This window comes from Prunus avium, chromosome 6 (assembly GCF_965620075.1).
Source record: "Prunus avium chromosome 6, drPruAviu1.hap1.1, whole genome shotgun sequence".
Taxonomy (NCBI): domain Eukaryota; kingdom Viridiplantae; phylum Streptophyta; class Magnoliopsida; order Rosales; family Rosaceae; genus Prunus; species Prunus avium.
In genome coordinates, this window is record NC_142289.1 from 4,143,123 (window position 1) to 4,277,764 (window position 134,642).

General features: G+C 38.0%; 19 protein-coding genes and 1 pseudogene across 30 annotated transcripts; 12 read left to right on the forward strand and 8 right to left on the reverse strand.

Moving 5' to 3' along the window:
* Positions 1-5,810: 5,810 nt before the first annotated feature.
* On the reverse strand, positions 5,811-12,541 carry LOC110771990 (putative LRR receptor-like serine/threonine-protein kinase At1g06840). Its single transcript, XM_021976357.2, has 21 exons — positions 12,217-12,541; positions 11,943-12,045; positions 11,658-11,808; positions 11,486-11,557; positions 11,296-11,367; positions 11,033-11,176; positions 10,867-10,938; positions 10,691-10,762; positions 10,473-10,547; positions 10,114-10,182; positions 9,934-10,002; positions 9,663-9,734; positions 9,485-9,568; positions 9,306-9,374; positions 8,234-8,757; positions 7,834-7,992; positions 7,462-7,745; positions 7,262-7,313; positions 6,820-7,070; positions 6,543-6,677; positions 5,811-6,455 (listed from the first exon to the last, which is right to left on the reverse strand). The coding sequence occupies exons 2-21, from the start codon at positions 12,034-12,036 to the stop codon at positions 6,114-6,116; spliced, it is 2,862 nt and encodes a 953-aa protein (XP_021832049.2). The 5' UTR covers positions 12,037-12,045; positions 12,217-12,541; the 3' UTR covers positions 5,811-6,113.
* A 1,174-nt stretch (positions 12,542-13,715) lies between these two features.
* On the reverse strand, positions 13,716-16,419 carry NSI (nuclear shuttle interacting). The gene is made up of 8 exons (XM_021976308.2): positions 16,259-16,419; positions 15,903-15,988; positions 15,731-15,791; positions 15,109-15,295; positions 14,762-14,861; positions 14,525-14,625; positions 14,338-14,431; positions 13,716-14,090 (listed from the first exon to the last, which is right to left on the reverse strand). Exons 1-8 carry the CDS (start codon positions 16,291-16,293, stop codon positions 14,011-14,013), a joined length of 744 nt encoding a protein of 247 aa, XP_021832000.1. The 5' UTR covers positions 16,294-16,419; the 3' UTR covers positions 13,716-14,010.
* A 2,006-nt stretch (positions 16,420-18,425) lies between these two features.
* LOC110771991 (Phototropic-responsive NPH3 family protein) lies at positions 18,426-21,774 on the forward strand. 2 transcript variants are annotated; one of them, XM_021976358.2, is made up of 4 exons: positions 18,426-18,658; positions 19,483-19,549; positions 19,677-20,828; positions 20,975-21,774. In XM_021976358.2, exons 1-4 carry the CDS (start codon positions 18,579-18,581, stop codon positions 21,497-21,499), a joined length of 1,824 nt encoding a protein of 607 aa, XP_021832050.2. In that variant the 5' UTR covers positions 18,426-18,578; the 3' UTR covers positions 21,500-21,774. The 2 variants fall into 2 exon arrangements, with proteins under 2 accessions (XP_021832050.2, XP_088111878.1); XM_088255752.1 differs by having other exon boundaries at positions 18,431-18,658; positions 19,494-19,549.
* A 61-nt stretch (positions 21,775-21,835) lies between these two features.
* On the reverse strand, positions 21,836-23,526 carry LOC110771992 (V-type proton ATPase subunit E2). The gene is made up of 6 exons (XM_021976359.2): positions 23,281-23,526; positions 23,043-23,143; positions 22,792-22,948; positions 22,497-22,693; positions 22,221-22,320; positions 21,836-22,084 (listed from the first exon to the last, which is right to left on the reverse strand). The coding sequence occupies exons 1-6, from the start codon at positions 23,380-23,382 to the stop codon at positions 22,046-22,048; spliced, it is 696 nt and encodes a 231-aa protein (XP_021832051.1). The 5' UTR covers positions 23,383-23,526; the 3' UTR covers positions 21,836-22,045.
* Positions 23,527-24,345: 819 nt separating this feature from the next.
* On the reverse strand, positions 24,346-27,300 carry LOC110771981 (HAD superfamily, subfamily IIIB acid phosphatase). 2 transcript variants are annotated; one of them, XM_021976348.2, is made up of 4 exons: positions 27,138-27,300; positions 25,471-25,874; positions 25,112-25,324; positions 24,346-24,652 (listed from the first exon to the last, which is right to left on the reverse strand). In XM_021976348.2, exons 2-4 carry the CDS (start codon positions 25,854-25,856, stop codon positions 24,475-24,477), a joined length of 777 nt encoding a protein of 258 aa, XP_021832040.1. In that variant the 5' UTR covers positions 25,857-25,874; positions 27,138-27,300; the 3' UTR covers positions 24,346-24,474. The 2 variants fall into 2 exon arrangements, with proteins under 2 accessions (XP_021832040.1, XP_021832039.1); XM_021976347.2 differs by lacking the exon at positions 27,138-27,300 and adding an exon at positions 25,999-26,303.
* A 10,313-nt stretch (positions 27,301-37,613) lies between these two features.
* On the forward strand, positions 37,614-41,224 carry LOC148293509 (uncharacterized; annotated as a pseudogene).
* Positions 41,225-44,829: 3,605 nt separating this feature from the next.
* On the forward strand, positions 44,830-48,687 carry LOC110771974 (serine/arginine repetitive matrix-like protein). 2 transcript variants are annotated; one of them, XM_021976339.2, is made up of 6 exons: positions 44,830-45,182; positions 45,302-45,572; positions 45,896-46,001; positions 46,698-46,818; positions 46,955-47,881; positions 48,164-48,687. In XM_021976339.2, the coding sequence occupies exons 2-6, from the start codon at positions 45,395-45,397 to the stop codon at positions 48,569-48,571; spliced, it is 1,740 nt and encodes a 579-aa protein (XP_021832031.2). In that variant the 5' UTR covers positions 44,830-45,182; positions 45,302-45,394; the 3' UTR covers positions 48,572-48,687. The 2 variants fall into 2 exon arrangements, with proteins under 2 accessions (XP_021832031.2, XP_021832032.2); XM_021976340.2 differs by having other exon boundaries at positions 45,307-45,572.
* A 2,250-nt stretch (positions 48,688-50,937) lies between these two features.
* On the forward strand, positions 50,938-55,237 carry LOC110771966 (putative inactive receptor kinase At5g58300). Of its 2 annotated transcripts, none has more exons than XM_021976322.2 (3): positions 50,938-51,459; positions 52,762-54,108; positions 54,347-55,237. In XM_021976322.2, exons 2-3 carry the CDS (start codon positions 52,836-52,838, stop codon positions 54,973-54,975), a joined length of 1,902 nt encoding a protein of 633 aa, XP_021832014.2. In that variant the 5' UTR covers positions 50,938-51,459; positions 52,762-52,835; the 3' UTR covers positions 54,976-55,237. The 2 variants fall into 2 exon arrangements, with proteins under 2 accessions (XP_021832014.2, XP_021832015.2); XM_021976323.2 differs by having other exon boundaries at positions 50,938-51,425.
* A 349-nt stretch (positions 55,238-55,586) lies between these two features.
* On the reverse strand, positions 55,587-59,470 carry LOC110771967 (Mitochondrial ATP synthase D chain-related protein). 2 transcript variants are annotated; one of them, XM_021976325.2, is made up of 12 exons: positions 59,023-59,470; positions 58,787-58,828; positions 58,596-58,658; positions 58,425-58,487; positions 58,246-58,308; positions 58,032-58,094; positions 57,787-57,849; positions 57,607-57,669; positions 57,220-57,279; positions 56,810-56,947; positions 56,427-56,522; positions 55,587-56,223 (listed from the first exon to the last, which is right to left on the reverse strand). In XM_021976325.2, the coding sequence occupies exons 1-12, from the start codon at positions 59,269-59,271 to the stop codon at positions 55,762-55,764; spliced, it is 1,425 nt and encodes a 474-aa protein (XP_021832017.1). In that variant the 5' UTR covers positions 59,272-59,470; the 3' UTR covers positions 55,587-55,761. The 2 variants fall into 2 exon arrangements, with proteins under 2 accessions (XP_021832017.1, XP_021832019.1); XM_021976327.2 differs by lacking the exon at positions 58,425-58,487.
* Positions 59,471-60,919: 1,449 nt separating this feature from the next.
* Positions 60,920-62,953, forward strand: LOC110771969 (ubiquitin-conjugating enzyme E2 28). 3 transcript variants are annotated; one of them, XM_021976329.2, is made up of 5 exons: positions 60,920-61,080; positions 61,209-61,337; positions 61,560-61,687; positions 61,794-61,898; positions 62,488-62,953. In XM_021976329.2, the coding sequence occupies exons 2-5, from the start codon at positions 61,268-61,270 to the stop codon at positions 62,629-62,631; spliced, it is 447 nt and encodes a 148-aa protein (XP_021832021.1). In that variant the 5' UTR covers positions 60,920-61,080; positions 61,209-61,267; the 3' UTR covers positions 62,632-62,953. The 3 variants fall into 3 exon arrangements, with proteins under 3 accessions (XP_021832021.1, XP_021832024.1, XP_021832022.1); XM_021976332.2 differs by having other exon boundaries at positions 60,931-61,080; positions 61,217-61,337; XM_021976330.2 differs by having other exon boundaries at positions 60,932-61,088.
* A 1,549-nt stretch (positions 62,954-64,502) lies between these two features.
* Positions 64,503-67,713, forward strand: TH9 (thioredoxin H-type 9). 2 transcript variants are annotated; one of them, XM_088255569.1, is made up of 5 exons: positions 64,503-64,804; positions 65,400-65,465; positions 65,840-65,965; positions 67,027-67,149; positions 67,391-67,713. In XM_088255569.1, the coding sequence occupies exons 2-5, from the start codon at positions 65,445-65,447 to the stop codon at positions 67,538-67,540; spliced, it is 420 nt and encodes a 139-aa protein (XP_088111695.1). In that variant the 5' UTR covers positions 64,503-64,804; positions 65,400-65,444; the 3' UTR covers positions 67,541-67,713. The 2 variants fall into 2 exon arrangements, with proteins under 2 accessions (XP_088111695.1, XP_021832011.1); XM_021976319.2 differs by having other exon boundaries at positions 64,505-64,804; positions 65,407-65,465.
* A 985-nt stretch (positions 67,714-68,698) lies between these two features.
* FER (Malectin/receptor-like protein kinase family protein) lies at positions 68,699-71,985 on the reverse strand. The gene has a single exon (XM_021976316.2). It carries the CDS (start codon positions 71,569-71,571, stop codon positions 68,893-68,895), a length of 2,679 nt encoding a protein of 892 aa, XP_021832008.2. The 5' UTR covers positions 71,572-71,985; the 3' UTR covers positions 68,699-68,892.
* Positions 71,986-73,884: 1,899 nt separating this feature from the next.
* Positions 73,885-75,911, forward strand: MAN6 (Glycosyl hydrolase superfamily protein). Its single transcript, XM_021976317.2, has 6 exons — positions 73,885-74,061; positions 74,152-74,434; positions 74,525-74,719; positions 74,837-74,959; positions 75,050-75,261; positions 75,363-75,911. Exons 1-6 carry the CDS (start codon positions 73,889-73,891, stop codon positions 75,796-75,798), a joined length of 1,422 nt encoding a protein of 473 aa, XP_021832009.1. The 5' UTR covers positions 73,885-73,888; the 3' UTR covers positions 75,799-75,911.
* A 1,548-nt stretch (positions 75,912-77,459) lies between these two features.
* On the forward strand, positions 77,460-78,133 carry LOC148293510 (protein AGENET DOMAIN (AGD)-CONTAINING P1-like). The gene has a single exon (XM_088255568.1). The coding sequence runs from the start codon at positions 77,528-77,530 to the stop codon at positions 78,044-78,046; it is 519 nt and encodes a 172-aa protein (XP_088111694.1). The 5' UTR covers positions 77,460-77,527; the 3' UTR covers positions 78,047-78,133.
* Positions 78,134-100,944: 22,811 nt separating this feature from the next.
* On the reverse strand, positions 100,945-103,557 carry STN8 (Protein kinase superfamily protein). 2 transcript variants are annotated; one of them, XM_021976361.2, is made up of 5 exons: positions 102,899-103,555; positions 102,618-102,791; positions 102,062-102,466; positions 101,378-101,741; positions 100,945-101,258 (listed from the first exon to the last, which is right to left on the reverse strand). In XM_021976361.2, exons 1-4 carry the CDS (start codon positions 103,478-103,480, stop codon positions 101,394-101,396), a joined length of 1,509 nt encoding a protein of 502 aa, XP_021832053.1. In that variant the 5' UTR covers positions 103,481-103,555; the 3' UTR covers positions 100,945-101,258; positions 101,378-101,393. The 2 variants fall into 2 exon arrangements, with proteins under 2 accessions (XP_021832053.1, XP_088111176.1); XM_088255050.1 differs by lacking the exon at positions 100,945-101,258 and having other exon boundaries at positions 101,297-101,741; positions 102,899-103,557.
* A 374-nt stretch (positions 103,558-103,931) lies between these two features.
* Positions 103,932-108,026, reverse strand: LOC110771982 (serine/threonine-protein kinase AtPK2/AtPK19). 2 transcript variants are annotated; one of them, XM_021976349.2, is made up of 7 exons: positions 107,869-108,026; positions 105,970-106,932; positions 105,666-105,748; positions 105,456-105,576; positions 105,190-105,363; positions 104,605-104,709; positions 103,932-104,464 (listed from the first exon to the last, which is right to left on the reverse strand). In XM_021976349.2, the coding sequence occupies exons 2-7, from the start codon at positions 106,648-106,650 to the stop codon at positions 104,162-104,164; spliced, it is 1,467 nt and encodes a 488-aa protein (XP_021832041.1). In that variant the 5' UTR covers positions 106,651-106,932; positions 107,869-108,026; the 3' UTR covers positions 103,932-104,161. The 2 variants fall into 2 exon arrangements, with proteins under 2 accessions (XP_021832041.1, XP_088111177.1); XM_088255051.1 differs by lacking the exon at positions 107,869-108,026 and adding an exon at positions 107,785-107,850.
* A 1,984-nt stretch (positions 108,027-110,010) lies between these two features.
* On the forward strand, positions 110,011-112,472 carry LOC110771998 (uncharacterized). Its single transcript, XM_021976366.2, has 7 exons — positions 110,011-110,672; positions 110,803-110,883; positions 110,982-111,056; positions 111,365-111,409; positions 111,492-111,581; positions 111,757-111,858; positions 112,142-112,472. Exons 1-7 carry the CDS (start codon positions 110,043-110,045, stop codon positions 112,316-112,318), a joined length of 1,200 nt encoding a protein of 399 aa, XP_021832058.1. The 5' UTR covers positions 110,011-110,042; the 3' UTR covers positions 112,319-112,472.
* A 517-nt stretch (positions 112,473-112,989) lies between these two features.
* On the forward strand, positions 112,990-114,112 carry LOC110771997 (myelin transcription factor). Its single transcript, XM_021976364.2, has 3 exons — positions 112,990-113,565; positions 113,657-113,731; positions 113,861-114,112. Exons 1-3 carry the CDS (start codon positions 113,140-113,142, stop codon positions 113,966-113,968), a joined length of 609 nt encoding a protein of 202 aa, XP_021832056.1. The 5' UTR covers positions 112,990-113,139; the 3' UTR covers positions 113,969-114,112.
* A 1,633-nt stretch (positions 114,113-115,745) lies between these two features.
* On the forward strand, positions 115,746-123,682 carry LOC110771996 (phospholipid-transporting ATPase 1-like). Of its 2 annotated transcripts, none has more exons than XM_021976363.2 (10): positions 115,746-116,356; positions 116,607-116,729; positions 116,863-118,833; positions 119,391-119,724; positions 119,938-120,730; positions 120,925-121,048; positions 121,257-121,476; positions 121,818-122,276; positions 122,379-122,685; positions 123,226-123,682. In XM_021976363.2, the coding sequence occupies exons 3-9, from the start codon at positions 117,096-117,098 to the stop codon at positions 122,578-122,580; spliced, it is 3,870 nt and encodes a 1,289-aa protein (XP_021832055.2). In that variant the 5' UTR covers positions 115,746-116,356; positions 116,607-116,729; positions 116,863-117,095; the 3' UTR covers positions 122,581-122,685; positions 123,226-123,682. The 2 variants fall into 2 exon arrangements, with proteins under 2 accessions (XP_021832055.2, XP_021832054.2); XM_021976362.2 differs by having other exon boundaries at positions 115,747-116,356; positions 119,385-119,724.
* Positions 123,683-127,692: 4,010 nt separating this feature from the next.
* On the forward strand, positions 127,693-129,736 carry LOC110771979 (putative WRKY transcription factor 70). Its single transcript, XM_088254083.1, has 3 exons — positions 127,693-128,259; positions 128,829-128,933; positions 129,045-129,736. Exons 1-3 carry the CDS (start codon positions 127,850-127,852, stop codon positions 129,535-129,537), a joined length of 1,008 nt encoding a protein of 335 aa, XP_088110209.1. The 5' UTR covers positions 127,693-127,849; the 3' UTR covers positions 129,538-129,736.
* Positions 129,737-134,642: the final 4,906 nt, after the last annotated feature.

Sequence of the window (134,642 nt, forward strand, 5' to 3'; positions counted from 1 at the left end):
AGTGAGCAGGCAACTTGAAGCAATTGTCGATTCTTTCTTTCAGACACAACATTTTGTTGAGGGGTAAAATGGGTTGTCGTTTGGTGAATAATACCTTGAGCACAGAAGAAAGACGCCAAAATATTATTCACATATTCGCCTCCGTTATCAGTCCGGAATACTTTGACCTGAGTATGAAACTGAGTAAACACCATAGTACAAAACTCTGGAAGGATGGAAGCAACATCATGTTTATTTTTCAGCAAGAAAACCCAAGTGAGTTGGGTATAATCATTAATAAATGTGATGAACCAACGAAATCTGTTCGAAGTAACGCGAGCCAAATCCCACACATCAGAATGCACTAAATTAAAAGGCTTTGTAGTTTTATTGTCACTCAAAGGAAGCACAGTGCGATGACTCTTGACCAAAATACATGTCTCACACTTAAAACCAGACTCATCACAAAAGCAGAATAAAGATAGAAACAGATGCTTAAGGTAGCCAAATGATGGGTGTCCCAAGCAACGATACCATAACCAAATTTACTGTTTGTCTTTGACACTGCAACTTTGAATAGTATTAATGACACGATCATGAACTGGTGCAGAAGGCAATGTCAAATAATATAACCCCTTATCCGTTTACCATGCTTAATCATCTCGTGAGTTTTGAGATCGTGAAAAGAGCAATGTGTATGATAGAAAGTAGCAGAAGCATTAAGTGTATCAAGTAATCGACCAACAGATAACAAGTTACAATGGATATTGGGAAATAATAATGCACGAGACAAGGACATAGTAGGAGTGAGAGAGTTGTGCCCTTGCCAGTAATTGGAGAGGGTAAGCTGTTTGTACAATATCTGGCCAAGCATTTCCAAGCATTTCCAAGCTATTCCAAGCATTTCCAAGCTAATCCAAGCAAAGGGAAGGGAGTCCCACATCGACAAAACACAAGAGAAGGGGACTCTCCCTTCCCTATAAAAGAAGACCCCTCTCCTTCAAAGGAGGGAAGGAAGAAAGAGGTTGGGCAGGCTACTAGGGCCTCATGGGCTTACCCATGAGCCCATTTACAAGCCCACGAAGCCCTTGCCAGTAATTGGAGAGGGTAAGCTATTAGCACTAGTTCTGTATGGGTCACGGGTGTTACTGGACAACTCATAAAAAAATTTAGCATCATAAGTCATATGATCAGAAGCACCAGTATCAATTATCCAAGTATTGGAGCCAGTACCTGGAATAAAGTCAGAAACACACAAATTTGCAGAAGCAGCAGCAACAACAACAATAATGAAGTTATCACCTATGATTGCAGTAGAAACTCAACAGATCACTACAAAGTATACAACGTAACACAGCAAAGGCACAAATACAGCAGATGCATGAAGACAGGCATGAACACGGTAGAGTACACATCGGAACACAACAAAGGCACAAATACGACAGATGCATGAAGACAGGAATGACACGAATACTATAGAGACACGAACACTACAACACAACACACAAACCTAAGAGGGCACACACAACACAAGTAGAAAAAAAATATGGGGCTAGAACACGGGTGGGCACATGTAAGATCCCACATCGACCAACGGAGAGGGGGTGATGTGCCTTATATGTACATGCCTGCATCCATCTAGCACGAGGCCTTTTGGGAGCTCACTGGCTTCGGAGTCGTAGGAACTCCGAAGTTAAGCGAGTTGGGGGCCAGAGCAATCCCAGGATGGGTGACCCACTAGGAAGTTGGTCGTGAGCTCCCAGAAACAAAACCGTGAGGGCCATAGAAGGGGGGCCCAAAGCGGACAATATCGTGCTATGGCGGAGCCGGTCCCGGGATGTGACAGCACAACACACAGGTCACCAGAAAAGTTGGCTCTGATGCCAAGTCAAGCAATATGGGTAGAATATTTTCAAGTTGTATTTTATTATCCAAAAGGAGGTATTTATAATACAAGAATGTAACCATAGTAGGGTCAAACTAGGAAACAAGATAAAATCATAATTACACAATATATGTACAAAAGGAAAGAAATATAATCCTAATTAAGCTAGAATCTTGCTAACACAAACATCTAGGCCGAGTCAATGGGAAGGCTAAGAAGGGTGAAGTCTGTGTGCAGAGAAGGCCTGAGATACATCATTTTCGTCATCATGAGCATCAACATAAGTTTTTTTAAGGGTTAATCGTTTTATTACTCTATGAATTTAGACCCGATTTGCATTTAAGTACCTCAATTTCCAAAATGGTTCCCATGGTCCTTCAACTTCAATTTCGTTAAGACAAATGGTCCTGCCGTTAATTTTGTTCACTTTTCTGTTAAATGCAGGGGCAAAATGATATATATATTTTTTAATCAAAATTGATTAAAATATGAATAAAATATTAAAAAACTAAAAAATTAAAATTAAACTCTCTCCCCCTCTATCTCGACATCTACTCCCCCCAAACTTTTTTTTTTTTTTTTTTTTTTGGGTTAGTTTTTTATTTTATTTTAAAGATATGATTTTTTATTCATTTTTTTGGTTTTAATATAAAAATATCATTTTGCCCCTGCATTTAATAGAAAAAGTTAACAAAATTGACGGTAGGACCATTTGTCCTAACGAAAGTAATGTTAAAGGACCACGGTAACCATTTTGAAAATTGAGTTACTCAAATGCAAATTAGGTCTAAATTCAGGGACTAATAAAACAATTAACCCTTTTTTAAATTTAAGTAGAAAGAGATAAGAGGAGAATAATGACATATGGCGTCTTCTTTGCATCTGCTTCCAAATTTTTTATCGCCTTGAGAAAGTGAGTGAGTGTGAAGGCAATGTCATTTTTCGCTTCAAGAGACGTTAACTTTTCTGTACCTATTACCTAAAGTCCACTACAAAATTCTTTGCGCGGATTTACACGAACCACAAATCCAACATATCTTTATTTCAGTGACTTAGTTTTGGAGAGAGAATTTCATGCAAGGTTGTTATCCCCACCAATAGCATTATGATATGCGGGATAATTTTTTCATTTGTCATCATATTATTGGTCGGGAATAGTGTGCTATATTCCCGTTACAAAAAAGTTTTTATGCTGGTTTTGGGATTGTATAAAGTATTTTTGTCAAGTAAGCTTTTAGCATTTTCATAAGCAATCAATAATAAATCACATTTATGTTAAGTACGTGAACATACTTGGTTAGCGGTCATAAACATAGAAAACCATATTGGTTTTGGGTTGAGTTAAGTTGATAACGTACGCGTGTCTGAGATTACCTTGTTTAGAACTTCTATTTAACTGGATTTCTAATATCAACTGTAGCTACTAAATCTTTATTTCACAAAGGTTTTTAATCCATAAAAAAATTATATCAGCAAAAAGATTCGAGTTCATTGGCAAGACGTGCCAAAGTACGAATGCAAGTACAAATTTGCATTTGCTGCTTTTATTAGAGGGCATAAATTGTCAACATCAAATTCCATTATAATATTCATCCTATTAGTATTTCCAGTTTAATATTAGACCCAATTGCTATCAAGACTTGCAATTATTGCTTACAAGTTTCCACAAGTTCCAGTCATGTTGATATATGAATGAAACTCAACTTGAAAACTGGCATTGTCTTTTCCTCAAGGATGACAAAATTGGTGGTCATTTTGATGTGAAGACTCCAAATTTTGCATTAATACATGACAACCATATGAACCGTGCATTATACTCATAGATAGCTCTTGGACCAGCGAGCGGCGGGGCTTGCCTCAACGTTAGTCAACAAGAATTCAGATGGAGACAGAGGAGATAAGGTTCCGGGAAAAACCCCTTGCGCCGATTTTGGGTTGCAAATAAATTCAGATTAAAATCAAACAACGTCATATTCGGGGACAAAGAAATCAAATTCTAATTGGACGTACGTGGGAGTAAAGTTATGGGCAATTGGTATTTGGCCCTCGGTGGGATTTCTTTTATTTTAATAGCAAAAAGAAATTTGTTGGGACTTTAATTTAATACAAATTTAGTTATATACCCAATCTTAGACATAGTCTTATAAAGAAACCTTATACCATTCAAAAAATATAAATACACCAAAAAAACCCAAAAATCGAAAGCTATCAATTTTTTCAATTAAATAGCTATCCTTGTACTACGGATTTGAGAGAGAAAAATCAGATCTGCCCAGATCTGTCCAAAAACCAAATCAGATTTATTTTCTCATTTCTCGTTGTTGCTTTCTCAGTGTTGGAGCAAAAGGAGCTTCCATTCTCAAGTCCAACTATATTCTTCATATCTGATCTACAATTTTCAATATTTCACCGTCGATTCCTTGTTCTAAAATCGTGCTTCTATTGATATTGACTTTTTTTTTTTCCGGATTGTTCGGAACCTCAATCAGATGCTCTTATCTCTACTCCTCATCTTTGAGCTCTACTCCTCTTTCGCCACGTCGTCGTCGTCGTTGTCGTCATCATCATTATCGTTGTTCTCGTCGTCATCGTCATTATCGTTGTTGTCGTCATCATCGTCGTTTGGTTTGGACTTGAGATTTTTGATCTTTTGCTTCAATTATGTGTTTCTCTTCGGATTTTAGTTGATTTTCGAAATGTATTTTAAGCTTTGATTATCGATTTATCTTTTGTTACTATTTCAGTTATGGATCTCATTTTTATTTAACAATGTACTTCTATGACAGAGTATTAACAATGTACTTCTATGACATAATAGTATTAACAATCTGGGCTTGGCTTGTTTTGAGTTGGTTTGGTTTGTTCTTTCTTCATCTTTTCTTTGGTGGCCATGTATTAGAAATAGCAACAAACATTAATCAACATGACAGTAAATTAGCAGTGTTATTACCCTAAACTAGAACATTACATGGGTAGACATGCATTAGAAATAGGATGTCATAGGAAACTAGCAGTGTTATTACGCTAGACTGGAACATTACAGGGGTAGACATGCATTAGAAATAGAATGTCATAGGAAACTAGTAGTGTTATTACCCTAAACTAGAACATTACAGAGGTAGACATGCATTAGAAATAGGATGTCATAGGAAACTAGCAGTGTTATTATCCTAGATTAGAACATTACAGTCATTAATCAATATGATAGTAAACTAGCAGTGTTATTACTCTAGATTGAAACATTACAGCCATTAATCAACATGAAAGTAATGATGTGGAACATTACAATCATTAATCAACATGATGCGTTAATGAAGTTATGGTTTTCAAGACATTTTGTTTGTAATGAATTGTTTGGGTTTTTTATTTATTTATTTATTTATATAACATTGGGCTGGGCTTGTTTTGGGTGCTTTTAAAGTTTTTTGTGTTGGACTTCTTTTAAGTTGATCAATGGCAGTCACGTAATTTATATGAACTTCAACAACAATTTTTTATGTAGTAAATGAGTTTTGGGTGTGTTTCTAAAGTGCATTCAATGTGAAGTTTTTTTTTTAATTTCAGCCCCTATTTTGGGTATATTAGTGAAGCTCCCTTAATTTAATATTGTGGATCAGCGCTAAGCAGCACGTTGTTTTTGTCTAAAACCAGTGACTCTAAAAAAAATATATATAGAGAGAGAGAAGGGTTAATTGAAGAAATTAAAAAAAGAAAAATGACTTATGATGTCACTATTGCATTGTTATGAAGGAAAATTGTTGTGTGAACTTTATAAAGAGTAGAGATTTTGGGAACTTTTTTTTCAATCAGAAATATTAAGGATTTTTTGCACTCAGTTTGGTTTGGTTCGGTCCAGTTCACTAACCGAAACTGAGAAAAAATGAAGAAGAGAGTGCAGTTTTGCCTCAGTTACTGTTAGCAACAACTAACAACTCAAAATTCAGTACGCAGTAAAATGACCATCATTCTTTTGTTACACTACAACAACATCTCAAATGCTAACTTAGGTACATACACTACACTACTCATTATTACTCACATTTTCGTTCTCTAGATAGCCAAAAAAACCGAGACAAAACTACATTTTAGATCCGAAACTCAGCTACAAGATGTTATTTTTCTGTCTGTAATCTGGAAAACGGAGAAAAGGGTTCAAAGAAACCCCCTAGATTCTCCTCAAGGATAACTTCTTTTCATACTACGCAAATATATACAGCATCACGTGACTAGCATGTGAGGAGATTTTTCATCATCGAGGCGCGATGGTTGGGACGACACCACTGGAAAGATCACTTCCTACAACACTGGAGGACATATAGGATGTGTCTCTAGTCAAGTAGGATGATGAGGTTGGTGATTGGTCACTGTATGAGGCAGCAGATGGTGAAAATATGGTGTCAGCTGCCGGCATGATTTTGATTATGTTTTCAAGCTCCCTCACCACTTCCAGCATTGCTGGCCGCTTATCTTGCTTCTCATAACAACATCTAAGGGCCAAAGCTAGGAACCTCTCTACACATTCCGACGGATAGGAGCCCATTCTGCTGTCTATAATGGAGAACATCAACCCGGCCTGATGAGCTAGATTCACCTGACAAATAAATATAATTTTTTATGATTTTTTTTTGGGTATATGCAGATGGATCACAGAAAGAGCAGTGGTGTTTTAATGTGTTACCTCACGAACAATGTTTTTGCCATGTGATATTGGCAGCACACCAGTCAAGAGCTCCAGAAACACAATCCCAAGGCTATAGACATCGCTTTTGTCTGTCAACTTACTTGTCAAAAAGTACTCTGGATCCAGGTAACCCTGCACGTATGATTGGTTCCAAAACAAAAGAGTTATGGAACAAAGCATACTTCTTGGTTCTCAATTTCTCACAACGGATTTGAAAGTTGCAGATATTATATTATTCTTGATTGATTTCAAGTTTTGCAGAATCTAAATGTACCGGTGTTCCTCTCACAGCTGTAGATACATATGAAGGTCCGGTCCCTTCATCATCCTGTAGAGGAGCAAGCCGTGAGAGTCCGAAATCGGCTACTTTAGCCATAAGGTTGGAGTCCAGAAGTATGTTGGTGGCTTTAATGTCTCGGTGGAATATGGGAGGATTTGCCTCATTATGGAGATAAAGAATGCCTTTAGCTGAACCCAATGCAATCTGTAACCTCATACCAAAGCTCAGGCTTCCCTTGGCCTTAACTGTCATATCACAGCAAGTACAGAACTTAAGAAGAAATTTCAATGCAGAATTAGCTAGATGAAACTCAAGCTGCAGAAAGAAATCTTGTCCCAAAATGGGGAATGATGGGAAGAACAATGGAAATAACCAAAGAGGCATGGATGAATAGAAGGAGCCATTTAAGAATCTGGGAATGTTGGAAATTTCATACCACAAAGCCAGTCCCTTAAGGTACCATTGGGCATGAACTCATAAACCAGCATCTGCACAAGCACCAAGAACATAATTTGATTAATGATATTTACATTCATGTGATTCTAATACATTGAAGCACTCACCCAGCATCTGCACAAAAAAACCAGTTGCAACTTGGAAGCAATGACTAATTTCCCAAGACTGCAAACCTCATACCTGCTCCCCTTCTTCATCACAATATCCCACCAAAGAGACCAAGTTTCGGTGATGTAATCTCGATAACAGTTCTATCTCGGTCAAGAATTCTTTTTCACCCTGCAAGGATCCTTCTTCCGCACGCTTTATGGCTACAATTGTGTCATCAGATAAAATACCTCTGTAAACTTTCCCATAACCTCCTCGTCCAAGTTGAGTTGAACTATCAAAATTCCTGGTAGCTAGTGTCATTTCTTTGAAAGTGAACGCCTTTACGCCATCAATTTTCATTGTAATCTTCGAGGCTGCAAAGAGTGATAAGAACTTATACCACTTTCTAGGATGATAAATTGATAATCAACCTGATAGTATCTCCAAGTATTCAGGACTTACATGAATGTCTCCTAGAAGGTGGTCTGTCCCGGTGTCTCAAGCATCTTGTGATCAAAAGCATGACAGTTGCAGAAAGAATGACAAACGATGCAACTGCCCCTATTATAATAGCTGCCAAAATTCCCTTCCTAATGCCCATCCTTCGTGGCCCAACGATCACTATAACAACAATATAAGTGAAGTTACCATGATGCAGAATGAAATTAAGAACAAGAAACCTGCACTAAACCTGATTCTAAAATAAAATTAAGAAACAGAAGAGTTATCACATGCAGGAGGAACATTGACCAATATACTCATAGGCTGGTGCTGGTTGATGAGCAAATAGAAAAATGCAGCCTAATTTCATAAATTAGACCAAAATGACTTGAAACGAAGATGTCCAGGCTAAAGTACATACTATTTGAATAAGGTCCCAGCAGAGTGAAGTTGAGAAGCTCATAAGGTCCAAAGAAATCAGTTAGAGGAAGTTCCCACGATGTTAAAACTCCTCTAATTCGATGAACCTCACTAAAGTTGAAAGTATTTGAGTGGGGATTAGTGAACATAGGGAAAAGCTTCAAATGCATCCGTAGACGAGGTCCTTCTTGCCAGACAAATGAATCAATAAATAGTTGATAAAGGCTCAAGTTGAGAGATCTAGTGAAGTATATTTCAAACTTCTGAATATATGGAGTAAAATAAGAAAAACTAGGGCTTTTCAGACGATATTCAACTATTATAGGTGATGCACAAAAGCATGGCACTGGGGAAGATGGGACATATTCGTAGAAATTATCTATTGGGCATGCTTGACTAGGGCAGGTCATTTTTGGAGATGAATTTGTTGAACTATCAGGGATTCCATCTCCTCCAGCTTCGGATCGACAGAACTGGCCTACATTTTGTATGCTTGCATTCTTGCAAATAGGATTTCCTTCAAGCCTGAGAAAAGCTGGTATAAGTGAGAATTTGAATTTCTAGAAGTAAAACATGGTATATTTTTGCTAATAATTTTAAATACAGGACATAATTTATGGGCAAGTTAACCACTCCATAACATGAAAGCAAGCATAAAATTCCCAATATATGCCATTGGAGAAGGGAAATGAAAGACAAGAAATGAAAAAAGCTCCAAGGAATCCTAGCTGTATCCACCTGTGTTGAGAATACAACTATAGAACAATGCGTGTTGCTTTTTAAAATTTGGTAACATGTCTCTCCTAATTGAAATTGTACCATTCGTGCCACTCTTAATTTGCATTCAATTATTTTGTGCATTTCCTCATTTCCATGAAACTGTTTAATCAATTTGTGTATCTGTAAAAGTCCCCATTTTTAACTGCACTGAGAAAAATAAGATGTCCAGCTATAATAACATCCTCAACCATTAGTCCTTTTTTATTCTATCTTCTCTAATAAATCCAGAACAATATATAAGAAACAACTCTGAAAATAGGGATATGATTGAAGCCATTGCATTGGAAACATACCTCAAGGTGACATTTGCTGGAGGATTTAGCTCTCCCGATATGTTCGACAGTGAATTGTTCCGGAGATCACTGCAAAATTCATCAAACTTCTAAATAAGCTCAATCTAAAAATTTACACTAAATCATTAAGGTCCTCAAACTTTAAATGTTAATGCTACTTTTTTGGTAAAGGAATTTACAGTTTAAGTCTTGCTCTTGTACTAAAAGATATGTTCCACCATATAGCAGGGACAGAACCAGTCAAGAAATTATTCTCGAGTGACCTGTAATACAAGTCATTACAGAAATCAGATCCAGTCTGCATAGAAGTGCAATATTATACGAAATACAGATTTAGGGAAGTTAGGAGATTCTCACAATTTCTGAAGTGAAGGAAGATCAGAGAAATTCTCAGGAATAGATCCATTAAGCTGGTTATCTGACAGATCGCTGCAATAAATAATGAAAATTAAACAGGAAAAGTTTATAAATTACACAGATTAAACACAGACAGTGATATGTAATAATTTTTTTGTGTCACTTTTATTTAAAGTTAACATGCTGATGCAGCAAGAAGTATAAATAGAACAAGTTACAAGTTTTTTTTTTGGACAGACAAGTTAAAAGTTTACTTGGGCCATTTGCATACATTGTAGTCATATTGTGAGAGAGTCTATGTGAAGGTATGGATCCACTCAGTTGATTCCAGCTTAGATCTCTGTGCAATGAACCCAGTAAAAGGTTAGATAATAGAGGTATAAATAGAAGAGTAAATAAATGCATTATAGTGTCCATTAATTCAAGGTTGTTGAGCCATCTCCATACTTACAGATAAAGAAGGTTAGGTATCCTGCTAAAATCAGGAATTTCTCCCTGCAAGCTACAATTCCTAAGACTTCTGCCAAATCAGAAAGAAGGAAAAAGTAAAACTATTAGCAACCCTTTCAAGCAAATTTATGCAACATGTAATAAACACAAAATTAAAGCACTTAAAACATCTCGATAAGTGGAAATACTGGATTACAGAGGTCATTTGGATATCAGTGAAATTCTAAAATTCCTATTGGAATTACCTTGCATACGACCTGGATCACCAAATTAATGCAACTTGCTTATAGTCCTAATGTAAAGCAGTATAAACATGAACCATCGATTCAACAAGAGAAAGATACGAATACTAAAACTTACATTTTTGCTAATTGGGAAAAGTTTCCATAAGAAGCTGGAATCTCAGTCCCCCTGAAGTTGTTGTTATCAAATTGACTGCAAATGGAAGAGAAAACAATAATTTCCATCAACCAAGAAGAAAATCTCGTCAAGAAAAAACAGATTACCTACTGAGATCACACAAAAGGAAACAAGTTACTCCAAACTAAAAATCCAGACAGTGTTGAATTAGGACGTACAGTATTCGCAAGTTTGGTAAGTTGGATAATTCTGGTGGAAGATATCCAGATAAGTTATTATTATCAAAAAGCCTGTAAAAGTTTGCGTCAAGTATACACCATCAGGAATCAGTCAACAAGTATCAATACAGAACAATTTCCCAAAAACACAAGGAAATAACGCTTTAAGAACTCACAAATGAAGAAGAGTGGGTACTTTAGAAAGCTCAGACGGAATTTGACCACTGAAGGAGTTGTTGTTCATGTGGCTGCAAAGCAATTAATGTACATGCAGCTGTCAAACATGAGAAATATAAAATGCTAGCCAATTTCAAGTAGCATTTAGCTTGAACATGTACTTACAGATGTTTCACATTGACCAAGTTAACAAATGATTTTGGTATTGGACCTGACATATAGTTTTGGTCAACTTGTAGCCTATTTAATTTTGAAAGGTAACCGAGCTCATCAGGTAAAGAACCGGATAATTTGTTTCCACTTAAGAGCCTGCATACAAATGCATCACAAAAAAAAATAAGAAAATTGTGTACTGTAAAACAGAAAATTATGTTGATATTCCAAAAACAAGTGTACCCAGAACTATAGATTGGTTGAACTCAACTTACAAGAGTTTCAAGGATGTCATGTTTCCTATCTCCTTTGGTATAGTGCCACTTAATTCATTCCACATGAAATCTCTTCCGGAAGAGACGAAAGCGAAATACAAAACATTAGAAAACAACTAAAAGGATAATCAGGAAAAAAAACCTCCAGAAAAGTGGAATCACAGATCAATTTTTGAGACGCCAGACTCACAATATTAGAAGGTGAGATAGTTGGCCAAGCTCAGGTGCTAAACTTCCTGAGAGATTCATGTTCAGCAGTTGGCTGCACAATCATAATTAAGAAAAAAACATTATCATTTACTGTGCGGGTAATGTAATCTGGAATGGAAAAGGTAAGAGCAGTATGAAAAAAGAATGCATACAGTTCCTCAAGGTGCAAGTACCCATCAGCCCCAACAGTATTCAAACAAAAAACTCCAGTCCAATGAGATTTACAAGGATCCCCATTGTTCCAGTTCTTGAGATGCTTCCGAGGATCGCTTAAACTGCTCTTAACTGCTCTCAATGCATTGACTGCAAAAAGGCACATAACATAATTCATACTTTTCAATTGAATCATATAAGAATCATATAGAAATGATTGAATTGCATTCAATTAAAGCTGGATATAACAAGTAAGAAATATAGCATATGTGCAGCAAACTCACCTTCAGAAGGATGTGTAACCTGTGCAACCGCAAGGATGACGAAGCAAGAACACAACAGAGCAATGACACATCCACAGACTCTCATTCTCAGCATTCTAACACCCTATGGAAACGACCCAATGAGTAATTTCTATAAAACTTGCAAACACTAAATTCAAAATTTTGATTTTCTTTGTCATAAGAAGTAAAACTAGAACATGCAACAAAACACAAAAGAAAGATATAAGGAAACAGTTGGAAAGTTCTCTCTCAATTTTCAAAAGAAAAATCATACTTGACACCATAAGTGGTGGACTTTGAGACTTTGTTGTGAGAGAAAGATACTGCTCAGGAAGCACACAGAGTTCCAAACACAAACATCAAGGCCGAGTCAATGGGAAGGCTAAGAATGGTGAAGTCTGTCCGCAGAGAAAGAAGGCCAGAGATACATCATTTTCGTCATCATGAGCATCAGCATAAGTTGTAACATCAATTAGATCGTCATAGTTTCTTGAGTAAGGTTGGTCTTCGTTTTCTTTTGTTTAATGTTTTTTTAATTTAAGTGGAAAGAGATAAGAGGAGAATAATGACATATGGCGTCTTCTTTGCATCTGCCTCCAAATTTTTTCTCGCCTTGAGAAAGTGAGTGAGTGCGAAGGCAATGACATTTTTCACTTCGAGAGACGTTGACTTTTCTGCACCTGTTACCTAAAGTCCACTAAAAAAATCCTTTGCGCGGATTTCCACGAACCTCTCTTTTAGTGCTGTACTGGTGGACCACAAATCCAACAAATCTTGCTTCAGTGCTTTTGTTTTGGAGAGAGAATTTCATGCATGCTAGTTATCCCCACGAATAGCATAATGATATGTGGGACAATTTTTTCATCTATCATTATATCATTGATCGGAAATAGTATACTATATTCCTGTTACGAGAAAGTTTTTATGCTAGTGACTGTATAAAGTATTTTTGTCAAGTAAGCTTTTAGCATTTTCATAAGCAAGCAATCATAAATTAAGTAAGTGAACATACTTGGTTAGTGGTCATAAACATTGAAAACCATATTGGTTTTGGGTTGAGTTAAGTTGATAACGTACTCGTGTCTGAGATTACCTTGTTTAGAACTTCTATTTAACTGGATTTCTAATATCAACTGTAGCTACTAAATCTTTATTTCACAAAGGTTTTTAATCCATAAAAAATTTATATCAGCGAAAAGATTCGAGTTCATTGGCCAGACGTGCCAAAGTACGAATGCAAGTACAAATTTGCTGCTTTTATTGGAGGGTTTAAATTGTCGACTTCAAATTCCATTATAATATTCATCCTATTAGTATTTCCAGTTTAATATTAGACCCAATTGCCCTAGAGACTTGCAAATTATTGCTTACAAGTAACCACAAAGTTCCAGTCAGTGGCGTCTCCAAATCTAATTTTGACATTTTGTAGAATTTATTAATGAAATACATCTCTCCTTGACAAGGACTCACTAAATCACAGAGAGGCAGCCGGCCTCCAAAAATATCTTGAAAACTGGCATTGTCTTTTCCTCAAGGATCACAAAATTGGTATTGTAATGTCAGTCATGTGGATATGAAGACTCCAAATTGTGCATTAATACATGACAACCATCTGAACCGTGCATTATATTTATAGATAGCTCTTGGACCACATTTGGAATATGACCTATTACTAGAAATTTGAAGTTTAAATCTGACATCTCTCTTAGAGCACATCTGCATCACCTACTTTCCTTGCACCTGTTTCTATAATTTTGTGAAAATGCAATCATAAATATTGAATTTCTTCAGAAACTGACTTGACATTCTGAAACTGGCCATCCAGGCATCCAATTACCTTAGTTTAAAAGAGCAAACCAATCACACCTTATTTACTTTCAACTTTAGAATTCTGAAGCAACTATACTTCCAGACAGACTGTGCTTGAAAGTAAACCCTACACTTCCAGACATACTTTCCCTGTAACAGGTCTCTCAAGAATGTAAGTGTTCGCATGTCATGTACACAAATTGCAGCGCTAAACCAATGATAAAAGCACATACATACTTGAACTTTTTCTAAGTGATGACTAATACTTTGGGTACCAAAACATCCCTTTAATGCCCTCTGGGTCAGGTTCAAAACCCAAATTTTGATAGAACTCCACAACTGCAATGATAAAGTAAACAGAGTATGACAATGAGTATACATTTTTTTAATACAAGTTGAACATGCTAAAGCAGGCAACACCCAAAGCCGGACTTGTCTTAGGAAGGAACACCGATCTAGAGTAGGGTTGGTGGCAAAATATTTATGTTGCCACGCTGATAATTACTTAAGAAATAGACTACCAAACCCATATGCATGCATGTGCAGATGCACATAGACTAAATGCTATAAATAACTGCTGTTTTACCTTGACTATCTGCAAACAGTGAAATATTTCCAATGTCCCTCTGCAGAAGAGCCCTTATAAGCTTTTCAACAAGGGCCTTTCCGAGGCCTTGGCCCTGAATGATAAAGATATCATTAGAAACAATCAAGAAAACATCTCATGTAATTAGTGCGTAGGTCCAACAAACAACCCTCAAGCACCATCATACCTGATAACCAGGATCAACAAGGACATCCCAAATTGTAGCATTGAAGGCATGATCTGATGTAGCTCGAGCCATGCCAATTAACTTCTTTTGGTCATTCCCCTCTGTGAAATAACTTCTCCAAGTACACTAAGTGTTCATCAAGTAGTTTTAGATGTAGTAACAAGCATGGTTATTAGATTGTAATACCGGTTGTGTGAAAAAGAAGGATACTGCAACAATGCCGTATCCACTATGTACCTGATCCAGGTGATTTCCGAACTGAATGCAACGTGGCTACCATGTAGCTATTTTTCAAAGCTGCAGCTAGTTTCGACAGTGGCCTCCGAGGCCAGCCTACCTATTAAATTTACATTAAAGTTATTTAACTTTAGCCAGTGGGTATAAGATAACATTATCAAAATTCACTACTTCATATACAGAAAAAGAATAACATATCAAACTTTACTGAAAGGTCAATCAGGTAAGATACATCCGCAATAAGTGGACTCCTGACCTATGAAGAGTTACTTAGACACAATTGCGAATTCAAAAGGCATTAACTTTTCGATGCATGTGCAAAAGAGTAGCAATGGCAGTATATTTACCTTATCACAAAGGGCCTGAAGATCATACACATCAATATCTCCACCAGAAGAAAATAAAATTTCTTCAACTGTTCCATCTGGTTCAGTCTTTTCAATGAGAACAAATTCTTGAGGCAAAGGTTCTTCTTCCTCCTCTGGAAGCATGGAGGGGGGTTCTACTACTTGTGTTGTGTTGTTGTTTAAAATACTGCAATAAGAAGTGAGTTAAGGACCATACTTTTTTGTCTGTATGTGTGATAAAATCTAATTTCTTGCTCTTCTAGACTTCAATTAGTATTAATTTAAAAACGACATAGTGGTACAAGCACATTGCCATTTAAAAGTGTCATTAATCCATAAAGTAACATTCTTTCTAAGCAAGTTCACTGATGAAGTGCTCAAACCAATCAATGGCTTCATATTTGATCAATTTAACATTAAAGCACTATGTAACTATAAGTTCTTTAAAACTCAAATTGTGTTTCTCGCTTCAGCAAGGCATCCTTCTTTGCAGCAACATAACAAATGCAACGTTCCAATTTAACATACCCAACAGAAATTCTTCCACATTCAGTGTGTGATTTGTGTGCATGTCTGTCATTTTGTAAGTGTATGATCAGTGAAAATGAGTATCTCCAATTACCCAGATTTAATGGATTCCCAAAATCCAGCCTTGATTTGATATGTCTTATGCACCCTGCTTGCTGCAAAAAATACAGCAAAAGGGTAAAACTTTTCAATCCATAGTTCACCTAATAATGAGGGATTACTAAACTTCAACACTCACTATGCAGACAATGGGCAAGTGTGCATACCTTTAGCAAGCTTCTCGCTTATATTGCAAGGAAAGAATAACTTGTTTGATGCTTGACGACACAATTCAAATGAAACAATTGGGCATCTGCCACGAATTTAAACGAAAAAGGACATTATTTTCTTCAATCCACCATCATCAAGTAACTAGAACCAAATGGTTACTCTAAACATATTCCAAAACGCATTCTTTTTGTAATTAAACGCTTTTCAAACTAAGAATTCTCATTAGAATGTGGTAGCTTGATACTGAAATCAACCTATAAGTTGAAAACTACCAAATGTCCCAACAGATAGTTTGATGAACTGAAATGGGTTGAAATGAAAACATAAAGACTGATGGATAAGAAGAACTTACAGAGGATAGGAAGCGACGGGAGTGAGCGTACGCATCTTCCTTGTTGTTTTTGCTGTGGAGCTGAAGCTATGGCTTGTGTGATGTGAGTGACTGTGACTCTGTTGGCTTGGATATTGCCCTTTAGAAAACTATACAGGGCAAAGCTACTTGCTTTGCTATCAAAATTTCTGACCTGATATATCGATCGGCTATGGCGCACACAACTTTTTATCTTCCCTTAATGCCCTGCCTCCCCCGCTATATCACATAAATGCCATTTTATGCGCTAGAAATACAAAATTGTCAAATTATGGCCTTTTCTTTTCTTCCTTTAATTTCTTTCTATCATTATTTTCTTGTTCTTTTCCTTTAAATAAGTACTAGGGATGGGGGCAGTGGTTTAGGCCAGCCAGTTGAAGTAATATGGCCTCCCCTTTGCCTTGCACCCATGTTCGAAATCCCTTCATACATTAGGGTAGTTAAGAATATCACAATTATAATAACTCTTGATTTGCCTCCTGAACTTGTACCTAACTTTTGATTTACCCACTATCCTCTTTTTTTTATGATTTTTAAATATAGAAAATTAATTAAATGAAATTTTTTGTTGTTGCCAATTTGCCCCCTGACGTCTAAATCTGCAACATTTCATCTAATTTGCCATTATATATATATATATATATATATATATCTCTCTCTCTCTCTGTGCAAGGGGTGGGTTGTGGGGTGGGTTTTGTGGGGTGGGGGGGGTGGGAAAATGGATATGATTTAACAGAAAATTGGATGAAATGTTGAGGATTTAGACGGCATGGGGGAAATTAGGGAAAAAAAGAAGTTTATATATTTAATTTTCTAAAAAAAAGGATAAGGGTTAAATCAAAAATTAGGTATAAATTCATAGGGCAAATCAAGAGTTAAGCCAAAATAAAAATAAAAACAGCATTAGGAATAGGGCTTTTATTGGGTTTGTAAATTGTATCCGGCTCGAATTGCCTAACCAGGCATTGGGCCTGTAAGCCATATTGGGTAATGGATCTGCCATATTGGACCTTGATCAAATTAAAAGGAGATCATGCTGCCTTTTTTTGGTCAATAGTCAATAGACCATGTTACCTTTGGTCTTTATAATGCGGTCAACAGAGACCAGAGCAAAGAAAAGAATATGCTTTGAAGTATTATAATTTGAGTTTTTTTTTTTCTAAATCAGGTGATCCTAGATGAGTTCCAATTATGGGTGGCACCTTTAAGCTTAAACCACAATCCACAGACTAATCCCCGCTCATACCGGGTCGGGCCATAAAGGATAAAGTGCTGGCCAAAGTGATGATTCCATATGAGAGCAGGGATCGAACCCCTAACCTCTTTTAAAGAATGAGAGTGCCGAACCACTCACACTAACCACCTTGGTTTATAATTTGAGTCTTTCATTGATAATAAACAAATAATTGATTTGGAAGTAAAAGAGGATGGAGCATGTACTTGCAACATCTCTCCTCTCTCTCTCTCTCTCTCCAATTATATCATCTTTATTGAGTTCCGCGTCACTTGTGTCCCATCGGTCCATGCCCAGTACATTATCACCCTTTTTAAGCATGAATTTTTTCTGTGTCTAATTTTATTACTTTTCTAATTTAACAAAGACATTTCATAAAGTAATTTTATAATAAATATAAGAAAAAGAAAGAAAAGAAAAGAAGAAAAAGACATTTCATAAAATCAACGGGATTCTGACGTGGTGTAAGAAAAAATAAAGAGTGTGAACAAATTTACTTTCATGTAGTTTATCTTAAAAATTCAATGTTATTCGATACACGTTTCAATGAATAATAAAACCATGCAACAATCTATAGATAACGGACGCGAAGTTTTGCAATGCGTTACGTCCGCACTCCCCAACTTCAAAATTCAAAGAGTTCATGTTTTTGTGTTTTTTTTCTCTTCCTAATTCATGTTTCATATTATTCTTTCTTTGCCAGAATGGCGTGAGTGAGTCTGTCTGACACTGCAGATTTAGTCTCAAAATCAGACAAAGCATTTCTTTTTCTGTTTATCTTCAAAGATAAAATAAAAAAAGAACCAAAGAAGAACGCAATACAAGACAAAGGAATGATGGAGAAGCAAAAGCAAAAGGTAACCAGCGAGCCTGTCTCTGTCCCCATAAAAAGAAGGCAAGGTTCCAATTGTGAATTGCTCAAAACCAACAGGTTATTTACGTAAAGGGCAAAAAAGAAGAAGGAAAAAGATCATATTATTCTCTGAGTCATTGTGATGATTATGATGATCCACAAGAACACTGTTTGAGATTCAGCTGCTGGTCATTTTAGAGTGTGAATTCGAATGAATGGGGATGGTTTCTGAGAACCCTTTCTCTTTTTCAAGCCGCTCTCCAACTCCCAAGCTCTGCAGCTCCTTCACCACTCGGTACCCTTAACTCTTCTTCTTCCCTCTGTCTTGTGCATTTGCATGTATTTAGCTCATCATCTTCTCAAGCTTTCAACTTCAGTTTTGTTCAGTCTTTTTGTTTCTTTCTTTTGGTTCTGCCAGCTCCTGCTATGCGCTTGCTTATTTTGATTTCTAGATGTTTTAATCATTTGTCTGGTGTTCTATATAATGTGTACGTATATATATATATATAGATCCAGTGCCCCCTTTTGTACTTGATAGTTCTGTCTTTGGCATGTTTCAACTTCTTTTTTTGATTCTTGAAAGTGGGGGCTCACAGATTTAGTCAATTCATTACCATATTAGACAGAACAGAACAATTTTAAATGAATTAGTTAACAGAAAATACAAAAGATGCAACATTTTAAAATTGATCCCCTTTTTCAATAAATCGTTTCTCCAAACGTTTTTTTCTTTTGTTTAGAAGAAGAGTTGAATCTAGGATCTACCCTTTACTCCATCACATTGTTACTTGAGGCTGAGTGTCTTTAGCCACGGTCGGATTATGACTTTAGCTAGGCCTGGTATCTGCTTCCACTGGATTTTTCAAACCATAGTGTTTATTCTTAGTCAAAGAGTGCGCTGTTAGAACAAGAGGTCTTGAAGCTGTGCTATAGTTTCTGCATGAAAACTTGGATTTTTGCCCAACTTGTGGATTGCTTGTTCCTCCTGCAATTTGGATTGGATGTTTTCAATTGACAAAATTTTCCCTTATTTGCTAGTCATATTCTCGGATAATTTATGTGATGTTTCAACCATGCTGGTTACTCATTACTGATATTAGAGGTTTTATGTGTACGTAGTATCTTTTCAGATGTTGCCGGGGACATTACAATTGTTGTCGATGGAGAGTCCTTTTTGCTACATAAGGTAATTTCCTCTATATCCAAGATGAAAAATGTTTGTTTTCTACACGCAGCTTTGACATCTTATGCTATAAGCATTGTAGCCTTGCATTTTTCTATTTTGCTGATCACATTGTTCTATTTTTCTGAAGTTTCCACTGGTGTCTCGGAGTGGAAAGATTCGGAAAATGGTTGCAGATGCCAAGGATTCAACTGCAAAACTGGAGTTACTCAACATACCAGGAGGCCCCCTGGCATTTGAACTTGCAATGAAATTCTGTTACGGCATCAACTTTGAGATCACAACTGCAAATGTTGCCCATCTGCGCTGTGCTGCAGAATATTTGGAAATGACTGAAGACTACAGGGATGAAAACCTTATTGCGCGAACGGAGACTTATCTGGATGAGGTTGTAGTTCAGAGTCTTGAAAAGTCAGTGGAAGTCCTTTCCACCTGCGTGACACTACCTTCTATTGCAGAGGAGGTTGGGATTCCAAGCAGATGTGTGGAGGCTATTGCCATGAATGCTTGCAAGGAGCAACTAGTATCAGGGTTGTCTATGTTGAATTGTGATGGTGAGTCCACAGAGCTTAAAAGTGGTTGTCTTGAGTGGTGGGTTGAAGATCTATCACTCCTAAGGATCGATTATTATCAAAGGGTTATATGTGCCATGACAAGACTAGGTGTTCGACCCGATAGCATTTTTGCATCGTTGATGCATTTTGCTCAGGCATCCTTAAAGGGTATTGCGAAATGTCAAACTTGGAATCCAGGAAAGTTGAAGTCAAATACTGGCATGGCAGAACACGACCAGAAGACTGTTGTGGAAGCCCTTGTAAGCTTAATGCCAACAGAGAAAAGTTGTTCGGTGCCACTGAGTTTTATGTTTGGAATGCTGAGAATGGCAATCATGGTAGATGCTACAATAGCCTGCAGGCTTGAGCTTGAAAGGAGGATTGCTTTTAGGCTGGAAATGGTTTCACTCGATGATCTCCTTATACCATCAATCCAAGCAGGGGGATCATTGTATGATGTTGATACCGTTCATCGAATACTGGTGAATTTTCTGCAGCGAATTGAAGAAGAAGAAAGTGAAGATTGTGGATATGAGTCTGAAGGCCTCGGTTCTCCAAGTCATGATTCATTGTTGAAAGTTGGTAGGCTTATTGACACATATCTAGCTGAAATTGCTCCTGATCCATACCTGAGCTTACAAAAATTCATTGCTATGATTGAAATACTGCCTGACTATGCTCGTGTCATCGATGACGGGCTTTACAGGGCGGTTGACATATATTTGAAGGTAAGTTATGAACTTTTATTATATTAGCCTCAGCATTGCCAGTTGGTATAAATGAAATGCAAGAGCTGATCCATCATGTTTTACAAAGGATTTAGAGCGAGTCCCTTTTATAGTTGATTGACTCTATTTCTTTGCTTCTTGTTTAGGTTCATTCAATGCTAACTGAACAAGAATGCAAGAAGCTCTGCAAGTTCATAGACTGCCAAAAGCTCTCTCAAGAAGCCTGCAATCACGCTGCACAAAATGATCGACTTCCAGTACAGATGACAGTGCGAGTTCTGTATTTTGAGCAGCTCCGTCTGAAAAATGCATTGTCCGGAAGCTCAGGAGATGGGCTGCTCTCGCAGAGAATAAGCAGCGGTGTACCAAGTGCAGCCATGTCCCCTCGAGATAATTATGCTTCACTAAGGAGAGAAAACCGAGAGCTGAAACTGGAGATTTCAAGAATGAGAGTGAGGCTGAGTGAGTTGGAGAAAGAGCAGCTGTTTATGAAACAAGGAATGATTGATAAAACAGGAAATGGAAAAACTTTCTTGACCTCACTCTCTAAAGGGATTGGAAGGATTGGAATTTTTAGTGGCCAAGCAGGAGGTAAACCAAAGAAATCGGGTAGGAAGTCCCGGGGCTCCGAGGGGAAACCCGGTAGGAGTAGGAGATATTCTGTTTCCTAGGTAGCATAGAAGGTTTAGGAGTTCATGTTCATCATCATTGTGGCACTGGCACCTATAATGGGGGCCATGACACTATCCTTATGAACATAAAGTCTAGGTGACCCAAGGGTGGTTGAGCTACACAATGTCTCAATTCTAAGGGAGCCTGTAGTTTGTACCACATTTACAAAGAGTAGGGCTAGATGTATCCCACCTCATGTGGTCTAAATGTTGTACAAGTAGTTTATTGATCTTTGACATATCAATTAGGAATTACCTTCTTTTCTTTCTCTCAATATATGCTAGTCTTTTCTAACACTTGATTAGGAGTTTATAGTTTTCAATTTATATGCAAAATTAGCACAATAATGCGACATATTATGAATTAGCTTGCCCCTCATAACATAATTTCTGAGGCAGCTAAAACTATGCTGTTATTGTTTTGGAAGCAAAGTTCATAATCACAGAAGTAAACTGCCAAACCAAATAAGAACAAGTATTAGACTGTCCAAGAAACTCAGTCAATGCCCCTACTTTAGTACTTCTCCAGCTACAAGTAGAGAGAATTCATGATGAACTGGTTTGTCCTAAAAGGCGCTTCCGAATCTGCAGAGAAGAAACAAAGAAGAAAACCGCTGAACTAATCATGCATAGTAAAGTTTTGTGCTCATAGTTTCTTTTTTCTTTTCAATTCTGTGTTGCTGAATGAATGTCCAAATGGAGTTGATCCATGAATACCCACCTCGGGCAGCTTCTGTCTGAACACAACATCCAATCGTGCGTCTAGGGTGTTTTCACACACTATCTTTCCATCTTGGGAGGCCACCACCACTCCACCAGAACTTTCAAACAATCAAACCAACAAAAAACAAATGAAACTGGTGACAAGCAGCTTAAGGCACACTGACCAAAATGTCCTATAAAAATGTCCTATAAGTTACACAATGCACATATATGTATGTGCTGTGCACAGATTGATGTAAGAAGAAAACAGAGTTGATGAACAGAAAAGATTTACCAAAAGGGCTCATGAGAGTTGCCACCTTTCGGAGGAGGTGGGAGGAACACACGATCATCGATGGTGACTTTGGGGACGGAAGCACTGGCTTTATCAGCATAAGCTTTCTTTGCTTCCTCCAACACAGACTCAACAACTTTCTTGTCAACCTCTCTGCACCGTAGCAACACTGCTGGCTCCTTCAGCCTCATCAAACTCTACACATACGAATAATTCAACACTACTTTTGTCAAATACATTAAATTAATTGATTAAAACATGCATGTATGATGGTTAAATATAAACTATAAAGTACCTGAACAATCAAGTCTTTGATGAGCTTCTTGTATGCCTTCTTGTCATCCGAAACACGCAGAAGATCGTTGCCAGCAGCTTCTTTCATGGAGTTTACAATGTCATCCTGTGCTTGAAGAACTTTAATACGAGATGCATTCAGCTGCATCGAGTATTCGCTATGCACACCCAAAATTAAATCCTCAATTAGTCATTAATTTTCAGATTAATTTTCTTTGTGAGGAGAAGGATCTAAATTCTAGTAGAACTCACATTTTCTTGCGCACATCTACCTGCTTAGCCTTGCGGTCATACTCTTGCTTGATCTTTTTCTTGTCAGCTTCAAATATTTGCAGCTTCTCAATGTTAAATTCCTGTCAACATATAAAATCAATACCAAAAAAAAACCCATGATTAATTAATATAAAAGGTTAAAGCAATTCCAATGTTCGAATTGCTTGCCATGCATGATGCATGCAAATTAAAATTGGTGGGGAGGGAGGAGGAGGACCTCCTCAGCAGAGACAGATATCTCATTGGCTTTCTCTTCGGCTTCTTGGCGGATGAATCTGACCATCTGCTGAATCTGCTTCGAGACATCTGCATCGTTCATCTTGTCAAGAATATTTGTTCTGTTTCTCTGATAAATTAGAGATTGAATATGTGCCTAAGTGTGTTCTTAGACTCAAAGAAAAAAAGAAGTTGAAAACCAAAAGAACACAATAATACTCTTTGAACAAGGATTTGAATGAGACACATGACCTATGTGCGTCTGTTGTTTTAGTGCGAAATTTCGTCCGAACTTCTTGTACGTTGAATGCTTCCAAAGTTCCTCATTTCCTGAATCTTCTCTAAGTTCTAAGTTATAACCAATGTTTTTTTATAATAAAAAAATAATACTAAATGTTTTTTACGAATAAATTATTATTATTTTCAAAAGTTAACTGGCGATTTACCTCCTGAACTTGTACGCTACTTTCAATTTGCACCCTCAACTTTTTTTTTGAAAAATTAAGAACACGAACTAATTTTTATCGCCAATTCCCTCCTATCTTCTAAATCAACTTTTTGTCATCCAATAGTCCGTCAAATTGTCAATAGGGTAGTTTCGTCTCTCCACCTTAATAAATCCACTCCGCCCCTTTCCCTCTATTCGGTGCCTGATTTCGCACCTTGTGAATTGGTGAAATTCCAGAAAAGAAAAAAGGGGCAAGTTTCCCTCCGCAAAACCTATTCATAGGAGAAATTGAAGGGATAAGGAACAACTCACCCGGGAGAGGTCATGGTTCCCAGCGTTCAAGTTCGCACTTTGACGTCTAAACTCTTCATGAAATCAGACACACTCATGACCTCTGCCAGGTGAGTTGAACAAGGAAAGTCCAAAATTTCTCCTCATGACGGAGTGGGAATTTTCCAAAATTAGGAAACAAGGAAAGTCCAAAAAGGTGAGCTCCTGCACCTTCCCAGAAACTTGACCTATTTTTTACACCAATACTTTGTTGTTTTTTTTTTTTTTTGTAATCATAAATAATTTTGAGAGTGTGATTAAGGAACAAAATGCATGGGCTTTGGAATCTCTCAACTCAACAATGATTTTATTTGTGATTATTGAACATGTAAAAGTAACAAGGCCTCCACCGATTAACTCCAAATAAGGCATGCAAATATTTATGATACAGTTCTGATAATTTGGATGTTTTGTAAATCAAGGAACAAAATACATGGGGTTTGGAAGCTTAAAGGTGCGGTTCCCCACAAAATCTCCCTGTAGATCACTCCACTGGTCTCCTACATTTCCCCAAATCTTGTAACCTTCTTCTGCCAATTGCTTCCGAATGTTTGATTTGTACGCAACTGCACCTTGCCCTTTGTAAGCTGCAGTCCTGAAAACCCCCACACACACCTAACTAAATTAGGTCCATGCACAATAATATATAATCACGATTTTTTTATCTTCTTGATAAGAAAATTAAACCAAGTCAAGATTGGTAGGTGTTGACATTCATAAGAATTTTTCTTTGATAACTAGTTGTCGCCCATAAGATTTGAATTTGAGATATCCTCTAACCAAGTAGAAAATAGAAATACTACTAGATAAATAGTCGTTCACACGTATTGGATAACTTAATATAAGCAATGGGGATTTCAATAGGCCAAGATTAATTGGTGGGTTTTCCACCTCAAAAAGTAGAATACTTTTCTTGCATGATTGACTCGGATAATTCCAATCATTAGACTAAATTTGGCATAATCATTAAACCAAATTCAATATTGGCCAATGAGCAGACGCATACATGCATCTATGCATGCATCAACCATCATACACACATGTTAATTCTTACCTCAAAATCAGCCGTTCATAACCCACAAATCCCTGATTATGCAGGTTTTCAGTAGTGACTTGTCCAAGGGTTTCTTCATCTCTTCCTGTGACCATGAACACCTTAAAACCACTACTCACCAGCTTGCTAAACAGTCCTAGCATACCAGGAATTGCCGGACACCCTCCAGTCATTGCCCATGCCTTGAACCCAGATGGGTCATAGGGATCACACCTACATATATATCACCAAGTGCCCAAAATCAATTAAGTAAATATAAGATGATTCTTATTTAAACGCATAGTTTAAATTCACAGATGATATAAGTATCAATCTTGCAACATAAGTATGACAAGAGAATATTATCCAAGTTATATTACCCGTATCTCTTGCTCTTGTAGTAGAAGACATTGGAGATGCAAGTGTCATCCACGTCCAAAATCCAAGCGTCCATGCCATCACCGGAAAGAGCTATGCCATTTACATAACTCAGAATCTGGCCAATGAGGAAATCGACGTCCCGGTCGTACTGCCCTCCGATCATGTAGGTTTCAATGTAGCGCAGGCACTGAGTTGGCACTGTGCGCCATGCACGCACATTGTCGGTCTCCACAGCCAGTCTCCAACTCAAACAAAACGCAGCACCCTCAACTTGTGGCAGGCTTGGCTTAGGGTAAGGCTTCAAACCAGTTGCCTTGGAGAATAAGGTCAGATACACAAGTATAAACACCTCCTGGGTCCGTTGCACCATTGCTCTAATATTCATATGTGCAGTTGCCTTTATCTACAAGAGGAAAATTGGAAACATATATATAACAACAAATTAAATAACAGTAAAAATAAAAATAAAAACACTTATATGGTTGTGGCTGATGATGTAATTAAGCAAAATAATCACGAGATTAAACCTGTGTTTTAACAAAGACTGAGGCAACGAATAGCGTGTGGTAGCCGGAGGGAACAATTCAAAATCCAAAATAATGGGTTTGGAGAAATTAATTAACTATAAAAAAAAAAAAAGCTTGAAAAGAGGCTAGGTAAGAGTTGACGAAATTTCAGTGGGCAAATGGTACATGTAAGAAGAGGCTTTTATAAGGGGCTCAACTGAACCAATTTTTTGTCTCTACTTGTTGAAGACAACTTAAATACTTGTGAGTTGTGAAGTAATTGCACATGAACTTTCAAGTCATGACCTTGACGATGACCAAAGACTCTATATATAATATCAGTTCTACGGCTGAACTGCTAGGCAATTTCCAAGTGAAAAGCCCAAGTAATTTAAATAAATAAATAAAGTTTGAAGAATATATCCATGTCCACTTTGATAAGGAAGATGGGAATAAATGTTTTGATCGAATCACCAAAAACAGGATAGAGCTAAGGTTTGAAGAGAAGTTATACTTAATGGGGGGAGTAAAAAATTATTATTTAAACAAATCTTGGAATAAAAAGATGGTGGGAACTTATTCAGCACAAAAATAATATATGACTTTAGATATCTGCTGTTGTGATTCCAAAGGAAGGAACTTTCACCCTTCTCATTATGAATGGAATTGAAATTTCTTGCCAACATTATTAGGTTGAAAAGAAAATTGACTTGGGTCGGTGGACAACTTGTTGTGTCATTTGTGTCAAGCACTTGTAGCATCATATTTGTGTACGTATGCAGGACTACGCAATGCAACCCCCCACAATGAATTGTCAACAAATTGTGGGATGGTTCGAATTTACATATAGATTTTATGATTGACTTGTAGATGTACAATTGTTATCTATTCCACATTTAATTACTTTTAAAAATGCAAGATGAATGTGAAGGAGGACCAATGCATTGACGAATACATCACAATGTTAAGCATATATGACGAAACTCACACACATCGACGACTTACAATTAAATGAAAGCATAACTCAATAAAATCTCATATCTTCATAGAAGTTGGAGAAAGACGACCACATGCACTAACACTAAGAATGAGAAAGATGCATGGAAATTATAAAATTAACCACAAAAAATGGGCAAATATGCATATCATGTGATTCTAACCTGAAATTAGTACCATAGTTATGTATAACAAAAACAATCTCAATGTTGTAAAGAATTGCAATTTTGCTGGATGGAATGGAAGCAATGGGTAATGTTTAGAGAAGCCTACAAACTACTACCAAGTAGTGTTTGAAAGTGAGGAATGACATCGAGAAAGATGAAGATGGATTTAGACATAGAATGAATGAAAGCATTGGCATAGACCCTTAAGTAGCAAAAACGTTGAGTGGGTTGGTGTCACAAACCATGGTGGATTGTCATCAGGATTATTGACACGTGTAAGGAGGGCCCCCGTGGACCACCTAAATTAAGGTCCTATATTCTAATAAGATGAAACCTCGAGGTTTGTGGGGAAGGCTAAATCCTAAAGTGGGAATATAGTCATAGCCCACATCTGAACACAATTGGTATTGCATTTGTATTGGATCATTAAGTTGACCAAATTTGTAAGAGAGTCTCAATTGGTAATTGAGTACGTGTATATACCACTTCCACAATGCACCGACCAACCACAGTCTGTGTGTGCAATCCAATAGAGAAGAATAAACACATACGTACAGAACAAAGACTTTTATTTATATATTTATTTTTCTTTTCTTTTTTCTTTTAAGACCAAGGTACATATTTTGTGGAACATAACGTAACGCATGTTGTAAGCAGATTTCAAAGCACTAGTGTACCATTAATTAATGAATTTCTATTGGACATGTAGAGCTAGCACACGTAACCGATATAAATTAAATCTAAAGAGATTTTAGCTCAAATTAATTAAAAATATTTATTCATGCATTCAAAGTCTTGTGTTTGATTTTCTCCTACGATAGTGTTTGGGATGAGTGAGAAATGAGAGATAGATTTATACAATGTAGTCTAGAGTCATTCTATAGGGAGGGCCTTATCTAAGACCCTTACATGAGGTTATATCTCCTAACCGTTGGATGTAACTAACTAATTTGATCAAACGGCTAACTAATTTGGTTCAACGGTTAAGAGGTAGGGCATCATCTAAGGGCCATAAATAAAGCCCTCAATATAAAATTCTCAATTTAGTCTAATTATGTAATTAGGCTGGATAATATTCCTATATTTGTCTTGAGTAACACATTACGATTTGAGCAAATGAGACTATAATTAAGGCAGGTACAATATCTCTGTTAAGCACACTTTGATTAGATTTCGATACTAGAAAAATAGAGCCTCTTCCTCCTAAGACAAATGCAGAGGCTCTCGTGAGGTGCGCATAAGCTGCTTTTTTATTTTGATTAAGTTGTGGCATGTTGAACAATCTCTCCTAACTCTCACCTCAATGCCGATTCACCCAACTCTAGAGAAATTGCTCACCCAACCTTCAATGTCGCTTCATCTCTTTAAGGGGGAGGAGGCCTTGTACCATCCCCCTTCCCTCTCAACTTTGGTTGGATTCTCTTTCGAGGTTTCGTGGGCTTTCAGGCTTGGAGACCAGTGGAGGATCAGGAATTGTTGGAGTTGAAAGAGATCCTCCCAAAGGACTTGCCTATCCTTGCCAATATCTTCGATAGTAGTACCTATGAATGCCTTTGGATGCACAACCAACTGGTTGATTGGGATGGTCAGGAAGCCGAAGGTGGTGGTGTAGGGTTGTGTGGTGTGGTGTATATTTTAAACAAAATGTTGTAGTCTACTTTGTGTCTAATCACCACGTAGGTTTAACTGACTTGAGCAGCAAATTATTCCAATTATGTGAAGTGTATATGTTTCATTAAGACATCTCCTTTTTCTTGTAAAGGAATGTCTTAGATAGAAAAATGTGGTAAGAAGATTAAAGATAGTGGAGAGAAATAGAGAAGAGCACGGTAAGATCAAAGCAAGTAGAGAGAGAGAGAGAGAGAGAGAGAGAGAGAGATGAGTGGGTTCTTGGGAGTATTGGTGGGTTTGTGGGTTTCTGTGTTTTGGGTTTGTTTTCGTTCTTCGATTTTTAGTGGTTAATATCGGTTGTTGTATTTCTGTATTTCTGGGTTTTTGGGTTTTTGGATTTTGAGTTTTTGGGTTGTGGGTATTGGGTTCTTGAGTTTTTTGGGTTGGGTTCTTGGGTTCTTCGTTTTTGGGGTTCCTTTTGAGTTAATGTACATAAAATTATTATCTCAATTTGGTTTCTGAAAATTGTTATAATGATCCTCATTTTCTGCTGTTGGAGGCATTGGACGAGCTATTCCGCGAGGTCATCAGAGAATCAGGTTATTGGGTTGTGGGTATTGGGTTCTTAGGTGGGTTCTTGGTTTTGAGTTTTTGGGTTGTGGGTGTTGGGCTCTTGAGTTTTTTTGGTAGGATTCTGTGTTTTGGGTGGGCTTCTAGGTTGTGGGTGTTGGGTTCATGGGTTTTTGGATCTTGAGTTCTTCATTTTTGGGTTTCTTTTTGGGTTTATGTTTACACAATTTTTACCTCAATTTGGTTTCTGAAAAATTGTTATCCTCATACTCGTTTTCATGCCTTGGTCAAGCTGCGCAACTATGGGTCCTCATGCTCAAAGGTTTCGGCTGATGAGATTGCGGGGTTGGAATTGTCGCAGTCTAAAGGGTTACCGAAGAGTGTTAAGTTGAATCCACTAGCCATGAAAGATATCGACGAAATGCTACAAAATGAGGAGGAGGAAAGAGAGAACTTGAGAAAAATGCTCCTACTCGGACTTGAAGCCTCTCCCTTCTTCAATAAGCGATTCAGGTTCAGGCGTAAGTTTCACAGGCTACACTAGGAGATTCTTGCATCGAAGTAGGTTATTGATGTTTCGTCCTCTCCCATAAGCACATACACTGAGCTTTACAACGATCCTGAGATTTCTGAGATTGTTCTTTGTAGCCGTGTATATTATTATGGGTCCTCCATAAGGTCGACGACGTCGCTGCGCCTTAATCCTTTTTCACTCCAACTTATCTTCGTTCCGCTTCTTAATTAGCTCCACTATATTCTTTACTAGAATGCCATTCGTGATAAGTTGACACGAGTGACACCTATTAAAAGCCAAATGCTTCTCCTTTTTCCCAAACTTTTGGAGTCATTCTATAGGATTCATAAACGAACAAATAACATGAGTGAGATCATAATTGATCTCATTCATTCTGAGAATATCCTTAAAATCAAACTTCCATCTTTTGAAGTTTGACTAGTGAGTGTTCCAATTTTGCGAGAAATTGATTAAGAGAGTGTTCAAAGCTGTAAGGATTTGCAAAAGAAAAGCATAAATACTTTCCAAGAAACCGATTCTCAATTTGTTAAGAGAAAACAGTTTTCCATTTAACTTTATTCACAAAACTAACAAATAACACATGCAAGCTTCCTTAATTAAGTATCACACCTTTGTGGCAAGAGATTACTTATAGCTTACACAAATTACATGTTATCTTGTGCCATCACAAACAAATTACATGATAGATTCTATTTGTTGAAGAAACTTATCAAGCAATTTAAGTATGATGCAATTTTCGATTATTTCTTTAGGGTTTGAGTTTTTAGGTTTGGTTTTGTTATGAAAAGTTTGTTGATTCTCAGAACAAAGGCAAACACAATCTAGCTCAGAAAATAACCAAACAAAAAACACAGTTCAAGAAAAGAAAACCCTAAATTGCAGTGAATAGCAAAATCTGCCATGAACAGTGTTTTAGGGGTTTTTTGTGTCCATTTTTTACGCAAATACCTTTCTGAATAGGGAATAACCTAATTAACACAACTCATAGCTTTGCTGTGAGCTGTAGGCATTTTTAGAGTTTTAAGGTCATCTGCTAGGTCAAAAACGTGTTTAAAGTTTTGAAAATATGAAAAACAAATCAAAAACATGCTTTTCCAGATTCTTTAATATTCTTCATATCTTAGAAAACATGTTTAATCCATCTTCAAATTTTAAACATAACCAAAAACTCATCACGGCATGAACATATATGAAAACATAGTAGGCATGCTTGAACAACAATTACAGATATGTGTGAATAACCTTAAGCTCTGATACCAACTGTTAGATTACTTTATTACATGTTCTAGATCTTTCACACAATCTGAAATACGTATAAACATAAGGACATACATGGAGCCATCTTCCTTAGTACACAACCTCTGAACTTATCCAATCTGTCGCAACAGCAATATCCTAGCAAGAACAGGAACGGCTCAAGACTTCTGCTCTGTCTCAGAATTTGTTTCAGCTCTCTCCTTATGATGAGAATATAAGGTTAGAGAACGTGTCTGATGAGAGCAAGGCCTTAAGCTTATATAGGGCTAGGTCAAGTCGTCTCTACTTAACACCGAGGGCCAACTTAACTACTCTTCCAAGCCCACTAGATCGGTTCACGCATAAAAGGAAATAAATAGGACCCCTTAATAGGCCTCAAAACCATTCCTTATTTCACAAGGTTTTGGGCCTCAAGATATAACTTAATTTAAACTCTTATCAAAACCTGATATAACTTAGTATATAGTGCACCAATCTAAATAGGAAAACATAACAGTCTCGTCTTTATTACTCTCAGTCTCTCAACCATTATCGCCATTTGGTTTCTCTGAACTCTCTTTATCATCTAAAACCTCATAGTCGCTCCATCTCTGCTAGCTCTCCTCCATATCAGGTACATATGTGTTTATACTCTGAATTCAAAATGTGTGCACAACTCTCAAGAAAGTCTCTAGGACTGGTAAAAAAAAAGTCAGAGAGAAATGAGTGGTCATACCAGAGGACCGTGGTAAAAACAAAATAGTCAAAAATGGTGGCACAATTTTATTGGAGTTTTAAGGAAGAACTTTTGTTGCACAAGTTGGCATGCATGTTCAGAGAGAGGAAGAATACCTTCTAGTCCACAATTGATGCATATTTATCAGGCAAAATGATAGCGGCATACAAGGAGAAATTGGTGGAGTTGGACAACATTGATTTTTCCAACTATAAGGTAATTGCTTTCTTTTATGAGCTAATGGGTTGTGTTTATTTTCTTGAAATAGGTTCTTGATTTCTAGGGTTTAATTTTGGCTTTAATTTGATTACTACAATTTTTTGGGTTTCTATGAGTTAATGGAGCCCGATGGAGGATCATGAATTGTTAGAGTTCGCAGAGATCCTTTAAGAGGACTGATGTACCCCTGCTAGGATCTTCGATTATAGTATCAATGAATGCCTTTTGAGGCACAACCAGCTTGTTGGTAGGGATGGTAAGGAAGCCAGAGGTGGTGGTGTGGGCTTATGGGTATTGTGTTCTTGAGTTTTTGGTTGGGTTTTTAGGTTCGTTGGGTCTAAGTGAGGGTTTTCATTTTTTGTTTGTAAGTTCATTGTGGTCTTTGTGGGGTTCTTGGGGTTTATTGGTTGTTGGTGTTAATAAATTTATCATTTTGGGATATGGGATTTTAGGTTGTGTGTATTGGATTCTTAAGTTTTTGGGTGAGGGTGAGCTTCTGGGTTACGCGTTTCTGGGTTGTGGATGTTGGGGTTTTGTATCTTGGTTCTTCATTTTTGGGTTTCTTTTCGGGTTTATGTTTATGAAATTCTTATCTTTTAGTTTTTGAAAATTGTTATCTTGATCCTCATTTTCAGGATCCTCATTTTATGGCCTACCACGAATTATGGAGGTAATGTAAGCCCTCGAAGAATTAGGTTATTGGGATTTTTGGTGGGTTTATGTGTTTTGGGTTTGTTTTCACTCTTCGATTATGAGTGGTTAATATCAGTTGTTGGTGTTTCTGTATTTCTCGATTTTTGGGTTTCTGGGTTTTGGGTTTTTGGGTTATGCATATTGGGCTCTCGAGTTTTTGGGTGGGCTTCTAGGTTATGGGTATTGGGTTCTTGGGTTCTTCGTTTTTGGGTTTCTTTTTGAGTTTATGTACATGAAATTATTACCTCAATTTGGTTTTTGAAATTTGTTGTAATGATCCTCATTTTCAGCTGTTGAAGGTGTTGGATGACCTGTGCAATTATGGGTCCTCAGGTTTCGAGTTCGCGAGGTCATTGGAGAATCAAGTTATTGGGTTGTGGGTATTGAGCTCTTGAGTTTTTGGGTAGGATTTTGTGTTTTGGGTTGGCTTCTAGTTTGTGGGTGTTGGGTTCATGGGTTTTTGGATATTGAGTTCTTCGTTTTTGGGTTTCTTTTTGGGTTTATGTTTATGAAATTCTTGCCTAAATTTGGTTTCTAAAAATTGTTATCCTCATCGTCATTTTTAGGCCTTGGCCAAGTGTCTGCCGTGCAAATCTCACGGCCTGGAGTTCCAGGCCGATGGGATATGCGTTGACACGCGGTTTCCTGCTTTTGGGTGCGGTGCGGTTGTGCGCGGGCGTGCCAGCACGGTCTACCGTGCGTCGAGATGTTGATGAGTGTAGGATGGATAAGTGGTGCGCCTGTTTGAACTCGTCTTCTAATCAAACGATTGTAGCCGAGAGAGGAACTAGTCTCGGCTGTTAGGTTCACGGCCTGAACTACAAGGCCGTTGAGTGATGGTGTTTGTGGTGGGTTTTGGGCGGTGCTCCGGCGCGTTGCTCAGGGAGCGACGGTCGTATGATATATGGGGTGAGTGAACGAACAACAAGGATGGTGCTTCGGCGCCTTAAAAATCAAGGGTCGTATGATATATTGATGAATGAATTTTCCTTACAATTCTAACACTACTCCTAGGAAAGCAAGTGAAGATATTGAAAGTGCATTACAGGAAAAAATAAGTTGCTCTGTGGGAGGCTTTGGTTTGGTGTTTGAACCCTTTGAATGTAGCTCGAGCCTTGTATTTATAGGAAGAGTTCTTGGAGGAGTAATCGAGGCTTAAAATCTGCATGGTGGAACCTGATTAGAGCAAGTGGGTAGTCCAATCAACATTTGGGATCGTGAAGCATGGTGTTGTGACCCCATAAATCCCGGTGAATCTCGGCCGCCACTCTTGATCGTGGGTTCTGAGCTTCTGGCCGTGGAGACGCATTTATGGCCTTGATAGCTGGTGACCTATTCTCTCAAGCTGCAAGGATTCTTGTGAGAATGTCTACGTCTAATCACTGTCTTCTGTCGCCAAAACCTGACTTCAGTCACTTCTCACCTTCCCTCGTGCATTAAATGCTTATTCGTGGCCAGTGGGTTTGCTGCATTAAACAGGCACTACTTCATTAAATGAAGCATGGGTCCCTGCTATCACGTGATGATCTGACTTTAGTATTTCTGGCCGCGATTTTGCTCGGCCTCGGCCTCGGCCCGCAATCGAGGCCGAGATGAACATGCCTTAGCGTTTTTCTTTTGTCTTTAGGAAGGCAAAGCACCTTGGCGAAATGCTGCGTTTTAGCTTCTCGAGAAAGTGCTAGGGTCGAGAAAAAGGGCTCCTTCGGCCAATTCATGGCCGTGATTTATTAGGCACAAACACCAAGTTGCGCAACTATGGGTCCTCATGCTCAGAGGTTTTGGCCGATGAGATTACGAGGTTGGAATTGCCGCAGTCTGAAAGGGAGTGTTAAGTTAAATCCATTGGGCGTGAAAGATACTAGCCAAATGTTTCAAAAGCAGAGGGAGGAAAGAAAGCACTTGAGAAAAATACTCCAACTCGGAACGGAAGCCTCTCCCTTATTCTCTTCCATGTCGTTTCGTCTCTTTTACTCTTTGTCTCTTAGCCATAATCGTCGTCCGGTTTCTTTGAACTCTCTTATCATCCAAAACCTAGCCGCTCCATCTCTGCTAGCTCTCTCCCATATCAAGTACATATGTGTTTATGCCCCGGATTCAAAGTGTGTGCACGACTCTCAAGAAAGTCCCTAGGACTGTGGTAAAAAAAAAAGTCAAAAATTACAACACAATCTTATTAGAGTTTTGAGGAAGAACTTTTGCTTCAAAAGTTGTAATGCATATTCAGAGAGAGGAAGAAGACCCTTTGGTCCACAATTGATGCATAGTTATTGGGCAAATGATAGATGCATGCAAGAAGAAACTTGTGGAGCTGGACAACATTGACATTTCCAACTATGAGGTAATTGCTTTCTTGATTTCTTGGGTTTTTATGAGTTGTGTTTGTTTTCTTGAAATGGGTTCTTGATTTCTAGGGTTTAGATTTGGCTATAATTTGATTGCTACAATTTCTTGGGTTTCTATGAGTTAACGGGTTTGAGTTTGTTTTCTTGATTTCTAGGGTATAGATTTGGGCTCTAATTTGATTCCTATGATTTGGGATTTAGAGTTTGAATTGGATTGCTAGGGTTTGAAATGTGATTGCTACCATTTGTGCTTTTTTATATTTAAGGTTGGGTTTTGTTTACTTATTTCGTGGGCCTTCAAGCATGGAGCCCGATTGTAAGGTTTTTATTTGGACTTTTATTGTTTTTTGGCTATTCTCTTAAACCAACAAAACCATTGTAATATTAATTAGATTCTGGGTTAGAATCAGTGTGGGTTGAAGGGCTTCCAAGTCTCCTCTTTGCAAGTCAAAAGGTAAAATCATTTGCATTGTTCACATGGATTAATCCATACTTCACTTGGATTGATCCAACATAGATTCTTGCATGAAGCCGTTGGCAAATTCCTTTATTCATTCTTTCTTCATTCCTTTTTGAATGTTGGCTCCTTAGCCCAACGAGTGTGTGTGTGGAGATTGGTAAATCTGTGTATGGAAACATAATATATTATTTTATAATATATTGTGGGAAGCATGTCTCTTGTTTTTTAAATGACCCATACCCTTGTCCCTTAAATTATGCTGTCTCCCACCTTTAGAAGAGATGGGTTATGGCTTTCTTTATTAAAGTCTACTATTCAGACTTGGACCATGTGCGACTCATTGCTCTTTGTTTTTCACTTCCTTTGTTACCTTGTCAGCTCATCTTGTCTCTAAAGGAATCAAAAATTCCTTTCCCGTTAGGTTGTGTCTAGAGCTGCTCGTGGTTCAAGGGTTATGGGTTGTGGCCTTAAAACAGAAAGTTTTACTCTCTATATATTCCTTCCTTACAGAGAGGTTGAGTAGTGGTTCGGTTTTCACTCATGCATTTTTTAATGGCTTATTTTTCCTTTCAAGGAATACTTTTTACATGAAAAATCGATTGGGGATGAAACTCTGAAAGGAGTTCTCATTCAGCCAAAGTTCATATTCTTGAGGGTTATGAGAATGATTGCATTCACATAAGTGCTTCCCCAAGATAACTTTAAATCTTTAATGGCTGAATGTTTTTCTTTAATTCATTTTCTTTATTATTTGTTCAACTAGTATATGTTACTTGTGAGTATATGATTGATTGTATACATGTAGCTTTCTCCAAGTAAACACTTACAAGATTTCGGTTGAACATTTGTTTTGTTTCATTGTTGTTATGTTGAATTAAACTAATTGCTTCAAGTTCATTACTTCTAGTTTAATCATCACAACACTTAGGTTTCATTTGTCTAGCTCAATCATACTTTGTGATTGAGATAGATGAATCTATGAAACCATAACTCACTTCATACATCAAACTACATGCAACTAGAGCTTGGTGCTCTTGAGAGGGTTTGCTGCTAAGAGATAAAGAAAATGTGCTTGCTGAAAGATTGGATTGTAGCTGCCTATAGGTGATAGATGAGCTAAGTCTTCTTTCGTTTTTCTTGTATTTCTTAATTGAGCATATTGGATCTCTCCTGGCTTGGCGCCCCCAGTTTTTCCCCTTGTTGGATTTCTGGGTCAACAATTCTCGTGTGTTATTTACATTCCGCTGTGACTAGTTTTAATTTATTAACCACGAAATCGTTTGTGTTTGTGCTTGTGTGTTTTTGAAGAAGTTTAATTTAAAAAGGGTAGTCTTTTTCTTCTCGCCTACTTCACCCCCCCTCTATAGGCTTTTAGAGCTTAGGGCCTGGTTTTACACCGATGGAGGATCAGGAACTGTTGGAGTTTGCATAGATCCTCCCAGAGGACTGGATGCATGTAACAACATGAAAGAAGGTATGAAATAATATGTTTTGAAGATGCCCAAATCTGTTTTATGGAATGATGTATGATGCACATTATAGATTTTTGTGGTTAAGATTTGTGTAATGCACAAAACGCCTAACAATTTATATGGGTATGTGTGTTGTTGTAATAATTGTAAGATACATGAATGGATCTTTGAAGAGGTGTTGGGTGGTGGCACGTGGTTAGCCCTATAAATTTCTAATTAGATTGTTTTCTCTACGTGGCACATTTTTTCATGATGTAATCCCAACAATTTTGCATATAGGATTTTTGAGAGCCACATGTCGGTACATGATTAGCCCTCCATATTTTCAATTGGATTTTTGTCCTCGTGGAACATCTTATCTTCATCTTCAAATGTCAATAAAAGAGATGTTTTGGGTTTCATATCTCACACCTTTATTTGATTCATCTCTAATTATTCTTTTCAATTTGTATAACTTTTCATTCCAATTCAATTCTGCAATGGATTCCAACTAGGGTTCCTCATCCAATTCCGAATTGAAAGACCAATGGGAGGATTAGAGACGCCAACTAATAGAGGAGGATGAAGAACATGATACTGGGAGGCACAAAAACTACCTTATGACGACAACCACCACATCCTGGGTGTGTAAGGAAACATCCCAACAACCCCAATGGGGTGACTTTATTGTTGGTCATGTTATCAAACCCCGACAACAAGAGATTGCACGCAAAACACTAATGAAGAACTACTTCAATCCTCATCTAGTGTACACAGAAGATGATTTTAGATGCCGATTTTGGATGAGGCGTCATGTTTTTGAGCGTTTGCTATCTGATGTCCAAGCGGCCAACCCTTTCTTCTAACATAGAGTGAATAATGCAAGCCAACCCAGTTTCTCGTCCAACCAAAGGGTAACTGTCGCACTTCGAATGATGACATACACATCTTCAGATGATGCGATGAATGACACATATGGTATGTTTGAGTCTTCATTTTTTAAAAATCTTGCTCAATTTTGTCATACAATTGTTCATATCTACAAAGATACGTACCTTCGAGCACCAAATGCGTAGGACATGGATTGACTCTTATGCAAAGCTGAAGATAGGGATTTCCTGACATGATAGGCTTGCTAGATTATATGCATTGGAAGTGGAAGAATTGTCCAATCAGATGGCAGGGTAGCTTCAACAGAAGATCCAGAAAACCAACTATTGTTTTGAAGGCCATGGCCTCGTATGAGACCTGGATCTAGCATGCTTTCTTTAGGATCCCAAGAGCCCAAAATGACCTAACCGTATTAAGGCGCTTACCCATCTTTGATGCCCTAACGGAGGGTGAATCACCCCAACTACACTACTACATCAACGACTGTCACCACAACATGGGGTTATTACCTTGCTAATGGTATTGTTAGATATATGCCCTAGAAGCCAATATAAAATGGATAATTCTAAGAAAATAATATATAATAATCAAAGGGGCAAGAACGTTGCTTTAAATATATAACGTACACAAAGTAACAAGCCCATGGATTAAGATATAAATGGAAAGTGGTCTAAAGAAGTTAGATGCACGAGACCTTTCCATACATATAAATATCATATCCTAAAATGTTCCTAGTCATAGGACCACCAATTGGACAATGGTGATTCGCAAAGACTGGTACACATTATGTCTGCTCAATTGGGAGGATGATTAGTCTTAAGTCATTCGTGTAGAGACACTAAGACAGATGTGTAGGTGCTCTATAGAAGATGGAGTCCATTGAATGCGATCAACTCTAGAATTCTTGTATGGAAGTCTTATTCACAAGTGTCAAACAAAGAATTCTAAGTTGCGATAATGCAAATTAATCCTTAGACCTGAGACATCATAGTTGTCTTGTATATATGTTGTTTCTTTTTTAGAGTACTATACGGTGGTATCAAAATGATGTGACTTAAAGGTGTTCCTCAGGATTCTCAGCATGTACACAGAGACATGTGATGTATAACAAGGAATCTCTGCTCTTAGTAAGAAGAGAGAATACTCTAAAGATATTATTCGTGAATCTTTGGCCAAAATATTGGATGTAAATTGAAACAAGAACGTTTTCAATTTCATCAAATTGAATCATATTGAATCATATAATCTAGAGATGTCATATTAGGGATTTTGACACAAGTTTACCATATCCCGAGAATATGACATAGAGTATTGAATTAGAGAATGATCAAATTGCATTGTAATCACAAACTGACTAGGTTCTCTAAATGAATTCTTTTTAGCTTGGGTAGCAATGAAATACTGCTAGGTGTCACTCATGGCTTGTGGACGCCCTGTAAAGACTAATTATAATTAGCCTTCGCCAATAGGGAGAATTGAATGGAGGGATACAATTCACACTTGATTCAGAGTGAATCATTCATACCCACTACCTCGCTAATTAGAAACTATAAGATCACACACCGAAAAGGAATCAATTGGGAAATAATGAAGAGAATGAATGATTTTGTGACTTGGTCAAAGTCAATGTGAAAGTCAAAGGTCAAAGGTCAAACGGTTGACCCAACACTAGACACGGCCAACTAAGAATGACCGAGATCAACACTCATTAGACAAGTGAGTGATTGAATGAGTCAAGTCACTAGAGTAATTAAATTGATTAGATTAATTTAATTATTCAATTAAAGTTATGAAACTTTAATTAAAGGTCTCATATGACTTGGAAATTCAAAAGGGATTTGACCACATATGTGACACATTATAAGATTAATGTGTTGGACAAGATAGCAAAAGATGACACACAAAAAAGGGGGGGTATGGCTACATTAAAGTTTGGGGGCATTTTTGTCACTCTTGTGACATTTTTTATCCTATAAGTGTGTAGCTATGGAATCCTATCATCCTAGGGTTTTCAAGTTGGTGAAGTTAGAAGAGAGAAAACATCAAGCTCTTTCTCCGTAACTCCTTCAATCTATCACATTAAGTGAGGGTGCTAGCACCACTCTTCACTTGCTGTCTACTCATTCTCTCATCCAATTCAATCCTTGGTGAAGAGGTTTAGGGAGGCTCATATCTTTGTACCTATTTAGAGAGCTACAAGGTGGAGAATCAACATCAAAGGGAGAGCCAACAACAAAGGGACCGCTCCCTCTACTTGAACACCATTCTTGGTTTCAAGATTCGCTCCAAGGGTATGAACATCTTATCTTTCTCTCAAATAGGATTTAGAGAGTCTTTGGTGCACACTTTCATAGACAGGGACGGTACACAGGTTTGGCTAACATGGGCTACAGCCCAGGTGGCTTTTAAAATCCCAACCCAAAAACTAAATATAGCCCAGCCAGCTCCAATTGAATATCCTATTATCCTAGTCCTGCCCTTCTTAGGAATCCAATTGAATATCCTAGTCATGCCTTCACGTGGGGAATAAAATTTATAAAAGGGAGAATAGGAAAGCTGCAGCCTACAGCACATAGGATAAAAAAAAATAAAAAAAAAAGAGAAAAAAGAGAATGCACGCAGGATGTTTATATGTAAGGTAAATTTAGCCCAGTCAAGTTTGAAATCCTGGGTCCGTCCCTGTTCATAGACTTATAAAGATTGGGACGAAATGAGACTTGCATGAATCCCTAGTTTAGTTTATTTAATGCTTTCGCTCTTACTTTGATTTCATATTAGATGTGGCATGCTAGGTGATTTATACTCTCAAAGTTTGGTTGTAGAGTTTTTTGAAATCTCTACACAACACCATTCCCACAATATTCCCTTCAGGTATTTACCCAAATTGGGCAATACTTGTCCAAGCAATTCCATAACCTGTGAATGACAAGAGAAGTATTTTTTTGAGAAGCAAGAGGCGTACTGGAAGGACGTTGAAAGGGCATTTGGTATTCCACAAGCAAGATGGTTAACCATTAGAGCACTGACAAGGAGGTGAAGTCTAGAAGAACTTAACTTCATCATGATATCATGCATTACATTGCACAACATGATTGTGGAGGATGAACAGGATGACTACATTGGTGGAGATTCTGACGATGATGAGGGTGACCCAAATAGGTCAAGGAGAGCTCTTGCTAGAATATATGACGTGCCTAATTTGCCTCGAGATCCAAGAATTGGTAGGATCCCCATAAAGGAATACATGAGTCGTCATAGGTTGATATGCTCTCATACCGCAAACAACAACCTACAAGAGGGTCTTGTTGCACATCTTTGGGCCAAACAAGCACTAGAATGATGAGTTGCCTTGTGACATTAGCTAGGTTTTTTGTGTTTGCAACTAATAATAATTGACAATACATTGTCATGTTCAAGTCTTCGTCTTGTTTTAGAAACAACTTTGGTGTTTGCAACTAATAATAATTGACAATACATTGTCATGTTCAAGTTTTTGTCTTGTTTTAAAAACAACTTTTAAATTAATTTAAATTGAAAAAGATGAAGGATAGTTTGTAAAAGAATGAAGAGAATGTGAGAAATTATGTAAAAGAACGAAATTGAGGAATGATAATATGTAAAATAATTAAATGTTGTGAGAAATTATGTAAGAATAAGGTAGGTATTTATACAAAAAAAAAATAGGAATTTTTTAGAATTTTTTTATTTATAAAATAAATAATAACAAAAACTCAGTGACGTCAGCTGGGCCCATCCAATTATTTAGCCCGGACTGGCCAAAGGGCCACGTGTGGCCTGATTTTTAGGAATTGACCCCTTTTATAGCCCTTCCTTTTTTGTAATCCTTTGTATAACCCACTCAAGGAGATGAATTTTGAAAATTTTGGCTATATCCTCAAATATAGCCCTCACTTGAGATGACCTTAGATTGCTCTTCCACTCTTTCCACGGATAAGATGGTAACTTGGCATCAAACATATTGTCCCATATTTATAGTGTACATGTACAAAAGAAGATACTTAGCCACCATTTCCTAACACTTGTCACTATCCCAACCAACTGCATGCTTTGGTCCTTCCATTGTGTTTCTATTGACTTACCCATATGGTCATAAGTTAACTTATATGAAATGCAGGATTCCTACTTAACAAACATTTTGAGGTTGAAGCTCTTCATCCACATAATCAGTGGTGGATCCACCATAACGACCCCATGGCAGCCCTGGATATGGCTTGGAGGTCCTTGGTTTCTCTTGGCAGCCATGGGAGACGACCCTATGGAGAAGAAGATGCAAGCTGCTAGGGAGAAGAAATAGGGAGGAAGAAGAAGACAGTGGTTGAGAGGGAGAAGAAAATAGAGAGAGGGAGAGGAAGAAGAAGAAGACTAAGAGGGAGAAGAAAGAAGCGCTGAGACAAATTAAAAAAAGGAAAGATATTTGTTAGGGTTTTTAAAATATTTTTTTAATTATGTTGGGTAGACCTATAAATACTAAAAATATATATTAATAGCATAAACATGTAATTTACCATAGTGGTCTTTGAATTGAAAAGGACCTTAAGGTCAACGGTTCAACACTAATTGTGCTCCCTTTTTCTTTTTTCTTTTTTTATATTATAATATTCAAGGTATTTTATTATTTGGGTTATTTTTGGGTGAGTTTATTTATTATTTGAGTTGGTGTTATTATTTTGATGAAATTTTTGGTTTACATAATACATATATGAGCTTGATTTATTGAATGATGTTTTTGTTAATTGAAATATGTTTGGTGTGTTTTTTATTTTTTATTTTTTGCATTATTTCATCTTAAAAAGAAAATCGAAACTTTAACACTATGACCCCATAGAGTAACAATCCTGGATCAACCACTACACATGATTGCTTATCCTTTTTCAGCATTGTGCTACTCTGAGCCATGCAATTAACTAATGGGTCGCACATGGACCACGGAGCAATGCAAGACTAGCAGTTGACTGAAGAAAAGTTCACCTATTATTACAGATATTTACTCACATTTCATGTAAGTTTTTACCGTGTCACATATCCATACTAAAAATTGAGCGCTATATATAGTTTGATCACATTACATGTTCAAACAATGTACAATTATGCAAAGCGATACTAAAACCTAAGATATGTAGTTTGATTACGTAACATGTTCAAACAACTTAACTTAACATTACAATTTATACTCTAGTCCTAACCAAATACAACTCCAAAATGATCATTGCGTTGCAAGCATCCAAAGTCAAGTATATCGGCTCTTTACTTATGTCGTGTGGTTGGTTTTGTCGGATTACTTTTGGAATGTCTCTACACGAGCAACCATAACATGGCTAATCTTGCTGGGCTTAATGTTGGCCCATACAAGTATCAAGCATCGTTTTCCTATATGGTCCAGTAATATTGGGAGCTTGTGATGATTTGATAGGCCAATGGTTCACTCGTGACCGTTTGAGGCTTTATATGATATTTGATAGGAATATCCTAAAAAATATTGTGTCACGTATTTTCTAGTAAGAATTTATAAAAAAAAATAAAAAGGGGGTGTCACGTCTCTGTTCTGGAACCGCTCTAGCATCTATGGAAAGATTAAAAGGCACTCTTCCAAAAAAACTTCATTGATATGAAGCAATTAGCGAAGATGAAATGGCTATTTTAAATTTCACGTCCCTTAGTAATTTGATTTGAGTTGTTTTGGAACCCCCTCCTCAGTAAACACCAAGTTGCATGAAACATGAATATCATATGTATGGATTAAACGTTGGAGTGTACCCTTTTATGAGCCAAAATTGAACAAATTTGAGAAAGTACATCGAATACACATGTGAATAATGTAGGGCTTTGTGACCCAAAGTGGACAATCTTTTGTTAAATGGTCATCAAAACTTCATAAATAAGTGATCAATTAACTACTTGTTTTCCTTTTCTTTGCTACATTGGTAATGTCAATGTGTAACACTAGTTGTAAAAGCATGTGTAAATTTTTTTTTTGTTTGTTTGGGAGAAGATGAGTCAAGACTCAAGTGTATACGTTCCTTGTAAACGAGGTGGTTAAGTCTTTTTATTTTATTTTAAAAAAATTTAGAGAAGGTGGTTACGTTAATATTATCAGATGATTGTCATTTTGTTTTCGAGGAGAAGATAAATTAAGAATACATATTCTTTGTAGACGAGATAATTAAGTTAACTTTCATAGATAATTGTTAATCGTTGTTGTATATGACATTCACAATAAAACAATTGCTTACGCATATATAGGTGACCAACTCTTCTAAGAGTTTTTATTTTATTATATATATATATCATATACTTCCAAATGAAAAACCTAATTTCAAAGTTAACAAATGTGAGATTCCATCTCCTTGTTTAATAATTGTTCACAAACACCAAAATGGAAAAAAAAAAATATGAAAAAAAGAAATTGTTGGTTATGATGATAATAATGGTTATAGAAAGATAGCAACTACCAACTCAAATAAATATAATGGACTTAATTGTCTAATCCAAGTCATTTCCCCTTGAGATCTTTTGGTAGGTTGGGGGGTTAATTCTTGATCTTCCTTGAAGGATATGCAATTACCAACAAAGTCTCTTGAGGTAGGTCCAATAATGTGATATGATTATGATATAACTTGTAGGACCATATCACTACATCTTTAATCTTAACCACAATAGCTTCTAATTAGATAAACCAATTCTCAAAGTCCTTCAAAAAGGTTTCTCAAAACTGAAGGCACAAACAATTATGGGTAAAAGCAAAACACATTAACAATTGAACATAAAGATTAGCAAAAAGGGTGGGTTTTGCCAAAAAAAAAAAACAACCTTGACTTGAAGAGATGATGTCCAATGCAAAGTAAATCATGTCATTGCATTAGTTTCTAGTTGTTTGGTGTGTTGTGAATGCCATATAGTTGTTTTATGGCTTTTGGTCCACTCACATGCCCTGAACATTGATAGGGCCCTACACCAAAGGTGAAAAGTGCCCTTCTGCTTGTAATTTGTTCATCAGTCCCTGACACACCACCATGAATGGAATGAGCACCCATTGGCCACACCACTCTCCTCTTCTTGAGTAAAAAAAACACCAAAAAGAAGTAGAGGGGAAGAAGAAGAAGCAAGCAACCCATTACCCAAGACCCCAAATGACCCAATGTCTCTCTGGCCTCTGCTTCCATTTCCATAAACAAATATTTTAAAAAAATAGAGAAAAGCTCGGATCTTTAACTGCGCCATTGCAGTTGCACCACAACAGATCTAAAAGCTCGAATCTTTCTCTCACATATGACGTAAAGGTGAAAAAAAATATAACGACAAGGAAGAAAGAGAAGCTCTCGATGACTTACTGTCTCCCTTTGCATCTACTACACTCTCTCTCCGCAGCATTAGATCTCACTCTCTCTCACTCTGTCAGTGCAGACAATTCGTTCACTTTGCTGAAGAAACAGAGGGAGATGGTGCCTCTCGCATTCAGGCTCTAGTCTAGACACAGAGGAATTTGGGGACGATGATGAACAGGAATGCGAGGGAATCTCTGGTCGGAGGGAGGAATATTCCGTTCGGGTCGCAGCACCGGCGAGGTCTGAGCTTGAATTTGACTAAAGACTCCGACGAGGGCAACTTGGATCTCTTCTCGAAGAATCGCCGGACTCTCTCTGTAACTTCCTCCGACGAGTCTTCCGATGGTACATTTCTCTTCCTAGTCTCTCTCTATTTTTTTCACAGACAGAAATGTCCTTGAGATGTTTCCGTGGCTTTGTTTGATTCGGAGGGCAATTCGGTCATTTGATTGAATAATAACGGCCTGAGCGGAGAATGAGTCAACGAGATTTGTCGGCATCTTGTCCCAGAGGATTTAGATGCTCGATTTTGTTCACGACTAACCGCCAAATGGCGCCGTTTGATGGGTTAAACGGAAGATTTGTTCATGATAATTCAGTGGATTTGTTAAGATGTGATTTTGGGATTAATCTAATTACAATTTTACAATGATTTGATTGTGATTTAGTTTCGGTGAAATTGGGGAGGCTTTCAGTTGGATCGGCCAAAGTGGGAAGGACTGGTATTGATGATCTGCTGTCATCTGCAGAGGGTGGAAAGCACGATTATGACTGGTAAAATATGTTTCATAATCATCTCTTCCACTGGATCATGACCCAGAAAACATTTTTGTGAGATTTGTTTATGCATGGGATGATTTTAATTAATTTTACTTCACATCCCTTTTCCTTTTGTGGTAATTTTCATGTTGGATTCAGAATAATTCCTTGCTTTGATTTGCTGATATAGAATCAGCAACTGAGATGTTCTTTTGGTGACTCTTAATTAACACTAAAGACAGAGAGATCATATCTGAATGTACTGTTTTGATTAGGACAAGGCAAAGAAAGCATCACTCTACAATCAAACATTAAGTTAATCAAATCTTGTGGAATTTTATGTCCATCTTGTAACTTCAGAATTACAAGGCAAAGAAAGCATCACTCATTTTTTATTTTTTTTTGAGTCTCCTGAAGCATTTGACTTCGAGACAGACTACTACCAACATCCTCTTGTTTTGACAAATAGGTTGCATGAAAAGTTCCTCTGCTTAATGTAAACTTAAAGTTAACAAATGGGTTTGCATTAGCCTGAACTCAAAGTCAACAAGGTCTTGCGTAAATAGTTCATGCTTGAATTGTTAGATTGAATAGTTCATCTTTAGGGTTATTGTTTGTTTTAATGGTTACATTATTACTTCATGAAATTAGATTAGTAAGATTACATGAAATTACTTCTGTCTGATTTTTATCACCTTTCTGTGTCATCAGGCTTCTCACTCCTCCTGAAACTCCACTTTTTCCTTCATCAGATGGAAGTGAATCTCAACCAACCTTAGCTGCTTCACGAACCAGTTTAAGCAGATCAGGTTCTACAGCTAAGCCTTCAAGGGTATGTCTTTCCCAGTTGACCTTATCATGTTTAGTATGAATTTCTGTTTAGAAATTAGATAGCCTACTCCAGATTAGCAAAGAAACTCTTCAGAAAGTATGCTTCATTGTTTTCTTAATTTCTATTTTTGTTTCAGCTTTCAGTTTCACAATCTGAGAGTAACCATCCATCAAGACCTGCTAGAAGCAGTTCAGTGACTCGCTCTTCAACTTCTACATCACTATATAACAACTATTCCTCAAACAGAAACCCCAATATCCTTAACACGAGCTCAGCTTCAGTCTCATCTTACACTAGACCATCCTCCCCCATTACCCGCTCTCCATCTACAGCAAGGCCTTCCACTCCAACCTCTCGTCCATCACTGTCACGATCCACAACTCCTTCTAGACCCCGTACAACTTCAACCAGCTCTTCCATCGAGAAACCTCGATCAGTGCAAAGCTCGAGGCCCTCAACTCCTAGTAGTACCAGGCCACAAATTCCTGCAAACTTGAATTCACTTGCTTCTCGACCAAACTCTCGTCCATCTACTCCCACACGTCGGAGTTCATTGCCTTCCTTGTCTCCAGCATCAAGTCCCTCACCTTCAGCTGGTCGTGTTCTATCAAATGGGCGCAGTTCAGCACCCTCATCCAGACCAAGCTCCCCTAGTCCACGTATCCGCCCCCCACCACAGCCAGTTGTTCCCCCTGATTTTCCTCTTGACACACCGCCAAACCTTAGAACAACTTTACCAGACAGGCCAATTTCTGCTGGAAGGTCCCGGCCTGGTGCTGTTGTCTCAATGAAGGGGAAGCCAGAACCCCCTGTTGCCTTGGTTGTGCCAAGAAGACAGTCATCACCCATTGCCTCAAGGGGAAGACTGACAGAGCCCCCTGGAAGGGGCCGTGTACATCCCACTGGACACCTTCCTGATGTTCCTGAGCCTCGGAAGGCTACACTTATCCCTGATCTGGGCATGAGGAAGCCTGTGAAGACTTCCACAACAACAGCTACAGACAGCACTGGGTTTGGGAGGAACATCTCGAAGAAATCTCTCGATATGGCTATCCGACATATGGTATATAAACCCTTTCCTTGAAATCATATGAATGAACTGTGAGGTTGTGAAAAACATGGATCATTTAACTCGATGAATTTTTAGAAGTCACCAACTTAAAATTATTCTTAGCATTGTCTTTCTCTGACCAGCATCAAATTATATTCATACTAGAAGAGTAATTTGTCTAGTCTGTTACTTCCAATTCAATAGCAAGAGATTCAATAATGTTATTTCTTAGAAACTTTACTTTCTCTTGAGCAAATTAATAGATTCTAATAATTGATCTACTATCTGATGTAGGATATAAGAAATGGAACAGGGAATGGTCGCCAACTTTCAGGCAGCACCCTCTTCCCTCAGAGCATCCGATCATCATCCACTCCCAAGCCCCAGTCCGTTCGCGGGTTAAGTGTGCCAGCATCTGCCCGCACTAACGGAAGCCTGCAAACAGGCAGTAATGGAGTCATTTCAGAGAATGGAAACATTATGAACCGGCCTGTGGAAAATGGAAGTGAAGCAGACAGTGGAAGATACTCTGCAAAGCTGAGTGAAGTGGACGTCTATGAAAGCTCTCGTTATGATGCGATATTGCTCAAAGAAGACTTGAAGAGCACAAACTGGCTGCACAGTTTGGATGATAAACTTGATCAAGGACCCATCTTTGATACTGGATTTGAGCATCTGCCTGAACCTTTCGGGCTCTTATAACACCCGAGTAAGCGTGTGTAATTTTTTTCTTTCTTCTTCTTTTAAGTTATATGGTTTCTTAATATGGATGAATCACTTAAAACAGAAGAATGAAGAGCCAGTACTTGCCTGTGAAATCATTGCATTTATTCTTGTTGATGGATGTCCTATATTTGCAAATAGCAGCACAAATTGGTTGCTCAAAGTTTTGAAGTACAAGAAAACTCACAATTCAGATTATGGGTTTGCCTAGAAGCCCAAAGCTGACAATTCACAATTGTGGATGATATGATTTTTCTGGGCCAAAACTTTTTCAAAGATTCCATTTTTCTTAAAATAAAAGAATACTGGACCGACCCATCTGATCCAATGATGGTTTAAGCAGTCTATTCACGTAGCCCAACAAGGAAAGCCCGACCCATATTCTTTATTTTCTTTGGTTTTTTATTTTTTTTTTATTTTTATTTATTTATTTGTTATTGTAACGGTAATCAGATCATTGCTTTGCTGTTTTCAATCAACCTAAGCAACCGTTAGTTTGGATTTGACAAAACTAAGTTATTAAAGATCATCAAAAGTCAATGTAGCATGTTAGCACAACGTTAAACAAACTTCATATCAAATAAGAGGCTTGAACCAAACACTCAAGGAGGACCACTCAACACCACGCATTAAAGAAAGAAGGGGACCTCTTTGCTTTCTTCAGCATTTTATAAGTAAATATGAAAGCAACTCCTGGTTTTGGATGTTACCCATATATATATTCATATACAAAATACAACCACATCAGGAAATAAAGGCCTAGACCAAGGACTTTTCTTTGTGTGTGTGTTTTGGTTTTCTTGAAAGAAAATTCAAGACCCGACTATAAATGCATCATGCATGTGGTTGAATTCTCAAAAATTCAAGATCCGACTATAAATGCATCGTGAAAGTCCAAGTTTGCAAGAGGTTTGTAACTCAAATGATTAAGAATATTTACCTATGCATCCAAGGTCATGTGTTCGATTCCCAACCCCTTTTTCATGGCTTGTATATGTCGAAAGAAATTTTTAAAAAAAGTTCATAAGGTTTTGCCATGGAGAAGTAGCTAGCTTGAGATCGTCACGTCTCTGCCATTTCCAAGCACATTTTGTCAATTTGTAATTAAATATCATGCATCGCATTGATTCAATTTATATTTATATATGCATGGCTCCCACAGCTGTATGGATCATGACATTTTCTGAAACAAGAAATTAAAAATGGTTTATTCAAAGTATGATTTAGGTTGGTGGGTTTATGAGTTAGCTTATGACCCCAAATTAAATAATTTTTGTGATGTTTGGTGAGCCTAATAAAATCATATACAACCAACCACCACCTTAACCAAACCCTAATTATTATATTTGTAGTACTAATTGCACTTGATTAGTCAATGCTTTCACGGAGTCTAATCTTTCCCATTCTTTTTTTTTTTTCCTTCCAACAATTGCATAAAACAGACGTAATGGACACACATGGCCTTTGGCTAAAGCCGCTGACCAAATTTTCAGTGCTTTTAACCAAAAGATCACTCCCCTCTTTGCCTCTTTGCCTCCTTTTCTTTTTCTTTACCTTAGTGTATAATTCACTCTTTATAAATTTCATTGGTTATAATTTACCCATCAATGCAAATTGCAATGGCCAATGCCAATGGAAATTAATATGGCTTGGCTTATTGTACGGACAATCCGTCTTGATATTGGTGGGGCTCCTTCCGAATTTGGAAGGAACTTCTTCCATCACGTGAGAATTCACTCAAAAATCCAATAGGTCGCTTTTCTTTTTGGTTTTTATGACAAAGGGTAACGTGAATTGTGGATTTTGTCCTAGTAAAAATAGTCATATTTCAAAGTATATTTTACTATCCACTGTCCTCTCTCATTCTCTGGTTCTAGAGTTGTAGTAAAACTGGAACAGCCAAGTGACCCTCAAGTAAATTAGAGTTTTGCTACCACACCAGTGACCTACACTACTGGTTGATGTATAGTGAATTTCATATGCATTAATGATGACCTACACTACTATTTGATGTATAGTGAATTTCATATGCATTAATGGTCGAGTATCACCTACACGCTAGTGAAGAACTAATTGTAATATATTAATAAATAAATAAACATAAAAATAGTAAGTAACTTTAAGTTAAAACTTCACAGTACATCAACGGTCAACTAACGTGTCCGAGCTCGCAAAGAATAACGAGCGGTAGTACTTCAATAAATAAATACACACACACAAGCAGTAACTTTGACTGAAACCCAAGTAATAAAGGGTAAAACCAAATAATGCAAAATGAGAAAATATGAGTTTGGGTGACCGTTTGAGGCCTATATTTCCAGGTTGGTGTCTATTTAGTCTAAATTCCAGCTCAAAGCTCTAAAGAGAGAGAAAGAGAGAGAGAGAGAGAAAGAGGCAGGCAGGCAAATGGGTTGTTGCTGTTTTGTTGGTTCATTCATGCTCCTACAAAATTAAGCAAAGCAAAGGAAAAAACATAGTTTCGGAATATAAAGGAGGCATCGAGATCTGCGTTTACAGAAAACTCCTTTAGCTTCACGAACAAGCATCAAGTAGCAGCAGTGAGCTCCCTCTCTCTCCACTGAGTTGAACGTTAATCTCTGCGTTGCTGGCGAATCTTAGAACCCACCTTCTGCTTTTTACTCTTTTTAATCTTTTTCGCTGCGTGTTCGTGAAGAAATGCCGTTAAAGCTCGTTCAGCTATTAAGGCATTAAACACGCTCATTTACTCACTCTCACTCTCACTCTGCTCAAGTTCTGCTCAAGCTCAAAGCTTCCGCATTTCCAGCTGCCTTTGAGCTTCGGTTTCAGATCGACCGATGCTGCAGCTCCAATGGTCGGTCTTCTCTCCTCTCTCTTCATTGTTTCAGGTGCATTTCTTTTCTCTTAGCATTGTTAATTAACGTACATTTTTCTTTTTCAAATTTTGGGGAATTTAGTGGTTAATTTGCTATTATTCTGCTAAAGTTTGGGGTTTGGAATCGAGGACATTTAGAACCCAGTCTTTAGGTTTTCACATGTTTCTATTTTGTATATATGAAACATAGGACCGTTGGGAGCTTCGGCCAGAAGAGAGTTTCACAGATTTACTTGTTTCAGCTTGCAACTCTTTCTGTTTGGTTGCTGATAAAATTTAGGGAAAATTTAGGACTTCCAGAATGATTTGAACATGGAAGATTCTCAAATAAGCCTTACATTTCTAATTTCGTGTATTTCACTCTGTTTTTCTGCTAATTTCTGGATCCTGATTCATTCATTAATATAGGCTGAAGTAATGACTTTGATGAATTTTTGCGGTATGCGTTGTGAATCTGAATGGGCAAGCTTAACTACAAGTATCTTTTTCCTTTTTTGATTAAATGTTCTGTCAAATTTGTGCCAGACTGGAAAAAAAAAAGAGATTAAGAAGCCGAATTTTCATTAGTCTAAAAATCCAAGTATTTATGTCAATTACCTTATGAACTAGGCTTGACTTGCTCTTTGGACCATCAAAATTGGCGTTTGTCTTTTAATTCTTTAAATGAAAGCTCTAGCAGTGTTTTGTTTGTCTGTGTGTTTCTGCATATGAAACTTTTTGTCTCATTATTATGGCATTAGTTTAATTAGACCTTTGCACGGTTTCTTTTGTATGTCCTGGCTCACTATGTGTTTCATTTATTTACTTCACATAAAGAACTAGTGATCGAACTCCTACATGCCATTAACGAAAAATTATAAAAGCTGAAAAGGGATTCTTTCAGCATTTTGTATGTTATGCTTTAAGGCTTTTTGCTTTCTCTTTAGCGAAAAAGAATTTTGCTTTTGCTTTTCTTTTCTTTTTTACTATTCTTTTGTTATATTTCTTTCTGATAACTTTGTATTTCTTGATGCTTTGCAAGTCTTGAACTTACACATTTTGCACAAATATTCGAAGGCATGGTAGGGCAAAAATGTGGCCTTCCCAATGTCAACTTTGTATAAACAAATTGTGCCTTTTCCATGTCCTATATGCTCCTACTGATAAGAAGGAAGATGTGAAAATTGATTCCTGGATTTTTTAAAATTTTTTTTTTTTTATAAAGAGAATACTCTCCATTTTCCCTACACGTTCAGCCCCAACTTTTCACCAGTTTTAGGCTGTAGAAACTAGAAATGGTTAAGTGCCTATTCTGAAACCTTTGTTGTTTTTGCAGGGGAAGAAGAAAGATTGCTGAGATCACTCTCATAGTCTTGACTCCTTAACGGATTTCTCAACAAACAATACTAGATGAAGCCACATTTATTTTGTACAACAGTAATTCTTCTCCTTTCCCTTTGCCGAACTATAGCTGACCTCAATTCAGACAAACAAGCCCTTCTTGGCTTTATTTCTGTTGTTCCTCATGGTCGAAAAGTTAACTGGGATCCTGCTAACGCAGTCTGCAGTTCTTGGGTTGGCATCACTTGTACTTTGGATGGCACCCGTGTGCTTGCTGTCAGGCTCCCAGGTGTTGGACTGTATGGTCCAATTCCAGCAAAGACTCTTGGCAAGCTGGATGCCCTCATGGTCCTTAGCCTTCGGTCTAACCTCCTCAGTGGGAATCTTCCCTCTGATATTTTCTCCCTTCCTTCCTTACACTACATGTACCTTCAAAACAATAATTTTACAGGTAATATTCCCTCTTCTCTGTCTCCCAATCTCACCTTGCTTGATTTGTCTTTCAACTCCTTCACTGGCAACATTCCAGCCACAATCCAAAATTTAACACGTCTCACTGGACTGAACCTCCAGAACAATTCCCTCACTGGATCTATTCCTGATATCAACATTCCAAGGCTTTTGCATTTGAATTTGAGCTACAACCACCTTAATGGTTCAATTCCTCCTACCCTCCAAAAATTCCCTACTTCTTCCTTTGAAGGAAACTTGATGTTATGTGGACCACCACTGAACCACTGTTCTTTGATCACTCCCTCACCTTCACCATCCCCCAATCTTCCACCAACAGGGCCAATAGTCCCCTTGAAACCAGAAAATGGATCAAAGAGGAAACTTAGTATGTGGGCTATCATTGCCATTGCAATTGGTGGTTTTGCAGTGTTGTTTCTCTCAGTTCTGGTGTTAGTGCTGTGCTGTTTGAAGAAAAAAGACGGTGAAGGCAGTGCTGTAGTGAAAACAAAAGGCGGAAGGATTGATCAGCCAAAGGAGGACTTTGGAAGTGGGGTGCAAGAGGCTGAGAAGAATAAGCTGGTTTTCTTCGAAGGCTGTTCTTACAATTTTGATCTTGAGGATTTACTAAGAGCTTCGGCTGAAGTTCTAGGAAAGGGAAGTTATGGGACTACTTATAAGGCCATCTTGGAGGAGGGAACCACTGTGGTTGTGAAAAGGATGAAAGAAGTGGTGGTGGGAAAAAGGGAGTTCGAACAGCAAATGGAGAATGCGGGGAGGATTAGTCAGCACTCAAATGTTGTTCCTCTTCGTGCTTATTACTACTCCAAAGAAGAGAAACTCCTGGTTTATGACTACATTTCAGCTGGCAGCTTCTCAGCATTATTGCATGGTATTGCTTATTTTCATCTTGTTCTTTCTCATTCTAGTGCACTTCTATAATCTCCTCATTGCCATTAGTAACAAAGTATATTGTAAAGTTTTTGCATTTAGACTAGGGAGTTTACTTCTTTTAATTGACGAAGTATTCCTCAATGGTGCTCAACATTGTAATAAGAATACATCACAGACTAAACATATGAATTTTCCCCTCAGAACTGATTTCTCTCCCTTTGTGTCCTATTCTACAGGAAATAGGGAAACTGGACAGAATCCACCAGACTGGGAAACTAGGTTAAAGATTTCCCTTGGATGTGCTAAGGGGCTTGCCCATATCCACTCTGCCAGTGGAGGGAAATTCATCCATGGCAACATCAAGTCCTCCAATGTCCTCCTCACGCAGGACCTCAATGGCAGTATCTCAGATTTTGGCCTAGCTCCTCTCATGAACTTCGCAACTATACCTTCCAGAAGTGTGGGCTACCGAGCTCCCGAGGTGATTGAAACTAAGAAGTCCTTTCAAAAATCCGATGTCTATAGTTTTGGTGTTCTGCTCCTTGAGATGCTGACAGGCAAAGCACCAGTACAATCACCAGGCCGAGATGATGTTGTTGATCTTCCAAGGTGGGTTCAATCTGTTGTTCGAGAGGAGTGGACAGCTGAGGTGTTTGATGTAGAGCTAATGAGGTATCAAAATATTGAAGAAGAGCTGGTACAAATGCTTCAAATAGCAATGGCGTGCGTGGCAAGGGTGCCGGACATGAGACCTACTATGGAAGAAGTGGTTAGGATGATCGAGGAAATCCGACCACCGGATTCTGATAACCGACCATCATCCGAGGACAACAGGTCTAAGGACTCAAATGGTCAGACCCCATGAGGGCATGGCCTCACCCCTGTCAATATTATTAAACCTCTGCCGTATATTCGCAATTGTGTGATTCTTTGTCGGGTCCTAGTCCTACTGTAAAAGCTTAGCCCCCTCTCCCCCTCCGATTAGTATAACAAAGAAGTTTCCAAACAGTTATGGCTCCAATGGATTGAGTGATCTCGTCAGCATTTTTGGATGCTTTGATCCTTTAGCGCTCGCATGATGTAATTTTTTAAAACACGATTGCATGTACTGAAAATTGTTCGAGTGATGTTTCTGATTGTTTTGCTTGTCCGTATTCAACCCATTAAGCCCTAGTCTGGATTATAAATAAATAAATAAATAATCCATTAAACCTTAGTCCATACTAATCATCTGCCACATGGGTCATCGAATTTCAACTTTCATTATAAGACAAAAAAACCCATTAAACCCTAATAATTCATACTAATTATATGCCACGTAGATCAAAGATCAACCTTGTCCAAAGCTCCCACTTTGGGAGGAATGAGAAGTTGCAACTAAACAAATGAAAATCCCCAAAATGGCATATGAGAATTCGATTGCCAAAAACCTAGAAACCTGCTCAGAAAAACATTCGTAAAGAGGGAGCCAAGAAGTGAAATCACACAGCTCACAGGTTTTTCTTCAACAGAACTTACATTTTTCTGATACTTTAACAATGTAAATGGCCAAGATAACGGCCTGCCTTTGATCTATAAAAGAATAGTAACTCTTACTTCAACAAAAATCTTGGTAAGTTATGCCCGTGCTCATGTCAATGTATGTAGAAAGCTAATGACTAGAGTTAGTAGGAGCTTGGTTAACCAAATCAGCACCGCTCACATATCTAGCGACAAATGACATTAACCGGAAAGGCGCACCAATAAGGGGAGCATCTATAAGCGGCACAGCAGCATTTTTATCGGTCTCAACTGACAACTCTAGATTCCGGACTTCATTCTCATCCAACGGAATTTGCACTATTTCACTAATTTCATCGGATATTGGCAATTCTGGAACAAAAGCAACATGCTGAGAATCCACGCTACCATTACTATGCATCTCCTGTTTGATTGGAGCAACTTCTGGGGAATCAAGCTTCTGGTCTGATGTAGACATATCCTCATTGGATCTGGACATGGGATCGATGACACTGGCAGTTTCAGGAGGGGCAATTGTTATATTAGATGTTTTTGTTGAAGTGAGCTCAACTGTTGCACTCCGCCGGTCAAGTTCAACATGCAACTCATTCACCTAGAAAACATCATAGGGAATAAAAGAAATATCAGAGAACTAGTCAGTCCATCAAAATCTTAGTATTAGTAACAGGTCAAACCTAATTACACAAGTCTAAATATATAATAAGACTGTATGAAAGATATGCTTCAAGACATTGGCATTTATTGATAGTAGTACACATTACTCCTTAGAAACCATGGAGGAAAGCAGCCATTCACCTTTTCAACAAGCTCTACATTTTCTGCCATTAGTTTCTCAACCAGTGCACATGTTGCTTCAACCTGAGAGTTCAAATCCTCACGTTCCAAAGCATGCTACATTAACAGAGAGTCAGATATTTATTTCTTCCATTGACAAGTAATGTGTCATAGAATCAACAACGGAAAAGAGACCTTTGTCAGATTTACAAAATTGAAAACTTTTTAAATTTTCTCCTGCAAAAACTGATAGGTCTCGCTCATAGCATTTAAATAAAATTTCCAAACGCCATCGTAAGAATTTTTTTTTTGGGAACAGAAAACAGCCAGCACAAACCTATTAGTCCTAATCATGCATAAAGCTGCCGATAAAATTTGATCAGGTAAGCAAATAGGAAGCCTACCTTTGCAAGTTCGTCTGATGAAGGAGTAGAGGAGACACTCTCAAGATTCTTAATTTGCAACTGCAGACTAGAGGAGTTTTCCATCAGCTGTTGATTTTCTTGGACAACATTATCCCTGGATTGCTCCAATTCCAACACCTGCCCAGCTTTGGTTTTAATTTCCATATCAGAAGAAAATACAAAGATTTTCTTTGAACTGTTTGTGACCAGAAATTAGGATGTGCATGCAATAAGGAAAACAGTCCGACTCAATTCCTACCAATCTTATAGAATCTAAGGTAAGAAAAAGCAATAGTCAAACTCCTCTTTACTCAACAAATTAGGTTTGCCATGTAGAGACCTTGTAAATCAACTAATCAATTTAAATTGAATCCATCAAGTAGGTTACTTAAGTCAATCGAGCTGCATACCTGTGCTCGTAACTTAGCAACATCATCATTCAGAATTGCTACCATTTCTTTAAACGAATCCTGTAAGAAACACATGTTTAAAGACAAATAAGTCTCTGACATAAAATAATGAAGGGCAAATATACATTTGGATTATAAAGTGTACGAGAGAGCTTTCTGAAATCCCACTTAAGAAAGATTCAGTAACGAAAGAGTGTTACAGTTGATGGACTGCTAGTGTTTTTTTTTTTCAAATTATTTGTTTCCTATTACAGACATAACAACTAAATTCTAACTCTTTTCCAGGTGCAATAACAACGAATTTAGTGTAAAAGTTTTAAGCTCATTAAGCGGCCAAATGATTTTTCATCTGCAATTACGAATCAGAGTAATTAGAATAGCGATTACCTCCTTTAGAATCCAGGTATCTCTATCTCTCTCTAGATGTTTAATCTTTTCCTGTAAGCTTGACTGTGAAACAATGTACAGTAAGTTCAAAAGTTGCACCAAAGAAAAAAAGAAAGAAGAAGAAGTGAGGCCAAAATGATTATTAGTTGTAGGATTCTGATAAAGGGAGGGGACGCTAACCTCTTTTGAATCCAAAGTAGCCTTTTCATCTACTAATCGACCAATTTTCTCCTCTAATCCAACCTACAACAAACACAGCATTAGAAACCAATTCCTCTTGTTTGCAGTTTTGTTTAATATAATGTTGCACAAAAAACTAAAGAGAGCATGATTATATGCATGCTGGTAAAGAAAAAACTTAAAGGACCCCTTGAATTGAAATATGAACAAAATTCAAAATAGCCCTATGATGCAACTTAAATCACCTCTTTTCGAAGCCAAGAATCTTTTTCACTCTGTAATTTTACAATTTCCTTCTGTTGGTCGGCCTGTAAATCATCTGGTTAAGGAGACAATCCTAAAAACATATGCAGAACAAGGATACAATTGTAATATGAAATGTGATAGAACACAATCCTAACTAGAAGTGCACTAACTCTTAGTCAGCTCATTGTCTCAGCTAAATTCAGATAATATTACCTCTTTCTGTATATGTGAATCATTTTCATGCCGCAATTGTTTTATGGAATCTTCTAAGGTAGCCTGAAGAAGAAATATACAAAATCAATAGGAAAGGTAGAAAAAGCATACCAGATAAGAAAAAAGGTCATTGGCTCTTTCTAAGTACAACTTCATAAATTCAGATCAAGATATAGTACCTCTTTCTGTATATGTGAATCATTTTCATTTCGTAACCGTTTAATAGTATCCTCTAAGGTAGCCTGAAAAAAATTAAATGGCATAAAAAAAATTGAAACCCAGCCAAATACGATAAACATGCCCTAATCTTTGTTCCACTATTCTCACAGTTGAAATTCACATTATATTACCTCTTTCTGTATGTGCAAGCCCGTTTCCTTTTGTAATTGTTTGATTGTTTCTTCTAAGGTAGCCTGTAAAATTATGGTTATTTTGTGCACTGCTCAGTATGCATTTGCATATCAAAACTGACAACAAAAACAAAGGTGTGTGATACAATTGGAGAGAAATTATCTTGTGTGTTTGCCATATCCACGCTTACCTCTCTTTGGAGCCAATGTTGTTTCTCAGATTCAGCTAACGACTGCACAACAAAATTTCAAAAAAAAGAAAAGCATAAATTTCAAAATCCTTGAAAATCACCACAAAAATGCACACAACACAATGTACATCTCTTTTTACTATCAGCTGTTGATCGATCCAATTCAAATTCGAATGCTTAGAGATAAACATAAACAAATTAATACTAATTACAAAATTAATCAAAATCAAACTTACACATTCCGTGCCATTGCTCTCATGCCTATTCCCATTCGCATCTGCGTCTTGCATAGCATCTGAACGAACATCGGCGACGGCCTCTGGAACTTGGCCGTTACCGGTAACCGGGACATCGTCTAAACGACCGTCGTCGGCGGCGTCCTTCGAAACTTGGTCATTACCGGAAATCGGAACGTTGTCGGTGGTCTCAGCCTGCTTGTTCTTCTTCTTCTTGTTCTTCTTTTTCTTCTTCTTATCGTCCTCCATTTTCAGGCTCACAAATGGCTCAGCCTCTTGCTCTGCCGCCACAGAATGAAATCCAGACCGCACGGGCAGACCCGAGTCCGGATCTGATTTCTTGCTGTTGGCGTTTTCCTCCACTGAGAATTTATCAATTGAATTTCGTTTGTGGGATTTGCCGGGAAGGGTTTTCTCCTTTCGTTTCTAATTTATAGTGCGTTTTTCGCGTTTTTATTTATTTTCCATCACTGTAATAACTCATGGATACGAGTCTATTTGGATGTTGATACAGCGGGAAGCAGCAGATTATTGACGTGGTGACTTGGCCGTATATGATTGGTTGATTGATCATCCTGGAATGTGGTCGGTCGTACCGTAGCTTCTAACTTTCTCGTTAAAGGCAGTGACGGAAGGAAGTCAGTGAGTTACGGACTTACGGCGTTACCATTTGCAGGAAACGGACGCTACCGCAACTTCAAGTTGACTTGGGACCACCAACGCACAACGCATGTGGGAGCCACGTGACTAGCGACCCGGCCCCGTCGAGAAGGCAAATGCTATCAAATCAAAACGCACATTCCTCTTCCATTTTCGATTGGAATATTGGATTTGATTTGAGGAGAAATTACCATCTCTTTTTTGCTCTTTTTATAAGCAACCCGGCTGTCCACTTTGAATTTGGACCAAACTAATTCAATTAACATATCCTTAATTAATGTGACTTAAACAAAATATAGATGATTATGATGTGTGGCAAAACAAGAGGATTAGAATAATAGGGGGTTATAAAAAGCAATGTTTAGACTTGGTTTGACAAAATATTAACCTAATCAAAATAGTGTTCACTTGTAATTAAAATTAGTTGCAATTCCAATTTTTGTTGTTGTCAAAAGTAGTTTTCATTAGGCTTGAAGGCAATAAGTGAGTACAAGATTAAACGCTAATCTCTAAGACATACATAAATGGAATAAGACTAATACCTTTAAAGGAGTATAGTGAGGAGCTCAATTCCTGTTAAGCATAAAACATTTAGAGATGTCATTCGTCACTTGTGAGCAAGGAAGCTGATCATAAACCAGAACTCCCACAAGAGATGGTGATGACCTCATGACCCAACTTTTCAGTTTTATTGCTAGTATACCTATCGATGATCCTACATGAGTCACCCGATTAGTGTTTTGAGGAGGTATTCATCCCCACTCAACATAGCCAAGTTACAATTTCTAACTTAAAGCTTACAATATATATCAAATAGGAGAGTGATTAATATGTGAGAGTGTCAGCATTTAAACATTGGACATTATTCAACTTAGATAATAAGTATGATTTACAACTATAATTTTTTTTCTTCCTATTAAACATCTTGAATTTAATTCAATTATTTATGTATTTATTGGTTTGGTTAAAGTGGGTAGATGAGGGCACCCCATACAGAGAGGGCTAGGATTTAAATTGGGTAAGCTGAAATTATCCAATTAATCGTTGGATCCAAATTAGGTATGTCGGAGTCCAAACCCGCCGACTTGGACCACAAATTTTCACACCAAATTTAAATATTTAAAATTAGAAAGCTGCCGTAAATAACGGCCCAAATATAAAAACGGAAAGAAAAAAGTAACGGATAAGAAGGGAAAAGAAAACAGAGTGCGAGAGACGGTGAAAACGGGGCGTGTATAAAACCGGTGGAAATGGAAAGCCCCAAAGTCTTTCCGAGTTTTTGTGTAGAAAAATCAGGGGGTCGAAGATCGTATTGTTGGTAGCGGAGCTTTGGGAGGCGGCTCCGGATCTTCTTCAAACCCGTTTCCCTCTGCTACCGCTATTTCAGTCCGATCTCAGGTATTCATGTATGGAAAGTTGTTTTGGTTTGACGATAATTTGTTTTCAAAATTGAGAAATTGTTTTGATTTTGGTTATGTGTTTATAGAAATTGTTCTGATTGAATCTGAAACTGCTGTTTGATGCAGCTTTGCAGGTCCTGGGTAGTGAGAAGTGAGTTTTAAACTGTAATCAATTCAATTTCATCATGGCCTCCAAGCGCATCTTGAAAGAGCTTAAGGATTTGCAGAAAGATCCTCCAACTTCTTGCAGCGCCGGTACTTTTTTCAATTTCAAAATTTGTAATTTAGTATTTTTGTCATGCTCTTACACTCAAAGTTCAAAACTTTTTTTAATTTCATGATAAATTGACACATTTTGTAGAGATGTGGTTGCCGGCGCATGTTGATTTCATTGATTTGTTGAATGATTAATGTAATTACCAGTTATATAAGTACCCAAGTGGATATTTCAATAAATGATGTGTTAATTTGATTTAGGTCCTGTGGCTGAGGACATGTTTCACTGGCAAGCTACGATTATGGGACCCCCTGATAGCCCATATGCAGGAGGTGTATTCCTAGTCACCATTCATTTTCCTCCTGATTATCCTTTCAAGCCCCCTAAGGTAATTCATACATCTTATGTGCAAAGTTTGGTCCTGCTTTGTTGTGTCTGTGTGTGTGGCGATTGTTTGTTGAAGAAGGATACTAACGGTAATTTCATGTTTTCAGGTTGCATTTAGGACTAAGGTCTTCCACCCAAATATCAACAGCAATGGAAGCATTTGTCTTGATATCCTTAAAGAACAATGGAGCCCAGCACTAACTATCTCTAAGGTTTGGCCTTTTTTCGGACCACTCAATTTATCCTGCATAACATTATTTTGTCTTTGTATTCTCATTTGATCTGGAACTCGTATATCTGCTGCCTTGGTGCATATGTAGATGGATATATAGATAGATATAGAAGAAGTCTCAAAAGGACAGATGCTTGTCTTTGCTTTCTGTAAATCATCTGTCTGGATTTGAAATTCTTGCATATACTACCAGACAAGCACAAGCAGGTGGCTGCAGTTATGTCTCTTTCCAACATTTATCATGTCAGAAGTAGAGCAATATATACGTCTCTGTTTCCCTCTGACTTGCTTATTGCTAAAAGCCGTTCAATATTTTGCCCATTCTTTCTATAAAGAGTTGACGACGTTACTTTGAAGATGTTGCATAAGATGATTGACGACTATATGTCATTCTTGGCTTTCCCAGTTCATACTTTTGGTTACAGCCATACCTTTATTTGTGATAACTTAAAGTGACACTGAAACTTAGAGGTTTGAAAAAGAAAAGAAAGGGGATCTGTTTCTTTTCTATGAAGGTTATCTTATGGTTGGAATTGTATTTACTAACCCCATTTTTCATGTAAAATCAGGTATTGCTCTCAATTTGCTCACTGTTGACTGACCCAAATCCTGATGACCCTCTTGTGCCGGAGATTGCCCACATGTATAAAACCGATCGAGCCAAGTATGAATCCACTGCACGTAGCTGGACTCAGAAGTATGCAATGGGATGAAGATGTTTTTCCAGATTTAGAGTTTGTATTTGGGGGGGACAGGTTGGGGGATGGCATATTTTGGGAAGAATAAATCTTTGTTCTTCCCCTGTTTAGTTATATCACAAAAATGAAAGGTTTGAATGGGATGTAATTCTGGTTTTACCAGGACCTTAATTATTGTTTGGTGTTGTTCCTTCCAGCTTTCTAGACAGACACTGTTCAATGTAGTTTTTGAAGTGTAATTCCATCAACTGAGGAATCGGTGTTGTTTTTGTTTCTGCCATTTCTTCTTGTATCTGAAAAGATTAAGAAATATAGAATCCGATGAACTGTTTGGTTTGTTGTTCCCTCTTCATCAATAAATTGATATTGTAATACAACCATGATTTATTAATTAAATTTGCCGTTTGCTTCATCTTGTATATTGTTCTATTGAGAATTGGTTTGCATGGGGAGGAAAGTACACTATTCTGTGAGCTGATGTTGGAGACGGTTGTCACTACCTTACGTGTGTGGTCAAACATTGGACAAATCGAAGGGGTTCCTTAAAGTTTTTGAGATTCAAGTTTTCAAAACACAAAACGATTTTTAAGGTTTATTTGATAGATTGTCTTCGAACCATTGATTAAAATGTAGTTTTAAAAAATATTGAGTTTCAATCAATGAAGAAGTATGCAAGGACAGAACAGTCACTCAAGCCCGTGAGAAGGATCCAATAAAAAAACCAGATTTGAATAGAAGATTCGAATAGAAGTGTAAGGACAATCACTCACAAATGCATGAATAATTGTAAGACAATAATGCGTTATCGAATTCACATACATCAACAGTTGCAACCACTCAATCAAAATGGTGGGTGATTATCAGCACTTAGGAGGGTGGAGAGGCAAGAGGGGCCTCCTCCAACCAAACACAACATATTCATTCTAGCCATGAAACCATGTTTAGATGATGTGTGGGGCAGCATAATTTGACCATATTAGATTTTATTATTTGGTAATAGATTAATTATCAGTTACAATTCTTACAAGCAAGTTTAGATGATGTGTTAGGCCGTCTCCATTATGGGTATGACTAATTAATCTCGTCCTATTTGTCCACACGCGGTTTCTTGGAGACTTGGACCAGCTGTAAAGGTTGTACCTTTCAACAGAAAGACAACAGTCAATGGGCTGGCAAAGAGAGCTCAATGCCCCACCTCTGTTCCAACTTCTAAATCTTCTCCAGATTTTCATCTAATCATTTAAAACATGTATCTTATTAAAATTTACATAGCATTATGTCACAGGCAATGTATGAGTAAATAAGGTTAGGACTTAACTGTTACATTAGAGACCTCTAATTCCGGTGATAGAATACTTACTACTCACGCTACACTTATAATATCATTATTGCATTCCTTATTGCGTGAATTACATGCGATAAAGATATAAAGAGATATATAAAGAGAATTAGGTGATTAGAGAGAAATTTTTGCTTGTTATGGTAACTTTGAGCCCGACATAGGTAATTAAGGTATGATGGGGATTTGATGGAGTTAATCAAAGTTTTATTTGGTCAAACAATGGAGTTGACCAGGTTGATGGGCAATTAACAAATATTATGGGAATGAACTGTGCAATTAATCAAGGCATAATCTCGTTATTTGTTAGGATATTTTAAGGAATAGAAGAATTCATTTATGATTGTAAAATATTATATAATTCTCCCCTATAGTTTATGAAGACATCTCAATGTAACAGAATAAAATGATGAGTTAAAATATGACCACAAAAAAAGAAAAGATAGGATAAGTTGGAATAAAGGTTCGGGTCCTACAAAGAGTTGGAATAGTAATGGAAAGTAGAATAAATTTACATAATTAAAGGTCTAAACAAAAGGCTAAAAGCTTAGGTTTTGAGCTGGAAATGGAATTAACGAATTAAACTTATGACCCAAACTGTCACGTAATTTCAGACACAGAAAAAAACCATCTTCTGTTTTACTGTTAGGTTTGGTTCTTCTAATAATCATCGCCTTCTGTCCCTCCAAATTTTCTTATATCGCGGTTCGAGCTTCGAAAATCTCTCTCTGGGTTAATCTTCGTTGTTCTCAAATTGCACGCACTCGATTCGAATTCACATTTTGTGTTCTTCATCCTCGCCTTGTAATGGCGGATTATTTTGCTCAATAATTTGATCGTACTCTAAAGGTAATTTGACTGTGAATTATTATTGCTGTAAATTAATTCGCATTTCTCAATTTAGAAATGTATTAATTCTTTCCAACCATGCATAATAAGATGTTTATTGCCAATGAAATTGGTTGCCTTTTTCTTTTATGAAGTGCAAATTGAGTGTTTCATCAATGAAAGAACGTAATTTTACACAGCTGTTTTTTGTTAATTGATGTCTTCTATGTGTTCCCTTAAAATTTCAGAAGATGGGATTCTGGGCACGAAGTTACATTGATAAATGTTCCAAATTTTGGTTCTTGTTGTTAGAAGTTTGGTAATTGCTATTGATATTTCTATTGACACTCAGTTTCATGGGTTTGTTTACTTTCTTACTTTGAGCACAATACTTGGATGATGCTTGTTGAAATGATAAAATGTCCATGTCTATACTGAGAGACTAATTGAATTAATGAAAGCATGCCCTTTAAAGAAGGGTGGCTGAAGTCACCTGTAATTTGAGTAGATCCAACAATCAATCTGTCATATGTTATTTCTCAACGTTCTTCTTTATCGATATGCATTATGGCATGTATTTTACATTTGTCCTAATGAAATTGAAGGATTGTTTAAGCTTTCAGGGTGCTGCTCTGTTACTAGTTTGGTGTTGGTGATCAAGATGGGAGCTTGCGTGAGCAAGGTCAGTGTTTATTATTTTCTTTTAAGAACTTGAGATTTTGCAGGTATCAATTGCTAGTAATAGAATATCTTCCTAGCCAGATTAGGACAAGTCCGCATCACCTGTTCAAGCTTATGAAGATAGTAGATAAACATTGTGCAATAAATCAGTTTCTTTAACTATAATGCATGCACTAAAATTCTATATTCTTCCTTCTGTATTTAGCCTTTAATAATTTATATTGCAGCAAGCAAAATTTACTACTATATGATTGATCTTTCCAATGATTGTGGTGCTTTTGTGATGATTGTGAAGCATTTTGTATGCCACTTAGTGTTTATTGTTTTGCCTTTTTAAAGAAATCTGACAAGTTATGACTTTTATGATACTTGTAGAGTAAAACTAAAGAACAGGATTCTGAACAAAGTGGTGTTGAGTTTACTGGTGCGAATGTGCACCTCATCACCACCACAGAAAGTTGGGATCAAAAGATGGAAGAAGCAAAAAGGGATGGCAAAACTGTAAGTTTAATCACATTTTTCCTTTTCAAGAGAAATGAATTGTGTTGAACGGCATATGGTACTTCGTTTTCAAATTTGTGATGTACTTTAAGTCTTTGACTGAACCAATGTCAGTGTTTTCTATTAGTAATGAGTTACTACATTTAGAATCTGGTAATCATTAAGAATTTTGGGGTTAGTGACAAAAAAATAGATTGTGACTCACGAATGACGATGCAAGTCCCATGACCTCAGATGGGATCCCACCCAAAGCTGCACGTTTAAGAGCCAAATACAATAGGAGAGAACAATATGGTTATCAAATCTTTGTAGATCCTCTAATCCACTGAAAAGTTGAGAATTTTGTCCAGGCTGTCAATGTTAAGCTTTGATTAGCAAGTAAAAATGGATATCGAGAACCAAGTGTGGCAATATCCAGGAACTCAACTTAGCAAAGAATTTAAACCAATTACGAGCAACATAGCAACCAAGGGGACCTATTAGTTCCATTCTTCAATGGAACATCCATGTACTTGGGTATTCTATATTAAAATAGATGACCTGTAAGTTGCAACAAATCCAATTCTTGATAATAAGAGATTTTATTTATTTATTTAAATATTTAGACCCTCCCACTAATTAGCGACTTGATCTGATGAAAAATGCTAATATGCAGTCTTCTTAATCTGATTAGGAGTACAATTGGGTGCAATCAAAGACAGCTTAGGGTGTTATAGAATCCTGGCTCCTCCTTAAAGAACTTTAGTTTGCTTGGTATGGTCGTGTTACAGAAATTCAGCTGATTTTCTGTCAAATAATGTTGTAGTCTTGTCTCAAGTAGATATCAATGTTAAGAATGGGTGGTCATAAATGCATCAGTGAACAACTCCTCTCTGGAACTTGCTCCCAATTAAACATTATAGGTCCATGCTATTGTCATGCATTACATAGGTTTACTAGATTTGGTGCTGGTTTGCATGAATACTAGCTTACCTGTGACTTGGTTGGCAAGTTTAGTTTGAATGATTTGTTAGCTTTTTCTTCTAGCTCTTTATCTAAACTGAAATTCTTATGTCCAACAGGTGATTGCAAACTTCAGTGCAACATGGTGTGGTCCTTGCAAAATGATTGCACCACTATATCGCGAGTTATCAGAGCAATACACTTCTCTAATGTTCCTTGTGATCGATGTTGATGAACTGACTGTAAGTGTTTAGGGATATTGTTAATGTAATAGTTTATTAATCTATTGCATGCAAGTTCTGTTCTTGGGACAGAGACTTTACCTTACTTCTGACCATATGCTTGGCAATCAAATTACTCATTAATATACTTACCGTTCCCAACTAGTTTTGTGATGTTTCCAGGAGATTGGTGCTGGTTTAATGTCTTATCATAAATATATCTTATTCACAGGTGGTTTACATTCGGTTTTGTATGGTGCAGGATTTCAGTACTTCATGGGATATCAAAGCCACTCCCACTTTCTTCTTCCTTCGGGATGGCCAGCAAATCGACAAGCTAGTGGGAGCCAACAAGCCAGAGTTGCAGAAGAAGATAATTTCCATAGTAGATTCTGCCTCGTGTCAGAAATGACTAGGGGTTTCTATGTCATTTTGAGGTCATTGAATGTCTCCTTTTACATTTGTTGTGAGTTGATGGATATATTTGGCGTGGAATTGTTTTTTGTAAGTTGGTCTTGGATTGTAAATACGACCAATCGTATGAACATCTTTCCAGATTGAAAATCCAAAGATCCTTTTGCACCAGACATCAGTTTCACTCTATTCTTTCACTTACAGTGTCAAAGAATATCAAAGTTCTCACGGTTGTTGGGTTAGAGGGCTAGAGGGTTCTGCTGAAAGAGACGGTATATGCAATGCAACGGCAAGTCCACAACCTGAGCTTTCTGTCTGTACCGTCTTTTCTCTTAAATGGTTCCAAGTGGTCTAACGTTCTCTTGCAAATTCGTGTGGACACATAAATTCTCTCAACTCAATAATACGACCGTTTCAATGTGGACTTAAAAATCCATAAAGAGATATAGTCATCAAAACAATCGTGATTCACATATAGAGAGATGCTAGCAACAGTTGTCAACAAGCATAGTATGCAGCTGCCAATCGATCAATGTGGACTTAAAAATCAAACACATGCATACATCATCAACAATCAAACAATCGTGACTTACATAGAGATGCTAGCGATCGTCGTCAAAACAATTGTGACTCACATATAGAGAGATGCTAGCGACAGTCGTCAACAAGCATAGTATGCAGCTGTCAATCGATCACAAGCATAATTCAAATTTTTTTTTTTGGTCGAACGCAAAGCATAATTCTTATGCATAATGAAGTTAGGTAAAGACAGATTTTTGAATCTATTGATGAATTTCTCTTTCACATGGGGTCAACCCTTTCACAAACCAAATAGCCGCGTGAACGAAGGCACAATCGCACTAAAAGGCAGTCTTTCTCACGTCTTGCCAGCGCGGCTTAACAGAAATATTCTTCAACATTACATACACAAGGAAATGAATCATATGAAACTCTCTGTCTCTCTCTTGCACTATAGACATTAATATATGACAAGCAATCATGGCCCCCACGCACATGTTATGGTCCTGGACAACGGCGACGCATACATGAATTCATCTCTTTTAAGCTATTTTTTATATTATAATACTCCATAATACCAAAGGATAAGAACATATAGAAGCCAAATCAACAATCGTCTAACCAAAGCAAGCAGAAGTAGGAAACATTATTTTCAAACTCTTCATGTAACTATAGATACAAAATTACAACTAAACGTGATCAAATCATATTGGAAGACTCGAATAAGATTAGAAAATAACAGTAACTTAAATGAATGAAAAGTTGGAAAAAGAAATACAAGCAAACTTCATTGCCTGATTGATTACGGGAGGAGCCATATCTTCAATCTTCTTAACGTCCTTTAGGGTTCATGATCTGTGAGAACACAGCACTTGGTGTCAATCCATCAGAGTCGTCGCTAGCTAGGCTCCGGCCACCCATGCTCATGCTTATCCCGCTGCTCCTTGAGTCTGTCACATTACCATCAAAGGCAGGCATTGCATCAGGGTCCTTCTTCCCTTTGCAGGCCATGAACGGCTCTTCCTCAAGTTCCATTGCACCAATACCCTTGCCACTCTCCTCAGCACTCTCCTGTAGCTGCAAAGCAAACTCAAGGTTCCAAAGCACATCTCCCATTGATGGCCTGTCAATGCTTTGATCTGACACACATTTCATCGCTGTCTCAGCAAACTTCTTGAAGCATTCTGGTGTTATCTTCCCCTTGAGATAAGGGTCAAGGATATGATCGAGACTGCCTTTCTTGTGGCAATGTGCAGCCCACTCTGCTAAGCTCACTTGCTCCTTTGGAAGTGATGGGTTCAAGGCTGGACGAGCACATAAGATCTCAAATAGAACAACCCCAAATGAGTAGACATCAGATTTTTCTGTCAGTTGTTGCCGCCTAAAGTACTCTGGATCCAAATACCCAAAGCTGCCTTTTACAACTGTGCTGACGTGCGTGTTGTCCAATGTAGGACCTGTTTTTGACAGCCCAAAATCTGAAACCTTTGCAACCCACTTCTCGTCTAAAAGAATATTAGTTGTTTTTACATCACGGTGGATAATAGTGTGCTTGGCACCAGTGTGAAGATAGTGTAAACCACGAGCAGCCCCAATACAAATCTCAAGCCTTTGCTTCCAGGGTAGAGGGGGTTTTTGAGTCTTGTACAGATGCTCACGCAGGGTTCCATAAGCCATGTAGTCATAAACAAGGATCATTTCACAGTTTTCTTCACAGTAGCCAATCAGAGAAACAAGATGACGATGGCGAAGCTTTGAGAGCATTTCAATCTCAGTTTGGAATTCATGCACACCTTGCTCAGAGAGTGGGTTTCCACGCTTGATTGCTACTTGGGTTGCTCCACCATCAATTTCACCCTTGTAAACCTTGCCAAAACCTCCCACCCCAAGGAGTAGAGCCTCATCAAAGTTTTTGGTGGCAGATTTGATCTCAGCAAACGAGAAATGACGACAAAGGTTTGAAGGAAGGGAGGATGTGTAACTTCCTGTTGTGTTTGACTTTGCAGAAACTGCAGACTGTGAATTTCCATATAAAGACAGAGGGAGCCACCCAGATGGCCCTTCACTTGTACTTGAGTCCTTCCCTTGTCTACGGCGGCGTGCCACACAAATAGCAAAGAAACCAAGGACAAGGGCCAAAACAATTCCACCACTAACTCCCCCAGCAATAATTGCTTTGTGATCACTGTTAGCCTTGCCATGACCTGATGATGGTCTAACCTTAGTTGGGTCAATGGTATCCTGCTTCGGAAGAGGAATAAGATTAGGCCCTCCGAGGTTACCAGTTGTATCATTAATCTTGAATATCTCAACTCCGTTTAGGATTGCATCATAGTAATTTGGCTTACTTGAAGTGTCTGGATGCAGTTCGAGCCATAGATCCACCTGTGGGCTTCCGTTTGGAACAAACACCACATAATCCTTGTACACTGGAATTCCATTGCCTCTGGCCCAGGCAACAACATCCGCCCCTGACTCAGCAGTTTGATTGTTGAGAAAGATATCAAACACTCTTTGATTAACCTTGGTAATAATTTGGGCAACCTCACAGAAATGTAGCCGAACCAGGTAAGAGAATCCAGAATCGATTGAGAAAATCCAAGTCAAATTGTAATTGAGGTTGATTTTAGCATTTGGCCCCATTGATCTGGCAGTGGTATAGACATCCTCTGGTGCAACATAAGTAGGCATGCTCATAGGGTACTTAACTGTCATGTTTGGATCAGCAGTTTCAGGAACCCCAAATGCTGCCCCTAAGAGATATTGGGTGTCATCATACCAGGACCTAAACAGACCCGTATCATCTGGCGGGGAGATATCATTCCCACCCACGTTTATCCGATAAACATTCTCAAGGGCAGTGCTGTTATCAATGAAGAAAGGACTCGATTGACCCACAATCATGGTAGTACCATCAGTAGCGCTGTAAATATCAGGCATTGACACAATCTCAATCCCATTCACAAACGCATATGCGTTTGCAACGCTGGAAGAGGGTGCAAACGAAATGTCCAATGTCTCACCTTCGACATTGACCGAAAACTCCTTAGTAATAAAAACATAATCCAAAGCCTCTGTTGTTTGAGCAACACTGAAGTTCTTAAGGATAGTATAGGACTGAGCAGTGACAGTAAAAATAGCATTAGAAGCATTGAGCCCCGCATAGGAAGCAGGGTAGAAGTAAAGACGGATAAATTTTCGACCCGAGGCAACTGGAAATTTATAGGTATACTCAGAACGGAAGACCCTAGCAGTCATGAAAGGAACTTGAGGGACTGCAGGGTCTTGAGTGGCAGCTGGGGATGTGGTGGAGTTGGCACCAGATGCAAACTTTGAGCCTACATCCGATGTCCATTTCAGGCCATTGGAATCGGTGGTTTCAGGAGGCCCACCACAATTTAGGAAGATTTTATCAGATGGGATATAATTAGCAGCCAAAACAACATGGATTGTGGTGGCCAGACAAAGAAAAACAAAGATGAACACCGCTTCAAAGTTAGTGGTGTTCATACCCACTTTGGATTTGACTTTACCAAACAAAAAACAAGTATCAAAGATCAAGATCTATGCTTTCTCAAAAACCCAGATCAACAAATCAACTGAGAAATCATAAATCAAGCTCAATTGACCAAACTGAAGGAATGAGGCTGTGAGCTACAACATCTTAGCCTTTGAACAAAGAAAACCATGCCAAGAACAAAGAGTATGGTTTACCTTTTGGAACTGGACCAAACCAGTCAATGATGAGAACCGGAGAGAGAGAAAGCTCGCTGGCTAAAGTTTCGGCTTTGATAGAGAGCTGTCTGAAAATGGCGATTTGGGAAAAGAGCAGAAGAGACCAGAAACCGAAATTAAAGAAGCTTGGTTTTAATGGTTGGCGTGGTCTCTCTTACTTGCTCTTTACAACTAGCTGTTTAACTTGGTTCTTAGTTATGCTAAATAGCCATTAGTTTACTGAGTATTATCAACTCATGCCATCCCAGCTAAGATTGAGTGGCGGTTGAACGTGAAATGACGGGTTTGACCTTCCGTGTGGGACAGTAATTTCAGACGCGCCATTTGTCCAAAATGGAAAGCGCTTTGTTGCCAGATCAGTGAGTAAGTGATCACAGAAGGGAAAAACGCGTTTTTAAATGGAATTAGTTGGAACATGTGGACGCGTTTTATAGGAGTGGGGCCCATTGGCATATAGGCTTAGCTGCTTCTATGGAATCAGGACCGTCGGTTGGAATTACCATATTTATTAATAAAGACAAAATACAATATTTGATAAATTAATGATTGTCAATTATACACTAAATAAAGAAGGAAAAGGATATAAAAAAACACAACCAAGAGAAAGGTCCTGCTATGTTATGATTGGCCCTCATTGGCAAGGGATGGGAGGCAAGCATGGCACGCACTACCAACAAGTAGCAATGACAAGGAAACTCCCAAAATTAAAGCAATGCGAATTTTTTTAGTGATAATTAATTAAATGCAATCTGTATTATTTTGCCAAATTTGTGATAATAAAAATGACACAAGAACTGTATTTGGAAAAAAAAAAAAAAAAAAAAAACTAATTTAGTTGCTTTCAAATTCCTAAAATCCAAATATTTATTCTTATTTCGAGATGTTATGTGGGAATACTTACATTAGTGGTAGACAAAGTCAAATATGTAGGTGGTTAAGGAGAAAAAAAATTTATATTACGGGGATAACAATGTTTTGCTATTCTAACTAATCATGACTTGTCATGAGTAATAACTTTTTCACATGACGAAACATGATTGTTTGAGAATAACAAAACAACATCATTCCCGTGATTTGTAAGTTCTTCTTATATTTAAGTCATCACGATTATTCAAGAATCCAAGTCTCAAAGTCCCAATTGAACAATTCATTGGTTTCATTGACTCTTTTGTTGCCCAACTCTAAGGCCCAACTGAGAATTTGGCAAGTATGTCTCTATGGACTAAAAAACTGTGAAACCACAATGTTTTGTTGGACTAAAAAAGAAGAAGAAGAAACCTGCATTTTAAAACAACTCCTCGGATAGTATCACATGTACCCTTTTATTATTTGAGGTATTTGCCATCGCACACATGGTTGTAACCAAATGTCAAATGTCAAAAAGAAAAGAGGAAGGGAAACATGTTACCTGTGCTAACCGACACAAATACATACATTTCTTTCTTCAGCTTCCTACTCTTCCTTCTCTTCTTCTTCTTCTTCTTCTTCATGAGGTGGTGAAAGAAAAACCAAGTTTGAGCAGGAAAAGGTGGATGATCCATTTTGCTTTCTTTTTCTCTTTGAACTTTGTTTTTTTATATGCATATATGGGACCAACCATTCTAGTTCTAGTTTGGTTCTCTTGATGATCAAATGCACTCTACTCTAACATGGGATGATGATCAAGACATCTGAGCTGAAACTGATAGTGACAGATTATCTCAACCAAATTCATATAAACAAGAGATTAATATTACAATATCTTCTAAAAAGTTTTGGCCATCAGACACATTATCAATCCCATTTCAATGTCAGATTGATAATTGTTTTAATTTGTTATTGCTCATGACAACTTTGTTGTAGGACCCAATTGAAACTACCTTAGGGATTGATGCTAGTTGCAACTTTACTCTTACACTAGAAAGACCAATCGCAAAGAAGCAATTTTTGCCTTCCCTTCAAAGTTTGAAATGTGATCATCTCTTCAGTTTCAATACTTTTTCTGGTGCCCCACACTCGATTATACTAGCCCAATCCAAGAAAGTGTAGACATCATCATACATGTATAAATACGTATCCCAAGAAACATGCATTGTCATACAAGTTCAATCCCATGGATACCCACAAAAGAAACTTGATGTCACAGAGCATTCTTATGGTGACCATTTTTATGATTTTCGTCAACCATTCAAGTTCTACTTTCCATGGTTCTAGTGGAGTGGAGCAACTGGACACCGTGGTGGAGGAAGCCGAAGATCATTTAGCATATCCAAGCACAAGTGATTGGTATCCATATAAGAGTGGCATTTCATTTTTACTTTTGTTTTAGTTTGATTATGTGCACAATGTATAAAGTATATATATGTCCTTCTGTAGGATTGAAGAGTTGAATGATGGCATGGAAGATGATCAGTGGCAATTGGTGCAGAAGAAAGGGAACCAATTTGTAGTGAACGATCAACCTTTCTATGTTAATGGATTCAACACTTATTGGTTGATGGTATTTGCTGCTGATAAATCCACAAGAGGAAAGGTCACTGATACATTCAAACAGGCATCTTCAGTGGGTCTAACTGTTTGTAGGACTTGGGCTTTCAACGACGGCCAGTGGCGAGCTCTTCAGAAATCACCATCAGTTTATGATGAAGAAGTTTTCAAGGCAAAATTTTCTAACCATTTTGTTTGTTCAATGCTTGTGAAATACTCTTCAAATTCTAAGTCAATTTGAATTTCGTACAATGAGCTGCAGGGTTTGGATTTTGTGATAAGTGAAGCAAGGAAGTACAAGATCAGGCTCATATTGTCTTTAACCAACAACTGGGATGCATATGGTGGAAAATCACAATATGTCAAATGGGGAAAAGCAGCTGGTCTGAATTTGACTTCAGATGATGACTTCTTCTCTCATCCAACACTCAAAAGCTACTACAAGGCCCACGTTAAGGCAAGTTAAAGCATGTTTTTACAAGCCTTGCCCATCTTTTGATTGTCGATTTTGTGCTTTAATAACTGATTAATTAGGTTTTTAGTGTTCATATTTATTGATACTTTGACTCTGCAGACGGTTCTTAACAGAGTTAACACACTCACAAACATTACTTACAAGGACGATCCCACAGTTTTTGCTTGGGAACTGATGAACGAGCCTCGATGCACCTCAGATCCTTCGGGTGATAAACTGCAGGTTCATGGTCTTCAACAAATGGTTGTGTGTGTCTTTGTTTTATTGGAATGTATCGTTTTCTTGTAGCTGAAGCAATGTTCTGTCTTGTAGGATTGGATACAAGAAATGGCTGTTTATGTCAAGAGCCTCGATCCAAAGCACTTGGTGGAGATCGGATTGGAAGGATTTTATGGTCCCTCAGCACCTGGAAGAGTTCAGTTCAATCCAAACACATACGCTCAACAAGTTGGAACTGATTTCATAAGGAACCACCGGGTTTTGGGTGTTGATTTCGCTTCTGTTCACATCTATGCAGACTCTTGGTAACTTTTGAAAATAATAACTAGTTTTAGTTAGTCCCTTACGATAAATTTTTTCCATAATATTCAACTTGTGACAAAACTATTTAAATTCATTCATGAAGGATTTCACAATCAATCTCTGATTTGCATCTCCAATTTACCAAGTCATGGATGGAAGCCCACATTGAGGATGCAGAGAAATATCTTGGGATGCCGGTTGTGTTTTCGGAATTTGGTGTGTCTTCGAAAGACCCGGGCTACAATTCATCGTTTAGGGACACCCTTCTCAGCACAGTGTACAAGACCATCCTCAACTCTACTAAGAAAGGAGGGAGCGGAGGTGGCAGTCTTTTGTGGCAGTTCTTCCCTGAAGGAACTGACTACATGGATGACGGGTACGCAATCATTCTTTCGAAATCTCCCTCAACATCAAACATCATAGCCCTTCACTCCACAAGACTTGCCCTCTTCAACTCTAGATGTTCTTGGAAAAGCCACTGGGGCTGCAGGAAGAAGAATCCACTAGAGACATTCCCATTATACTATGATGATCTGTAACTATTATATGCTTTGCATTGTTGTCATTTCTTAATAATGTGTGTACATCTGTATATGAGAATCCATGAAGATTGGTCCAGTTAAAATTAAAAAAGAAAGATTTGTTCATAGAATCATAATATATATATTTGGATATTACGTATATCAATGTGACAATATAAAATGTGGTTTATAACGAAGCTTAATAACAAATCTATAGGTAGAAAATAAAACAGCAAATTAATTTTATCAGTCAGGGGTGGACATGCGTATGCATATTGGTGTGGTAGTGTTGGCCAGCATGGGATCACAAATGGGAAAACATGTTTTTCGGGACAAGCATGCACTACTATTACATGGGAGAACTGTAACCCTGTTTAATATGTTCTAGTATGAGGGTCCTTCTCCATTACGGAGTTGAAATATCCGAATTCATTATGGATTTGTGTTTTGATCGTCAAATGTGGCCTATTTGCCCCTTTGTTTAATATCTCACCTTCTTTTTGTTTTAATTGTTTTAATTCTATTTCCTCTTCTCTCTCTTTCTTTCCGTTTGTTTAATATCTCTTCCTCTCTCTTTTTTATATCGATTGGATTAATGAATTTTCAATACATTGGCCGAACTAAAAGATTTCAGGCAAGCAATAGCATAAATAATCGAATCGTGAATGAAACCATCACCCAAAATAGAACTCGAGAAGCAAGCCAGTAGCAACTTCTAGCAACAAAAAATCAGGCAATAATCAAAAGACAAATCAGCAACAGTATTATATTGTATTGTATTTGAACTAAAGTATCACATCTATAATGCATGCAGCTATAACAAGAAGACCAGCAATTGTCATACAAATCAAATAAAATGTTGCCAAAGCTTAATAACAAGTCTATATCTAGAAAAGAAAACAGCAAAAATTAATCTAGTCTCATTCAAGTTCAGGATATGCATGCGTATTCATATTGGTGCTGTAGTGTTGGCCACCATGGGATCACAAATGGGAAAACACGTTTTCCAGGACAAATAATACCTTTATATGGAGAGACTGTAACCTTCTTTGGGAGGGGAGATACTCCTTCTTTCATTCTCTGGAATGAGAGATATTCCTCCTTTATGTAAATCACAGTTTTATGCATGTGCAAAAATAATTTGTGAAAAACACAAAAAGAAAAACTTGATGTACATGTCATATTGTCATTGGCATAAATGTATCAAAGTGTGCAAAAAATAATTTCTGAAAAACACAAAAAGAAAAACTTAATGTATATATATGTTATATTGTCATTGGCATAAATGTATGAATTCCTAATTAAAGGGATTCTTGACACATGTGACTTTCTTGCAAATCACGATTTGACACATGTAGCAAAATAATTTATCAAAAACACAAAAAGGAAAATTAATACACATGTTATACCTATTTAAGAAAAATAGTTGCAAGGGAATGAAAGGAGTTACAAGAGAAAGGAGGAATTTCTTTAACAAAAAAGGAGGCTCACGCAAAATAAAAGAGAATAGTTTAGAATATTTTGACTTTCTAGCAAAGCCGTGTAGTGTAATATGTATGAAAATATAAAATATTCAATCCTTAACACAATAGGAAACCTAATAAAATCAACAGGAAACCACAACCCCTATAAATATTTGGGTGCACTCCTACGTCTTCCACACAGTCCTACACATACCATCTTAACTGAAAAGAGCTCTAAATATTCCAGTTGCTTCTCAATTCACTTCCATTAATCAATCTCTGCAATGGCTTTCACCACAATAAATTTTGTTCAAGTAGGCGATGAGGTAGAAGTGTGCAGCAAGCAAGATGGGTTTCACGGTTCGTATTATGAAGCAACTGTAATTGAAAACTTGGGGGACAAGTATAAGGTGAAGTACAAGAACCTGGTGGAGGAGGATGATATATCCACCGCTCTGGAAGAGATTGCGGCGGTGGACGAGGTTCGGCCTGTGTGCCCTAAAGTTTGGCCTGACTTTTTTCCCGGCGAGAGGGTTGATGCGTTCGCCAACGACGGTTGGTGGGCAGGCATCATTACTAAGAAGAGTGGAGACTACTGGTTTGTCTACTTTCCAAGCACTTTTGAGCATATAGCTTACCCTAAGAACCATATCAGGCTTCATCTCGAGAGCCGCCGCAACGGATGGGTTTCTCGCGATGGACGGGTCTTCTCTTGCGAGGGAAAGCCGCTGTCTTGCAAGAAGAGACTGCGCATTGTGATGGGAGGATCATCATCGACATCTGTTAAAGCTCGACTTGTTTAATTACTTCATGTAAACGTTTTGGTGGCTTGTTTTTGGATTTCTTGGTAATTTGTTTTGTGATTGGTTGGATGATTTCATTAATAAATTTTCAATGCATCTCTCATTGTTTTTTAGTCTTTTTGATTGATTAATTTTTGTTTATTTATTATCTTCTTACAAACGTAAACCCTATATTGAACACAAATGAAAGGTTATCGGTGCAGAGGAGGCACATTGAACATCAAAAATGGATTGATTAGCGGTGGCCAAATTAAAATTTTAGGATCTCTTTTATTAACATTAGAATAAACTTAGAGAGTAAGTCATGCTAAGCAGTGAGAAATTTCTGGTAAAGGTTCTCACAATTTCTCCTTCTAAAGTTGTTGACTGCCACTTCATGGGTCAAAGACGTGGGGCTCGATCTGAGGTGCACTAAACTCGACTTGGAGGCTACACATTAGCTGCAAATATTTGGGACTTTTGTGTTTCCTGGTGCTCAGTTTGAAACTTTTTTGTGTTAATAGTAGATGCCAATTAGGCCGTAATAAAATTACTGCCTTCTGATTCATTGCATGATTGCCTCCATCTCCAGTGGAAATAGGACCTAGAATTGAGTATAGGCTTCGAACAATTTGCTTTATAGCCTTTATCTATGCATTGAGAAATCAAAGAAGAATGACGTCATCCGATAAATATATAAATATATTTAAAAATAAAGAATGACATCAATGGGCCATTTTTTGGTAGACCAATGCCAAAGCCCAACTGAAACTTCATTTTTGGGCCTTGGGCCGCTTGTTGTTATTGATAGTCCTTTTGGGTAAAATGATTTATGAACTTACAAGGAAATATACTCCAAAAAATTGAGGGAAAAAAACCACATTCTCGTACATGATTTCATATACTCAATAATTTTAAGCTCACTTACATTATAATTGGTTAATATAAAACAAAATTGTTATCCAATTTTAAGTTCATCTGACAAAACGAAGCGACGCCTCGCGTAAGTCTAGGCAATGATGGCCTGCACGACGTGCTTGAGCATTAAATGCGCCGACTGACCTGCACATTTAATACCCCAGTTGTCAATCACTTCAGAAGGAATGCAAAGGGTCCATCCCCTGGAATCCATTCGGCCTCTGCCCATGCCGAGACCGAAGAATCCGGGGATGTGGGGGCAATGTTTGTGCCTAATAAATCACGGCCATAAATTGGCCGAAAGGACCTTCCTCGGCCTTAGCACCTATTCATGAACTAAAACGTGGCGTTTCGTCAGATGTTTGGCATTCCTAAAAACAAAGGAAAAGCTGCGAAGGCATAATCATCTCGGCCTTGACCGCAACATTATGGGCCGAGGCCGAAGGACGAAAGAGTCACGACCGAAGGGATTAGAGTCAAATCGCCACGTGGCAGCAGGGTCCTACGCTTCATTTAATAAAGTAACGCCTCTGACTAGCAAACCCACTAGCCGCAAAAGGGCATTTAATGCACGAGGGAAAAAGGGAAGTGACTAAAGTCAGGATTTGGTGACAGAAATCAGAGTGGTTAGGCGCAAACATACTTACAAATATTCTTACAAATTGAGGTCAGATCACCAACCACCAAACAAGGGCATTAAATGCGTCCCCAAGGCCAGAAGCGCAGAACCCACGATCAGGGCGGCGGCCGAGATTTACCAGGATTTATGGGGTTACACCACCATGCTTCACGATCCCAAATGTCGATTGGACTACCCACTTGTTCTAATCATACTCCACCATGCAGATTTTCAGCCTCGATTACTCCTCCATGAGCTCTTCCTATAAATATCAAACTCGAGCCACATTCAAAGAGTTCAAACACCAAACCAAAAGCCTCCCACGGAGCAAATTATATTTTCTTGTAATGCACTTTCAATATCTTTACTTGTTTTCCTAGGAGTAATGTTAGATTGTAAGGAAAATCCGTTCATCAATATATCATACGACCCTTGATTTTCAAGGCGCCGGAGCACCACCTCTATTACTCTTTCATTCATCCCATATATCATACGACCGTCGCTCCCTGAGCAACGCGCCGGAGCAACGCCCAAAATCCACCATCAACACCACCACTAAACGGCCTTGTAGCTCAGGCCGTGAACCTGATGGCCGAGATCAATTCCTCTCTCGGCCACAATCGTTTGATTAGGAGTCGGACTCAAACAGGCGCACCACTTAACCACTTCACCCATATCACCATCTCGACGCACGATAAACCGTGCTGGCACGCCCGCGCACAACCGCACCGCATCCAAAAGAAGGAAGCCAGGTGTTAACGCATATCCCCTCGGTCCGGAGCTCTAGACCGTGAGATTTGCGCAGCCAACATTAGCAGAAGAAAAACAATAAAATTGATGAATTACCAAGAGAGCATTATTATACATTATAGAAGCTAAAAAACCACTAGTTTACTCGTATTTTCAACTCATGCCATTAGAAGTGATGGGTTTAACCTTGTGTGTGGTACAGTAATTTCAGACGCGCCTTTTGTCAAAAACGGAAATTCGAAAATGATTTGTTGTACACACACAGAAGCGAAAAAAACCATTTTAAAATGGAATTAGTTAAAACATTTGGAGGGACGCGTTTTATTGTAGTGGGGCCCATCGGCGTATGACATGTCCTCCAAAAAATATGAAATATGGCATATGACATGCCCTCCAAAAAATATGGCAGATGACTAGTATGGACTAGGGTTTAATGGATTAATTATTTATTTATTTATAATCTAGACCTTTTTTTTTTTTTTTGGAATTTATAATCCAAACTAGGGCTTAATGGGTTGAATATGGACAAACAATACAATCACAAACATCATAACTCGAACAATTTTCAGTACATGCAATCGTGTTTACAAAAATTACATCATGTGAGTGCTAAAGAGATCACTCAATCCAAGACTTGATGAATCATGGGATGCCTTGAATGTAGGTCAAAATGCCAGAAAGAATTACATATCGTGGTCAATTAAAGATGGTGTTAACAACAAACCAAAGGTTACACGATCGGACATGGGATGGATGGATGGATGGATGGATGGACATGGCAGCTGAAGTCGGTACCTTTGGGATAAGAGTTGTTTCCCAACAAAAGGTTACAAGTTTTGGTCTTTTTACATTTTACTTTTTGAGCAAAAAAGGTTATAAGTTTTGATGATCACAAACAATACGCGTGGAATGTCGTGCTTGTTTAGAAATACAAACCCGAACCCAAACCCCAAGCTACCCAAGCTCGATATGAAACTCGACACATATTTTAAAAAATTATAAAGGCATGCAAAGTGTGGTAAAGGTTGTCAACAAATTTTAAAAATTAAAAATAAAAAGGAAATTTAACAAAATGAAAAGTGTTCAACCACATAATGGAAGAGATGGGTCAAAGGGCTTACTTTCAAATGAAGCATAAGACATTAATGATCAAAGCATCCAAAAATGCTAACGAGATACTGCCATTGAGGTCCTGGGTGAGGAGGACATTGGAGGACTTGATGTTGCCATGGATGAATTTCCCTCCACTGGCAGAGTGGATATGGGCAAGCCCCTTAGCACATCCAAGGGAAATCTTTAACCTGGTTTCCCAGTGTGGTGGATTCTCTCTAGTTTCCCTGTTTCTTGTACAATAGGACACAAAGGGAGAGAAATCAGTCATATCATATGTTTACTATGTGATGCCTTCTTATTACAATGTTGAGCACCATTGCGGAATACTTCGTCAGTTTAAAGAAGTAAACTCGCTAGTCTAAATGCAAAAACTTTGTCTTACTAATGGCAATGAGGAGATTATAGAAGTGCACTGAGGAAATGAGTAGCATAGTAGCTACAATGAGAAAGAACACGATGAAAAGAAGCAATACCATGCAATAATGCTGAGAAACTGCCAGCTGAAATGCAGTAATAAACCAGGAGTTTCTCATCTTTGGAGTAGTAATAAGCATGAAGAGGAAAAGCATTTGAGTGCTGACTAATCCTCCCAGCATTCTCCATTTTCTGTTCCAACTCCCTTTTTCCCACCACTACTTCTTTCATCCTTTTCACAACCACTGTGGTTCCCTCCTCCAAAATGGCCTTATATGTAGTCCCATAACTTCATTTTCCCACAACTTCAACCAAGGCTCTTAGTTAATCATCAAGTTCAAAATTATAAGAACAGCCTTCGAAGAAAACCAGCTTTTTCTTCTCAGCCTCTTACACCCACAACAATTTTCGAACAGCACCTACTGCCTACCGACAGTTTAGAAATAGGTTAGTATATGTGATTCCAGCAGTTTCGTCAGATTAACAACTTCCCAATTGTTGAAGGCATATCATTGGCGCTTCATCCATAACTTATGTGACATAGGCATATCAACCATGAAGTAACCTCTCTACTTCACGCTTTGACAATTAATTTACACCCAGCCATCGTTTTCTTTATCCATGGATTTTGCTATGGATATATTGTACAAATATGAAAACTGCTCATAAGTAGGATCGCCCTCTCCAGCCATATGGAATGTGAGGTTAAACTGGGCTGGTGCATAGCTAATCTTTTTTATCATCTTATGCACCCAAGGGCCCAAAAGAAACCAAAGCCTCATAATCCAATGGAGAACTCAACGATTCCCTCGGCTATAGAATCCTCAGCCCTACATAATCAGGAATCTGATAGTACTCACGATTTTGCATTAATTTCTCTTATGTTAGCTTATTTTCCTCCAAATAATCCACATCCTACTATGAAACCAAGAACGTTGCTCATAAGTATGTTCTCCCTTTTCCACCTTACCGAAGGTGGTATAAGTCACCAACAATGTAATCCAAAAGTTGGGGCTGAACTGACCTGATGTATAGCTGATCTTCGGGAGCCTCTTTTGCACCCAAATTCATTTACACTTGAAAAAGCACCATGAGAGTATGCAAGATCCATATAACTATATAACTATATATATCTGACAATAGTATTTGTATATACCTATCCATATATCTATATAACTATATACCTGCCAATAGTATTTGTATATACCTACATGCTACTCATTCTGCTCATTATATGAGTTAGTCAGTGAGGCAGCCAGCTTTCCATAGTCAGCTAATTCTCCATCATCTGAGGCAGCCTGCTCTCCATAGTCAGCCAACTCTCCATAATCTATGGCAGCCAGCTCTTCATAGTCAGCCAACTCTTCACCATCCAAGACACCCAGCTCTATATCATTTGAGGCACCCAAAAAGTTCAGCAATTCAGTCTCTTCTGTAACAGAGTCAGTCTCCTCTCCAATGGTTGAATATGGTTTCTCTCCCACAAAAAGCTTTATAGACATATCCATCATATTCAAGAAGAAAGATGAAATTAATTAGATTAGGTTGAATATGTACATGAAACATAGAACACAAAGAGAGAGAAACAGAATCCAATACATATTCCACTTGTCCATCCTTGAAAGCTGTTTCTTTTTTAGATTTGGCCAACTTAATCTACAATGCTTCCCTTTCTTTCTTAGATGCAGCCAGCTCAATCTCCAATGCTTCACTTTCTTTTACTCATGAGGAAAAGAGCATAACTTGCTTATGGAAAGCAAGACCAATCTAGAATCAGTCGGTGTGGCCGGTGGGGTTGATTCCTGAGAATTCACGCACCATCAAACTCGTTACAAAATATATATATACAAAAGTTTGTTATATAAATCAACTCAAATAACTTTCACAGTTTTCCTAGCACTCTATATCACTACATAGAAAGTATAACATGTGTTTCATTGCTTCTATAACACATGTTCCTCACTTTTGGTATTACGTTGACAGCTAGCTAAATATTTGTATCTCAATACCTATCTCAACAGCTTTTTAATGTTTAACTTATGCACGTTTCTTTTCAACTGAATGCAAGCTTTTCGTTATCTAATTGTAGTTGTTAGATGCAAAAAAGACTCCTCAAACAAGACATCCGCATATTAAGCCTAAATTTAAAGGCTCAAAAGTTTAAATTGGAAATATTATAGAATATCTCTGAGGAGGGTTAGAAAAGAGCCGGTGTTGGTTGCTTAGGAGGATAGGCATATAAGGTGCTTATTAAAAGTATAGCTAATTTAGGATCAATTTTTGGTGTTGCTGGTTCCTGCCAGTTTGAGTAAAAATTTTAGAAAGCAAAAACCAGAAAACCTAGACAATTTCACTCCACATAAGCCAAATAAGAATTTTAGAAAGTAAAAACCAAAATTGTATAGCAATCCAAAACGGGTTTCAAACCTATCCTGGCCACAACCACATTTTAACAACACTCACTTAGTCCAATGGGAAAATGAATATTCATTCAATCAAGCCTTATTTTCAATCGAGCTTTAAAACCACCGACAAGGTCGGCACCAAACTCAACCGAAAACCAAAAGAAGTGAGACTAGATTTAAACGACTAAATTAAAGTTCCAGAAATATCTTTAGTTCGCAGCTGCACCTGGGTGAAACCCCAGGCTACCTACGACCCTTATTGAGGGATCAAGCCACACGTAGTTCTTCCCTCCATATTCATGAACCAGATAATATACAATCATTTTCAGTAGTACAAATAAGTTATATTCTAGAATTATCTTTTCCCTTTAATTTAAATCACATCACATCAAACATAATTCTTTTAAAATATTAATCTTTCCCCGACATAGTAAAATAATCCATTTTTCCTCTCTTTGTTACTTTATTACACGTCGGAGAGTCAAACGCCACGCGTAGTAAAGTAACAGTAACCCAAGTATATGGATCCTCTATCACACGCCGGATAATCCAACGTCACGTGTGATAAACTAATAACATAATCATACATGACCACACGCCGGATAATCCAACGCCACGTGTGGCAAGGTAACTAGTATTTCAATGAGCCCACACGCCGGAAGATCCAACGCCACGTGTGGCCCAACCAAACCATGTTCCATGTGCGCAAACTGCTTTATCATACCCCGGATCATCCAACGCCATGTGTAATAAGCTAACCTCATAACCATATATGCCCACACGCCGAAATCATCCAACGCCACGCGTGATAAATTAACAACCAACCTTATATGCCCACACGCCAAAATCATCCAACGCTACGTGTGAGTTCAATATATATAACTATTATAAACAGTTATGTAAATTCCCAAACTTATTATAATATATAAATAGGTCTGTAAGTATCACACCAACTTAAATACCGGGGAAAACAATCCAACAGGAGGATTGTTTGGCTAGCCCACATGATTTCAAGTTTCTATCCTGCGTCTAGGGATAAGCTATCCAACTAGAGGACAAACACTCTACAGCGCACACGCCAGAAGTTCCGATGCCACGTGTGGCCAAAACCAATCACTAATTCTTATGCGTGCAGACAACATCATCACACGCCTGATCATCCAATGCCACGTGTGATAAACTACAAGAAGCCATATATGCCCACATGCCGAAATCATCCAACACCACGTGTGGGTACAACAACCAAGGAAGGGTACTCAGCATAGTGTAATCCCATATCCACATAACCAAACACTAGAGTACCCATCCTATATTGATCTATTGCCCAGTTATTTTATCAAGAAATGAATATCAATTTCTCAACATATATAATCCGTATTCCGAATAATTATAATCTCAAATATCAAAATAATCGAAATATTCACAATTTAGTGGGAGTGTTGGGAGAAGGGGGATAGTGTTTTTTCAGATCAAGTAAGGCATTAGTTGGTGTTGATGGTTCCTGAAAATTGCGATGTTTGAGTCACAATTTTAGCAAGAAAAAAGAAAAAAGAAGCAAAAACCCAGAACCCCAACCTTTTTCTCCAACCATACGACCTGAAGCCCACTGACCCAGATCCATCCAAAAAAGTGACCTACAACCAACAGGACCCACGAGGACTCACCCGAAGCCAACGCAGACCCACCTAGACTGGACCCATACCGAAGCAGACTAACCCATATGCTCAAAGACAAGAAAGAAACGACGAAGACTAACCCATATGCTCAAAGACAAGAAAGAAATGCAAGAGGATATACTGACGTCAACGTGTACCCACCTGGATCCATACCAATGCAGACTAACCCATACGCTCAAAAGACAAGAAAAAATGCATACGCAGACTAACCCATATGCTCAAAGATAAGAAAGAAACGCAAGAGGATACACCTTTCCCATTGTTGCAGAGTCTTCGATTCTCTCTTCTTTTAAGATTTTTGGATTCTCTTCTCTTCTGATCGTTGGATTTTGTTTTTCGATTTTCTCCTCTACAAGTTTTTTGTCGATTTTCTCTGAATGTTATAGGATACAACTGGTAAAGTCGGTGAAAGTAAATTTTTTTCATTGGTCCATGTGTCATGTTGTCATTGGGTTATTAATTAGTTGTCGGATTGATGATGGGGCAATTGGTTAGGATTAGGTGGGAAAGTCTAATATTGATCACGTGCTAAATCTGTTGAAAGCTCTTACAAACTGAAATTTTTGTCAACTCAAAGTAGTCTGTAGAAATGGACTTACAACTTACAAGATTTGTAATATTTGTAAACCTCTTGTGAACCAATGTTGATCACAAAAGAAATGATTTTGTTACTTGCTTATAGCATAAATGAGCTTCTCTTTTTTTTTTTTTTTTTTTTATATACAAGATTAACAGTAATAATTAACAAAGTGGGGTCAAACCTCCTCTGCTATAAATTAATATCATCGGCAACGAAAAACATTTATAAAATTGTAATCTCTTGTATTGCATCCACGGTCCACCAGCATGTTAAATTGGAAGCAAACCCCCAAGGTCACTAGGTGCAAAAATGGCAACATCCATGAATGGGCAGGCAAAGGCTTGCATGTTTGTGAGTCTCTTCATTCTTGAGATGCTGTAACAAAAAAGAAAAGGGAAAGAAAAAGTTAACAGTTTCTTCTCACAAGTCAAAAGAAAATACTTGAGCAAAATCTTCTTTATGCTTGGACAACGAAACAAACTTTATTATATACTTACATCTTGAAGCAACTCACTATTTGGTAAAACTTAATTTTGAAAGAACTGCAGTAGCTTGGTCAGCAGCTAACAAGAAGTAAGGATGCCTCAGAGAAGCTGCTGCTGATAAGCGCTCCCTTCTAAGAGAACCTCTCTCTAAAACAAGCTTTGTAGCCAGATCCCACCCTCTACCCGAATCGAGATCAAGAAGTGTTGATGCTAAAAAATGGTTCAACACTTTTGGGTCCAACTTAGTGATAAGGTATGATGGATGATGGGTGAAGGTGAGGACCTTTAGCATGTGTGTGAAGATTTGGGCAAGCATAAATATACAGAAAACAAGATATACGTGGTTCACCCTTAATGAATGGGCTACGTCCATGGAGAAGTATATTCTCATTATTATAATAATGTGTATTTACATTTGTACATGGGGTTGGACCTAAATATAAAGGTAAGAAGTGAGAAGCCCATCCCAGGGATCCCCCATAAATGGAGAGTGGTCTCCTCTTATAAGTGAGGGGAAGTCTATACATCTTGTACTATTCCAATGTGGGACTCTTTGCTTTACTTAGATTTTGCTTCTAGTTGGCTGATCAGATATGGTATAAACAGAAGTCTCCTAAGTTCTCAAGTAAAGAGGTACTTCTTGGTTGGGGACTTGTAATTTTCAGTGCATTGACTGAGCAACACCTTAGTCTTCTTCCAAGTAGTGTGGTGTGGATGGTGCCGTATGGTAACATGTGTAGTTGCCCAAAATTTAGCAACCTCACCCCAACTTGTCAATAATATATATATATATGCATGTTGGGTAGGCCGGTATTGATCAGTTGTTTGACATGGTGCCGAACGGTATGATATTGGCACATCAACTTGCATGCTTCGATTTGAACCTCTTGGGTGCCGTTTGGAATTTTGACGAGAGAACTTGGAATTGTTGGCAATTGATTTCAGAGACCAATAAAGGTTGGTCTGCACTCGGAGCCACATGAGGTGACGTTTGTTATAGCACTTGAAGCTGTGAGTAGACTTTTCTGCTATTGCCGTTTGGTAATTTTAGGTGGCCATTAAAGGGCTGCACTCAACTTACCGTTCGGTAATTTGAGTAAGCCACTGAATCCATAAAGATTGCATATGCACCTCTCTTAGTGTGATGGAGTAAATGGGTGTCGTTCGGTATCCCATGAATAAGCAACAAGCAAGCATGATTCTCAGATTTCTGAAATTGATGGAGAATTGGCAGCAAGCATAATTGTCTTTTGGTTTGGCCAAGTGGTGCTTGGTGGAGGGGGTGCCGTTCGGCACTTTGACTTTTCCATCCTAGATTTTTGAATTTCTTGAAATTTTCATTTGGTAACCCAGTGGCTTATGGGTTACCTACATATGCAATAATCCACATGCAGGGTGGCCATTATCTTTTCGGATCAACGATGATTTGCTCCTTTCTTCTGACAGTACATATGCATGTGATATGCAATAACACCATGCAAGGTGACACTTGCCTTTACGAATATTTGGAAAACATGCAAAGCCAGATGCAGAATGACATGATAACGTGTCAAATGGTGGTGTGTCGAAGACATCGCTCAGGCCGAATGATGACGGGGTGCCGAAGGTATTGCTCACGTCAAATGATGACTGGGTGCCAAAGGCATCACTCTCGCCGAATGATGATAGGGTGCCAAAGACATCACTCGCGTCGAATGATGATGGGGTGCCGAAGGCATCGCTCGCATCGAATGATGACGGGGTGCCGAAGGCATCGCTCTCACCGACGCGGGGTGCCAAAGGCATTGCTCACGTCAAATGATGACGAGGTGTAAAAGGCATCACTCACGCTGAATGATGACGGGGGTGCCAAAGGCATCGCTCGCGTCAAATGATGACGGTGCGGGGTGCCAAAGGCATCGCTCGTGTCAAATGATGACGGGGTGCCGAAGGCATCACTCGTGCTGAATGATGATGGCGCCGAATGATGAAGGGGTGCTGAAGGCATCGCTTGCGTCAAATGATGACGGGGTGCCGAAGGCATTGCTCGCGTCGAATGATGATGGGGTGCCGAAGGCATCGCTCTCGCCGATGCGGGGTGCCAAAGGCATCGCTTGCGTCAAATGATGAAGGGATGTCAAAGGCATCACTCACGCCGAATGATGACGGGGGTGCCAAAGGCATCGCTCGCGTCAAATGATGACGGTATGGGGTACCAAAGGTATCGCTCGCGTCGAATGATGACGGCTTGCCGAAGGCATCGCTCGCGTCGAATGATGACGGGTGGCCAATAGGCTTGGATTTTTTACTTTGGCGTATAAGCCGATGATCCTTACCAATGGCTAATAGCCTTGGGTTTTTGCTTTTGGCATATATGCCGATCATCATAACCAATTGCTATTGCCGATGGGTAATAATTTGGGATTTTTTATTTTTTTATTTTTTGTGTTGGTATGAATGCCAAGTGCCACAAGTGGACCTCCACTAGATTAGTGGTTACTGCCGAAGACTTTAATAAGGCATGTAGTCTTTGCATAGATATTTTATTGAATTGCCAAACGGCAAGTGTTGAATTTTAATAAGATGTAGTACTGTTGAAAAGCATGTAGGCAACAAAAATGGCTTTTGCTTATTTTAAATGGATAGCCTATTTGCCATTATATTAATAAGGAGGAAGACTATGCTTATCTTATTGTCGGGCAATATGTTGCTGTTCGGCAGCTTTGGCTTGCCAGGTGCCGAAAGGTAAGGATTTGTAGAAGAGCTGGGAACTTCATATTCTTCCTCTTCTGCCATATTGCAAGGCTTCATCTTCTGCATGTTACTGCTATAGCATTCATGGTTGCTCCAGCAAGGTATTGCCGAACGGCAACTTAGGTGATGCTGATTGTAGGGGTGCCGAAGGGCACTGAAGAAGGGGAGAACGACATAAGCCTGTTGTGTCGCTTTCTACATACGACACTAAACTGTTGATGCTCAAAAATGGTTCAGCACTTTTGGGTCCAACTTAGTGATAAGGTATGATGGATGATGGGTGAAGGTGAGGACCTTCAGCATGTGTGTGAAGATTTGGGCAAGCAGAAGACAAGATATACGTTGTTCACCCTTAATGAATAGGCTACGTCCACGGAGAAGTATATTCTCATTATTATAATAATGTGTATTTACATTTGTACATGGGGTTGGACCCAAATATAAAGGTAAGAAGTGAGAAGCCCATCCCAGGGATCCCCCCCCTAAATGGAGAGTGGTCTCCTCTTATAGGCGAGGGGGAGTCTATACATCTTGTAATATTCCAATGTGGGACTCTTTGCTTTGCTTAGATTTTGCTTCTAGTTGGCTGATCATATATGGTATAAACAAGAAGTGACAAGTTAGGCCTCAACCGAGTATAGTTCCTCAATTTATTCAAGTCATACTTAACTGTTTTTATTTCTGAATTGAAATTCTTTAACCCTGCTGAAGACCTTAAGGATGGTATTGCCATTTGCAGTAGTTTAATTCCAGCAGAGTACATATCAAATAGGTCGGGACTGTTCAGCTGCAACAATAATTTCAAAGTCTGATTCATCTAGCAAACAAATTTTGTATGCTTTAAAAAAGGAATTCATGCATAAGAGTATCCCCAAGGTAAATCAAGTTCACAAGGCCTGTCAACAGATTAGTTTATGATCTGATCCCCATGCTTTTTCTCATCCAAATTTGAACATTTAAACAATGCAGACATCATTTTTACTTTACTAACTGAAACTGAATGCAGATCCAACAGTCACTATATTGCTATATCCATATACCTCCAGTAAAGCAGCGGAATTTTGATATGCTTGACATCGCATATAAAAGGGTTGAAACTGTATTTCTTGCCAAAGAATTGGAGAAAGAAATGCAGCAATGGGCTCTGGAGGAGGAACTGGCTTCCTCTGGGAGCACGTACAGTTCAGGAGGACAAAAGTCAGGATCTAGCAGGGTACGGTCTGGTACATAGTTCTTTCCAATTCTATGAGCTTGATTGTCCCTTTCTTGTCACTAGTAAGTTTGCTGGCTTTACGTCCCGGTGAAGAATGCATGTGTCATGGATTTTCTTGAGCGAAGTAATAGTTTGACGCATTATTTGCTTGATGATCAATGCACTGCGTTTGACAGAGTCTACATCTTGCAATACACGTCCGAACTTGACAGACTCTAAGTTAAAAGGGAATTTCCTATCTTTCATGTAATCGGCATCAAAATGGCACTTTAAGGTCTCAGTGTCAGTTGACCTTAGACGGTAACGTTTTGCAATTAATTATATGACTGATATGGGTAGTTTTGGATGTACGTTTTATATGTAATTGATTAGCGGATTTCAATTGTTGCATTCGTTTGTTTTTGCAAGATTAAAACTAATCCATGTTTTAATTATAATGTTAACTAGAAAAATGCATTAAAAAAATAAAAGAAATATGAAGTTACTAGCTGCTTGGTATATGTTGATCAAGAACTACAAGGTCGTCTCACCTTCGGCATAATGCTTCAACTTAAATCCAAATGTATTTCTGGATATTACAATTTCATATATCAACGTGACGTGACGTGACAATAATGTACTTTACAATAAAGTTTAATAACAAATCTGTAAGTAGAAAAGATTACATAAAAAATTAATCTATTCTCAGTCATGATGGACATGCGTATGCATATTGGTGCTGTAGCGTTGGCCACGATGGAATCACAAATGAGAAAACACGTTTTCCAGGACAAGTACTACCGTTGTAAGGACATAGTGTAACCGTCTTTAAGGTTCTAGTGTGAATGTTGTACTTGACTAGGTGTTGACAAATTTCTAGATACAAGACGTTGTCGTTATTTGGATCGAAACATTGTACCAAAATACTTTTTTCCCAGTACCTGCCATGATACCATTTAGAGATGAGTAGATCTTTCGCAATGATTTGTCTGATGTAAAATCTGTCTAACAAACACCATCTGCCGCGGCCGACCTCATAACCATCATCTTTGAACTCCCAGATACTAAAACCAAGGACAGTTCTACCAACTGGGTTTGTATAGCGGAACCTTTGGGATATCCGCAGGCACCCTCGGCACACATTTAGAGAATGAAATGACTCTGCAAACTCTTCAACCGGCTTACCAATGAAACGACAACAATATATATGGCGATCAACATCAGTAGTCGTACTACCAGTATCGCTGGAGTAAGGATTGAAACCAATAATGAAATCAATTCCCCACCAATACAACATCCCATTGTGAGCAACAGCATCGCACAACAAATGATTCACACAAAAGCTACGTGGGCTTGATGCAACTGCCTCTGTCCATTTACCACTCTCAGAACAGAATATCTGCAGGTTGAATTCAAATGAGGAATTTTCACCTAAGTCATCCGGGATTATTATTTGCACAATCTTGTACTTGTAGTATTCTTGTTTTCGATCACCATCTTCTTCCTTAGGACTGCATATGAATCCCGCTCGTACCTCCTTGTGACATCGAGGGGTGGGAGGAATAGCAACCCACTGCTTGGTGTAGGGATTGCCAAAGATAGTGTAATTGAGAGTGTGGAGAATATGAGATATGATATGTTTTGCAGAGAATTCCAATCAGCTGCTTGTATTACTATCTTGAGGAGATTTATACAAATGTAGCTAGCTAACTATTAGTTACAAACAAGATCACAAAGCAAGGATTATTTCCAGGATTTGTGTTTCCCTAAAACATGGAAATGTAAACATGGAAAGGTGTTTCTATAAACATGGAAAAGTGGAAATGTGATAGACAAGTTTTTCCTTGTTTTAGGAAAGCTGTCTATGTCTTGTTTATGTCTTGACTAACACTCCCCCTCAAGTTGGTGCAAAGATATCACGCATGCCTGATCGGTTCATAATTGTATATCATTTTGTACCCTTCTAGCTTATGATTTGGTTATGTTTTTGAGTTAAACTTGTGCTTTTAATCCTTTTTGTGTTTATCTTTCAGTTCATTGAGCTTTAGGTAATAATGAGGGCTTTGGATAGTAAATGATGCAATCCATGCATGTTAGGGCCTAATTTGGATGAATGGATGAAGAGCTTAAAGACAAACTCAATTTTGGCTACAGTCCCCTGCCAGCCCAGTTTCGTAGGTCATATTGCAAGCTTTGTTTCAGCAACCTACATAGCTCGGATGAGGCCACATTCTTCATGAAAGTTGTTCCAATGGGTGTATACTATAACATATCCGAAATTCAGCCTCATTGGATAATTGTGGAGTCTGTTACCTAGCAAACACAGAGCCATGCTCAGGATGGATTTTATCAGCGCGCAAAATGAGTTAGCAATTTGTTTTGGCCTTAACTTCCTCCTCCGACCTTGGATTGACCCAAATGATATATGGCTGGAAAGAAGACATTCTGAACTTCAAGTTTGAGTGCTTAAAGTCTTAATTTGCTTAAGGGAAGCCCAATTCGTAAGCCCTTGAAGTTGCTGGTCATGCTGACCTCAGGATGAGCTATTATTTCTGGTTGGAAGCTTGGTCATGGTGACATGAAGATGAGCTAGGGCTGCTGGTGGGATTTATTAGTGAAGTGCATCAACCATTTCAGATTTTATAATGGAAGTGTTGTATGCATTAGTGAAGTGCATCAACCATTTCAGATTTTATAAAACAAAGTGTTGTATGCATTAGCCATACTTAATTCAGATTTTCAGCTTCCTTAGGCCTATATATAGTGAGGTTTCCCAAGCTTGTAAACACACCCCAAGGGGGGGAGCTCTCAAACACTTCTCTAGAGCTCCCTTCCCTTCTCTCCCTCAAATTCTCTTAGTTTCCTTTGTAGTTCTCAATTGTTGTAATAAGATCATTCTACTAAATTTTCTTCTCCAAATCTCTCAAACACTTCTCCCATCTCTAAAGTTCTCCAAACACTTCTCCTCCCTTCTCCAAATTTCCCAAACACATTTCCCTTCTCTTCCAAAAGTCTCCATGTCTCAAACACTTCACAAACACCTTTCTCTCCACTCCCTAAGTTCCCAAAGTCTCCAAGTTCACAAACATTCTCCATGTTCTCCAAACACTTTCTCAAACAACTCTCTACTTCTACTTTCTTCTCCAAAAAGCCTCCATGTCCTCAAACACTTTTCCCAAACACTTCTCCTCCCTTCTCCAAATTTCCCAAACACATTTCCCTTCTCTTCCAAAAGTCTCCATCTCTCAAACACTTCTCCCATCTCTAAAGTTCTCCAAACACTTCTCCTCCCTTCTCCAAATTTCCCAAACACATTTCCCTTCTCTTCCAAAAGTCTCCATGTCTCAAACACTTCACAAACACCTTTCTCTCCACTCCCTAAGTTCCCAAAGTCTCCAAGTTCACAAACATTCTCCATGTTCTCCAAACACTTTCTCAAACAACTCTCTACTTCTACTTTCTTCTCCAAAAAGCCTCCATGTCCTCAAACACTTTTCCCAAACACTTCTCCTTTCTTCCTCAAAGTTCTCTTAGTCTCTCTTTAATGTTTTCTTAGTTGTAATTTATTTTTCTTGTAATGTACATTCTTTCTTAAGTATTCAAGTTTGATAAGTTTCCAAGTTTCAATTATGGTTTTTGTTCTTATTCATTATGCTTATAAGTTAATATGCTAGTTTGAATGATTGATCACCATTTAGGCTTGCATGTTAGCTATCTTGGTTTGAATTAAGAGTAGACACCATGCTTTAATTCGAATTGAACTATGAATAGGAAGAGTATGTATGGACATTCGACAACAGGGATTAGATACATGCTTGGTTGTTTAAATTGTTCTTCTATGCTTAATGGGTTCCTAATGCTTAATTTTAGGTTAGACAACAAATGATCAAATTAGGGAATTAGGAACACAAGGTTATGACCACACACCATGGCTTAATCATACTTTAGCTAGAATCAATCCATTAATCTAATTGAACTTGGGAACTTATCTACTTGAGTTAGTTATTTTCTTTCTTCCTTGTTTTATTTATTTCCTTTTTTTTTCATTTCTGTTTTGTGTAGGGAAAATGAATTGGATCATTCAATCACCAATCCCTGTGGAATCGACCTCGCACTTACATATGCTATACTACCAACGGTTCGTGCACTTGCGAGTATCACAAGTTGAGGATGCAGCTTAATCCATTTTGGTGGAGCTAAATCTACACAACAATGCCCAACTTGTCAACTGAGTCATGAAAGACTTTACTTGATACGGCCTTCGTCAGAATGTCGGCAAGTTGGTTTTCCGAGTTTACAAACGGAAACTTAATTATACCACTTTCTAGTTTCTCTTTGATGAAGTGTCGGTCGACTTCCACATGTTTGGTACGGTCGTGTTGTACTGGGTTATGTGCTATCTCGATGGCAGCTTTATTGTCACAATATAGGTTTGTGGCATTCACTTGTTTAATGCCAAGATTCTTTAGCAATCTTCGCAACCAAAGCAATTCACATACTCCTTGAGCCATTCCTCTAAACTCAGCTTCAGCACTGGATCTTGCTACAACTCTTTGTTTCTTACTCCTCCAAGTAACTAAATTGCCACCCACAAATGTAAAATATCCAGAAGTTGAGCGTCTATCCGTGATACACCCTGCCCAATCAGCATCAGTGTATCCTTCAAGATCCATAGGTGTATGTTTGGAGAACATCAATCCTTTTCCAGGGGCAGTCTTCAAGTATCGCATTATTCGTATTACTCCATTCATGTGTGCTTCACTCGGTTGATGCATGAATTGGCTTACCACACTCACAGCATAAGCTATGTCAGGGCGTGTGTGGGATAGATAAATCAATCGCCCAACTAACCTTTGATACCTTTCTTTATCAGTAGGAGCTTGATCTGGATACATTCCCAATTTGTGATTCTGTTCAATAGGTGTGTCAGCTGGCTTGCAATCCAGCATTCCTGTTTCTGTCAACAAATCTAACACATACTTTCTTTGGGATAAAAATATGCCATGTTTAGATCTAGCAACCTCAATGCCAAGAAAATATTGTAACTCACCCAGTTCCTTCATCTCAAATTCACTTCCAAGGAGCTTATGTAGATTCTGCATTTCTTCATTGTCATTACCGGTAACCACCATATCATCAACATAGATGATCAGGGCCGTAAGCTTTCTACCACGACGCTTTAAGAACAATGTGTGATCTGAGCTACTTGGAGTGTACCCAAATCGTTTCATGGAATCAGTAAATCTCCCAAACCAGGCTCGGGGTGATTGCTTTAGCCCATACAGAGATTTTCTCAGCTTGCATACGGTATTAGGACCGGATGTCATAGGAATCCCTGGTGGTGGATCCATATATGTTTCTTCTTGTAAGTCCCCATGAAGAAAAGCATTTTTTACATCATATTGCAGTAGTGGCCAGTCAAGATTTGCAGCCAAGGATATGAGAACACGTACAGTGTTGATTTTGGCAACTGGTGCAAACGTCTCCTGGTAGTCAATTCCATATGTTTGTGTATATCCCTTGGCCACTAATCGAGCTTTGTATCGATCTATGGATCCATCAGCTTTGTATTTAACAATGTATATCCATCGACATCCAACTGGTTTCTTTCCATGTGGTAAAGGAACCATTTCCCATGTAGAATTCTTTTTCAAAGCTTCCATTTCAATTGCCATTGCTTCAGTCCATCTAGAATCTGTCACAGCATCCTGCCATTTACTTGGAACACATACAGTAGATAATTGATTGACAAATGATGCATATGACTTTGACAATCTATGAGTGGACACATGGTTATTGATGGGGTATTTAGATTTAGCATTAAGGTCAGGGCAATATTGAGGTTTAGGTTTTCCCCTAGTGGATCTAGGTGGAAGTGTATATGGTGCAACATTAGGTGGTTCAGTGGTTACCTCAAGTACTTCTTCATCACTAGACGAATGATGCGATGGCAGGGCAGGAGGGGTTGTATTTTGTAGTTGATCATCAGGGGCATCTGGATCACCTTCTGGTTCCATAGTCTCAAGGTCTTCACTGATGTCAGGGCTGGACAGATCATGATTTTCTTCAGAATTTTCGACTCTGTGAAACAGCGACCGGTCGCTGGATTCTTCACGACCGGTCGCCTGGGGAATTTGAGTTGTATTCGTCTGTGTAAAAATGACAGGTCGTAAATGTGTCGCGATCGGTCGCATGGGGCATTTCGCGACTGGTCGTCAAAGGATCGCGACCGGTCGCCTGGGGCACTTCATGAGATTCTTCAACTCTGTGTAAAAGCGACCGGTCGCAAGTAGGGTGGCGACCAGTCGCCTGGGGTACTTCTCCGTTTTCTTCAACATTTTTTTCGATATTCTCTTCAAATGACAAGTCCTTCTCTTCACTCCCCCTCTCCCCCTGAAGAGAAGGGGTCTTGGAAACCATAAAGTAGGCCAAATCTTCATGAAAAGTGGTATCCATAGTGACAAAAAAAAATTGAGTAGGAGGATGGTAACACTTGTATCCTTTTTTATTCAAGCCATATCCAATAAACACACATCGGAGGGCACACGGATCCAGCTTACTCCGTTGATGAGAAGGAACATGAGCATAAACAACGCAACCGAACACACGAGGAGGCAACTTGAGAATGGTAGGAAGAGAGATGTGATGAGCCAAGGTATCTAGTGGAGTTTGGAAATTCAGAACGCTACTAGGCACCCGATTAATCACATAGACTGCAGAGAGAAGAGCATGACCCCATAAGTGATGAGGAACAGATTTATCAAGCATATAGGCACGGGCAACTTCAAGTAATTGGCAATTCTTTCGTTCGGCGACACCATTTTGTTGTGGAGTGAAGGGTGTGGAGGTTTGATGGATGATACCTTGGTCCTTGAAGAATTGAGCCAAGGCACCATTCACATACTCCCCACCATTGTCAGATCGAAACACTTTGATGGATGCTTGGAACTGAGTGGTGATCATAGCATGAAATTCGCGGATTGTGGTGGTAACATCACTTTTATGGGCGAGCAAATATACCCATGTCATGCGGGTACAGTCATCTATAAATATAACAAACCACCTCTTGCCAGTAGAAGAGACTTTAGCAGGGCCCCAAACATCGGAGTGAATCAACTCAAAAGGAAATTCTGTTTTACTATCACTTGAGGAAAATACAGTGCAATGACTCTTGGCCAACACACATGTTTCACACTTAAACTGAGAATCAACTAAGCCTTGGAATAAAGATGGAAACAACCGTCGAAGGTAGCCAAACGATGGATGTCCTAAGTGACGATGCCATAGCCAAATCTGTTGTTGAGCACGTGAGTTTTGAACATGGGCAGCTCGTGGTGGTGATGAGACCGTCAAGGTATACAACCCCCCTCTCCGTTTACCATGCCCAATCGTCTCGTGAGTCGTAAGGTCCTGAAACTTACAATGAGAAGGATAGAATGTGGCATAACAATTATGTGAGTCAAGGAATTTCCCAACAGACAACAAATTGCATTTAATAGAGGGGACAAGTAGTGTATGAGGTAAGGACAATTTAGGGGAAAGTGATATAGTCCCTTCTCCAGCAACATTAGAAGGAGCCCCATTGGCACTAGTGATGTAAGGATAATGAGATTTAGGAAATAAGGTGGAAAAAACAGTAGAGTCAAAAGTCATATGATCAGTGGCACCAGTATCAATTATCCATGTAGTAGAGCGTGTACCTGAGTCGGGGTTGGAGTCGGAGAGTAAGGCAGGAGATGGAGACTCACCGATAGTCATGACATAAGCAGTCTTGGGTGCCATGTTGTGGGTCTTGTGTGAAAGTATGGATACGTAAATGCAGCGGAAGTTTTCTGGAACACAACAGGGGTACAACAGAACCAAGTAATCAAAGGAACACAAGTTTGAATTATGCAGGGACAAGGTTAAGTAGAGACAAGGTTTAAGCAAACAAGCTTAGAACTTCAACAAACAAGAGCACAAATTAGGATTGTGATCACAACCAATTTTAAGGTAAGGCAAAGTATGAGATAGGAATGATATAACAGCAAATTATGGGCAAGGATAGGTAGAGATTAGGGAAGAACAAGGTTATGCATAGGCAACCAAAATCGATTGCTCTGATACCATGCCAAAGATAGTGTAATTGAGAGTGTGGAGAATATGAGATATGATATGTTTTGCAGAGAATTCCAATCAGCTGCTTGTATTACTATCTTGAGGAGATTTATACAAATGTAGCTAGCTAACTATTAGTTACAAACAAGATCACAAAGCAAGGATTATTTCCAGGATTTGTGTTTCCCTAAAAAACATGGAAATGTAAACATGGAAAGGTGTTTCTATAAACATGGAAAAGTGGAAATGTGATAGACAAGCTTTTCCTTGTTTTAGGAAAGCTGTCTATGTCTTGTTTATGTCTTGACTAACAGGGATTGCAGATGTAGTAGTGACATTGATTGCGCCAAGTTGCGCAGCAACAAACTAGGTCATTATAGGTCCCAACTACAAGTGGTTCTATTCCTGTGGAACCATAACAAGGGAGGAAACTCAAAGAGAAGTTGCGTTTGGTGCATATTTTGAATACCGGATGCTTGTTTATTGAAAAGAAATTTGTCTTTGCCCCATCATCGTCCGAGAAAATCTTCGCATCATTGGAGAAAATCAGAATACGTTGGTCTTCACGACGCTGTTCACGTCGAAGGCGAACAAAATATGGACTAGACATGAGAGCATACCAACTTTTGGACACACACTTGCATTGAAAAGTGGATTTCAGAGGAAGCCGGCAAAGGATTTCAACCAATACAAGGTCAGGCAGGTCATTAATTGATGATGATGATCTTGGCGATTCTTTCAATCTTTTAAACTCAGACTGATCTTGATGATCAGAGGGGAACTGCGATATCATTGTACTATAACTTCTTTTGATATTCATAGTCATGGTGGCTGGCGGAAACTTGAAGAATAAGAAGGGAGGGAGCAAAGAGTTGCGTTATGAGTAGTACATAGGGTGGAAACTACAGAATAAGTAGCCCACTATAATGTCTATATATATATATATATATATATATATATATATATATACATAGAGGTGGTGTTTGAATAGGAAAGAAAAGAAATACAAACCAAAAAGGATTAGGAAAGAAATCCACTTCTTTATTAACTTGGAATCCTAATACAACCAGGATTTTGGAGTCAAATATGAGACGTTGGGTATAAGATTTTGTTAGAGCATCTCCAATCGATGTGTCAAAAGTGCCATATAGACATTTAACGGCTAAAAATAACATCTCACATCACTCCAACCGATGTGTCAAAGCTGATGTGGAATGAAAGCGAGAGGTTGAGATGTTATTTTTGACATCCCAAAAGCAAGATGTCAAATGAATATTTTTTTTATTTTATATTTTCTTTTATTTTCTTTTTAATTAAAAATAAATCAACACTAAAATGTAATAAAACAATAATTTAATTTGACCTATCGAGTGGAGTGTAAAGTTGTGTAAGATGTCAAATTGCCACATCAGTCATCAAATTTAAATGTGATGTTTGGTATTTGACATCTCCCTTGGAGATACTCTTAGTGTTAAAGATGACCTTACACGTGTTGGACGGAAAGTTAAGAGCCCAAAGTAAAATAAAGGTGGTTGATGTGCCAGCTATTTAGAGCCAATATAATCAAAGTCTGACATTAGAATTGAGTATTAGTTTCATATATTTGTTGGAAGTATGAAGTTTTTCCTTGGAGAGTTCTTAGATTTTCTCATTTACCAGTGTTTTTCGATTTTCTCCTCTACAAGTGTTTTTTCGATTCTCTGAATGCTATACGGCTGGTAAAGTCGATAAAAATTTTCACAAAAAAAAAAGTCGGTAAAAGTAAAGTTTTTTTCATTGGTCCACGTGTCATGTTGTCATTGGGTTATTAATTAGTTGCCGGATTGATGATGGGGCAATTGGTTAGGATTAGGCGGGAAAGTCTAATATTGATCACGTGCTAAATATGTTGAAAGCTCTTACAAATTGAAATTTTTGTCAACCCAAAGTAGTCTGCAGAAGAAATGGACTTGCAAGATTTGTAATATTTGTAAACCTTTTATGAACCAATGTAGATCACAAAAAAAAAGATTTTGTTACAAGATTAATAGTAATTATTAACAAAGTGGGGTCGAACCTCCTCTGCTATAAATTAATATCATCGGCAACGAAAAACATTTATAAAATTGGTAATCTCTTGTATTGCATCCACAGTCCACTGGCCTGTTAAATTGGAAGCAAACCCCCTAGGTCACCCGGTGCAAAAATGGCAAAGACCATGAACTAGCAGGCAAAGGCTTGCATGTTTGTGAGTCTCTCCATTCTTGAGATGCTATAACAAAAAAGAAAAGGGAAAGAAAAAGTTAACAGTTCCTCACAAGTCAAAAGAAAATACTTGAGCAAAATCTTCTCTATGGTTGGACAACGAAACAAACTTTATTATATACTTACATCTTGAAGCAGCTCACTATTTGATAAAACTTAATTTTGAAAGAACTGCAGCTGCCTGGTCACCAGCTAACAAGAAATAAGGATGCCTCAGAGCAGCTGCAGCTGATAAACGCCCCCTTCTAAGGGAACCTCTCTCTGAAACAAGCTTTGTGGCCAGATCCCACCCTCTACCCGAATCGAGATCAAGAAGTGACAAGTCAGGCCTCAACCGAGTATAGTCCCTCCATTTATTCAAGTCATACTTAACTGTTTTTATTTCTGAATTGAAATTCTTTAACCCTGCTGAAGACCTTAAGGATGGTACTGCCATTTGCAATAGTATAATTCCAGCAGAGTACATATCAAAGAGGTCAGGACTGTTCAGCTGCAACAATAATTTCAAAGTCTGATTCATCTAGCAAACAAATTTTGTATGCTTTAAAACAAGAATTCAAGCATAAGAGTACCCCCCAAGGTAAATCAAGTTCACAAGGCCTATAAACAGATTAGTTTATGATCTGATCCCCATGCTTTTTCTCATCCAAATTTGAACATTTAAACAATGCAGGCATCATTTTAACTTTACCAACTGAAACTGAATGCAGATCTAACAGTCATTATAATGCTATATCCATATACCTCCAGTAAAGCAGCGGAATTTTGATATGCTTGACATCGCATATAAAAGGGTTGAAACTGTATTACCTGCCAAACAATTGGAGAAAGAAATGCAGCAATGGGCTCTGGAGGAGGAACTGGCGTTTCCTCTGGGAGCACATATAGTTCAGGAGGACAAAAGTCAGGATCTAGCAGGGTACGGTCTGGTACATAGTTCTTTCCAATTCTGAGGTCTGTGGCTGCCCCAAAGTCTATGAGCTTGATTTGTCCCCTTCTTGTCACTACTAAGTTTGCTGGCTTTACGTCCCGGTGAACAATGCCTGTGTCATGGATTTTCTTGAGCGAAGTAATAATTTGACGCATTATTTGCTTGATGATCAATGCACTGCGTTTGACAGAGTCTACATCTTGCAAGACACGTCTGAACATGACAGACTCCAAGTTAAAAGGGAATTTCCTATCTTTCATGTAATCGGCAAGAGTTTGGTTTCCCTGTCACATGAACATCCCGACAATTAGTGTGATGAAGGCGTCAAAGACACATATAATTATAGCATTGAGTTCTTAAACACCATATATAACATAAACGTGGGATTTGAAGCTTTAGATTTTTGAATGAATGATCCTAAAATGGTTTTAGTACCTCGAATTTCCAAACAAGCCACTTTCCACCCTTTGTAAATTGAGAACTTGTTTTATCAGCAACAAAACTTCCCAGGAACGCAGCACATGTTTCAGGTGCTGCTCTAGACAACCTGTAATTGAACCACTCCTCGAATTCGCCACATTCTTCAGCCCCTTGAACTCCAATCTTCACCTGCATATTTCCATAACTAAAAGATCAGATTAATCTCTCTACACATCACAGAAACACTGATAAACAAGTAAAGGGTCAATCAAAATGCACGAAATCTACAGTGCTACCTTCTTGAGGATGACCTTCTCCTTGAACCTCTCATCCAACTGTGGAGCTCTACCCCTCCCTCTTTTCTGCACCGTCTCTTCAACATTAACATTCTTTGGAACAACCGCACCAGAATAAACAACTCCAAAAGACCCTTCTCCCAACTTGTCCCCAATCACAAAATCAGTCCTCTTCAACCTTCTCCTTCCAATCAAACTATCCAAACCCAATTGCAGAGGAGCAAGAAGGTATGCATCAATGGCACCTATGAGAATACCTGGTCTTGCAGTTAAGTATATCCATGTAATCCCCGCAAAAATCAGGAAACCCCACTTCTGTGTTTCTGAGAGTTCCTCTGTAGCTGTTTGAAACTGCATGTAACCATATTGAAAAGGAGGAAATTGGTCCAAATGGAGAGTCGTCTCCAAAACATTTCCAGGGATATTGTCACCAAAGAATGCATTGCATCTATGAGGGTGGCTTTTGAATTGGGTTGTGAAGAAGCAAAGATGGTCAGGTGAAGTGGGTTTTAAAGGAGAGAAGCATGTAGGGTTAGGATTGTGTTTAAGTGTTGTTAGACTTGGAGAGGGCAGATAAGCCATGGTTGTAGTCGTTATGGAGGTTATGTTGTGAACTATGAACTTTTTGTTTTGTGGGAGAGAACCAGCAGGAGTGTCAGCAAAGGCTGGCATTTTGACACGCGTCCCTTGCTTTATCCACATGTGAAATTTCCCTTCCCCAAATGCACTTTCCTAAGTTTTTAAATCGGATTTTCAACCAAAAATAAAGTTTTTAAATGAGATTTTTTTTTTAATTGGAGGACCTTTCCTATTGAGAGGGGCGATAGCATACTGAACCACACACACTATACGGATGCTAAAACTCAAACCCAGGACCTTGCCTGAGGGAGTAAATACTCCGAACCACTGCACTAGTGAGTCCTTTGCTTTAAATGAGATTTATTATTTATACCTTAGGGAACTAAAATTAATTTAAAATGTGAATTAGCAAGAGAGCATTACATACGGGAAAATTACCAAAATCTGTCACAAATTAAAATTAAAATGTGGATATATTAATACTTATTTCAGCAAAAGGCATACAAGCTTCAGAGTTCAGCATATGCATCTGCAAAGGTTTTAAGATTGTGTAGTCTCAAGAGAACACTGCTAAGATAAACCTCTCTTGGCTACTGCTTTTTTCAAGCAACTTACAGAGTTTCATCATTAAGAATGCAAGAAGGAAAACAGAGCTCGAAAACTTGCATCTTGGGGCAACACATGCTAGTACATGTGGCTATCCTTCTTAAGAAAAGAGGCCACAGGCCTAACATAACTGAAGCCGGTGAAGGGGTTTCCAGCAGCATTCGGGCTAGCAGCTGGAGAATCCACAACTGACATGTCAGTCCAGCACTTATCGAAATTGGCAATGCACTGCTTCCCAGAAACTTGAGGACGAAAGCTTGGTTGGATTTCCCGAGCATCTAATCTTTTCCAATTTATTGGCTTAAACCATTTGTGGCGTTTGATTTCCTCACACCCCAAAGGCCCACTACCAAGGCGGTGGCTTGCATCCTTCTGTAGCAGCTGAAAACATAACCAAGTTAAGTGAGTTCTCTCATAGTTAACTAAAAACATGAACTGAGGAAGGCTCGAAACAGACACTCAGGTTCAACATTGCCTATTTCCTACTACCCAAGATAAAAACAAGCACAAAGATTATATACCCCTTTCAACAGAGAATGTGCTTCACTGGACAGAAAGGATGGCAACTTGATCTTTTCCTTAACTATCTTCTGCTGAATTTTCTCCCTGTTCCCAGTAAAAGGAGGCTGCAGAAGCAAGAGCAAAGAAAAATGTTTCACGTTACATGATATAAATAAATGTTCCAACTTCTAGGGTCCTTAAACACTATGGAATTCTCTTTAAATGCATGTCTGTGTGTGAGTCACCTAATCAAAAAACAGATAATACTTTTATTTATTTCTCTTTTCTCTTTTGAAAAGAAGAAATATATATATTTTTTACTGAAGAAGAAGAAGAAGATGTCCAACAAAAAAAGCGCATACAGACTATATTACAACAGCATAAAAAGAACACTCGGATCACCTCCTAACAATATTAAATTCAACAAACACCGGCTTTCCAATATGCTAATTTTAATATCTACATGTATTATATGCATATAATGATTGTTGACTGCACATTCAGTTAGAATTTGACTTAACCATCAAGAAATTCTTGCTCTCAATCACATCTGTATATTTATATATCATCTCAATCTACACGAACAAAATGAATAAATCACAAACCTTTCCAGTTAGCATCTCAAACAATAGGACTCCCACACTCCACCAGTCTGCAGCCTTATTGTGGCCCTTTCCAAGAACTATTTCGGGTGGCATGTATTCAACAGTTCCACACATAGAATTAGATCTCGTATTCTCTTCAAGTTGCTTCGCTAGACCAAAATCAGTCAACATGGCCTGTTTAATAAATCAGTGATCATGATGTCAGTTACAATTCATTGGGAGCAATTAATCAGAACAATACTCAACAGAGGGAGATGGAGAGGTACATGGCCATCTGTGTCCAATAGGATATTTTCAGGTTTAAGATCCCTATGCATTATTCCATTTGCATGGAGGTGAGAAACCGCAGAAACAATCTCAGCAGCATATATTCGAGCCAGCTCCTCTCTGGAAAGGAGAAAAACTTAAGTATTAAGTGTCTAAATATTTGAGCTCAGAAAATAACACAAAATATTGGAAGTTGAAACCAAAGGTACCTAAATAGACCTTGGTGATAGAGCTGAAAGAAAAGGTGACCACCATTAACAAAATCCAGCACGAGATATAGTCTATATTTGGTCTGCATAACAAAATAAATTAAGTTAGTACTCTAGTCATCATCAAGAAAGTCACCAAATCAGCACATTGAGTTGAAATATATTGCTCCACAGTATCTTTTGAAGATAAAGTTCCAATTGCATAAGACATTTTTTGGGGACATGGATGCTCATAATACTCAAAAAGAAAGCCACACCAGAAAAGGAAAATTGGAATTAACTTCCAGGGTCAGGCAGGAATTACCTGAAATGAGTATCTAAGCTGGATAATGAATGGATGATCAATTTTTGTTAGAATATTCCTCTCAGCTTTCATGTATTCAGCATGATTCTTCTCCATGATCTTGTCCTTCCGCATGACCTTCATTGCATAAATTTCTGATGTCCCTTTCTTCCTCACCTGGTATACTTTTGCAAATGCACCCTGCCCAACAACCTTCAAAACCTCAAAATCTTCAATGCCTACACTCTCGATCTTCATGGAGATTTCCTCATCATTTTCAAGAGTCTTTTCAGTGACACCATCATCAATTAAAGGTTCTTGAAATTCTTTGATGGTATCTCCATTGACACACTCTACCAGTTCCACTGAATCTTCCATGTCACTTATAGTCAGTTTGCTGAGCTTCAATGATTGGCTTACAAACGATGAGGGACCAACCAAAGAATGTGATCGGTTATGAATTACCACTGGATTATCATAAATAAGCTCAGTGGCATCTTCGACGGCGGCAGAATTAGCCGAATCACCATAATTCACTTCTACAGAGGCCTGAACTGGTAGAGGGCCAAAAACATCATCGAAATCAAGCTCCACGTGATCTGAAACTACAGCATCCATTGTAACCGTAGGAAAAAGCAACTGTGTCTGAATTGGTTTGCACATGCGGGCCTTGGTCAAGCTAGGTAGCTGAGAGGAAACCATTTTTCAAGTATGGAGCAGGGATGCTAACTTCAGGTAGATACTGGAATTGATCCCTGCTATGGATTTATCTACCCAAAAGTCTCAAAGGCCAGTGCTCCAGAAGGACTCCTGTCAATTGCCTTAACCAAGAGGAAACTCACGAATGCAAAAGGAGTTCCTTGGAATTTTGGCAATAAACAGAACAAAATCCAGATAAAGAAGGGGTTGTTTCTGTTTCCCGACTTACAGGAAAACACGGATACTTCAGTAGTTCTTGAATTCATGAAGATTAAGCTATCAGATCTGAGTTCAAGACCAAATACAAGGATTAGTTAGTGTTGTGAGACAAAAAACAACTCGGAAACAAATATGCTTCTCTAGTATGATATCACGATCTTCACAACAAAATTTAAGTAAAAGAAACAAACTGAAATAGAGACATTCATAGAAAAGAATCCAAAAGTCAACTATGATGTTAATTTAACCTGTGTTATTATGTAAATGAGGTGAAGCAGAACTCTTTCACTGGTAACGAGTTTGAACATGTAAAGCCAAGTATAAATTTGAGTGAAAGTCCATTGGTTAAGACTTGGGATCACTTCATTGGGAAAGTTCAATTTTTCTGCAAAACTTTTTGAAAATTCCTATATTATCCTAAGAAAATCCCTTTACTTAATTGTTCCCTCCAAAATTAATTTCCCTCCATAACCCAAATTTTGATTTGGGAAGAGTTAGGGGAATCACAAACGCTTAACTTGATTGGAGGAAAAGTTTAGGGAGGACTCGAGATGCCCTTTTATCAGAACAAAAGCTAATGCATAAAAAAAATACATAAGACGAACAAAAACTAATGCGCAAAGCAAAACACATTACAGTAAAAAAGCATAATTGGAGATCCTACAAAGCCCAAAATTGTGAAACGGAGATAGGAGAAGGCAAAGCTTTTAGATTTCAGGCGAAGGTTGTATAGCCCGCCATAGTCAGGACAAAACGAAAGCAATTCATCTTAACTATGACTAGATCTCAAAACAGCTCAGCAGCAATTCGTTGATTTCTTTGTAATGATATAAACATAAAGTAATGCAAAGAACGAAACTTTAGATCTAAAACCAGATTGTTCAGGCTAAAAACTAGACTTTCTGTTATTTTTCCTACCGTTTTTCGGTGACCAAACAGAAACGGAACTCCAACTATGACGAAAAGAAAATGGAGAGAAGATTAGGAGGACAGATTGCTTACCTGGGAAGGGTGCAGACGGAGCCGAGGGACAAAGCGGAAGAGGAAAGAAGGATTTTTGGAACGTCTCTTTTTCACGAATCCTCAAGCGTAGGGGTCGCCTCGCCGCTTATATTTTACCAGCCAATTCTTTTGGTTCTCCGAATGTTGACGCTGACACGTGGTGGGACATTATTGGACGATGGACGAGTTGCCAATTTGCATATGATTCTACTTTTTAAAGGTACTTGAACCTAAATTGGGAATATGCTTTTCCCGGATTGGTTTGTACTTTGGTCTTTGCACGCCAACTTTTTTTTTTTTTTTTTTTTTTTTTTTTTTTGGTGAAAACCAAGGTATCCCCGCGCGATTGCGGGGACTAACCCTCGAGGTACTGTCGGGCGCAAAGCAGGGACCTCTCCCAACAAAGTCTGCTCTATTCGCAAGCGCCTGGGATCGAACCCAGGACCTCTTGTTTAAAGGATCCAAGCCCCTTCCACTTGGACCAACTCCTGTTGGTTGCACACCAACTTTGCCAATGCGTTTACGATTGGTTTTCATTTTATTTAAAAAAAAACTTATTTTGTTACCTTATTATATAGAAATATATGGATTATATTCTTATTTATATGTATAAACAATTTTAATAATGTATTTAAAGATTAAAGAATAAAATAATAACTACAAATAGCATCCTATCTACATCCAAAAAATCCTATCATCTTTCCTTTTTAATCATTAAAATAATAATAATAATAATAACAACCTCTCAATATTTTTATTTTTTTTTGTCTGAACCACGAGGTGGTCCTAGATGGGCCCCAACTATGGGTGGCACCTTTAAGCCTTAACCACAATCCAGACTAATCCCCGCTCACACCGAGTCGGCCCGTAAGGGGTAAAGTGCTAGCCAAAGTGGTGACTCCGAACCTCTCAATATTTTTCAAGCTAGGTGTGATGCATCTTTATGTTTTAACCTTCATGTGTAATGCTAATTAGAGCAAATTTGATGGCTTATGTGCAAATTTGACAATTTGGAAAAAATTTAACTCAACCCGAAATATCAAATATCATATTATTTTATTATATTTTAAAAAACAAACGGAGCTCATATGATGCTTAAAGTTTTAAAAGAGAATAAATTATAGTAGAGCAACTTTAACCTTAAATTTTTGTCATTTTATGTCCATGTGATAATTTAACATATCGGTTCGAGATGCTTTTATTAGTTATTAAATTAACATTTTTCGTACTAATTATTGGCCAATCATTAAATATGCAAAGATTATATATTAGCCACCTCCTAGAGATGAATAAAATATACACAATATTACATATGCACTCCAAAAAGGGGTGTCTTCTTGAACTTCTATATGCACAAAATACGAGTGGAGTATGAATATATCAATTAAAATGTTAAAAAAGTGATCAATTCATTCAATTTGGTCGGCTTCAATGAATTTTTAATTTTTTTTTTTTTAAAAAAAAGACATTTTGGATTAACAGATGAATTTCTCAATGAAAATACAGTTTAATTCAAATTGGTTTTAAACATTGATCTTGTATGCATTAATAGTTTGAAACATTATATGATATAAAAAAATATAAAGCATTTGACCAAAGTTGTATTTTGGTACCACCTTGTATGTGGAAAACATTTTGTATCTCCATTTTCAATCTTCATTCATATCCTACTTTATCTTTTTATATATACAAAAAAAAATTGGATAATCCAAGTAGATTAAGGACTCGTTTGGGAGTGATTATGTATATATTAGAATAACTTTTGGAAAGAAACAACTTCCACGTACTTCTCTATATAATCACTCTAGTGATTCTAGGGATAAGCACATTTCATATGTTTCTTCATAAAATTAATTAAAATCAGTTAAAATGATTATTTGGAGAAGTGATTTTCCATAAAAATTATTATTGGCATCTCCAAAATCACTCACAAACGATGCCTAATTAGTTGAATTATATGTCTAATTGAATTGAAACCTAATCCTAATTTGATTCCAAATTTTTTTTTTTGTTTTTGCAAAAGTAATTTATAATTAATTCAACACTAGTTTTGAACTCATGTCTACAAAAACACAACAAACGACTTGTCGTTTACTTACAGTTACAAACGACTTCGTCTTCAATCAACAACTAATTCCGTTGGTTGAGAGACTGTCGAGTATTTTGAGTAAACCATGTGTGACTGTCTTCCCTCCAGCCCCCTATCCTTTACTGTCACAAAATTTCGACAATTAGGGTTTTGCAGAACCAATCAGAGACCCCAGAGCCCACCACATCCTTACTTTTACATCCCAAATTGTTTGAAGCTATCAAATTTCACAAATTTAGACATAACAGGTCTTAGAAATGGTAGGTCTTTGGTCCTCTGCAGAAGAGCGAGCGAGAATCCCTCAGAGGATTTTGGGTTTGGCGCTGAATTAGGGTTTAAGGAGAAAAGGGAAAACCTTTTCGACCTCGAAGCAAAACCAAGCGATGCGGCAAAGAAAAATGGGATTGATCCCAGTAAGGAAGGTAATGCTTCATTGGGTTCAGATTTTCTGCAATCGGAGGATGAGCTAGGGGATGAGAAGCAAAGTACAAAGCCTGATGAGAGCTTAGAAAATGAGAATTGGGTTCGAATGGAGGGTGCAGATGGTGATGGGCTGGAAAAGGAGGAGGGGTTGAAGCAAATTGATGGAAAAGTTGGGCTGAGAAAAGGGAGGCAGGTGATGAGGAGGTCCAATATTCTTGCAAAGCAAGTGATCAGCATCCGAAGTGCTCTCAGCTTGGGATTTGTTTCACAGCTTTGGGTCAACACCAACTCTGTAAGTATTAAACTATCAATTATCATTTTGTATGATAAAAAGTCGTTAGCTTGATCAAGTTGTTGCCAATTTGTGAGGGAAAAAAAAATTGCTTGCTTTAATAAGTTAAACATATAAATTCTTTCTTCAGTGGATGGTAATGTTTGTAGAAGTGAAGCGAAACTTGCTTTCTGGGGAATCTGAACGTTTTCTCCTCGATGATATTACTCAGGTACATTTTGCTTGACACATGTGTATATTTCTTGATTGTATTTATAAGTACATTATCCTCCTACATATAAAAGGTATTCAATTTGTGATTGTTTGCAGGTTGGTGATGTTGTGCTTGTGGAGGACGAGGGTGTGATTGAGAATGAATTTAAAATAGCTGGACTGGAAACATTGGTATGTTCATTCGTCTCTTATATATAGCCAAACTGTATTTGCTTGCTTAGAATATTTTTATTGTCCCTTGGTTTAGGGGTACTCATCGCTGTGTTCGGTTTCTGCATGAGTTGATTTTTAGCTTCTGATTTAGGTAAATGTGGTGCGTTAGTTTGTTTTACTACATTCTAAATGTTAGGACAATATCCTAATTACCCTTCCCAAGAGGGCCAAGGCTCTGCTTATGATCACTATATAAAGGTTCTTGGTGTATTTTGTTCTATAACTTTTAGTATCCACATTTTACTATTAAGTTGTGATTTTGCTAGGTAGGATACCAAGTTGTAACACCGGGTCGACGAACTATGGGGAAGGTGAGTCTCTTTAATATTCCAGCTTCTTGTACCCATTGACCTACGTTTTTATCTTCTAACTTGTTTCATGATGCATTTCTAGGTTCGAGGATACAGTTTTAACATCAATTCAGGGGCTGTGGAATCACTTGAGCTTGATTCATTTGGGATTTCCATTATCCCATCGAGTTTGGTAGGTGTAGAGAAAATAGTGCACATCAATGCTGCAAAGGCTGAATATTTGAAAATTCCTTTCATTTTAATTAGAAGGACTTGCATGTCAAGGGATTTTTCTGATATATTCTGTGTTTTCCGAACAACATTCTACTTGCACAAATTCTAATTCCATCGGCTTTCTACAATTTCAGGTGAGTACTTATGCTTTGTTTGTTGAAGATGTGCTGGAAGTTGTATCTGATGCTGTCATTGTGCATGAAGCTGCAGCTTCGCGCATACACAGGCTGACCAAGGTACTCTCTTTTTCTTCACTATAAAACCAGTCCACCAGTCATGATTTGGAGTTTGCTTTATTTGTTACTAATTTTTTTTTCTGCCTGATATCGAAACTTTACTTAGCACCGTGGATAACCTTTTTAGTATCATTGGCTGTTGTCTCAAATCTGATAAAACGCCTTCTATCTTCACTAGACTAAGGTGCTTGAAATTATTAAGAGGGTATCAAAAGTAATGCATGTAAGCAACATAAGCTTACAATGGGAATCATGTGACCATTTCTGGTTATCTGTAAAACAGGGTTTCTTGGACAGCCAAAATGTTGCGACGTCCATCGATGAGCTTGATGAATATTCCGATTTCGAAAGACCTGCACGATCGGACAAGCATACAAGAAGAAGCTTTGGCAACCAGAAGTTCAATTCCAGGAAAACAAAGAACAATGATGATTGGGACCTCCCAATGGATTACTTCTGATCCTGGCGGTTTTGTTACCTTTTTGTAGATAATATACATAAGATTGGCCTAGGTTTCACTACTGTAATGCATTCATATGTAAAATATAAGCTTGAAAATTGTGTGAATAGCTTCCAACATAAATGTCATGTTGCTTAAATTGTTCATCTTTTAATCCAACCTACAAATAGTCGTTTTGATCTCAAGTAATTCATTGGAACAAGAAAAGGATATTCAACTTTATCAGCAAAACGGATTGAAGGCGGTGGACCAGTCAAACGCACTGTTTGACTCTTGAAATCCGTGACATGGATAGAGAAGAAAACCTTAATTAGGGCAAACTGCTCTCTCTGCTACTGCCTAAAAGCACTTTCTCATACTTTCAGATGTTCAAATTACATTACCCTCCATATTACCTGTTCAAAATTACCGCCTTTATCCTTCACCGTCGAACCAAACGAAGCTTCAAATATTGTGTTTGCGTCCCCGTAATTTCTCGTCGTTTCCGAAGCGAACAGAATAACAATGATCTGTCGTTTACCGATAGGATGTAACTAATGAAGAGGGGCCCCACCCATGAGCGTGTCGGATGTATTAATTGGCACGCAATCATTTCCTGAAAATAATAATAAAGAATTAAATAAACGAAGTTGGAATCTGAAGCTTATTTATAAATAAACCTGTACGCAAAATTGTAGCCGTTAGCACTTAGCGCCTCTCCACTTTCAAATTCAAACAGCTCTCTTTCTCAACTCCCTCTTCTTTATCTCTAGCAGATAACAACTCAATTGCTGCCGAGCATCTTTCAGAGAGAGAAAGAGAGAGAGAGGGAGAGTAAAGATATGCAAGCGCTACAATCTCCCGTCACCGGAGACCAGCTTCTCCGGCCAAAAAGCGGCAGGAAGCCTCTCCAGCCGAGGAACACTCCGGCGACTCCGGTGAACTCCAATCTTACAAAACTCAAGCCGGTGCAGAAATGGATAGGCGTTGACGATGATTCGAACAAGGAGAACCGTCCGATCTACGCGACTCCGATGAATATGATCGAGCCGATCGACGCGTCCCTGGCGGAGGAGCTGAGCGCCATCAGGAAGAAGATGGAGAGGCTGAGATTGGACAGGGAGAGAACGGAGAAGATGCTCAAGGAAAGGGATTTGGTAATGGAGATGCAGATGAAGGAGCTCGAGAGCAGAGGCCAGATTCAGAAGATACTTGAGATCGAGCTTGATAGGATTTACCGGCTGAACCAGCTCCATACTCGATCAATTGTAAGCTCCGATTGCATTTACTTCATATGAATTTCATTTTCTTTTTATGTTTCATTTGTATGGATTTATTAATTTGAGTCTTTTGGAACAGAGAGTGTCTCCGATACGATCGCTGAGAGAGAAGGAGCAACAAAAGAAGGCCACTGAAATTGAATCGACATCGCAGGTAAATCACATTTCCAATATTTCCTTCATCAGATTTGAAGTCGTGGTTTTGAAATTGACTGAAAGATGTATTGTTTTCTTTTAGCTAGAACATTAATTAATTAATTATTATTACTATTCGGTTGATCAGGAAGTGACAGCTGAAGATATGGAAGAATCGGTGGATGAAAACACACCACAGAAGCTGAGTTCTGCTTCGTCCAATTCCGAAATCGTTACAGAGAAGACTGACAAGTGATACTTCTATAAAGTTCTGCTTTATGGAATTTTTTTTTTCCTTTTTATTTTGAATTTTGCCCCAAAGTCTTGTGGTGGCATTTGAAGAATTTTGAGAAAGAGAATAATATCATATATAATACCTCATTATGTTTGAAATGTTAAATCGCAGTTCATTGTTCAAATATTTTATACTTTCCGAGTTTGACAAAAAAGCCTAGCCATATGCTTTAGCTCCACATATTGTTCAAAGAAAATTAGTTCTACATAATGAATTCATTGCGCTCCAAATACCAAATGTTGCACGATCGTGACACTAACCTATGCTTAATTAAAACCTTTTATGGGTTGCATGCTCAAATTTAATACAGTATCATAACATACGATCCAAATTGTAAGTCACACGAGCATTGGTGTAGCCAATTAAGGCCCTAGGGTCACTTGACCCTTCTCAAAATTTTGAAAACCTCATATTTATCTATGTTATCCAACAGGGGCGGAGCTATTCTTAGGCCTGAGATGGCCTGGGCCCCTCCACCATCTTCTCACCTCTTTGAATGTATAAAGAGTATAGTATAGATTGCACAAAAAATCTCATAATTTTAAGCTTGTGGCCCCTCTAAATATTAAGCTCTACCTTCGCCACTGTTATCCAAGTTGTTTTATTGTTATACTTATTGTTGACCCTTCTCGTAAATGTAAAATGTCTATAATGAATATGAATATCATTTATATTTGTTCTCATATCTTCATATGTCATTTATATGTATGTGCCATAGATTTTATTTGATTTTCTCATTTTATCTAAAATAAACGTTTGATACTCTTTCATAGCCACTGCTCACGAGCACACACGTGCTCTCACATTATTCACATAAGGAAGGGTGAAAGGGTGAAAAGGACTCTTCAATAATCGTAAAGGACATTGGTTGTTTTGTTAGGCAAAGTGCATTATTGATTTGTTAAATAGGCCAATAGGAACAACTTTGTAAGGGTATTATGGGAAGACGATATATTTTTGCTTCAAAACGACAGGAGCAAGAGCAACATCATTATGTTGGAGGAACATTGATCATCTTGAGATTTGAAGGTTCATGAATATGCAAGTGAGTCGATGACTGACAGAAGAGGGAATCCGTGCACTTCAACGGAATTCCATGTACGCAGTTATATTCGTAGCGCAACCTGAACCGCATGATTTGACCCATTATTATCTTGAATTAACCCATTCATGGTTGCCGATCCAACTAGGCTTTACATTTGATTATGTTCAACGGTTAAGGGTAGTTTTTGGAAACAAAATTCAAACCGTGAGAAAAATTTGTCATTGCGTAATCTCCGAAGTCCGAGTGTTCCTACAAAATCCAAAGAGGTTTAAGAGGAGCTGTACCAAAAATTAAGAAAATATAAATATACCCTAAGTTCACGAAACGAACATTTAGATTGGTTTAGTGAGCAAATATGGTATAATTACGTATCGTATCTAATAAATTTACAATACATAATTATATGTAATTATACATATAACAATTTACAATATGTAAAACAATTTACAATACATAATTATACCGTAAAATATTTTTGCAGCTTATAGAGATTTTATATAACACGGAATATCTGACTCACTAAATTCACATCCAAATATGATCTCACTCGTAAATTTACAGGGTATAGTTTCTGAAAAAGAAATAATAAATTGAGAGGGTTTCAAATCAAGTGAGCTTCATTTTACTATAATGCCCCTCGGGTAATTATCCCCTATTAATATTAGAAGATAAGAAAGAAAAATTAAGGGGAACGTTGGCTGGCAAAAAGCTCAGGTACAGATTGACAAGACGAGGAAGAGTTCGTCAGTAAGTAGTGACCAGGCAAAGGCAAGGCCCCAAGATTCGTGCTTTACCGCTCATCTCTCTCTCTCTCTCTTCTTCTTTCTTTGTCCTCCGCCTGCGATTTTCTCGGCCTTTTCGTGCCGCCCACCTAGCAGCCCAATCCCTCCAATTCGACACGTCCCAATATTCTCTTTCCCTCCCTCCGTCCTTCTCTTCCTCCTCCCAATTTTCCTAACAAAACTGAATTAATCGCCTAAATCTCGTTTTTCTTCATCGAACCCTAAGTTTTTTCTTCTTCTCTTTTTCCCCAATTGCATGAACCAATCAAACACGCTTCCAAACATTCCTGATCTGGTTCATGAAAATTTCTTAAATCGAACAAAAGAAAAAACTCAGGGTGAGATCATTTTTTTCTTTTTGCTCATTCAATCCCCGATCTGTTTGTCACAGTGTGCCTGCCTGCCAATTGCCATTGTGACATTTCGTATTCAGTGCATTGAAGGACATCTCAATATCTGCTCAGTTTTCGTTTCACCAATACCGAGACGATAAAGCTTGCCTGTCTCTATTCGGATTCAGAGGTCTGTTGTTTTTTGGGTTTTTTTTTTAAAAATGTTTATTTTCCTGTTTTCGTTTTTCTATTTTCACGTCTGAGGATTTACGGAACTCGTAGCACATTCTGGTGTATATGATTTCTGAATCGTTTCTAGGAATTTCAATTATTTGGGTTTTGATTTTGGCCGATAATGGGATTAGGGTTAGGAAGGACAGGGCAGGACAGTGATTCAGATTTGTCATTAACCGTATTTTCTTGTCTTTGTTCGTTTTTAGCGTTGGCATTGCTTGCTTGGTGATCTGTAGAAGTCCGTTGTTATTTGGAACTTGGATCGAAGTTGAGCTGTTGGGTATCTGTGGGGCCTCCCCTCGCTTCTCCCTCTCTCCCATTAAGGGGAGGTCTGTTTCTGATCCAGTACTTTTGAGTGTACATAAAAATTGTCTTCTTTTTTGTTCACATCTGTATTTCTGAGATAAATGTGGGTTCTGGGTGGTATTACTGAGCTACATTGTCTTTTTTTCCCTTATGCAGGAGCTTCAATTTCACATTGCATTGTGTGGAATGTGAATGCATTGGAAACCCACCATCAATTTTGGGACTAGAGGGATTCTAGATTCTGGGTTTTTGATTAAGTAGTAGTGTTTGCCTGAAGCTGCATTTGGGAGATGGGAATTTTGGTTTGATTGACTGTATTTGTTCATGGTGGTTAGAAGTGGGGTGAAGTGTATATATAATTCTCCAATGACCACATTGGAGAATTATATATGACTTCTGGGCAGCCATTGCTATCCTCATCTGATTCTTCATCAGCACCAGTGGTTCATTCCTCTTCTCTCACTAAGAACCTTGCCCGTCTCTGCTCCAATGCTTCCTTTTCTTCTTCCAGTCTTGACAACAATGGTGATGCTCAAAGTGATCTATTTGAAGTGAAGGACAACGCTGTCGTTTCTGGTTGCTCTGAGAAACCCTTGGAAAATTTCAGTACTCCTGCAGCAGCAACGCAGTTTCATCCAGCCGGGTCTCAGTTATTTCCGCGGTTTCCGTTGGAAAACCCCACGCGGGATAGAACACGCCTGGTGTCGTGGGGTGCCATGGAACTGCATAATGCCAATACAAATTCAGGAACTCTTGAAATCTCCCAGGCTCCATCTAGGGTTCAGGAAAAGTTGTGTCAGAGGATCCGCCACAAAAGTGTGCAGTTTGATGATAACCTGCTACATGATGACAATCCAAGGTTAATCTATATTAATGATCCAAAGAGGACAAATGACAAATATGAGTTCACTGGGAACGAGATTCGAACTAGCAAGTACACCATCATTACCTTCTTGCCCAAGAATCTTTTCATTCAGTTTCACCGGGTTGCGTATTTGTATTTTCTAGCTATTGCTGCTCTGAACCAGCTTCCACCTCTAGCAGTCTTTGGAAGAACAGTGTCTCTTTTTCCCCTTCTGTTTGTGCTCTGTGTCACAGCTATCAAAGATGGCTATGAAGATTGGCGCAGGCATAGATCAGACAGGAATGAGAATAACCGGGAGTCTCTAGTGTTTCAATCTGGCCAATTTCAACCAAAGAAATGGAAACATATTCAAGTGGGTGAGGTTCTGAAGATTTGTGCTGATGACACAATTCCTTGTGACGTGGTCTTGTTAGGGACAAGTGACCCTAGTGGAATTGCCTATATTCAAACAATGAATTTGGATGGTGAGTCGAACTTGAAAACAAGGTATGCTCGGCAGGAAACAACTTCAGCAGTATCTGAAGGGTGTGCATTTTCGGGGCTCATCAGATGTGAACAACCTAATAGGAATATCTATGAGTTCACGGCCAACATGGAGTTTAATGGGCATAAATTTCCGCTAAGCCAATCGAACATAGTTTTGCGTGGTTGCCAGTTGAAGAACACAGGCTGGATAATTGGTGTTGTGGTATATGCTGGACAGGAAACAAAGGCAATGCTGAATAGTGCAGCTTCTCCTTCCAAGAGAAGCAAACTGGAAAGCTACATGAACAGGGAAACCTTTTGGCTGTCAATTTTCCTATTTATTATGTGTGCAGTTGTGGCCACTGGCATGGGCCTGTGGCTCATACACCATAAACATCAGATTGATACCTTGGCTTATTACAGGAAAAGATACTACTTATCTGGGAGGGATAATGGAAAAACCTTTAGATTTTATGGAATTCCTATGGAGATTTTTTTCTCCTTTTTGAGTTCTGTCATAGTGTTTCAGATAATGATACCAATCTCTCTGTATATTACTATGGAATTGGTTCGTTTGGGTCAGTCATATTTCATGATTGAAGATAGGCATATGTTTGACAGTAGCTCTGGCTCAAGATTCCAGTGCAGGTCCTTGAATATAAATGAGGATTTGGGTCAAATACGATATATATTTTCAGACAAAACAGGGACACTTACTGAAAACAAAATGGAATTCAGAAGAGCAAGCATATTTGGGAGGAATTTTGGGACCTCTTTGCAGGAAGAGAATGGTGCAGGTATAACATGGCACTCTAAATTTTTCCCGTTCTCTCTCTCTCTCTCTCTCTCTCTCTCTCTCTCTCCCTGTTTCCTGTGGAGCTTACCTCGTTTGTAGTAGAGATCATGTTGTAGTTCTTGCATAACAAATTGTGTAATGTTACGTTGGTTCTATAAGTAATGTCATTTGTGTGACATTTTTTTCATTGCAATTATTTGTTTGTATTGCTGGCTGAGTAGTTAGGGCGTATCTTTTTTTGTTTTTCTAGTTAAAATATGAGGAAGAAAGGTTAGAGAGCATATAAAAATAAAAATAAAAACTAACAGTTTTTATTTTAAAAATCATGATATGTGTTCTTCCAGCTTTCTCTTATCATCCCTTCTCTGCTGCATCTCTCTCTCCCCTCTCTCTCCCCTCTCATGGTTTTCTTTTTAAAACTGTTATTTTGAGGAAAAGCTGTTTCAAATTGCTCTGATTGTCTGCTTGCGGAATATAGATGATACTTTCATAAAGCATATCCAAATCTACCTTTTAAACAATTATCCCTCTCATTTTACGAATCTTTGGCAGGAGTAGGTTTAGGTAGAAAGAGATGGAAGCTTAAAAGCGAAATTGCTGTAGATCATGAGCTCATGGAGTTTTTGCACAAAGACTTAAGTGGAGATGACAGGATTGCTGCACATGAGTTTTTCCTTACATTGGCTGCTTGTAATACTGTGGTTCCGATTGTCAGTAATGGTACATCTTCCATTTCTGCAAAAAGTGAATTAGATGATGTAGAAGCTATTGACTATCAGGGGGAATCTCCTGATGAGCAAGCGCTAGTTTCTGCAGCCTCTGCTTATGGATATACGCTTTTTGAGCGCACATCTGGGCATATTGTTATTGACGTCAATGGTGAGAAACTAAGGTAGAAAGTTACTCACTTCTACTCCTATTTTCTTTTTTGTCCTTTCTTCGTTCAATTAGCTGTCCATTCTTTTTCATAATTACTACGTGGAGTTGTATGTTTGAATCATGTTAGTGACAACTTGCGTTGTGTATGAGTGTGCTTTAACATACTTCTGTGATATCTTTTCACAGACGTTTTTTAATTTTAAATTTATATGTTTGTGGAATCTAGGTTGGATGTATTGGGTCTGCATGAGTTTGATAGCGTGCGGAAACGGATGTCTGTTGTTATCAGATTTCCGAACAATGCTGTAAAGGTGTTGGTGAAAGGTGCCGATACTACCATGTTCAGCACTTTAGCAAATGACTCTGAAAGGGATGATGATGTGAAGCATTCAACTCAGAGCCATCTGAGTGAGTATTCCTCACAAGGTTTACGTACTCTTGTAGTTGCTGCCAGGGATCTTACAGATGAAGAACTTCAGCAGTGGCAATGCATGTATGAAGATGCAAGTACCTCGTTGACTGATCGATCCTTGAAGTTACGTCAAACGGCAGCTACCATAGAATGTAACTTAAAGCTGCTGGGGGCAACTGCAATTGAGGATAAGCTACAAGATGGTGTGCCAGAAGCTATTGAGTCCCTCAGGCAAGCAGGAATCAAGGTCTGGGTTCTGACTGGAGATAAGCAAGAGACTGCCATTTCGATTGGTCTATCATGCAAACTCTTGACAGCAGATATGCAACAAATTATCATAAATGGAAATTCTGAGGATGAGTGCAGAAATCTTTTGACTGATTCTATGCTAAAATATGGTGTGACATCATCCAATACAAGAGATCAGAGTTTCAAATTGAAAAAGAATGCTGAAAATGGCTATCTTGAGATACCTGGGAATGCAAAGACGTCCAGTGTGCCTCAATGGAATGCAGGGAAGGAAGAAGAAACGATAACTCCACCATTAGCACTCATCATAGATGGGAACAGTTTGGTGTACATTTTGGAGAAGGATTTGGCGTCAGAGGCAAGCCTCTCTTTCCATCTATTGAACAATTAGCTTGCAGTTTGATATGTCTTTTGCATTGCTGCATTTGTTTATAAATGGCAGATAACTTGCTTTTGATCTAAAATGTTTTTCTAGCTGCACTCATTTTATTGTTGAATTCAATTCGCATTGTGCTGAGGATTTACATGCTAATTTCTATTTTTCATCCGCAGCTTTTCGACCTTGCCACTTCCTGTAGTGTTGTGTTATGCTGTCGTGTTGCACCTTTGCAGAAAGCTGGAATTGTTGATCTAATTAAGACCCGTACTGATGATATGACACTGGCTATAGGTGATGGTAAGTTATCCATTCATAGGTCTCTAGTGGTTTGTCTGACTGGGAGGGAGTGGGATCCATATTGGTATTGTTCTTTTTTCGTATGCAATTCATATTCTTGAGTTTACTGGTTTCTTATGTTACTTGCCAACTGTGGTCCTAAACTATGCTTTATTTGGTGTGAAGTTCCTTTCTTTTGTTCTTCCCCTGATCACTGACATTTCTTTAGGGGCAAATGATGTTTCAATGATTCAAATGGCGGATGTTGGAGTTGGAATTTGCGGTCAGGAGGGTCGTCAAGCTGTGATGGCATCAGACTTTGCTATGGGACAGTTTCGGTTTTTGAAAAGATTACTTCTGGTCCATGGACACTGGAATTATCAGCGTGTTGGCTATATGGTTCTGTACAACTTCTACCGCAATGCAGTTTTTGTAATGATGCTATTTTGGTATGCATGTTTATCTGGTTATTTGGTTTATTCTTGTGGAAGTGTGCTGCTTGTGTGTCATCTTATTTCATCCATATGTAATCTTATATAGTTGAACATTTGTGTGACCAAATCTTCCCAAGTTTAGTTCAATAGCAAAACACTCCTTGAAGGTCAAAGTCTAACATAAGTTCTCATAGTTTAATCTAAGAAAGATCATCCATTGTGCATTCAAGTCATTAGTACATTATGTATTGCACATCCAAACATCTTTTGAGCCAAAGGATCATTTTCTCTTTGAATTTACAATATTGGAACTTGTTATGATTCTGGTTGTTTTATGCTTTCCTGTTTATCTGTAGGTATATATTATCAACAGCTTTTTCAACTACTTCCGCGTTAACAGATTGGAGTAGTGTTTTCTATTCTGTAATTTATACTTCTCTACCTACCATTGTGGTTGGTATACTGGACAAAGATCTGAGCCACAGGACACTGTTACAATATCCGAAACTCTATGGTGCGGGCCATAGACATGAGGCATACAATTTACATCTCTTCTGGATCACAATGCTTGACACCCTATGGCAGAGTCTTGTTCTTTTCTATGTACCCCTCTTCACCTATAAGGATAGCTCAATTGATATATGGAGCATGGGCAGTTTGTGGACAATAGCTGTTGTTGTCCTTGTGAATGTACATTTGGCAATGGACATTCATCGTTGGGTTTTTATCACTCATATTGCAGTATGGGGATCAATAGTTATCACATATGCCTGTATGGTGGTATTGGATTCCATACCTGTTTTTCCTAATTACTGGTTAGATTCATTGACTTCTACTGTTCCCTTTCTGTTTTGAAACTTAGAAATGATTTATTATGTTGAGCTGATTTTTCTTTTCACCTTTTCTTTTGGGGGCAGGACTATATACCACATGGCAAAGTCTCCCACATATTGGATCGCCATTTTGCTTATAACGGTTGTAGCGTTGCTCCCTCGTTTTGTATTGAAAGTTGTGCATCAAATTTTTTGGCCTTCAGATATCCAGATAGCTAGAGAAGCGGAGATATTAAGTAGACAACATAAACATTTGAGCTCAAAGCAAGATGAAGGTTCAAGTTGACATGTATATTACCGGCTTTCAGAAAATATTTCATTCTGAGATGGGTTCCCTTTTGTTTGTCCATTGTATGGGTTTCCAGTGGAACACAGCTACAAAATTTCAAAGGTGAGCTTTTTCTTTTATATACAGAATATGTTGCGAGGTAAACAAGTAGAGATGATAACTTGGGTTTCATTTTGTTTGATAGTGGTTGCCTTTTTGGGGGGAGGGTCAGAGCTAGTGATTATCATTGGAAAAATTTAGTGTAGATATTAGGAATCTTTCATGGATAATATCACATAGTTGGAAGCTAATCACCTCGTTTGGTTTTTGGTTTCAATTTGGTCTGTAGTACAAATGTCAATAATTATACAGTAGTCTATATTTCATTATTTCCTTCTTGGGAGGAAATCGGGTGTAAGTAATTGCACTTGGTGAAGCCATATTATGATCAATGACTTAATCTCTCTGTCCAAATGACTGAACATTGTGTTTTATAACAACTTTGTTGTCATACATGTAAAATCTGAATCATAACATCACGTTGGGTTTGGTGAATAGATTTAGCATTTGAATTATGCCCGTTCTGTAACTAACATTTGCTATTTCTTAAGTTGTGAGTTTCTGCTCAACCATACTTGATGTTTCTTGCCTCTCATTTCTCAGAGGAGTGGCACTAGTCGACTACACATGAAACAAATTGTTGGTATTTGGCAACAAAGTGGAGTAGCCCGTTAAAGGATAAGAAGAAGGGAAGGTCGCCCGGTTACCAGAAACTCATTTGATAACTCTAGTCAGGAAGGAAAATCAGGTGGAAGAAAAAGAAAGAAGAAAGCCCAGAGTTGAGGAAACTCAAGCAGTTTGTTTGGGTCTTTTAGGTGCCGGGCATGGACAATAGCCAAAATGAGAGGGTTATGTTCATAGCTTTGTCATATGATGTAGTAGTCCATAGAGAGTGGAAGCATAAAGGAGAGAGAGTGAGAGGGAGGAAAAAGAAGAAGAAAAGGACAGAAACACCAGAGTATATAATAGATTTATGTAGAGAGATCAGGTCTGCAAGTTTTTTTTTTTAACAGCTTACATATAAAATGATAAAAGAAAATTACATGTTCTTCATCTTTCATATCATTGAGTTTCTTTTCCTTGCCACAATGCCATCTAGCCTGTTTTGCCTTTCCTCAAGTCCTTCTTATTGACAGGACTTGAAATTATAAACTAGTATTGGTCAAACAGTCAAATTGTGCCAACCATTTATACTATGAACTTCAATTTCAAATTTGTTGATGGTGCTTCCCGGAAAGAATAATCTACCCCAATTCCTATTGGACCTAACCACTAAACCCTAAAGCTGAGTTTATATAAAATATTCCTTATCAGATTTGCAGAATAATCTAATCATGTCATCTCTGCATGGACCAATATTTGGCATTATATCAACATCATCCAAAATCATAAGATCAAGTGGCCTAAAACTACTCGTTCCTTGTCGTTGACATGATTAATTTATTAATAACTCTTCTATTTTCGTGTAATTTCTATTGACCTCGAGCCTGTCCTGTAATTTTTATGACCTTCCTTCCTTCCAGTGTGAACGTTAATTCTTGCTTCATATTCAAGAAACGTGCCTCACATTTGCACTCTGCAAGTTGGTCCAATTTTCTAGTCCGTACAAGACAGAATCACAGCTGTTTTCTTGCTTCAGATTCAAGGGTCATGAGATAAGGGTAGTTGGGGTTACTATTTACAGTCTTACTGCACAGCTAAATTCAATGGAAAATTTGACTTGAAATTCAATTCAGTATGCTTTCTTTTCTTCCACTTCACCCTGGAAAGGTAACTTTCTAGTCTACTTTTTCATACAACTTTCAGAAAGAAAAAAAAAACAGAAAAAGAAAAAGTCACATAAAGAGATTTGAATATTATGTTTCCAAAGTATTGAAAAACTTGTTTGTTGACAATTTGAACCATTGATGGGTAGATAGATCCTACAATGTGAGGGGTCCACTTCAATCATTTACCAGCAAAACTCCACTCAAATATTGAGGTGTGTAAGCAAGAAAAGCTAAAAGTCCTTTGTTGAGGTGTGTAAGCAGGAATTTTACAGCTCTTTTAAAACCCATTCATATGGAAAACAAGCTGTTTAGGGACAACTAATTGTACCATCTTATCTTCAGTAGTGTTGACCTTCTGCTTGCTTCTATATCGCTCTACAGCTCTTTTAAGATTGATTAATCTTTGATTAATATAATAATTAATGATTAACTCTGCTAACTAAACTCATGTATGTGTTGATCACTCTTTCTTTATTATGGGGGGGGCAGCAGGCGGCAAGAGCTAGAGTGTGAACTCTCCTTTAGTCTCCTATGCCTTCTTGCTAACGTCCAGTTGCTGACTCTGAAACCCATTTCAAGATTACGTCGTGGTGGTGCTCCTCGCATTCCTCCAAGTCTAACTTCAATCAAATCTATTGATAATGTATTTTTATTACATGTACATAATCAACAACTAAATATTAAACTAGTTTCTTTAACTGTAGTCTTCCTTTTCCTTTTCCTCCTACGTAGCATTGCAATAATGTAATTCAAAAGTATTAATTCTTTAAATGTAGAAGAGTAAAAAAGAAATTCAAATGTCACGGCTCACAAATGTAATGTGTTCATCCCTGGTGATAATAGTTGTGGAATCCGCACAAACAGTTTTGTGAATTTTATACCACTTTTACCAGGAACGGGCACACCATTTTCTTATCGAATAAATTATGGAAAAAGGAAAGGAAAAGAAAAGAAAAGGGATTGCTTTGCCCTCTCATGCCAAAACTTCAAGTATTGAAGTGAATCAATGGTGATGTGGATCGACACTCACGTGATGATGGCATTGCCTTGATCTCAAACAATCACATGCATGCAGTAGAGGCTAGGGCTCTAACTATTGTTTATTCTTCCATAAACAGAACCTATTAACTAGTTAATTATTGCACTTCACAAGAGATACTCCTTTTTAATCTCGTTTAAGATCGATGCCATTCCCATTTCCCCTAAGACCAGGGTTGTTTAATACAATAAGCACTCGAGTTTGGTGCAGATCGGGTTTACACTACTTTCCTTTCTTACTAGGAATCATCGAAGAAAAAGTTAACTAGGTTTTCATTAACCAAGAAAGTTAACTACTAAACTAAATTTGATTATTTTGTACAACAATACGTAATAATTTATTCGTCGCCTTACTAATTACATTCATAATAAAATGGGAAGCACATGAAATTAATCAATGCAAGTAAAGCTCGTTTTCATTATTATTATTTATAAAAATCGAAACTCGGTGTCATCGAATTTGAATATTCCAAGAAGAGGAATGCTATTCACAATCGCTCAAAAGCGATTCTCACAGCACTTGCTAGACACGTGTACCCGTTCCCATCCTTTCTTTTTTTTAATTGTTTTTTCTCTTTCTTCTCTCGGTTGCCTCCCTCTCTATCTTATTCTATTATTTTTTTCTCTTCCTTCTCTCCATTTCCTCTTCCCTTCCGTGCTCTCTGGCCTGCACAGCCCTTTTGTTTCTATTTTTCTGGTCTGAAACCTCAGCACTCCCCTCCATTTTTAATCTCAAGTCTTAAGTCTCTCTCTCAAAAGCTGAACTGCAGTTGCAGAATCCATCTCAACCACAAGGTTGGGGATGCCTTTTTCAGCTGCCAATTTGAGACCAAAGAACAGCCCCCATATCTCAGCCTCTAAGATTTGGCCTTTACCCAAATTAACTGTAAACCCTGTGACCCAGTCCCCTGTAGAGTCACGGATTACACCTCCAGCACCAATAGCTCCATTAGAATTTTTCCGAGACCCATCAAATGGGTTTCTTTCTCGGATACCAGATGAGAAGAAAAAGAAGAAATTAAAAAAGAGAGAGAAGAGAAACAGAGAGAAAAGAGAGAAGAAAGTTAAGAAATCTGAGGGAGAGAACTGTGATTTGGGGGAAGACATACACAGAGAAGAAGAAGTTTGGGTTTTTAAAGCTTGAGGTATTTGTTTTTGTGTTACAAAAGGTTTGGGTTTTTACAACCCATCGATGGAGACAGATACAGAGAAGAAGACGGAGACGGGGAAAAGAAAATAAGAAGGAGAAGAAGCAGGAGGAGGAGAGAATAGAGGGAGAGCAATGGAAAAAAAAATAGAAAAAAGAGAGAGACGAAGGCAACAGAGAGAAGAAAGAGAGAAAAGTAATAGAATAAGAGAGAGAGGGAGGCAACCGAGAGAAGAAAGAGAAAAAACAATTAAAAAAAAGAAAGGATGGGAACGGGTACACGTGTCTAGCAAGTGCTGTGAGAATCGCTTTTGAGCGATTGTGAATAGCATTCCTCTTCCAATAAACCAATTCAATGCTTCATGGAAGAATATTATAACCCTACATTAGGAGATTTTATTTTTTATTCATACACTATTTGAGGAGAGATTAATATTAATATTCAAAGTTGCATATAACAAATCATATTCTGATAATAACAGGTCACATATGCACATGAAGATATTAAGATGCGAAATGCTGATTGTACTATGAGAGTAACACACAGGACACTTTGCTCCAATAGATGCTTATCCACACGTTGCAACATGAACAAGGACCTTGGAGATTTAACTACCGACTTGTTGTCGTCTTATTCACAACCCAAAATGCCCCTCTATTTGCCCTTAATCACGCACCTGTAACCACAAAATTCCCTAAGGCTATATTCGTCATTTGACAATCACGTTTGTCTAATCCAATTTAGATGAGATGGTTTTATTTTAAAACTGGGATTAAGGTAATATTATGGCCTCACAACCAACTTGTAATTTTAAAATTATTGGTTTACTAAAATCAGCAAAATAAAATATCATTATATTTCCAGAGGGTCAGACAGGGCCAGGTCGGATCGGGTGGTGGATGACGACACCAAAGTGACTTCATGCGATGACGGCGAAACACATTTCGTTTTACAACAACCACGTGGAGGCTCATCCAGCCGTTGGTGGAAAGAAATACGTGAAACGCGCGGATTGTGTCGGGTTGTGTCTCATGGACCTTCACTTTTCCTTCCTTTCCTTGGATTGGAATCTGAAGGAAGGACCTTCTTTTGACGGATATAAAAAGATATATATCCCATTCATCACTTTGGAGCTAAAGCACAGCACAGCACAGCACACCACAAAACTCTCCTCATCACATAGCTAAACACAATTAAGACACATTTAGACACAGAGAGAGAGAGGGAGTTGGAGATTAGTTAGTTGTTAATCAAAATCATTAAGGTCTAATCATGGAGTTGTCTTGGCCGGAGAGTGTGCTATCAAATAGGGAAAGGGTGATGGAGGAGTTGATCCAAGGGCGTGAGCTTGCGAGTCAACTTTGTAGGGTTCTTGATGATCATAAGTCAACACTTGTTAGTGGTTGTGGTGGAGGAGATGTTGGGTCGGCTGAGGGTCTTGTTACTAAGATTTTGGGGTCATTTGCAAATACCCTTTTGATCTTAAATGGGAAGGAGGCTGACGGGGAGATTGTTTCTGGTGATCAGATTCGAGGGAATAGTAGTGGTGGTGGCTCTGCAGATTCATCATCTTGGGATGCCAATCATGCTATTATTAAGTCTGAAGATTTTCATGAGGAGATGGAGATCAGTTGTAAGAGTGCTTCAACCTCCAAGGATCGTAGGGGTTCTTACAAGAGAAGGTAAATTAATTATTATTTACTACACTTCAAGTGATTTCTTTTAATTTTTTTTTTTGGCTGAGGATTCTTAATTTCAATGAAGGGTTTTGCTCTATGAGGGTCTATCCCACATATGAGCTCCCATGAGAAATTACACTAAAGAATTTTGTTTAATAACAAATGTTAATTTATTCACAACAATTGTTAGATTCGCATAAATTCATAAGTTTTTTTTTTTTGAAATAATTATTTACATGCATGTTAATTATAACTGTTAATTTACTCATTACTGTTAGATTATGTTAATATTAATCTAACAGCTGTCGTGAATAATTTACGGAGAAGTGAGGACCACGCCCCTTGCTTTTGATAGGTTCATATTCATTCTATTCTATGCCATAAACTAACAAAATTAGGATATACTTTGCAATTTCCCTCTATTGAGTGACTTAAATCCCCCTCAATCCTATCTTAATTACCACCATATAGCGCATTATCAGTAATCAACTAACCAATCATTTCATCCACATGAGAATTTTTCCAAACTAATGAAGTTCTAAACAAGAGAGTCACTTCTTAATTATTTGCAGGAGAACTTCACACTCTTGGACTAGAGACGCTCAGGATTTGACTGACGACGGTCATTCATGGAGAAAGTACGGACAAAAAGTCATCCATAATGCCAAGCACCCAAGGTACACCTTAATTGGGAAATCAAATATAAATTCGAATATTCGACACAAATTAAAGTGACAATATTTTGTTTCAAGAAATGAAGTTGACCAAGATCATGGTAAATGATGCAGGAACTACTTTAGGTGCACCCACAAATTCGATCAATTGTGCCAAGCAACCAAACAGGTGCAAAAAATTCTAGATGATCCACCAATTTTTCGGACCACATATTATGGCAACCACACATGCAGAGACTACTTGAAAGCTTCTGAGTTGGTCTTGGATTGCACAAGCCCTAGAGAGTCTTCAAGTTACATCAGATTTGGCGACATTAAGCAAGACCACCCCTTTTTCTCATCTTTGACATCAGTGAAGAAAGAGGTCATCATCAAGGAAGAGAAACCACAACCAAGTGATGATCATATGATGGCAAGCCATCACCAAAACCATTCATCATCCTGTGATTATATTGTGTCACCTCATCCGACGGCATTCAAGTCGTCTTGTCCCCTGAGTGGGCTTTCGTCAACCATTGATCCGTATGATCATGAGGGCGATGTGATGTCTAGTTTAATTGTGGAGCCTTATTACTTTGATGATGAAGTTTTGCAATATGAATTTTGAATTTTGATGTACTTACTTTGAGGTGGAAGAGAAAAAGAAGAGAAAAGCCCGAGTTGATGAGGAATCTCAAGCAATTTGTTGGACACTTTTGGGTATTGGCAATCTAGCCTTTGTTATGATGTGTATGATAGGGGTTGTGTAGAAATCAGGTCTTTGCCAATTCTGGTAAAAGAAAAACACATGTTCATCCTTCGTATCATTTAGTTTTTTTTCTACTCTAAATATGAAATGCCTTCTTACAACTACAAATTGGCCCCAAAGTCAAATTGAGCCAACAGCTACAAAAATCTTAAGATGAAACCATTTATACTTTTATCAAGCGAATTTTTTGCCCATCAACCCTACACGTATACTTTGCACAAATTTATTACGTACGTTTTAGAAATCAATGGTAAGATGATAATAAGTTACATTTTTTCCTATGGCTTTTTATCACAAAACGTCCCTGACGTTTACGAAACTATCAGATTGCATCCTTAAAGTTTTTTTGTATCACTCATGGTCCCTAACGTTAATATGAGTGCTCTTAAATGGTCCTTCTGTCAACAAAAACTGTTAAATCCAAGGATATAATCGTCAAATCAATCCAAAATTATAAAATATATATTTTTTATTTCCTTCCCTCCCTTCTTTCTTCTTCTTCTTCTTCTCTCTCCGCCAATATCTATTCTTCTGCTTCTCTTTACCTTCTTATAGGTCCGCAATGTATTCTAACAGGAGGAGGATGCCAAAATTAGCTTTGCTTGTCTCTCATCCATTCAACAAAATTATCAATAATCACAGGCCATGCTTGATCCGAATCATAGTTTTGAAGGTCCGGAAAACTTATCTGCCAAAAGTAAAGATTCATTGAATTAAAACAACTCAATCAGAGAGAGAGAGAGAGAGAGCAGGAGAGGAGGGGGGAGGTGTTGGGTTCTATAGAAGTCAGAAAGTTAGATCCAGGTACAGGAAGAGCTAATATCCCTCGAATGGAGGTTTTCACTTTTATATTCCCATTCAGGGCTATTGTTTAGTGTTTAAGAGTTTAAACTATCAAATAGGTCAATTAGACTTGAGATTATTCCTGAGTGCATTCTGATTCATCACACAACTCACTGATTGCATACTTATAAATTATTCCTGAGTGCTTCAAAACCTTTACTTTACCTTAATAATACCCATGCCCTGCTCTTGCTGTAAAACAAGGCCGTGAGGGTAGCCATGAGAAGCCATCAAACAAAGCTTATCTGCCATGGCCGAGAGAAACCAGTTTCAGAAACCAAATTTCTCTCCTTTTTGGTGCGTCGTGCCTCTTCTTCACACCACCATAAACTGATCCATTCCTGGACCTCAAAACCCAAGATTTCTCACAATTTGGTCTTTTTCATTTTGAGCTGCAGCCACACATAATAAAAATCGAAAATAACAAAGTTGGATTTTATGTCATCCAGTTGTTTGATCGATAAATTTCTGATCTTAGAATCCAGGTAGGATTTCTCACGTCAGACAAAAAGTGTTTGTTTTCTTCCACCTTGCTAGGAAAGAAGAAAAAGGAGAGAGTGATAGAGGATAGGAGAAAAAAAAAGAGAAACAGAGAGAGAAGAGATAATCTGGCGGAGAGAAAGAAGAAGAGAAGAAAAGAAAGAGAGAAAGGGAAGGGAAAAAAAAAATTTATAATTTTGGATTGAATGACGATTATATCCCTGAATTTAACAGTTTTTTTGATAGAGGGACTATTTAAGAGCACCTACATTAACGTTAGGGACCATAAATGATACAAAAAAACTTTAAGGATGCAATCTGATAGTTTCGCAAACGGCAGGGACGTTTTGTGATAAAAAGCCTTTTCCTATTTATCAACTTTCATTCATGTATACATGGGCTTAGTCAAGTTGACTACAACGAATGTGTTCCACACTCTGCATCCAAATTTGAATCCCTAGAGATAGACTGAGACTCTCAATCCGATAATCTATAATTAGGATTGACTTCAGAAATCAAATATGCATTAGAGTTGCTCTATAAGCCAATAATAATTTGATTCAATAACTAAATATAAGACATGATTTGATTTTTATATGTTTCATATAGATATTATATATGCGTGAGAGTAATTTGAGTCCTATACATGCATCGAGAATACACTTGAACTATTTATTTGTAATGAAATATCAAAATTTTGAAACAAAAAATAGATGCATAAAATAAAAGAACATCATTAACGTTAGTAACGAGATTTTGATTCTCTTCTTCTAGGTCTTAAAATGAATTCAATCTGATAATTCAACTTATAAATGAATTCGAATTTGAAATGAGGCTCTCAAATTCGAATACGGTCCGTTTATGGACCTACTTAACTTTCTCCCTTTCTATAGTAACTTTCATTTAACGAAACACAAGATCTACCGTAACTTTCACTACACACAAATCTATCATAACTTCTATCCTAAAATTTGAAGTTCAATCTCAAATATGTTTAGGGTGTTTCTTGGAAGGAATAACCTATATCCCTATATCCTCACTCCTATAGACCTAACAACTAAAGCCAAAAGGTGAGTTTATTTTTAAATTCCTCTCATGACTAAAGTTTGCAGACACGGCATTTGGGTTATCTCGTGCATTGACCAACCTTTGGCATTATATAATACCATAAGATCAAGCAGCCTAAAACTAATCGTCCCTTCTCGTTGACATGATTAAACTATAAGAGCTACTCTCCTTTAACTTCTATGACTTTTGGTACATCCCCTTCTTCTAATCACCAGAATCTTCCAGTGTGAACGTTCATGCTAATTAAGGTGAGCAAAACTTTCAACAACAAACGTGGCTCACATTCTACTTTGCAAGTTGGTCCAATTTTCTAGTCCGTACGTGACAGAATCACAGCTGTTTTTTTTTTGCTTCAGGTTAAGGTTCACGATACTTTTTTAATATCTCACAATGCTGCATTATTAATCATTGTAACGCATCATGACAACGTAATAAGACAATCAAACGATTAACCTAAAGAATCAAGTCAAGAATCAAGTCTGGAATCTACAAGATATGAGAAATCCTAAAAACCCTAGAAAACAAAAGGAAACAAAAGGAAATTAACAAAAGTTTCTATAAAAAAAAAACTTTGCAAAATATTAAAAGGCTCGATTGGGCTGCTAAACGATCTCAAATGCCCGAAAAAGCACACACGTCATTATGAAGGTGGGTTATGGGCCCAAAAATCTGACTCCAGCCCAGACTTGCAACTTGCTGGTTTTACCTTTGCGCATGCGAACTTCCAACTCCTCTTCTATCGCTGCAGCCATATATTCTACATAAAAAAGCAGTTGGAATTACTCTTACTACAAAGCTAAATTGAAGGAAATTTTGAATTTCATTTTCAGTGTGCATTCTTTTTTTTTTTTTTTGGTTTAGTTTTTCATACTTGCATAATGGAAGCCAAATGGTTTTTTTAAAAAAAAAATTAAAAGAAGTCCACAAATACAGACACAACTCAATGTCATATATTTGTATAAAAGATTTTGGTTGAATCGATTAGTCACCTATCAGTGGGTGTGTAAAGCAAGAAAACAACTTTGTTTGACGATTAAGGTGTGTAAGCAAGAAAACTAGTTCCTCTTGCAGTCCTTAAACCAAGCGATTATATGGGAAACAAGACAATTGACCTTCTTCTTTATCGCTCTACAGCTCCCTTTAGATTAATCTCTTCGATTAATTAATGTATAGTTAATAATCAACTCTCTTAACTAACACACGTATTGAACTTGACTCCTTCTTCATGGGGGGCAAAGCAAGGCGGCAAGAGCTCGAGTGTGAACTTTCCTCTAAGCTAATTGTTAATTGCTAATTGCTGAGTTGCTGACTCTGAAACGCTTTCCTCCAACTCCAGTCAAATCTGATGATAATGTTTATTTATTATTATTACGTACGTACATGTACACAACAATTAGGCAATTAATAAACTAGATTCATTAGGTTTCCTTTTCTTTTTCACGTAGCATTTCAATAATTTCATTTGAATTCTTTATATTTAAGAGAAAAAAAAAAAACTTTGGTGACATATATACTCGCTCTTCGTATAATTACCGAAGTGATGGAATCCACACATGTTGATGTTTATTTTTTCTTCTCATTTTGGTTCAGCAATACAACAAACTCTTTGGCGTGAATTTGGAATTCAAAATCTTTTCTAAAAAAGTGGAGACTTAATGTGACCTGATCAAATGATTTATAGACCAACGAGCGAAGTTTTATTGGCCGAATAAATTGGCAAAAAAAAAATTGAAGAAAAATTGGGATCACGTTGCTTTGCTTTGCCCTTTCAGACGAAAAGTCGAACTATTGAAGTGAATCAATCTGGATCGGAGGTACACGTGATTCCATTTTGCCTTGATCTCATAAATTGTCTAAAATTAACCACATGCATGCAGTAGAGGATAGAGCTAACTATTCGTCTTTTTTGGCTTATCCTTTCCGTAAACAGAATCTATTAAGTACTTCACAAGAGTTATATCCTTTTTAATCTCGCTTAAGATCGATGTATAAGCCCTAAGACCAGGGTTGTATAATACAATAAGCACTCGAGGTTGGTGCAGATCGGGGTTTGGCGAATTTTCTATTAGGAATTTCACGATATTCATGAAAAATGAAATGTCAATGTGTAGATGGAGGGATTTGAAAGAAAGGACTTGGATTTGACAACAATGCTAAATTTGTTGCAAAAACAGGAACTACATCAGATTGAAGGAATAAACCTAAACCGTATTGAATGCGTTTGAAATAATTAGATGTAGTACATTTGAAATGACTATATGAAAGTTTTATTACTTTCTTTCTTGTTTAAATATTGGTATACATGAATTGTGGAGACAATTATTTTACCATACAATCTTCTCTAAATCCACTGACATGAAACCCCTTCATCCAAATCTAGCCTTGAATCATTCATGGATAGAAAGGTTTTTTCTTTTTCTTTTTCTTTTGATCAAAATAAAAGGTTTATCTTCAGTTGTATTATCACTAGCACATGAGGCATTATAGGGTTTTTTATTTGGGGGATGCTTATCCACAAGTTGGAAATCTAATGATGGGTTTTGGACAGCATATATATAAAACAAAGATGTAAC

Excerpts from the sequence above, each read along its gene's own strand:
- LOC110771990 (XM_021976357.2), bottom strand. The coding sequence starts at position 12,036 with ATGCTGAGAATGAGAGTCTGTGGATGTGTCATTGCTCTGTTGTGTTCT. Across the intron at positions 11,809-11,942 it reads GGTTACACATCCTTCTGAAG|TCAATGCATTGAGAGCAGTT; the intron begins GTGAGTTTGCTG and ends GCCTTTTTGCAG. Across the intron at positions 10,939-11,032 it reads TTGGTCAATGTGAAACATCT|CCACATGAACAACAACTCCT; the intron begins GTAAGTACATGT and ends ATTGCTTTGCAG.
- NSI (XM_021976308.2), bottom strand. The coding sequence starts at position 16,293 with ATGCGTACGCTCACTCCCGTCGCTTCCTATCCTCT. Across the intron at positions 15,989-16,258 it reads CCCGTCGCTTCCTATCCTCT|ATGCCCAATTGTTTCATTTG; the intron begins GTAAGTTCTTCT and ends AATTCGTGGCAG. Across the intron at positions 14,862-15,108 it reads TTCAGGCCCTTTGTGATAAG|GTAGGCTGGCCTCGGAGGCC; the intron begins GTAAATATACTG and ends TAAATTTAATAG.
- LOC110771991 (XM_021976358.2), top strand. The coding sequence starts at position 18,579 with ATGGGGATGGTTTCTGAGAACCCTTTCTCTTTTTCAAGCCGCTCTCCA. Across the intron at positions 18,659-19,482 it reads TGCAGCTCCTTCACCACTCG|TATCTTTTCAGATGTTGCCG; the intron begins GTACCCTTAACT and ends ATGTGTACGTAG. Across the intron at positions 19,550-19,676 it reads AGTCCTTTTTGCTACATAAG|TTTCCACTGGTGTCTCGGAG; the intron begins GTAATTTCCTCT and ends ATTTTTCTGAAG.
- LOC110771992 (XM_021976359.2), bottom strand. The coding sequence starts at position 23,382 with ATGAACGATGCAGATGTCTCGAAGCAGATTCAGCAGATGGTCAGATTC. Across the intron at positions 22,949-23,042 it reads GTAGATGTGCGCAAGAAAAT|CGAATACTCGATGCAGCTGA; the intron begins GTGAGTTCTACT and ends GGGTGTGCATAG. Across the intron at positions 22,321-22,496 it reads AACTCTCATGAGCCCTTTTG|TTCTGGTGGAGTGGTGGTGG; the intron begins GTAAATCTTTTC and ends ATTGTTTGAAAG.
- LOC110771981 (XM_021976348.2), bottom strand. The coding sequence starts at position 25,856 with ATGAATATTAGAGCAATGGTGCAACGGACCCAGGAGGTGTTTATACTT. Across the intron at positions 25,325-25,470 it reads TACAAGAGCAAGAGATACGG|GTGTGATCCCTATGACCCAT; the intron begins GTAATATAACTT and ends ATATATATGTAG. Across the intron at positions 24,653-25,111 it reads TATGAACGGCTGATTTTGAG|GACTGCAGCTTACAAAGGGC; the intron begins GTAAGAATTAAC and ends GGGGGTTTTCAG.
- LOC110771974 (XM_021976339.2), top strand. The coding sequence starts at position 45,395 with ATGATGAACAGGAATGCGAGGGAATCTCTGGTCGGAGGGAGGAATATT. Across the intron at positions 46,819-46,954 it reads CTACAGCTAAGCCTTCAAGG|CTTTCAGTTTCACAATCTGA; the intron begins GTATGTCTTTCC and ends TTTTTGTTTCAG. Across the intron at positions 47,882-48,163 it reads ATATGGCTATCCGACATATG|GATATAAGAAATGGAACAGG; the intron begins GTATATAAACCC and ends TATCTGATGTAG.
- LOC110771966 (XM_021976322.2), top strand. The coding sequence starts at position 52,836 with ATGAAGCCACATTTATTTTGTACAACAGTAATTCTTCTCCTTTCCCTT. Across the intron at positions 54,109-54,346 it reads CTTCTCAGCATTATTGCATG|GAAATAGGGAAACTGGACAG; the intron begins GTATTGCTTATT and ends CCTATTCTACAG.
- LOC110771967 (XM_021976325.2), bottom strand. The coding sequence starts at position 59,271 with ATGGAGGACGATAAGAAGAAGAAAAAGAAGAACAAGAAGAAGAAGAAC. Across the intron at positions 58,309-58,424 it reads ATTCACATATACAGAAAGAG|GCTACCTTAGAAGATTCCAT; the intron begins GTACTATATCTT and ends TTTCTTCTTCAG. Across the intron at positions 57,850-58,031 it reads ATTCTTGGCTTCGAAAAGAG|GTTGGATTAGAGGAGAAAAT; the intron begins GTGATTTAAGTT and ends TGTTTGTTGTAG.
- LOC110771969 (XM_021976329.2), top strand. The coding sequence starts at position 61,268 with ATGGCCTCCAAGCGCATCTTGAAAGAGCTTAAGGATTTGCAGAAAGAT. Across the intron at positions 61,688-61,793 it reads ATCCTTTCAAGCCCCCTAAG|GTTGCATTTAGGACTAAGGT; the intron begins GTAATTCATACA and ends TCATGTTTTCAG. Across the intron at positions 61,899-62,487 it reads CAGCACTAACTATCTCTAAG|GTATTGCTCTCAATTTGCTC; the intron begins GTTTGGCCTTTT and ends ATGTAAAATCAG.
- TH9 (XM_088255569.1), top strand. The coding sequence starts at position 65,445 with ATGGGAGCTTGCGTGAGCAAG. Across the intron at positions 65,466-65,839 it reads TGGGAGCTTGCGTGAGCAAG|AGTAAAACTAAAGAACAGGA; the intron begins GTCAGTGTTTAT and ends TGATACTTGTAG. Across the intron at positions 67,150-67,390 it reads TCGATGTTGATGAACTGACT|GATTTCAGTACTTCATGGGA; the intron begins GTAAGTGTTTAG and ends TGTATGGTGCAG.
- FER (XM_021976316.2), bottom strand. The coding sequence starts at position 71,571 with ATGAACACCACTAACTTTGAAGCGGTGTTCATCTTTGTTTTTCTTTGT.
- MAN6 (XM_021976317.2), top strand. The coding sequence starts at position 73,889 with ATGGATACCCACAAAAGAAACTTGATGTCACAGAGCATTCTTATGGTG. Across the intron at positions 74,720-74,836 it reads ACTACAAGGCCCACGTTAAG|ACGGTTCTTAACAGAGTTAA; the intron begins GCAAGTTAAAGC and ends TTGACTCTGCAG. Across the intron at positions 74,960-75,049 it reads CTTCGGGTGATAAACTGCAG|GATTGGATACAAGAAATGGC; the intron begins GTTCATGGTCTT and ends TCTGTCTTGTAG.
- LOC148293510 (XM_088255568.1), top strand. The coding sequence starts at position 77,528 with ATGGCTTTCACCACAATAAATTTTGTTCAAGTAGGCGATGAGGTAGAA.
- STN8 (XM_021976361.2), bottom strand. The coding sequence starts at position 103,480 with ATGGCTTATCTGCCCTCTCCAAGTCTAACAACACTTAAACACAATCCT. Across the intron at positions 102,792-102,898 it reads AGAAGGTCATCCTCAAGAAG|GTGAAGATTGGAGTTCAAGG; the intron begins GTAGCACTGTAG and ends GGAAATATGCAG. Across the intron at positions 101,742-102,061 it reads TTTCTCCAATTGTTTGGCAG|CTGAACAGTCCTGACCTCTT; the intron begins GTAATACAGTTT and ends TTATTGTTGCAG.
- LOC110771982 (XM_021976349.2), bottom strand. The coding sequence starts at position 106,650 with ATGGTTTCCTCTCAGCTACCTAGCTTGACCAAGGCCCGCATGTGCAAA. Across the intron at positions 105,577-105,665 it reads TATCACCAAGGTCTATTTAG|AGAGGAGCTGGCTCGAATAT; the intron begins GTACCTTTGGTT and ends TCTCCTTTCCAG. Across the intron at positions 104,710-105,189 it reads TTGAGATGCTAACTGGAAAG|CCTCCTTTTACTGGGAACAG; the intron begins GTTTGTGATTTA and ends TTGCTTCTGCAG.
- LOC110771998 (XM_021976366.2), top strand. The coding sequence starts at position 110,043 with ATGTGTGACTGTCTTCCCTCCAGCCCCCTATCCTTTACTGTCACAAAA. Across the intron at positions 111,057-111,364 it reads TAGCTGGACTGGAAACATTG|GTAGGATACCAAGTTGTAAC; the intron begins GTATGTTCATTC and ends TGATTTTGCTAG. Across the intron at positions 111,582-111,756 it reads CCATTATCCCATCGAGTTTG|GTGAGTACTTATGCTTTGTT; the intron begins GTAGGTGTAGAG and ends CTACAATTTCAG.
- LOC110771997 (XM_021976364.2), top strand. The coding sequence starts at position 113,140 with ATGCAAGCGCTACAATCTCCCGTCACCGGAGACCAGCTTCTCCGGCCA. Across the intron at positions 113,566-113,656 it reads AGCTCCATACTCGATCAATT|AGAGTGTCTCCGATACGATC; the intron begins GTAAGCTCCGAT and ends CTTTTGGAACAG. Across the intron at positions 113,732-113,860 it reads AAATTGAATCGACATCGCAG|GAAGTGACAGCTGAAGATAT; the intron begins GTAAATCACATT and ends TCGGTTGATCAG.
- LOC110771996 (XM_021976362.2), top strand. The coding sequence starts at position 117,096 with ATGACTTCTGGGCAGCCATTGCTATCCTCATCTGATTCTTCATCAGCA. Across the intron at positions 119,725-119,937 it reads GTCAATGGTGAGAAACTAAG|GTTGGATGTATTGGGTCTGC; the intron begins GTAGAAAGTTAC and ends TGTGGAATCTAG. Across the intron at positions 122,277-122,378 it reads CCTGTTTTTCCTAATTACTG|GACTATATACCACATGGCAA; the intron begins GTTAGATTCATT and ends TTTTGGGGGCAG.
- LOC110771979 (XM_088254083.1), top strand. The coding sequence starts at position 127,850 with ATGGAGTTGTCTTGGCCGGAGAGTGTGCTATCAAATAGGGAAAGGGTG. Across the intron at positions 128,260-128,828 it reads AGGGGTTCTTACAAGAGAAG|GAGAACTTCACACTCTTGGA; the intron begins GTAAATTAATTA and ends AATTATTTGCAG. Across the intron at positions 128,934-129,044 it reads CATAATGCCAAGCACCCAAG|GAACTACTTTAGGTGCACCC; the intron begins GTACACCTTAAT and ends TAAATGATGCAG.